We start from the raw sequence: 144179 nt of genomic DNA, 5'->3' as shown, positions 1-144179 counted from the left end.
GTAAGCAAGAGGAACCAAATAATGGGAATGATTAAGTAGGGATACCCTTATCATATCACACCAGGTAGTGGAATGTCCATGAACTATAGCTGTTATAAACAGAAGTGGTTTAGGGTTCAAATGCACAAAGAGTGCATCTCTAATAGCCAATTACTCACTAGAGCCATAGGATCACTTCTGTCTATATACTATATACAATATAGTATAATTGTTTTTGGAACAAGCTGAGCATCCTATAGCTCATTCTGATTATTACCTCATCCTGTTTGATTGGTACAAGTGGGTGTGGATTTGACCTGTATTGATTATTTTTTAAAAAAGGTATATAGACCGTTAATGTTTCTATTTTTTTTAAATGGTCATTCTCAGTAAGGTTCAGTATATAATAACTTGGAAAGTGAACAGCTTACATTAGGGAAATGCAAATAGAAGTTGGCCCAATTAATATGTCAGGTTAAGAGCTAAAGATGTGGATCAGTGGCACAGCACTTGCTGCTACTTTAGACTGGATTGTTCTTTATGACTTATTCATATATTCAAAAAAGGACTGAATTTATCTTTAATGATAGCCTGTGGGATCAATTCCATTAGTTTGTAGTCATATCCCACATGTGACTTTATGCTCACACATGTACATCTGAACAGAATGAATGCTCTTCTTACCTTGTTCAGCTGGCAAATATTGCCTGACCTTAAGAAGCTCATCTTCCTTATTACTACTTCCCACATGGAACTGACCTTTGCTCTTCCATGTCCCCACAGTGCATTTCATTGTGCTTGTTAATATTTCTTGGCCCTGATTTCACAGTCATGTTTACCTTGACATCTCCAAAAGCTAGTTAAATAGCTAGTATAAAATAAGTGATCAATAAACACTTGCCAAGTGTGGAAGAGTAGCCGAATGAGTACTGTCTTTTGCTGTTTTCTGATCTGTCTCCACAAAGGCTATAGTTGTCTACTTTATTCCTAGTTATGACAATGACCATTTTTGCAATGTTTCCAAGACAACTATCAAAGGCTAGAGGATGCAGATGATGTCACTAAACAGAAGGGAGCTACTGCCTGTTTAAGAAGCAATGTCAGGATTGAGGGCCTTTGCCTACAAAGGAGCTAATTGGTGCAGATGAGATAGGAGTTAATGGTCCCTTGAAGGACAGTTAATTAGCATATTAATGGACTTCTGTTTATACTTCCCTTGTAGTCATTTGTTATTGCAACACTCAGTGCCACTGGTCATTGCTGTAAAATGTGAAATTCAGTTTTAAAATCAGGGACCAATGACTCTAATGAAAGCTGCTTGTTTAGTTCAAAGAAACAAGCCATTAGAGCTAAAAGCAAAAGTGTAAACAGAATCCCAATTAATGCCTTGGCACAGTGTTGTTCCCTGCTGTGGACCCTAGCTGAGGTTCAGTTTCTGGTTTTTATAGGTGTAAGTGGCACTGACACCCAGCTACACAGGCACACAGGCACACAGGCACACAGGCACACAGGCACACAGGCACACAGACACACAGACACACACACACACACCCTGAATGTTTTCTAGAAATAGGATGCCCTTAATGCATTAAAAGGAGGCATAATTATGAAAAACACTAATGCTTTCTCTACTCACCGCCCTTGTAGAAGACCTATCTCTTGTAGATGAACTATCTCTGTTTGCCTGAAACAAAAGTGCTAACAATACTTACTCAAAAGGATAGTTTACCTGAACTTTGCAGGACACCTTCACAGGATCTCCAAGCTCAGGACGAAAGCCTACAATCTAGTGAAAAACAAACAAGCAAACAGTGCTTTATCTATCTCTCTCTCTCTCTTCCCTATCTATTTCTATTTATTTTAAGAAACAGATTTCACAGCAAAACTGGAACTTTTCTCCCTGCTTTTGGTCATCACTCCTCATAACTGAATTTCATTTATGCTCCTTTTCAAAGTTGCATAGACCAGTTTACTCCTATTAAATTTGTATTTTAGGCCCATACACAGAGAAACTGCTGCAAAATAACCAAAAGGATGTAAAGAGCTTTCTAGTTTTAAAAAGAGTGTATATGGCAAAAGGTTCTGCCACTCCCTAAGGGAGGCATGATTTAAAAAAAAAGTGCATTTAAGAATGAGTTAATTTATTTTTATGTGCATGAATATTTGGCCTACATGTATGTGTATGCATCATGTACATGCTTGGTGTCTGCAGAGAACACAAGAGGGTGTTGGATCCCCTAAGACTAGAGATACAGAGAGTTGTAAGCTGCCATGTGGGTGCTGAACGTAAAGCTGAGGTCCTCTAGAGGAGCAGACAATGCTCTTGAACACTGAGCCATCTCTCTTACCTGGAACAGTGCAATTTCAAATGACATGAGAACGTAAGAATCGCTTTACAAGCTGGTCAATGGGGCACACGCCTGTAATTCCAGCATTCAGGGAGGCAGAGGCAGGTGGATCTCTGTGAGTTCAAGGCCAGCCTGGCCTACAAAGTGAATCCAGGACAGCCAAGGCTAAACAGAGAAACCCTGTCCTGAAAAACCAACCAACCAACCAACCAAACAAACAAACAAAAAACAACAAATTTCTCTCCACTATGTCCCCACCATGTCAACTCTGTGTTCCAAACATCTCAGGACTCCCATTTTTTTTTCCTTTTGAGATAGAGTCTGCCATGGATCTTGAGATTCTCCTGCTTCTGCCTACTGAGTGCTGAGATTAGAGACATACTCCATTACGTTCAAGTAATCAAGGGTCAGGTTTGTGTATGGGAAAGAAGAATGACGCTAGGAAATGTTCAGGAAAAATGAATTAGTCAACTTGTCTGATTGTTTGCACTTTTGATGCTATGGATAAAAATGGCCAAACCTGCAGTGTGTAAATACCAGAGCAAAACACAAATGTGGTTTACACACCCTCCTACCCCGCTCATCTACTTAACATCAACAGATCCCAAGGGCTAAGGTACCCGGTTCATCTTGAGGAGGATGCAAGGCTGTCCAGTAGAGTATCCAAAAGTAGGGTCCTCAAGTCCAGAGCAATTCTTCAGAAAAGAGCGCTTAAATTGGCAGGCCTTCTTGTCCTCATCTTCATCTCCATCTTGGATGAAGTACTGTCCCGGAGGACAATCTACATTCATTTCCTCTTGAAGACTATCATTATACCCTACAGCATGTGTGGGTGGCAAAGGGTTGTGTTAGAGAGGTGTTAGGGGAAGCCCATGCTTTCAGTGGTTTTCTCTAATTCCCTTTGCTTATATATGCTTGTACTCCTTCAGAAGTTCACTTGTTCTGCCTTAATCCCTGTGGACTGGTATAAGGTACTCAAGGGATATTTCTAGCAGCATCCTGCTAGGACGGTGGTTCTCAATGAACTATAGAAATGATCCCTGAATTTATAGTCTTGGCTCTCAACCTTCCTAATGTTGTGGTCCTTTATTACTGTAATTTTGCTGCTGTTATCAATCATAATATAAGTACTTATGTTTTCCAATGGTCTTAGGTGACCCCTGTGAAAGGGTACTTTAATCCCCAACAGGGTCATGACCCACAGGTTGAGAACCAGTGTTCTATGAAGCCTTCTTGTGTAATCACTTCAGCCCATGTGATGGTATAATCCCTTGCTTATTCCCTCAGAATTTTCCTCTCAGAACATAGGTTGATAATGTAATACCTTTTCTCTACTTCTCATTATTTCTTTTTGGATACCACAAACAGCAAGTTGGGGTAGCCATCCCTCCTATTCTGAGAGGAAAATGGACACATATCAAAAGAGTTTAGAAGAAGGGCTATATCATATCAAGGCATAGTATGTCAGGAGGCTGAGTTCTTAGGTTAAGATTCCTTAAACTCAATTTAGGAAATCTCTCCCTTTGAGGTAAAGGACAGGCAGCTTTGTTGGGGAACAGAAAAGAATATGAGGGAAAGGGAGGTGAGAAGAGGAGGGAAAAGAGGAGAAAAAAAAATCCCCAACAAACTCATACTCCAACCAAGGACTATTCATGGAGATAACCTAGAACCCCTGCACAGATGTAGCCCATGGCAGCTCAGTGTCCAAGTGGGTTACATAGTAATGGGAAGAGGGACTGCCTCTGACATAATCTGATTGGCCTGCTCTTTGATCACCTCCCCCTGAGTGGGGAGCAGCCTTACCAGGTCACAGAAGATGACAATGCAGCCACTTCTGATGAGAACTGATAGACTAAGATCAGAAAGAAGGAGAGGAGGACCTCCCCTATCAGTGGACTTGGGGAGGGGAGGTCAGACCAAAATGTTGGTTTGACAGGGTGGAATCAGGAGGGGAGGAGGGAGGGGCTTATGGGAGGATACAAAATGAATAAAGTGTAATTAATAAAAGTTAAATAAAAAATAAAAAATTTCAGGGTTGCAATTAGAGACATCTGCAGCAATGAACACATAAAATTAAGTATTTTTTTGTAATATTTTCTTAAATGCAATTATGGAAGAAGCCATAATAGTTTTGTTATTAAAGCTACCAGATCATTTTAATAATTTTATTTCCATTAAAAACCTTTAAAAATGTTTTAAAAAATGTGACATAGGCATGGCATTTATGGCAACGTCACATCCCTATCCTCATGGGAACAAAACTGATGCTCTGGGATAGCTATTTCAGATACTGTTCCTTTGGGAAGGACGTATTATCTATTGTTTTTTTTTTTCTTATTTTCAGGTGTATTTATTATGTATGTGGTATATTTGTTTGCATGTTTGTGGGTAAACACATGCATTTGCATATGGAGGCTCAGGGTTGATGTTGGGAACCTTATCTGTTGAGGCAAGGGTGTCTCAAACATAGAGTTCATTGACATGGTTAGTCTCACTAGTTCGTCTTCCAAGTCTCTGCCTTCTGAGGCTGGAATTATGGGTTACCTGCCATATCCACAGAGCATTTGTGTGACTTCTGAGGCTCTGATTCTGGTCTTCTTGCTTGCCTGGCAAGCGGCAAGTACTTTAACTGCTGAGCTACCACCTCCCCAGTCATATATTACCTACTCTTTAGAAGTAACCCAATGCCGTCCTGTTGTTCCCTGCTTTCATCATCAGGTCAAAATTGGTATTTCCCCATCTACTATCTCATTGCAGGGATTTCCTCAGCAGAAATTCTGGCAATATGCATACTTGAAATAGCTCAAAGCATTTTTAAAGAAAGACACTATGCTGACTAAGATGCCCAAAATACTTTCGCAGCCCAAAATAGAACTACATGAATCAGAAAGAATCCAGCTCTGTCATTCTACAGGTGCAGACTCTGAAACTCAATTTTACCCCAAATAGCAGTGAGCATTACTAGCACCAGACTGAATTTCTAACATCCCCTTAAATGGCAACAGCATAGTTAAGGAAACATGGCATTTCTCCAGCTTAAAAGTTGATACAAATTGTCTGAGAAAATTGAAATGGAGACTGGTTCAATAGCTATGGGGTCTGGTCTGAGATGCTGTGTGACACCCATGCTGCAGACCCTGTAATAACACTTTTGAATAACAAACAGCACCAAACCATGTGAGCTCACAGACTGACTCTGGTGCCAGGAAATTGTGAGGAAGGTACTCCCCCTTTCTGAGTTCCACTTCTCTCATTTTAAAAATGAGGACAAAGGGTTCTGTTATATCTGGTGAAAGTTGAATAACAAAATGTACATGTTATTTTTAATAATTCTTCCTGGCTTATGCTAAGAGACTGTTCCCCTATGTCAGTGTATATTCTACTAGCTACCTTTACCCCACCCTCAACCCCCATTTCAGCCAAAGCAGTCTAGCTCAGTGTTCCTATCCATAAAGTTTAGGTGCAGCAATACAAACTTCAAGAGGTCATTGCCTGATTGATTGATTGATTGATTGATTGATTGATTGTGAGATGGTTGTCTCCCTAAATTGCTCATGCTGGTCTTGAACTCCAGAGTCCAAATTATTCTCCTACCTGAAACTCATGAATGTTGGTTTGACAGGCATGTGCTACCATTTCCAAGTTGGGGTTCTTAGTTACTTTTCTGTAGCAAAAGCAAATTAAGGGGGAAGGGTTTATTTTCGCTTACAGCTCTAGAGGGTTACAGTCCGTCATGGTAGAGAATATACAATGACAGGAAAGGCACAGCGGCAGGAGTAGAGAGCTGGGTGGCCACAGTGCAGAGAGTAAGCAGAAGTGAGGTCTGGCGATAAAGCCTTCAGGGCTGCTTCTAGTGACTCACTTTCTCCAGAACTGCTCATTCTCCTAAAGGTTCCAAGCCTTCCCAAACTACGAATACCTTAGCTCTCACAAAGTGAAAGAGAAAGACATTCCTTTGTCCCTGCAATTGTACCTGATAGCACTACAAGTGCAGGAAATCTCGAGGTATTTGAGATCAACATGCTAGTCAGAGATTTAGTCCGCTGACTCCTTTCTGAATTGCTGCTATAAAAAGACACTTATTTTCTCTCAAGATAGTTCATCTCCTTGGTTCTCTTACTCTGAGCATGTATAAGAAGGCATGAATCTTGCAGCTCTTGGATAACATTCTCCTTTATTATTATTTCCTTCCAGAGTTATCTTTCATAAGAGATCACTTATAAAAATGATCACCTGAGCATCTTAAACAGGGTCTTCTTTCCTGATTAGCTTCCTTAGGTGTACAGAATTTAGTATGTTTGTCCTATATTATACGTCTAGTATCCACTTAAGATGCTCAAACCCCATTCAGAAAGGCAAAGAGGATGGACATCAGAAGAAGGAGAAAACAGGGAACAGGACAAGAGCCTACCACAGAGAGCCTCTGAAAGACTCTACCCAGCAGTGTATAGAGGCAGATGTTGAGACATAGCCAGACTTTGGGCAGAGTACAGGAAATCTTATGAAAGAATTGGGAGATAGTAAGACCTGGAGAGGACAGGAACTCCACAAGGACAGTGACAGATCCTAAAAGTCTGGGCATAGGGGTCTTTTCTGAAACTGATACTCCAGCCAAGGACCACTCATGGAGATGGCCTGGAATCCCTGCACAGAGGTAGCCTATGGCAGTTCAGTATCCAAGTGGCCTCCATAGTAATGGGGACAGGGACTGTCTCTGACATGAACTGATTGGCCTGCTCTTTGATCACCTCCCCCTAAGGGGGAGCAGCCTTACCAGGCCACAGCAGAAGACAATGCAGCCACTCCTGATGAGACATGATAGACTAGGGTCAGAGGGAAGGGGAGGAGACCTCTCTTTCAGTGGACTGGGAGAGGGACAGAGGTGGGGAAGAGGGAGTGTGTGATTGGGAGGGGAGGAAGGAGCGAGGTACGGGGGGATACAAAGTGAATAAACTGTAATTAATAAAAATAAAAATAATTAATAAAAAGAAGAAACAGAAAAAAAATGATCACCTGGATGTGCTCAGGATTTAACTAGGTGCTGCAGGGTATTCATGAAAAGAAAACAAGTTCTGTGCCTTAAAGAGCTCACACTGGGCAACACACAATCAGAGCTGTTTTTTTTTTATTTTTTGTTTACATTTTATAAAGGGTGCTGGCAGGTATGCAAAACAACTCAGAGCCATGATCAGTAGGGGTGACTAAATCAGATTTCCAGGCCACATGGATTTTGCATTTTGGATTCCCACCCACTACTTTTCTAAAGACCTTTCTACTCCTCAGGAGAACTTACCCTGGAGAAAGCCATTTAGGCTAATCACGTAATGCTGCCAAGTTTCAGGTTCAGAAACGTTGAAGTTGAAGTTAAGGCTATGAGCGAAGGGTCTGATCATAACGCCTGGCAATGGAAACAGATCTTGGGTATATTAACCCATTCTTGGACATTGTTTACATAGATTCCCATGACACTCCCCCACCCCAGGCAAACAACATGAAAAGAACCATAATTTTCCAAGTACCATTTCACTTTTCCTCTTACTAACTGAATCTCTAAGTCATTACTGGGAAGAACCAAAGTTAATTGAGGCTAAACATGCTGTGCAATCAGATTTCTACCCAGAGAGTTCTGATGATGCTGGGTATTTGGGTATACTCACCAGGAGGTTTCACCTGCTCGGTGAAGGTCGGCATGTAAGGACTGATGGCTAGGAACAGCATGCATATGAATAGTGTGATCACAGCAGCAAAGGAGGCATAGAAGAAGAAGTAAATGACTAAAATAAGACCTGTAGAGTAATTGAAGATGGCAGTGGTCAGTGCTTACCAATCATCCTCACTTCCCCACTGAACTCATGAACCATGATAAGCTTAGAAAGATTTAGAATATCCTGGCCTATTCAGACTTCGTCAATGTGGGATTTGTGGGGATTGAGTGTGTCAGGGGTCTGAATGAGGTTTTCCTTTACAGTATTTCCAATGGAAAGTCTCACTGTGTACATGATGATTTTGAACAAGACTATAGAACTTCAATGCAGAATAGAGGGGAAATTGCCTGGAAGTCCTTTGGGCAAACCATGGCTGATGTCCTGAATGTAGTTCATTCTTTGCTCTTCATTATTGCAATTGTCCTGAAGAGACCTAGAAACTTGGGTTAAGCTATTTAGATAGTTGCAAGAGGTGAAAACAGCATATATTTTCACATGGTCTAGAATACAAACCTTTGACTCATTTCCAATGGACTTACTTCTAATCAAGGCTTATTCTTGTCTACTTATTTCAAATCTTATTCATTCTTAGCAAAGTTTAAGTGGGTCTTCTTTCCAAAGAGAACACTAATGAAGAACAGGAAAGACAGTAGGAGGAAATGATACTTAATCACTGATACTTGCTGTGTGTGAACTTGGGAAAGCTGTAGAATCTACAACATGTATTTCTGTATTCTTGACAATATCTGAAATTCAGGTTTTTTTTTTCATAATCTTATCCTGATTCTACTTCTAGCTGTTTAGTCTTGGAAATGATGTTTGCTACTCTGAGCCTCAGTGTCCTCATCTGGTAAACAAGGACAGTAGCATAGTACTTGCTATATTAAATAAGCATTAAATAATGCATATCAACACTATGGCAAAGAGCCTGGCAGATCCTAAGTGCTCTATAAATGGCATCCACGATTATTGCTATTATTAATATTGTTATTATTGCTATAAGCTCAGAAGCACAATTGTATGAATGGCCCTTCTGTGGGTTGTATTAGAATTATGTTTGTCCCAGGACTATGTGGCACAGGATGAGGTGAATGAGCATGATACAGGTGCCCAGAAGCTCTTTTCCAGCCTTCCTTGGAGGCCTCTCAGGAAAACATATTTGGCTTCAGTCAAAGGAGTGACATGATGTTGGAATTACTGACTTGAACTGAATCATGAACAAGAAGCTGGGACAAACTACATAATTTCTTTTGTACCCTAAAATGTGTGCAAATATTATATTTTAAATTGAACCATGATCCGAATAAAACTGAGGAGTTGGGAAGAGAGACTGACTAGTTATCTAGTTGGAAATGGAACTGATTCTTTATGTTTATGTAGAATGAACTAAAGTAGAACTGGAACACGCATACATTGATTAAAATCCCTAGAGAAAAAAAAAACAAAAAACAAAAAACAAACAATCACTGTGTGCCTGTGGTTCTTGTCTATTGCTCACTAGCTATCCTAAAGGGCCGTGTTTCAGGGGGTGTTCTGTGTTTCTGCCTCCATTTCTCCACTCCCATTCTCATTTTGGGAATGGATCAACAGCCCAGAGCCATCCTAGGAGCCAAGAGATCCAGTTTCATGCATGAAGGGGAATCAATGAAACCCAGTTTAATTCCCTTGGCACTATCCTCTTTCCTCCTTAAGACATGTGGGCCAGAAAACTGTAGGTAAGAAAATGGCATCAGTAATGAGTCCCCTGGACCCCCATGGGGAAAGGTGACCTTGGGACTGTGATAGCCTAGTCTCTCATCCCATTTAAATGCATCAATCTTTCTCATCCTTCCTGCTCCAGATAGTTTTCCTTGGTGCCCTCTTCTAGGCTTCTGCACTGAATATGCCCCCTCCCACCCAGGCTTGGACAGACCACTAACTGCTCATACTCACAACTCTTAGCCAGTTTCCAAAGACTTTACAAATCATAGAAGGCTTTGTTCATTGTTCAAATTTGTGAAGATACTGAGGCATTCTGACAAGAGAATGAACTCTGGTATTTGAACCCCAGAACTGCCACTTAGTTACTGTGTGACTTTAGGCAAGTAACTTACCCTCTCTCAGCCTTAGTTTCTGCATTTGTAAATGAGATAGTACCAAAATGACCTCATATGATTCTTGTCAGTGTTGAATAAAATAACATATGGTTCCTAAAAATCGGTGTTCCCTAGCTACTGAAGGAAAAGGCCAAACTGTATTAACATGCTGAGTGAATAGTTTGGACAAGATTGGAGTAGGATTAGTAAATGCCCAAGTGGTCACCTAGCTGTCAGAAAAGAGGGCAGCAAATGCCCTAACCTCATGATGTAGGTGTCATATGAACATTTGTCCTTCACCCTGGGACAGTTTCATAGGTGTCTTCATTGCTGAGCTAGCCTAAGACCTGTGAACCAGTGGTCTGGCTGCAGCTTACAATGAAGCATCCCCCATGGCTGTGTTTTCCCCAAAGACTTGAACCTTCCTACCTCATCCTTCTTTGCTGTCAGCTTGTCATCCACCACAGCAATTTAGATGGACGATATCTGGTGAAGTTTCAGTGGCTGTTTAAAGGTTAAAGTATGGCTCCCTCTCCCAGAATCGTACTTGCATTTCATAAGGCCTGCTTTTCCCGGCATCTTTAGGCAAGGAAAAAACAGCTGTGCCCCCTCTGGAGTTCCAGTGAATGTCCAGCATTTGTCTGCAGCTTCCAGAACATTGGAATGTCCCTTAAATGATACATTAGTTCCAGTTCCAGGGTGGGGCTGGGAACTGAGGAGGAGCAATGGGCATTGGGTGTTGTTTAGAGCCTCACACCTGCTATTCCTAATTTCAGGAAATAGAGCTGGTTACTTCAGGCAAGCTGAGTTGAATTAGCAGCACTGAGCACAAAACTGACAAATCTTAGTCAAAAGTGCCTTTGGAAGGAATGGCCATCAACTTCAACATCCTAGTTCCATGGCAGCAGGACTAGTACTTCATCCATGGCATTCACTGCTTTTTTAAAAAATTATTTTCTCCTGTGGATTACCTGAGCTAGGAATCAACAGCTGCTTTCTTTTTTTCTGCGCGAAATGTGACAAGTATGATTCTTTACTACCCTGAACAACTTCTGAGGAGAAGGCTCCGCAGTAATAGTTTTAAGATGTGAGTATAACCCTGGGAAGGGCTTCCTGGACAATTTGTGCAGTAAAAGTGGTGACAAAAGCATTCTATTATTGATCAAACAACAAGGAAACTCAACTTTAGTCCCTAGTAATCTCTTTAAAACATTTTTTCTGTGTCTACCACAAGGTATAAAGCACTGAAGAGTGGGGATCAGGACAGGCTTCTGGGCTCTCCTTCTCTAAACATGGGTAAGTGAACTAATAAAGCTCTATAAACCCTTGGTCATGTTAGCAGAGCCTTGGTCTTGTATCCTAGAAACAGTCTTCCACACAGTCTTTTCAACCTTATGGTTTTCAGCCTGTATTGGAGTCTTATGCTGAGTCTATGAAAGAGGCAGAGCAGAATCCCCTACCTTCCCACATGGGGAGACTGAAGCTATGAGAGGGTAAATGATGAGCTTATTGTCACATGCATAGACAGTGACATGAAGTTGACGTGAAAGAAATCCTGTGATCTTTCAACCTAGTCTCGGTGTTATCTTTATACTGTGTATTGACATTAGTAGATTGCAGTAACACATTCACTGTTGTTCATCTATTTAGTGTCTTTTCTGTTGAGTACAATCTGTCCACAAACCTATGGATGTTACCAGCTATTGGTGTCTTTCTGTGAAATGTTAAGAGAAGTCTGTAACAAACCCATTCAGTGTATTGCCAAGGAACGCTGGATACCACATTAAAAGCCAAGAACACCAGACTGGGAAATTGGGACCAATGGGACTTACTCTGACTCTGACCTGTTCGGGCCAGAGACATCCTTTTCTCCGGATCCCACAGGTATTCATTCACAATCTGCAATTTCTGCCACCAGGCACAACCTGGTGGCTGACCCTGACCTTCTTCTTCCTCCCTTTCCTCCTCCTCCTCTTTTCCTTCCTCTTCTTCTTCCTCTTCTTCCAGACCAGGTGCCAGTATCACCTGAGCCTCTTCTTCCGCTTCCTCCTCTTCATCTGCTAAGTAGTTATGATTCACTTCATCCTGATCATCCTAGAGCGGTGACAAAACACAAATCTCTCTGTGAAAAAAAAAATCCTCATGGCAGCCGAAAACAAATAGAAACAAACTCAATATTTGGAGGTGTTTCAAATTTCTACATCCCCAGAAAAATACCCATTGTTGTAAGAGGTGGATTTGCTTTCTCCGTTCTTTTGGAGGAAGCATCCTTTCTATGGATCATATTGAATAAGTATTATTTCCACAGTGGTGCTAAATTTTACTTTCAACATCGTGTACTTAGGTTTTTCCTGTAGGACATATTATGGCACTGGCCCTGTCCAGGCCCTTGGACTCCTAATAAACTTTGACCTATCAGGACTGAGCGGAGCTTGCACTGAAGGACTGAGAAGTCTTAGACGTTTATGTCTTTGATGGCAACTTCCCAGCCTGAGCCAGCTTTGTCCTAATGCTCTGTGCACTTTCAGCTGCTTGACCTCACCATCCTAAGTTGGGGCTAAAAATAGGCTTGGACAGATATCAAGAGGAGAGGCCAACTGCTGTACCCCTCCTCAAAACTTCCACTGCCTTCCCAACACAAAGTCTCATTTCCTGCTTCCTGCCTTAAGCTAAATGAACAGATCCTCTGAGAGATGAGGTCCCAGCAGATACTTCCTTTGTTTCCCCCTGTAGCTTAATTAAAAAGTTAGGCACTGATGAGACCTAACAGACTAGGATCAGAAGGAAGAAAAAGAAACCCTCCCCTACCAGTGGACTTGGGGAAGGGCATGCGTGGAGAAGGGGGAGGAAGGAAAGGATTGGGAGGGGAGGAGGGAGGGAACTAGAGGGGGGATACAAAGTAAATAAAGTGTAATTAAAAATAAAAAAGTTAGGCACATCTTAATTGATGACCCAAAGCCAAGTGGTCAGCCCTGAAACCATACATGTATAAGTAATACTAAACAGACTGAACAGGTTGCATTTATATATTTAAGTATATATATATATATATATATATATATATATATATATATGAGAGGCCATAAATTTGAAAGGGAATAAAAAGGGGCTTAAATAGGAGAGGTTCAAGGGAGGAAAAGGAAAGGGGGAAATTATGTAGTTATAAGCTTAATTTTAAAAATTAAATTAAAATATATAAAACGAAAATTTGGGCATAGAGTAAGTACTCAGCATACATTTGTTGATTTATTACAACCATCACTGAAGATTTGAAACAGTAGTCTTTGAAATGTTTTACAAAAGCTAAACAAAACAGAAAGAGATGAAGAAAAAAAAAAGGAAAAAAAAACAGATGTCGTCAGTGGTATTTCAAATGCCTCTGAGGTGAAGGCTGGAGGGTTGTACCATTGTTTTTTGGGAGTGCGCCAAGGCTCGCTGCAACAGCAGAAAATCAGGCTACACTCCCTTCTCTGTGCTGTCCAAGTCTGAAGAGTGTCAAGGCCAGTGCACCTGTTGGCGTTGTCAAATGCTAGAGGCCATGGACTCTGTACTGCCCCCTTCCTGCCTGATTCCTCAAAGGCCACTTAGAGGGCACTCAGCTACCCATGCTGCCTCTAGCAGAGAGTTGAGCAAATTGGATGGTTCAGAATCAGTCAAAGTGTTACAGAATTACAAATCTCGGTTCTCTGCATTTGGTCTGCTCAGAACTCTCCAGCTCTTGATTAAGAGCACCCTTGAATTGATTTCTAATATGTTCAAACATACAGCTTCATATTACATACCATGTCAGAACTTACGGGGGATTCCAAAATATGATTGTCCAACTGAGCTCCACAGAGGGGAGAAGATCTGGGTAAAGCCACACAGCAAATCCATGACAGAGTTGACATTCTTGGAACTCGTGTCTCTTGATAAACTACACAGTTTCTCCTCCATCACATTAAACACAAGTGGCTAGAAGTGGCTTAGCAGATTTATGAACATGATAATGTTTTAGAGTCTATGTTTCTGAAATGTAGGTGCATATAATCAAGGATTTCTGACTTTAACATGGATTCACAGTATAAGGCTTAGGGAAATCAACCTTGCCTATGCTAAATGAATTAACGCACATCTTTAAATCTTTCACTTGTGTGTGAACTTATGTATACAATTATCTCCCAAATCAGGTTTTGACATAGTTGGAAGGTCCATATTTCCTAATGTTTTGTGGTCTGTCCACAGTTACTCAGTGAATATTATCAGTGCTACTGCCTGGACTCTGGATGAATAGTCTCAGAATTTGCCATCCTTAAGCTCATATATACTAGACTAGCTAGTCATCATTATCCCTAGAAAACCCATGCACCATATTCTCACAGAATGTGAAATGTGACATTTCATCAGGAAGGGTTTCAAATCCCTGTATATTTCTGGAATGACTTCCTTTTGTTGCCCATGCCTGCCTTCCACATCTGCTTTACAGAGGAAGCAGCTGGCAATGACCTCAGCCTTATCTTATTTGTAGATATGTGCTCTCACAGTAATCTTGTTAAAATGGCTGCCATTAAAGTCTTATCCTCCCAGGAAGAATTAATCTTCTTGGAGCTTATTTTCCCGTCACATATTCCTACCACCTGAGCCTTATTTCAGGAACCTCAAATAGCTTCTTTCCTTTACCTTGCTTCCAGGGACAGGAAAATGTCACACTGTGCAACACAGGCTTTTCCCAGAGGCTCCCTGTTAATGAAATCCTGTGTAAAATGCACTTCCATGCAATTATTTTAACACGCTCCAGTAGGAAATGCTTTGGTGATGAGGACGTTCCTCTCCAAGGTTCTGTTTCTGTCAGTTTCCTAAAGTGGCACCACCCTCATGTGACAGTGAGTGTGAGCATGCTCAGATATGGTAGTGGGTGTGTACTGGGGCCCTCATGTTTCCCTTTTAGGGAAACCTGAAGGACACAAGGTAGCTCCATTTTGAGCAATCTAAATATATAAACATATAAACAAATATACAAATAAATAGCATGACCCAAAGGATAAATTTGTATCTTCCACTGAGTTAACATCATGCAAACATCTGAATAGCTGATTAATTTAAAAGGAAAAAAATACACATACAATTGTGGCAAATGATTTATTTTTAACTCGATCAGATATTATGAAGAGCAAGATCTCACTTAAAATTGAAACTTCTGGACGAATAGTAAAAATTACACACAACATTTTTAGCAATTCAGCATAGGAAGGAAGCCAAATAAGGTACAGCAATATATACTCTGTAGACTGTGACTGATCTTGAGAGAGGAAAAAAAAATTCAGGTATCAAAAGAAAGATTCTAAGAATGCTAAACAATTCCCTTAGTGGTTGACATGTGCATAGAAGAAGAATTATGTTTTTTTCCCCCTGCTCACTCTTGACAGTTTTCCCTCAATTCCTTAGGCGTATTAGTGGCCATATGCAAAGAGAAATTGTTTCTGCTTTGCTTCCTTTGGGAATCATCTAATGACTATCTTAGGGATATTTCAGAATACCCCTCCTGAGAGTGTTGCATATGTACACATTTATGGTTTAGAGCAAAGTAAATGCAAAGACATGTTGGAAGTAAAAGCATTTGTAAAGGAACCTGGAAGTAAACAATGATATGGAAGGTGTGTGCAGTGTGTGTGCACGAGTGTGTATGTATATGTTTGGTGAGGTGAAGTGGTAGACAAAGTAGTGACATGAGTGACAGTGGATCGGAGCTTTGAGAGATTGCCTACCACAAACACAGTGGAAAGAGCACAAGTTAGAAACAAGATGCACATTCTCATGTCGGGGTTCCCACTAACTTGCAAGTCAATCTGGACCTCTGCTACCCAGCAGCCTCCTTTAACATAACGAGGGGTTCTGGAGAGATGATGTCTAGATCTCCTTCTGGCTCCTATCAAGGATTCTGTGATTTTAGTTGTAGTTATGCCTTAGAAAAAGAGCAGCTGGCTCCTAAAAGCCACCACCCAAAGGGACTGAGACAGCTGGGCAGGCAGCATCTTTCATTTCCTCTTCTCTTTCTCCTTTTTCCTGGCCAAATTTCCTGCTATGAAACCTCTGCTCCCATACTCCAAAGGTCTGCTCATATAATAGACTCCTAAGGTAAAGCTTCAAAGGGCTCCTAATTCCCTAGTAGCTTCCCATCCCTTTATCTCTGTTCCCCCTCAAAGAGATGAGCCCTCCTTCCATTCAGTAATTTAGGGTGCTCTGGGGTTCTGGGAGTCACTGCTCTTCCTCCAAAGCCTGGGAATTTTTAAGCATCATTTATTCCTGTTTATCCTAAGGCAAGACAGCCATATCCAAAGTCTACACAGCACCCAACCCAACCAATTCAAAAAGGGCAGCAAAATACTCTGCTCCCCAAGACTCACAAGTCTGTAGCGGTAACCATAAGGAAAGGCAGGAACCCTTCTGGAACGGAGTTGCCTTCTCATGGCTGTTCAGTGGGCCAAGATGCCGCAGAGGCAAGCGAGTAGGGCAGAGTTCTGGAGCTTCTGCTGGTACAGGAGACACTGGTTGCTGGGGACACTTGGAGCCTACTAAAAGTGAACCTTGCTGGCACGAGCCCTTCCCCAAAATAATCTAGCATGCATGCTCCTCTCTCATTGGTTGGCCCCTTCCTGGAATCAAAGAAAAGCCCTTTTGGAAAAGCAAGCTCATCATAACAGGGAGGGGTTGATATTCTGGGTCACGAGGTTGAGCAACTCACTGCCCCCTCCACGTGCCTTTCCTCCCCTTGCCCTTTTCCAGCACCTGAAATATGAAGGACTCAATGGAAATCTTAAGTCATATTATTCTCAATTGAAAGTTGGATATCAGTGTGTGTGCAAGGGGGTGGGGCGAGGGTGGGAGTTAGGGTGAGGGGAGATGGCCAAGAATAACCTGCTTTTTTTGTAAGGCTGATCTCATGCAAAAGGATCTAGGGTGTCAGGGAAGATTCTCTCTGCTCTCCCTACCATCTTATCTCTACACTCTCTAAGCCACCTATAAAATATTCCTTACTGGATCAGCCCACGAACTCCTGAAAATGTGTATTCTGCCTTTTAATTTTAGGTGTAAAGCTCCTGCTTTAACCCTCCCTATCCCAAAGAGGGTCTTGGATATAAAGAAGCCTTTTTCTAGGCCACATGTCACAGTGGCCCCATCAGTCACTGCCCCTCATACACACACCCTTGGAATACTGGCCAAATTTCTGTAGTGGTTGAGATCTATATTTATCCCTTAGCATCAGGGCAGGGAACAAACCAGACCTTTGCAGTGTCAGTTTCCCAGACATATATAACTCTTGAAGCCAAAATGGGATCCACCAAAAGAAAATGAGTAGAAACTGCTAAAAACAAACAAACAAACAAACAAACACATGGTATAGCACTTTGAGTCTGTTTGGTTCACCACTCCAGGGTCTGGATAATTTGTGACCTTTCCTTTAAAAACCACTCACCACCTATATTTTATCCAGATGGCTGAGCTCAGATATTGCAGAAATGAAGGTTCTTGGCATTAGCATGGCCAATAGCATAATCACTTAGGCAGAATTAATCATAGTTCTAAACAAATACTATTCTGACAACAATAGTTTTTTGTTTTTTGTTTTTGTTTTTTTTTTTTAACTGAAACAGTCTTTAATGAAAGTTGTTTATGAGAGGCCTCTATGCCTGCATCTTCTCGATTGCTTCCTCCTTGGTTTTACCTTTCTCCTTTCCTACTTGCTGATATCTGGCTTTCCTCTCCAGGATCCTCTTGGGGTCTTTGTCCAGCTTTAGCCTGGTGATAATCATCTTGCTGGGGGGGATGCCCACGTGGACAATTGTGCCGTTAGCCTTTTCTTGCTGCACTTGCTCGGTGTAGATGACATAGTTCTTCCTGTACACCTGGGCCACTTTTACCAATCTTCTGGCCTTTGTAGTGTCCTTGGACGACCTGAATTCATCTTCCTTTCAAATGGGCATGGAGGGAACATTACACTTCTGTCTCAGATCTTTGGAAAGAGGGGAAGACATAATCTTCCCCAGGATGTGAGACGGTGCACTGAATCGCCGCTTGCGGTTCTTGCTTCAGTCAGAAGTCATGAAGGGATGGAACTTCATCTTGGCGCCAAGGCACAGATGGCTGAGGATTACCTGTGACCATCCACAGAACACTCCCTGATGACAATAGTTTTAGTTATGGTTAACTTTAAATAAAGACTTCGTTTATTTTAATGTCACTCACCAGGACTCTTTCTTACAGACACACCTGCCCCCATTTCTTTAAGAAAGAAATTACTTACAAAAAAGAGAAATCCATTACTCTCTTTGGATTTCAATAAAATTAAGATATGTTTCATGGAATGATCTGCACTGGACTGATATCAGACTCTATTTCTTATACTTTCTCCACTCCAGTACTTACTGTTATCCCTGCTATTGAATATGAGAAATCTGAGTCCCATAGAAGACTCAAAACTAAATACAGGATCTATTAACTGGTCCTATCTTCCAGGGGGTTGAAGGGATGGCCCAGCAGTAAGAGCTCTTGCTGAGGACCCAGGTTCAGTTCCTAGTATCCATGTCAGGTTGCACACAACTATCTGTAACTCCAGCTTCAGGTAAAACAATGCTCTCTTCTGGCCTCCATGGACACCAAAACTCACTTTGCCTGAGCGCACACATGGAATAAAATACATCTTAACAAAAGAGAATATAATAATTTTAGTTACATTTCAAGAATCAAGAGTAGGGAGACAAAAAGAAGATTTGGAATGACAAGACTTCAAGTAACAAGACTGCATTTTCCAGAATCTTTTATCCCATAGTATTCTGAGTTATTAGTTTGATACATACTTAATATATTTGCAATGCATTTTGACTACTGTCCTGACTGCCCTCTATAGTGCCAACTGCTGGATGAGAAAACCAAACCCAGATCCTGTAAGATATCAAAAAAAAATAAAAATAAAAAATCTGTATGTGTTTATACTCAACTCTAGTAAAAAGAAGAGTTGTCAGAGTTGGAGAGATGGCTCAGTGGTTAAGAACACTGGCTCCTCTTCCAGAGGTAAGTCATTTGAGCAAGGAAGTGAGAGGTCAAACTAGGGCCTGAGGCTTCCCATAAACACTTCCTAACAAAGGGTGTCCTCCTTGAAATGAATGGAAGAGGGAGAATTCACTTGTGGTAATGACGATCAAGGGAGGGATTCCAGAATAGGCAGGCCTCAGGCCAGACCTTGAAAGGAAGTTCTTCAGAATGGAATAGTAACTGCCTGACTTTGATGGTGTCAGCTTGGTTCCTGGTATCCAATGTTCCCCCTTCTGAACAGCTAGCCTCTGAGTAATGGCCAGTAGGCATAGCCAGCAGGCTCACTGGCTACGATCAGAGGGTTTCCTTGACCTAAATGGTTCAGATTATGGCTCCAGATCCCTATTTCACTAGGTTCCAGGAAAATCCCTTAGCACATCACATTCCAAAGCAGTTTCCACCTGTCAAGTACAGTTGTAAAGTAAAGGATGCTTTCATTTCGAGGGACTGAAGGCCATGGGTTTGTGACTATATAAGACTAGGCCCCAAAGGTAAAAAAAATGAAGGCTTGGGAAATTGTGAAGTCCTTGTGGAAAGTCAATCTTATTTCTGCTGGCTAAAAGGTACTAATGAGTATAATACAAGAAAGAGATGTTGGTTCCAAAAAACAAGTAATTGGAATTAAGAGAAGAAGTGTGCAGAGGCCTGTAATAAATGGATATGCTAATTGGTCTTCTCTGCAAGCCTCTTGGGCTTTGGCTGTGACATCGACCTAGCCTATTAGATGTTTGCTCTGTAATAGCTGCTGAACGCTGGGGCCCTGCATTGCCATGGTAACACTGATGTCTAGAGTCTAGCTGAGCCCTGGACCTCTTAATTTACTACTCAGGTGGCTACAGTTCTTTGGGTTTTATTATTCTTTGTGCCCCGGGTGCCAGAGTGGCAGTGAATCATGCTTATTCATCCTCTGCACCACCCACGGTGTCTTTGAATAAGTCAGGGTGTCTCTTACTGTGTGTGATGAGCAGATTATTAAGTTAGAGCCTATTCCTGCCTTTGCTAGACTTGTACCTCTCAGGAACCCAATGTGCCTCTATAACTGCTTACTTACCTGCTGCCTCAAATGGCTTTTTGCAAGCAGAATGAAGGCACTGCAGTGCATCCAAAGTAGTTCAGCCTCCTAGCAACCTTTGCTTGCTCGGTGAGCAAGGTGGAGTGTTACAATATAGGTGGGGCAGCACTGACTGTGAAAATGAACTTCGGGAATACACAGGGAAGAAGTCATTTCAGAGTCCCTGCTGGGAACTGGTGCCAGAAGTTTTAGTTTCTACATGGGAAAAGCACTTTCCTTGTTCCAAGTCATACCAAAGGAAGGCAGTAGCCTCTAAAGGCAAAAAGCTATAGGAGTAAATTTATTTTTGGAAGGTTTTTGTTAAGCAAATCAAGTAAAAAAAATCAGTTGCCTCTGCACATTAGTAAGCAACTTGTCCCTGGAGTTGCTCAAACTTTGGTGTCATAGAACAGAGGTGTCCTGAGCATTCACTGTCAGAGAGTGGGTAGGAAGGCTTTGCTGCATGACCTCTTAGTGCTTGCCTAACCTTGAATGTGCTGTGTCTACATCTTTGATGCTGGCTGCTTTATTGGAACATATGCTAAACTTGGACAATACTTTATATGTACATGTACTTTATTCAACAGTACATATGCTAAAATTGGGATGATATTCTATATGTGTGTATCTGTGTCTGTGTCCAGCTGTAAGTGAGACATTGCAACAGGTGCAGACTTGCCACCCTGACACCTCTGTCACTAAGAAATGGGTAGCCTGAAATTAAATGGTCAATGAAGCCCAACATTACACATGGCACTTTTGGGCAGAAGAGTCTTCGGATTATTGGTGTGTGTGTGTGTGTGTGTGTGTGTTATTGGTGTATATGTATATGTTTCTGTATATGTGTCTGTATATTTCTGTGTGTGCTTGTATGTGTATGTGTGTTGCTGTTTATTTTTGTGTGCGTATGTATTTGTGTGTTTGTGTTTGTATACATTTGTGTGTATATGCATGTGTTGATGTATATGTGTGTTGGTGTATATGTATGTCTGTGTGCATTTGTGTGTGTGTGTTGGTGCTTATTTGTTTGTATATGTGTATATGTGAGTTGATATGTATATTTGTGTTTATGTGTGTGTTACTGTCTATGTGTGTATATATGTAAGCATATGTGTTGTATGTGTTCCACTGCTGCATTTTCGGTGCATTCTCAAGCAGGAGTTGGTAGACTAATAAGGAAACAATGGACTACACTAATTTGGCACACATTCCAAGGCTACTTTCCTGTCTGAAGAGGATAGATGGTATAGGGTGAGTGTGAGAGATTTCCTGAAAGTAGTTATATCTTTTTAAAAATTTAATTCTATTTATATAGTTATTTATTATAGTTTATTCACTTTGTATCCCTGCTGCAGCCCCCTCCATTGTCTCCTCCCAGTTCTACCCACACTTACTCTTTTTCCTCTATGCCCTTTTCCCTAGTCCCCTGATAGGGGAGGACCTCCTCCCCTTCTATCTGACCCTAGCTTATCAGGTCTCATCAAGGCTGGCTGCATCATCTTCCTCTGTGGCCTGGCAAGGCTGCAACCTCCCCCCCCAGGAGGAGGTGGTCAAAGAGCCAGCCACTGAGTTCATGTCAGAGACAGCCCCTGTACCCCTTACTTGGGAACCGACTGGGAAGCTGAATAGCCAATGGACTTCCTTTGAACAGGGGGTCTAAGTCCTCTCCATGCATGGTCCATAGCTGGAGTGTAGGTCTCTGCAGGCCTCCCTGAGCCCAGGTATTTTTGCTTTGTTGTTCTCCTTGTGGAGTTCCTGTCCCCTCCAGATCTTTTTAGCTTCCTCTTCTTCCATAAGGATTCTGGCACTCTGCCCAAAGTTTGGCTATGATTCTCAGTATCTCCTTTGATACCCTAGTGGGTAAAATCTTTCAGAGGTCCTCTGTGGAAGGCTCCTGTCTTGTTCCTTGTCTTCTCCTACTTCCAATGTCTATCCTGTTTGTGCTTCTGAGTGAGGATTATGCATCTTCCTTAGGGTCCTCTTTGTTGTTTAGCTTCTTTGAGGCTATAGATTTTAGTATGTTTATCTTATGTTATATGGCTAATATCCACTTATAAGTGAGTATATATTATCTGTGTATTTCTGCTTCTGGATTACCTCACTCATAACGATCTTTTCTAGATCCCACCATTTGCCTGCAAATTTCATTATTTCCTTGTTTTTAATTGCTGAGTAGTATTGCATTATGTAAATGTACCACAATTTCTATATCTATTTCTCCACTGAGGGACATCTAGGTTGTCTCCAGATTGTGTCTATTATGAATAGAACTGCTACAAACATGGTTAAGCAAATTTATTTATTAAAGGTAGTTATATCTTAAGAGGAAAAAATTTCCCTGTAACAGGTGGGAGAGAGAGAGAGAGAGAGAGAGAGAGAGAGAGAGAGAGAGAGAGAGAGAGAGCTGTGAACCTAATGAGATCCAATAAAAAATGCTAAGCATAGAAGGGGCAGTTAGGCAACACTGGGCTTTCCTACAAAGTGCTGCAACCCTGTTTATGATCAAGCAGCTGCATTTTACCTCACTGAAGGCAGGTGATAGTCATCTAACATGAACTCACTCTAGATTCAGCAAAGCACTAGTCAGAAATCACAGGGGCTTTCAGCTGTGTATTAAATCAAAGTCAAATGCATAAGCAAGATCTAAAGATCTCTCCATCAACAGCCATGCTCAGTTATTCATTTTCTGTAAGACCACAAGAATGTCAATTGATTTCTCAGTGGCACTTGCTAAATCCCCCTGAAATCCCAGTGTCCCTGCTATCTCACTCTCAGGAATGTTGTGAACCTAGAACTCTTGAAAAAAAACTGGGAGTTTTCTGAAGTCAGGGGAAATTGTTTATTAAAGACTATACTGTACTGTACAAATATGGATTCTAGAATTAAACTGGGTTTTAATTTGGTATCCACCTTTTTTTCCCCAGTTCTTGGCATCAAACTCAGGGCATTGTGTATGCTACCTATAAGCTATGTTCTCATTCTTTTTGAAGAGGGGTTTGCTATGCAGATGAAGCTAGCCTACAACTCATGATGATCCTTCTGCCTCTGTCTCCTGAGTTTAAGATTATTAGTAAGTATCACAATGCCTAAACAGTTTTCTCCATCTTCCTTTTGCTCCATTTCCAACTCTGTTCTCTCTCATCTGTGTGTGTCTGTCAGTAAGAGAAGGATATTCAGTCAAGAATAGGAGTGTGCATGCCTGTGCACAAATAACACAGAAGCCTTCTCTATCACTACCTATTGCTCTGAGGCAGGGTTTCTCACTGAATTGGAGGTTTCCCATTTTGGCTAGGCTGCCTGGCCAGTGAGCTCCTGAGACACCCCTGTCTTTGCTCTTCAGTTCTGGGGTTATAGACATGTACAGCCATGACCAGCTTTTCATGGAATTTGAACTTAGGTTCTTATGTTTGCAAAGCAAACAACCTTGCCCTCTGTTCCATCTTCCCAGGCTTATTTCTGCTCATAATAATTATGTGGCTTTCACCTCTCTCATCTCCTGTTTTCCCAGGCATACAATCATTAGACTGGTATGAATGGTTTAACTTAAAGTGCCTTTCTTGGTTTACTGTTATATCTTTTCTTTGAGACAGGTCTCATTATGTAGCTCTGGCTGTCCTGGAACTCTCTACTTAGACCAGGCTGGCCTACAACTCAGAGAGATTTGCTTGACTCTGACTCCTAAGTACTTTGATTAAAAGTGGGTGCTGTGGTATCATATCTTGTGTGGCTGCTGCCTGTAAGTATCTCCAAGAACACATGACTTCTTAGAACTCTTTTTTTGTTTTTATCAATCCAGCAATTGGATCCATGGATTCTAAAACTATTAGTGAAAAATTTCATGGCAAACCTGATTTCAGTTTTCAGTGTTTTTTTTCAGGGTCAATTTATATTTCAGTCTCTAAGTATTACTCCAAAGATTACTTGTTATTTTCAAAGAAAAAAAAAGCACCTTCACAACGAAGAATTTCAGAAAACATACATCTTAGCTAAGTTATCATCAAATTTACCACAGCTAAACACAGGGTCATTATAAATGACATATGAATATCTAACTGATGTAGTGGTGTGTTAGTTCAGGTTACTATTGCTGTGATGAAACACCATGGCCAAAAGTAAGCTGGGGAGGAATCTGTTTATTTGGGTTATGCTTCAATATCTCTGTTCATTATTGAAAGGAGTCAGGACAAGAACTCAAACAGATCTGGAACCTGGAGGCAGGAGCTCATACAGAGGCCATGGCAGGATTCTGCTTACTGGCTTGCTTCTCATGGTTTGCTCAATCTGCTTTCTTATAGAACCCACAATGATCTGGGCCATTCCTCATGAATCACTAATTAATAAAATGTCCTAGAGCCGGATCTTATGGAGGTATTTTCCCAGTTGCGGTTCCCTCCTTTCAGTTAACTCTAATTTGTGTCAAACTGACATGAAATGAGCCAGCACTATCAGAGAATCAAATAACATTAATACTGTAGGATCCTTGCCACAAATATTTAATCTGAATGTGATCATGAGGAAAACATCAGAAAAATCCAGATGGTTTATGAGACACTTTCCTGGATTCTTCAAAACTATTAATATTAATAGAGAGGAAAACAGAATCATTCAGAATCTAGGCTAAAGAATATTTAAAAGACAACAAAATTAAATCCACAATTCTAGATTGAATCCCATCAATACAACTAGAATAATTTGGAGAGAATTTTAGAATGTTGAAATGATGTTATTTTAGTCTATCAAAATGTTGCCTTTTTTTTGGATATGATAATGCTTTCCGACTATGCAAAAGAAGAAGAGCATTCTTTTATTCTTAGAAGATATTAGGAGTATTTAATTGTGAAGTGATATGATTGTAATTTTATTTATAATGCTATAACCAAATACATGCATGTATGCATTGCCTATATGTATTTATAAAAGAATACATATATACAAATATCAAATGTTAACAATTTACAAATGAAAGGTATGTTGGTATTTATCAAGGTTACTTTCAGTTGGTAATATATTTTCCAAGTAAAAGTTTGGAATTAAATATTAATACCTCCCACACTTCATCTAATGTGCAACTTCTCATATCCCAATAGGCATCTGTATCTAACTTGATATACCCTCAGTATCCTTCACCTCTCTTAATTGAAGAGTATTGGAGTTAAGGAAACAGGAAACCAAGAAAAGCTTCATGAAGGCACATATATCTCAGCTTATCTTCTAGGGATGGAGCAAGCTTTTACCTATTGGGCAGAAAATGGGGGGAAACTTTCTAGAGATAGGCAATAAGTCAAACAAAGAATATAAACGAGTCTCAACTTCAGTTTGCACAAAAATAAATGAAGAGCATATTAACAATGCTGCTTTCCCAACCCCAATCCCCAAATTCTGGTTCTGTAGGTCTGAGGTATAGGCACAGAAAGCTGAAGGGTTAATAAACCCTAAGATAAATGTGATAATAGGTTCACATATCATGCTTTGGGAAACATTGGCACACAGAGTTGCTTTTTCCACATAAATAACTGGTTTTCTCTCTCTCCTGTCCAGTTGACTTTCTATTTGATTAGTTTTGTCTAAGGCTGACTTGAACCTCCAGAGGGAAGTCCTCGATATTAGACTTGTCATCTATGATACTATGTCCAATACTTTGCTCATTCTCTCCTGCTCAGGAAGGAAAATCCAGCCAGTTATAAATATCAGTTTCAACTTTTTACTTGGAAAAATGCTACACATTTATAGCAAATGATGATAAATGCCTGCATGCCCATTAGCTATAAATTGTTACCATTTAACAATTACATATATGCTTTCTGTCATAGAAGTATGTAGGTATTATACACACATATGTATTTGGTGATGGAATTAGACTATGTCAGGAATGAGCCACACAATTTGATAACAGATAAAAATACACAGAAGACCATACCCAACTGGACAGACAGTAGCAAGCTAAGAGAAGTAGAGTAACACGCTGTGGAATTATTTCTATTTGTTATGCTTTTTTCCAGTCAATGGCAAGAAGAGAAAAATGAAAGAGGGAAGCAGGACTATTACTTGTGAGAAAAAGAGGGACTGGGAATATATTCAATTGGTAGAATACCTGCCTGACACACAACATGTGGAAATGGCATAATGCTGACTAGAAATAGTTTGGGATCCTTGGTGGCTTCCTAAGATATGTATGTTCCCCCATAACCTTTGTTTTCTTTGTGGTATATTGAGAAAACCTCTGTTATCTACGATTAAAGTATTAAATTAATGCACTCTAGATGAAGTTACCAGTGTTTACAGAATTCCTAGTTTCTGTTTGTTCTTTTTGTCTTTTTGTGCTGCTCTCTCTCCCCCCTCCCCCTCTCTTTCTCTCTCTCTCTCTGTGTGTGTGTGTGTGTGTATGGGGAACCAAATCCAGGGCCTGGTGCTTGCTAGGTAAGCATTCTACCACTGAGCTGATCCCTTGTCCTTATAGAATTCCTAATTCTCAGACCTAAAAGTATTTCTATGGCATGTTGTTGCCGACCAAAGTTAACAGGCCAGAAATAAGCTATTTTCTTTTCTCTTGCATCTTCAGGCAGACACACAAGTCAAGCAAAGGAACCCAGAGTCAACTTGCTCAAGATCCTCTTACCATGCAGATTAGTAGCTCTTAATTTGTGGGTTGCAACTCTTTGGGGGTCAAATGACCCGTTCACGAAGTTCACCTAAGACCATCAGAAAATACAGATATGTTTTCATTGCAATTTATAAAGAAATAATATTACAGTTATGAAGTAGCAGTGAAAATAATTTATGGGTGGGAATCACCACAACATGAGGAACTATACTAAAAGGTCACAGCATTAGGAAGGTTGAGAACCACTGGTGTACAGGTTTGTGACCCAAGGACCTAACTTTCCTCTCTCTAGTCCTCCGTGATTAGTTTAGAGTGGAGCAAAACTTATTCCCTTTTTGAACTTATTTCTTCTCACCATTTCTGACTTCAACTCAAGTAGAATCCAGCCTAGAGAATCTATTTCCCCAATGACCCAATCATCCTCTTTGCATTCAGTGTCAATAGCTGCTGGAAAGATCCAAGGAGAGGATGGCAAAGGCTAGGGCAACTTTTCTAATCCTCAAATTTTTGAAGTATGCCAGCACACCAATCCAAATGTTCCTTCAGCCCTACATTTCTGGAAGGAAGCGTGGCATGGAAGAAAATTGATTCATCTGGTTCTTGGCCCCCAAGTTTATGTCTTCTGGACAGCATGGCCAGAATTTGTTGGAATCAGAGTCCTTGTCCTAAGGCTCTTGTTCTCCAGCTCCTTGGACCTCCCCTCTGAATGTACCAACATCCACTGTAGTGAAAGGAATTCTAATACAGGGTTTCTATAACTGCAGCGTAATGTTGGCCCAGTCACTTAATCTCATAAGACCTCCATGTCTTCGGAGGGCTATTGTGAGGGTGGCATGCAATCATTTTGATGAAAATCCTAAACAAATCATCAGGCCTTCTGCTGGAACAGTCCTTTGGGAACATGATAAATGAAAATGGCCTCATTTTTCCATGGTCTCCTGTTTCTTCTCCCTCCAGCCCCAGGATGGCAGCTGTTTCTCTAGCTCTAGTGAACAAAGAGAATGGATTGTCTACCATGTTAATGTCACCGGAGATAAAAAAAGAGTTTGTGAACAATGAGAGGAAAAGACCTAAATTAACAATAGGAATTCTTGGGACACCTGAGATTGGAAATAGCTATTGAAACTGCTTTACCTGACTAATTTAAGGCTTCAAAATCAGTGGGAAAATGTAATCTTGGAATCCTACCTCTCAAATGGCCCAGAACAGAAGAACAAAGCTGAGCGTTTTTAATGTAGGGTTTGTTCATATAGCTCTACCTGGCAAACTCCTGACTCAAAAGAACCATAGCTCCAGAAAAGAACATGACTAAGCAAGAAAAGTCTTTTCACTCACCTAGTATATAACAGGAAAAACAATCAGACACTTTAAACTTGTTCCATTTGTCCCCAGTGGATCACCCATTCCCCAAACTTGAAAACTTATGTCAGGTCTAGTGGCCCATAGGTACAAGGCAAAACTCAGGGTAGAATGCCATCAAATGCAACACCAAACTCCTGAAACAAACCACCCTGGGAAAAGGATACGAATCCTAGGGGTAAAGAGCTCTGGGTGAAAATCTTATGCATTTCACCTTGTGACAGAGAAGAGCTGTGAAGATATTGCTATTTCTTAATATGACTCGAATGCTAACAAGGTAGCTTGTCACATTTTCCCAGATGCTGGCAGAAGACATGAAACTCCTGACTTAATATCCTGAGAGATAAGGAACTCTTTCTCATAGCAATAGTATTAGCCAGAATATAAATATTGTCTTAGATTAATATACCTTGCCCCTAACTCCTGCTGAAGTTACTCAAAGAGGAAATATCTGAGCACAGGGTCTTCAGACCTTTCATTTTTCTTTCTTTCTTTGGTTTTTGTTTCTTTTTTGTTTGGTTTTTCAAGATGGGGTTTCTCTGTGTAGCCTTGTCTGTCCTGGGGTTCACTTTGTATACAGTAGGGTGGCCTCAAACTCACAGAGATCCATCTGCCTCTGACTCCTTGCATGCTGGGATTAAAGGTGTGTGCCAGCACTGCCTGGCCTGAACCTACTAGATGTTGTAATACAGGCAAGCAACAGTGAGCTTAATAAATCTGAGTCTTTTGCTTGCTCCAGAGGGACGCTATCTTGAAAAGCTATACACACAGAGTTGGCAAAATATGCTGGAACAGTGTCGATCAGAATGACTTGTCATAAGATGTTCAGAAACATACAAAACCATTGGAGGATGGTCGAATGAGAGTCCTCATGAGCATGTTAGCTAATCTCTCAAGTCACAATTACTCTCCATCTCTATAGCTTGTATTTAATAGTTATCATCTCTGAAATAATGAAGGTGAAATGAATTCATACATGTTAAAGTAAGTACTAGGCCCTCAGAAGATACTCAACAATCATTTTTTTTATTCCCACACTCACTTTCTCACCACAATTACGCTAAATTTCCACATTTTCCATTCTGTTCTTGTAGTCATTCCTGGACTCCCAACAAAGACCTCAGTTTATCCTTCACCATCTTTCCTCACTTATTTGCTACTTTTCATCTACACCCTGTCAAGATTGAATCTAGTTTAATTAATTTGTTAAGTAATGAACCCATCCATCTATAAACTATATCGTTAATATAACACATGTCAGATATTGATACTAAATGCAGAGAATGAAAAAGGACAGGATCATCACTCCCATGATACTTGCTCTTTACTTTGGGAGACAAACAAATAAATCACATGAAATTATTGTTTATCAGGAAAGCAGAACATTTAGAATAGAAGGCCATCCATATTTTGCTAATTTGATATGTAGTACCCCACTGAATTTAAGTACTGTCCATATAGGGCCACATCTCTCACCACTTTTCCTTGATGGAGTCAAACTTCACTCCTGGGCTTTAACTAGATGAAAGGTCAGTCTAAACTTGTAGGGCAGTTGAGATGTAGCACACTGTCCAAGGAGTGGAGTCCTATTTCTTTTTTAACACAGGCACAGCAACACTGGTGATAGAAAGGAAGGTCAAGGAAATAAGGCTTCTGGAATCTGCTAACATCTTTAAAGAACAGATCCCAGTAGGCTTTAGAACAGTCATTTCTTTTTCTTTTTACATCTTATTTCTTTCCTTCTTTTTATCCTCAAATGTATAATTCTCCTGCCCTGCCTTAATCTTCCAAGTGCTGGGATTTCAGATCTGTGTTTAGCAGAGCCATTCTCTTAAACAACGACAACAATGTATCAAATGAATGTTTGTTTGGGGAGGACTTAATTCCAAAAGGCTGGCCAATTCTAATCAGAGTCATACAGCCTCCACAGACACTAGTTAATTCCAACCCAGGTGCAATAGCTGAGGGGTCTGGAGTCTACTGGCATAGGATTCCAGACAGCCCTGATCTATTCTGTTTGGGCCTGGTTGATATTTAAATAAACTGGGGCAGATTAAGGGTCTGTTTGTCTAATTTGACACCATGCAGGGTTCTTTTCTCTACTTTGTCTGACTAGGCCTGATTATCTGTTTCTTAGAGTTCAAACAAAGAATTCCTAGAAAATCCACAACCTGAGGACAACCAATCAACTAACAGGTCATGTTGACCCAAAGCTATGTTTATGAATACATGGCCTTGCTGTTCCCAAAGTAAAGCATACCCAGCCCTACCCAATTAAATTAAAGGTTAATACATGAGAGAAAGCCAAACATAAATGAGTCAACAAAGTCCCTAATAACTAGGGAAAAATCCCTAAGAAATCAATCAATCCTGGGTTCCCTCATAAACTTATGTCATTTCTGACCAATTAGTTTAAGAGTTGCCACACAAAGCCCCTAACTGTCTACAAATTGAGCCTATGAACTCACTTCTGCGTCACCCTTTTGCCCTAATGGTGATCCCAGCATTGAGGTAACTTTTGCAGAATAAACACTCTTTGTTCATGCACACTACCTGAGTCTGGGGTCTTTCCTCCTTGATTCTTGGACCCTAACAGTTTTCTTTGTTTGGTTTTTTTTGAGACAGGGTTTCTCTGTGTAGCCTTGGCTGTCCTGGACTCACTTTGTAGACCAAGCTGGCCTCAAAGTCAGATCTGCTTGCCTCTGTCTCCCAGAGTGATAGGATTATAGGCATGTGCTATTGTGCCCAGCTTTGTCTTTTATTCTTAAGGAACAAATACAGTACCCTTCGTTTTTTAAAAGATAGACTTTATGTAGCCTAGAATTCATAATCCTCCTTCCTCAGCTTCTTAAGTGATGACTTTACAGGCACGTGCTACTATGTCTGGCTAGTGTCCCCGTTTTTCACAGTTTATTAGCCACACAATAGTTCTTCTCATAAGAACTTAACCTCATTCCTGGGAGGACTGTATGCTCTGAATTGCTAGGAAGTTCACCAGTTTGTTACTATACTTCCTCTGCCCCAGTAAATGTTTTCTTTCTCAAGTAAGAGTATGAGAATTTTGAAAGCAAGAATTATACCTTATAAATCCCTTATAACTTCTACTCTTCCCATTCCTAGCCAAACCTGTATCTACACAATGATTAAAAACAACAACAACAACAAAAAAGAAAACCAATCTGTTCCTTAAAATAAATGTGGCTAAAAAAGAAATGATGCTGTGGAATGACATGGTATTTACAGAATCATGGTTATTTTATTTATAAAAATTCCCAGACTTCTTTGGTCAGTCACTCTTATGGTAGCAACAGAAACAGTTTTCCCCAAGTAATCCATGAGTCCAGACAGATTGTTTTTCCTGTTTTCTCAGATAGAAACTCAAGTGTTAAACTGGGCCAATCACATGTTAGTACAGTACTGCTAGGAATAGTAGCAAAGAAACAGTATCCCTAACTCTCACTTTAATCATTAGCTTGTCTTCTTTCTTGGTCTAATCCCCTTGATCCTGAGTCAAGAAACTTTCCAAGTGTGATGTCAGAACTTCTTCCACACTTCATCTTGGGAGATGAGTAGGAGGCAGGTGCTGATTGACTTCTAGCAAAGGGTGGCAGAGGGGCAGTAACCTCCCTCCCCCAGCTATTGTGACTTTGTGGGTCAAGGAGAGAAGCTGACTTTTTAGCAAGTTTGGGATCTAAAGGAGCCTTCAAAAATAGTGACAAAGGGACCTTTAAAGGTAAGGAAAAAGAAGAAAGCTATGATTGCTGTAAAAATTAGGCTGCTTACTAAGTATTACTATTCAGTTGTTGGGATTGGAGCTAAGAGTTTTTGGGAAGTCAATACTTCTTAACTTGATTCTACATAAGGATGGTATAAGACATAGACTTGGAAAAGACATTGAATTTCATGGAAACATCTCAGTATACATAACTAGGTCCAAATTTAACCTACCAGATCCTACCAAAAATAAAAGAACCTGGCTAGGCATGATGACACAAGCCTTTAATCTCAGCATTGGAAGGCAGAGGCAGTTGAACCTCTATGATTTCAAGGCCAACCTGGTCTACATAGCAAGTTCCAGGCATCTAAGGCTACAAAGAGAGACCATGACTAAAAAGAATAAAAATAAAAAATAAAAACCAACCAACCAAACAAACAAACAAAAAAAAAACCCTTAAAGTGCTATAGCTACAATAACTTCTCAGACATTTATCCATTTACAAAATGTGAAAGCAATGCACATAAAACCTTCTTACAGTGCTGGAGATGGATGCTGGGTCACACACATTCTGTGCCAAAGTTCTGCTAACTGATGAAATACATTTCAATTGGTTTCATCCAGAGCAGTTTTGGGTCACATAAAAATGGAACACAAGGTAAAGAGAACTCTGAAACATTCCTTGCTCTCTTCCATATCTTCCCCCACTAGCACTATCCTCCATCAGAGTGGTGCAATGGATAAGTCCACATGGGTACATAACTATCACTCAAAGCTCATAGTTTACATTTGGATTTACTCCATGTGACATGTCCATTATTACAGCATCATTTACAATGGTTCCATAGCTCTCAAAATCTTCTGTATTCTATGATTCATTCATTCTTTTTTCCTAACACTTTGCAATCATTGACATTTTGTGGTATCCAGTTTTACCTTTTTTAATGTTATGTCATTAGAACCATATAGTATGTAGCCTTTTAATATAGTCCCAAAAGACAGATATATGTTATTACTATATTTTTATTTCCATAGTCATAGGATATATTATTCAATATAGGACTATTATTTATATTTCACTGTAAATAATTTAATAGGTTCCCAAAATTATTTTGATAATAAGAATATACTGAATCTACAGCAGCACTAAGAAAATAAAAGTACAAAGAAGTTTTAAAAATTAAAATGTTGCTTTTAAAATATGCTTAATGTAAAAATACCAGTAAAGGAACAGTATAGGAACAAAGGAGACAGACATAGTACATATAGAAAACAAGAAACAGATAGACATGAATACAACTACACCAGTAATGATATTGAAGCTGGGTGTGGTGACACATGCCTGGAATCACAGCACTTGGGAGGTTAAAGCAGGACAGCTTGGACTTCAGGCATAGGTCTTCTCTCAAAAACAATGACATCTATGGTACTGAACAAGCTATCCAGCATTGGTTTCAAGACATAGCCAATATTTGCTACTTTAAAAACATATTTTAGAACCAAAAATATAAAATAAATTAGAAGTAAAAGAGAGTGGAAAGATATGCAAAAAGCAACCATAAGAAAGTGAGGCAAACATGGAAATAGGAGAGGGACATGCTGGGGAGAAGAAGGGGGTCCAGAGGGAGTAGGAATTGTATAAAAGAGGGAAATAGGGATGCTTATGAGACTAACACATTATATACATGTATAACATTATTAAAGAATAAATAAGATATTTTTAAATAAAGAAAGCATAACAAGGTAGATTTTAAGAAAATAAATACTAGGACATAACACATTTTGTAATGAGACTAGTTCAACCCCACTGTAGGATATGGAAATCAAACTAAAAGTTTAGGCTCCTAGCCCTCCTTGCCCTTAAACAATGGTCTGGAAGAAGAAGGGTAGTGGCTGCCTCTGGACACCTCTGTCTGTCTTCTATGCTGTTGTTGCAAGTGCTAGTGATGGGAGCAATGGCACAAGGACACAAGAGTAGAGGATGAGAGTGGACAAGGTACCTAATGCGGTGCTGCTTGCCAGCAATTTCTTTGACAGAAGACTAACATTTCAACCAGGAAGTGAGAGAGCAAAACTTTCCTCTATCAACTTCATGAAAGTACACAAACTCTCATCTGCTAATCCATCACATGCAGCAGTGTGGAGTGGCCTCTTCAGGGTCTCTGTATAACATGGATGGATGTCATAGAGAAGTATGGCTACCAGATACACACATTTGGGAAACTAAACTATACTTCCAGTCATCACCACATTGGTGATTGTGTGGAAGCATGAACAAGAGATATTGCATTACGACTGAGACCAAAGGCAGGCCTAGGGTTAGTCTTTATCTCTAATAAAAATAAAAGAGAGTGATGGAAGGAACTGGCAAAACACAAAAGTGATCAACTTTCTAAGACATGATGCAATTAGCTACACTAAACCATTTGTCCTTTACATGGGGTTGAATTTACCACACTTTTATCCTTCACTATCTTCAGGAGAAAACTTTGGCTCTTCAACATTTCACACAACTCTTTATTGGCATGAAAAAGTAGCTTGTGATGTCATTATAATACCAAAGTGGTTACCTTTGTCAGAGATGTAGCCTGTGGAATACTATTCTTTCCATGTTAACAACAAGAACAAAAACTGCACTGGGAAGTTTGCTGAAAAGGAAATTAAAATCATTAGAGCATTTCATACACTATTTGTGTTGAGATAAATGCCATGGTAGCTGAAATGATTTTGGTTCTTCACAAGTTTTCTTCTACAGAAAAAATTACTGTTATATGTACAGAGATAGCCATAGAATACTGGCAGTTTTATAAAATGAATATGTATGAACCTAGTTCCCATGTTCCACTGTCGATTATTGGCCAACCTACAAGTACCAAGTATGGTTTCTCTCGGGGATATTTATCCTACTATGCTTGATATTATTGCTGCGATTCCTCTGTCTCAGACCAAGAGTGGATACTTTTTGTTGCCAGTGTCATCAGGATTATCTGTGAATGAACATGCACACAGAAACTTCCTTATGCCTTGCATTCTGAATGAATTCCATGGGTCCAATGTAAATGCTTCTACCCACATGTTGGGAACAGGCAGTGGAAGTATATATCGAACACTCATGGTTCTTCAATAAGGCTCCAATAACTTGGTCTTTCCTCAGATCTAGATGAACTAACAAATATTGCTATGGAATTTTCAGAAATTAGTATTCTATGGGCCAGAAACTTCATTCTATTATAAACTACCCCAATATGCCTTGCCTGCTTCTGTTCACCAATACAATAGAGAACAGTTTATCATATAGAAACAGTGTAGAACTAATGTTATGGCACACCTTATGTGGCATCAAGAGCAAACAAAAGAACCAAGGAAGCATGAAAACATGATCCACCTGTGGCTTGAAACTGAGTCTTCTACAGTAGCAGTGGACAATAACAAAACAGGGTTCTTGTGCTGTGGATAAATACATTCATGCAGATTAAGCTGAGACAGCATTAGTAATTATTAATTTTATATCCATTTAAAAGTATGTACTGTGAACTTCATTTAACAGCTCAGTTTGTAGAATTGGGACTGTAGGTTAAGGTAGTAAAATATATATTATGTCTTGAGGCTAATGATTACACAACTAAACATTTTCAAAAATGATTGCTACTAAGGCTTTATTGCTGTATTTCTCTGACAGCTTAATAGTAGAAGTTTCCCTGGATAACATAGAATATTAAATGTTTTAATAATTGTTGGTTATTATTTATAAACCATGATGTTTCATGACTTACTTGTATTTGATGAGATTATTTGGTTGTATTTGATGTATTAGAATTATTTTGTGGAACATAAACCCTACATATAGCTCATTTCAATACTTTAAAAAATAGATAACAACTGCAAAAGGGAACGCTTCAAAAGGTACAAAGAGGATATAAAGAAGTCTCTTTCCTTTTCCTGTCAGGCCCCCTTCCAAAAGGCAACTACGAAAACTACCTTGTTTGTATCCTTTTGTGGACATGTTACACATTTGACACAAATGCATTCTTCACACACACATGCAAGCACACACACAATTGGTAATATGCTATGCTGTCTCTTCTTGCATATAGCCTTCTGGTTTATGTATTTATTTCTAATTAACAGTAGACAGTGAGAAGTGATATTGCTGAATCAAGAATGGCTATAGAATTTCTGTAGATTGTTACTAAGTTACTTTAAAGAAGTTTGGGTAACTTGGCGTTTTAGCTAGCCTGAAAGCAAATATTTTACTTTTATTTATTGTAACTGTTGAACTTTTTCATATATCCAATTGCCACTATAATTTTTACTATGATTTCATTCCCTGTTTCTATTATTAACCAATCTCTCTGTTGGCTGTTAGCCTTGTTTTTCTGTTTCATGTAAGTTTTAGGTATTAGCTTTTGAAGGAAAGGAGGGGAGAGGGCTGGAGAGATGGCTCAGTGATAAAGAGCTCTGGCTGCATTTCTAGAGGACTCTAGAGGTTCAATTCCTAGCACCCACATGGTAGCTCACAACTGTCCGTGTTTCTAGGTTTAGAGGAACAATGACCTCCTTTGGCCTCCTAGGGCACCAGTTAAAATGCAGTGCACAGACATAAATGCAGGCAAAACATCCATACACATGAAATAGTAACATACATATTTTTAAAACACTGGAAATAATATTTTAAGATTGTCTCTTGATAATGATCTGAGATTTCTTTAACACGTAGAAATTTGTATTTTCTTGTAACATACTTACAAATCTTCATACTGAATAAGTATTAGAAGTAAATGTTAAAAACAGCTTCACCCATCCGAAAAACATATCAAATATATTTTCACTTAACAAAAAAGTAACTATAGCAAAATTAGACAATTAAGTAGAAAAATAGACAAACCAGCCAATATCCTATTCTAAAGAATGAATAGGATGACAGAGGAAGATACACTAATAGAAGTCGAACAGCTCTAACAGCTATGTGTAAAACATTCTTCCCTACAGCGGCAGAACACACATTCTCCTCAAGTGAGCACAGAATATTCTCTTGAGGTAAGTAAATCATACAATATTTCAAAAAGTAAGTAGCAATATACTCAGGATGTTATAAATAATAATAAAAAATAGGCAGGTGTGGTAGTGTAAGCCTGTAATTCCAGCACTCAGAGAGGCAGAGGCAGGCAGATCCCTGTGAGTTTGAGGCTAGCCTGGCCAACACAGAGAGTTCAGGACAGCTAAGGCTACACAAAGAAACCAGTTTTGGGGAAAAAAAAAGAAAGAAAATAGTAAAAAAAATTCTATATACACAATGTAGCCAAGTTAGAAATAAACAAAATTTCAAAATTGTATGAAAAAAATGAAAACTAACAACCTGATGTATGGATCTATGAGTAAATGATAAGAGAAATTAGAGTAACTTGAGGGGGTGTAAATGAGTACTTGGTATATCAAAACTTACAAGATAATAGCTGACACAAAAACTAGAGAAATTAAAAATTGCAAATAACTATATTACACATGAGGAAAGGGCACTTGCCTACCCATGCACAAGGTTCTAGGCTTAGTGTGCAGAATGTAAAAGAAGGAAAAAAAGGAAGGGAAAAGGAAGGGGGGAGGGGATTAGAAGGTGGAAGAGGAGGAGGAGTAAGATGATGATGAGGAATCCATGTTATTGCCACATGCCCTTAAGTACCAGCTCTTGGGAGGCTCTCATGAAAAGAGAAATCACTTGAGTCCAGAAGTTTGATAGTAGCCTGGGCAGAGCAGCCAGATTCTTCCAGGGGAAGCAAGGAAGAAAAACTACAAGTTAATAAATTAAGCTCTCAGTGAGGAAGCTAAGAAAAAAGAGCAAAGTAAAAATAAAACAATCAAGAAGGAAAGAATTAAAATGATAAGAATGAAAACTAATAAACTATGCAATAAAAGTAGAGAATATGAGCAAAACCATAACCTGTTCTTTGAACGGATCAGTAATGCAAGTAACATCTATTATGCTGACAAGAGAAAAAGTGAATTACGAAAATCACTTGTAAACGAAGGAAAGATTTACACAGGAAAGAATTACATGTTTTTTTTTTAATTCTTGGAACGTTTTATTTATTTACTTATTATTTTATGCGCATAGGTGCTTTGCTTGTATGTATTTCTGTGCACCATATTGCATTCATTGTCGACAGAGTTCAGAAGAGGGTGGGGAATCTGCTGGGACTGGAGTTACAGAAGTGTTGTGAGGGGAATATGTGGAGGGGAAGAAATATGATCAAAATATATTATATAAAAAATAAAATTTTTAGAAATGAGGTGAGAGAGGATATAAGCTTTTTTTTTCTTCTTCTTCTTCCCGCAACCCTCCAAAACAAGAGTTAAGAATAACTCTTAAGGCATGTTTACTTGACCTCTATGCATAGCTGTTAGGACAGAACTCCAGTTGAAAGCAAATAACAAAACAACGAAAACAAACTTTTCCTTCCTTTCTTTAAAAGAGTACTGGCTACTTTTCAAGAGAACCCGGGTTCAATTCCCAGTACCCAGAGGACTTAGGTTGAATCTCAGCAGCCAAAAGGTGGCTCACAACTGTCTGTAAACTTTTTGATGTTTATTTATTTTCATCTTACATGTATGGGTGTTTTGCATGCATGTATGTTTATGTACCACTGGCATGAGTGGTGTTCATGGGGGATGGAAACGGTGTTGGATTCCTCCATTGGAACTGGAGTTATAAGCAATTCTTTTTTTTTTCATTGTTTATTTTTTACTTATAGCTTAATAGAATTCTGTTGTGTATATGTATCACATTTTTAGTATTCATTCGTAAGTTGAAGGACATTTAGGGTGATTCGATATCTTAGTATAGAGTTCTTTGGGTATGACAAGAAATGATATAGCTGGACCAAATGGTAGTTCTACTTCTAGGGTTTTGTTCTTGTTTTATTTTAGAAGTTTTCAGTGCTTTCCCAAGTGGCTGCACTAATTTTCACTCCCATCAGTAGTGAATTATACGTGTTTCCCTTTCCTCCCACCCATGCAAGCATTTGTTTTCCTTTGTGTTATTAATGATAGCCATTCTGCCTGGCATAAGCAATTCTTAATAGCTTTGGGTGCTAGGAATTGAACTTGGGTCCCCTGGAAGAGCAGTCAGTGCTTTTAACATTTGAGCCCTCTCTCTAGTCCTACCACTGGCGTTAGAATGAAATGCCATCTTCTCTCTATTTTGCTACAGTGCCATATCTGTCATATGATGTATCAAGTTTCCACATTACAGGAATTTGGTCAGAGCCACTGTTTTTTATTCCTTCTCTCCTCCTAACTCTGCCAATATTATACTGTCTTGTGGCTTATTGTACTGTGGCTTTGCAATAAGTCTCATATCTTGAGCAGAGGAGATGGCTCAGTAAGTAGAGTGCCTGCTGTACAAGCATGAGGATCAGAGTTGGGACCATGTAAGAAGCTGGGCAAGTTGTGCATATGTAATTCTAGTGCTGGGGTGGGGGATGGAAGTAAATAGGAGGATATTTAAAACTCATTGGCCAGCTACTGTAGCCAACTGGTAAGCTCTAGGTTCGGTGAAAGCCCCGGTGTACACACACACACACACACACACACACACACACACACACGTATACTTGCATACTCCTACATACCACACACACACTTACAAACACACACACTTGCACAAACTCATACAATATACACAAACTTATACCCATTCTCTTGCAAACATGTATATGCATACATACATGAACACATGCATAGATAAAAATATTTATATTTGGGAAAGAAAATATTTTATTTTCTGCTTCTTCAAAAATGTCTTAACTAACCCCTGTTTTTACATGTATTGTAAAAGTGGTTTTTTTTTTGTTTGTTTTTTGATCAAAACACTTGTATATAATGTACATTGAAAATGACTGGGTGGAAATAAAATCACCAGTAGTAGTTTTCATCTAATGCGAAATGTGAATAACTTACTCCTTCAAGTTGTGAATATAACTTATTTCATATTCTGAATTAAATAGACCAAAAACTAACTTTGCAAATTTTGTTTTGCTTTGTTTTGTTGTGCCGAGGGTGGAGTCCAGGTCTTCCACAATGCTGGGTAAACATTGAACCACTGAGTTATCTGAACATGCCCAACTTATGAAAGTATAGTCTGTACATACTGATGTCCTTTAAGGGGTCCTAAGGAGAGCAGCCTTGTTATGGTGAACACAAATGTAAGGGTTAAAATCAGTGTTAGGGTTAAAATGCCAAGGCTGGGAACACTTGGGGAAGAGAATAAGGCTTGCTGCTGGGTGCGAGATAGCCAAGCTGACCAGATAAGAGGAAGAACAAGGTTCTGGGCAAAACACAACGCTGTTCTGTGCAAGCTCTGCCCAGCTCCCACGGGCTTTCTTCTGGGAAGCATGTGGGAGGCATTTGTGGACTTTACTCCTAGTGAACTCAACTTTGTGCATAGTCTGGCATCTAATGTATCTAACAGATTGAACACGTTGTAACAGATTGAATTGTGGGTAAAGATGGCTTCTAAGAAAGCCTCTGTCTATTCCAGGAAGGAGAACACTCCTCATTGCCCAGGGGTGGGTTAAGGGGAGGAGAAAATGGTTGGTTAGTACTAATGACTCCAGATATTAGAGGATGCCCTTTTCCATTGCTCTGCTTGGTACTCCCTTTATCCTGGAGGGTGGGTTTCCTTTCTGCTTTTTTTCTTGCTGGCTGCAATAAAACTTGATTACTTGCTTGCTTTACCCAATCTCTAGCATGAATTCTTCTTTAGAAGCAGGAATACTGACAGTGCTGCAGCTGGTGGTAGAAGAAATGTGAGAGGAAATATCTTTCCTTGTTCTTTTCTGTTTTAGTCCTATCTGTTTTTCCAATTTCCTTTGTTAAGTTCTCAGGACCTCCAACACTGCTTTCCAAACACCTCAAACTCCTCATCATTCTCTTCACATGACAAGGACCTTCATGTCTCCAAGGCACTCATATGCCATTTTCAAAGCTCTTTCCTCTGTTCCGTACATACCGTTCTTCCAATTCATTCATGATGTTACTTGACATTCCTCAAGAGTCTCTCTCTCTCTCTCTCTCTCTCTCTCTCTCTCTCTCTCTCTCTCTCTTATAAAAAGATTCATTTGTTTTAACCTTATGGGGATGAGAATTTTGTTTTCACATATGTCTGTGCATCTGAGGACAGCACAAGAAGGTAATGAATGCCCTAGAACTAGAGTCACAGATGGCTGTAGGAATCAAACCTGGGTCTTCTGGAAGAGCAGTCCATGCTCTTAAGCACTGAGCCATTTTTACAGCCCTTTCTCAAGATTCTTGAAAGCACTGTTAGTCTTCTGAGGCTTTGTACTATGTAATTCTTTGCTTTATATGTGCTACAGAATTTGCTTATTCATTTACAAGTTTGTGGTCCATAGTATTCCGTGAACTTACTGATGATAAAAAGTAAATACCCCATAGGTAACTAGTACATACTAATTTACTCAAGGGGCTAGAGATGGCTCAGTGGGTAAGAGCATGTACTGTTCTGCCAGGGGACTTGCATTAAAGTCCCAGTACTAAAATGAGTTGACTCACAACCGCCTATAACTCCATCTCCTTGGGGATCCAAGAGTTCTGGCAGCTTTGGGCACCTGCACTCATGTATACAAACCCACACAGATGCATAATTAAATATGATTAAAAAATTAAGTAGACTATTCAATGGATACTAAACTAATGTTAAATTTACCTCCCATACAGAAATAGAATCAAAGAAAAAGAAAAAAGAATCAAGCAAGTGTTGAGTCAATAAATATTCTAGTGGAAAGGCAGAAAACTGAGAACAAAATCTGTGGTCTTTAGCACCTACATCCAGAAAATGAATGGATTATATTAGGAGGAGGCAATGCTTTTGTAAAGCTATAATATGAAAAAACATGGAAATGCTAGAAATTTATAAACACCAATGAAAGGCTCCAAAATCATGTGTCTGAAATTCAGAATACTGTGCATTGCTGCATAACAAATGTCTAAGATTTCATTTTACTCTATTTATCAAAGTTAGCAATTTAGACTATCTATGGGCATTCCTTCAATCTCTGCTATATCTGCACTATCTTTATCCCTGTACATCTTGTAGGCAGGGTAAATTTTGGGTCGATTTAGAGTAGATTGTTTTATAGATTTGTGGCATTACATAGATATACATATTTTTTTTTTAAAAAAAAACAACAGAGCCATTCTCTTAATGTCAGAACAATTATCCAACTCAGAAATGAACACTGATACAATATTATTAAATGGACCAAATTCTTATTTAAAATTAGTTTTCATCGGTGTTGAACTAGTGACCTTTGTAACAAAAGGAGAAAAAGTGCTCCAGGATCCAATCTAGGACTATACACAGTATTTAATTACTATAACCTTTTAGATTCCTTTCCATCTTTCTCAGTTCCTCAATCACTGTCTGGATGTGACTTCTCAATCACTGTCTGGATGTGACTTTTTCAACAATTAAAGATGTGCTATTTTTGGAATGTCTCTTAATTTGAGTATCTGCTCATTCGTCATTATTAGATTTAGTTTATGTGCTCTGGGCAGGAGTGTTACAGAACTGTTGTTGTGTATAGGTGTTTTTTCAGAATGTATGTCTGTGTAACACTTGCATACCCACTGCCCATGGACACCAGAAGATGGAGTTGAAACCCCTGAAACTGGAGTTACAGATGGCTCTGAGTCTTTTTACCAGTGCTGAGAACTGAACCCAGGTCCTCTACAAGTATAACAAGTAGCCAGCTGTGGTGACACATGCCAGGGCTCAGGGAGGCTGAAGCAGGAGGATCACTGTGAGCTTCAGGCCAGCCTGGTCTACAAAGCAAGTCCAGGACCGCCAAGGCTACACAGAGAATACCTGGGCATACACCCAAATGATGCTCCACCATACAAGAAGGACATCTGCTCTGTTGTAATATCCATAATCTGGAAACAACTTAGATGTCTCTCAGTTGAAGAATGGATACAGACATCATGGCACATTTACACAATAAAATACTACTCAGCTATTAAAAACAAAAAATCATGAAATTTGCAAGCAAATGGATGGAACTAGAAAAGATCATCCTGAGTGAGGTAACAGAGAAGCAGAAAGACACACATGGCATATACTCACTTAATACAATGATTTTAGCCACATAGTACAGGATAAGCATACTACAAGGCATAGACACTAAAAAGACAAGTAACAGAGTATCCAAGGGAGGATGTACTTGGAAGGGGAACTAGAATAGACAAAGGTAGTAGTCAAAGAGAGGAAACAAGGTAGGAGAGGGGCTCAGAGAGTTAAGAGGGTGGCGATCGGACCTGAAGAGAGCGAGGGTAAGAAGACAGAAAACCTGTAGGGTTGGGGTATCTCTGTGACAAGCCGGAGACCTAAGTCAGAATGGGTCTCTGAGAGGATATGAGGGGGACTCTTGCTGAGACTACTAGTAGCAGGGTCCATGGAAACTGAAGAGGACACCCTTTAACTAGACAAGACTCCTAGTGGAGTGAGGGGAACACAAACCCTCCAACAAAAAACTTCGACCCAAAATTTACCCTGCCTACAAGATGTGCAGGGATAAAGATAGTGCAGATATAGCAGAGATTGAAGGAATGCCCAGCCAATGCCAGACCCAACCAAAGACCCACCCTATCAGAGACAGCCAACCTCTGACACTATGAACAATATTCTGGTAAACTTGCAGACAGGAACCTAACAGAGTTGTCTCCTGAGAGGCTGTACCCAGCAGGGCCTCAAAACAGATGTCAAGACTCGCAGCCAAACATTGGATGATGCATAGGGCATTTTGTGGAAAACTGGGAGGAAAGAGAAAAGGACCTGGAGGTGACAGGAACTCCATAAGAAGACCAACAGAGCCAACTAGCCAGGGCCCAGAGAGGCTTGCTGAAACTGAAGCATCAACCAGAACCATGCAGGAACTAAACCAAGGCCCCCTACAAAGATGTAGAAGATGGGCAGCTTAGGCCTCATGTGAGTACTCAAGTAAAAGAAGTGAGAGCTGTCTCTGACATGGACTATGTTGCCTGCTTTTTGATGGGACTTCCCCCCGATGGGACTGCCTTGCTAGGCCACATGGGAAGAGGACATACTCAGTCCTCATGTGACTTGATGAACAAAGGTGAGTGGGAAGAGGGGCCTCCCCTCTTCTGAGGAATAGAGAGGTGGAGAGGGAGGGTGAGACTGGGAGGAGAAGAGGGAAGAGGGAGGGGGCTATGACTGGGATGTAAAGTGAAGAAATAAATTAATTAATTAAAACAAAAGTATAGCAAATGCTCATAACTGCTGAGCCATCTTGCCAGCACTGATGTTTCTTTTCAGTGTATCATACTGTAGACACATGATACCGCTTTGTCTTTGGTTCATAGTCTTAACTTTACTTCCTTAATGTGGTCCCCAACAGGGATTCCTTTATTTCATTGTAAAGTTATACACTACATTTCAACCAATACACATAATTGCATAAAATAATTATTACTTTGAAAGAAATACATATTTATGGATTCTTTGAGACTTATGATAGCACATTTCCCCCCCCATAGTTTCACTTGATGGTTTCACCAACTGTTCACGATTCTTGCCCAAAACAAATATTATTATTTAAATGGTAATTTAAAAATTCTATCATTCATCTTACATTTATTAATTGATATTTTACCATATGAAAGTGTTTTTATTTATTTTAGTAGGATTTGTCAACATTTGTTGTATATGGGTTATAATTTATGTCTATTGTCTATGCTGTTGATGAATTTGTCATGTATTTGGCCAGTTGGTATCATTCAGGTCAGTTTCTGTGTCCCTTTACACTTATCTATCATGTTTTCAGTATCTTATTTTCTAGTAGTGCAAGACATACTTTGTTCTACACTGGATCCAGCCATTTCTCCAAGTTCTCTGTTCCTTTACTTAAGGATGATTATCTACATATCAAAATACAGGCATTAGATATGCTCATTGGTATAAGGGCATTTTTTTGTTTACTAGGGCTTATTAATTCTCAGTATCAGTCATATATATATATATATATATATATATATATATATACAGTCATGAATTCACATTGACCACAGCGCTTCAAATTCCAAACAAAAGGCTACTTCTTAACTATCCTCCTTACTATTTTGTGACTCACCAAGAAGCCTGGTATTTGTTATTCTCAGGTGCATTTACAGCAACTTTCAGAGCTGTGAACTATGAGTGCATAAAAATATACCTAGTAACTACTACTTCTTGCAATTCCTTTATTTTAAACTTGATGACATGCAGTCAAAATAGTGTGTTAAAAAATGCAGCCACTCCTGATGAGATCTGATAGACTAAGTTCAGAAGGAAGGAGAGGGGAACCTCCCCTATCAGTGGACTTGGGGAGGGACATGCATGAAGAAGGAGGAGGGAAGGTGGGATTAGGAGGGGAGGAGGGAGGGGCTTATGGGGGGATACAAAGTGAATAAAGTGTAATTAATAAAAGTTAAAAAATATTTCTTTGTATAATTTCCCTCTGTGCATAATCCCCAAATGATTGTGTTAAGTATAAAGGAAATATTACTAGGTTCTTTTTTTTAATTTTTCTGCTTATATTCCATTTCAGGTTCCCATCTCACCTCTTAACCTTGGAAAGAATTGAGTGAAACAACATTGCTTTATATTCAGCAAAATTTTGTGCAAATATTGCCTTGGATTTTCATTGTATTCCTTCTGTTCCGTGACATATATGCAGCGTTCCTTTAGTTTGCTTTTTAAGATTCCCCAACACACTCAACAGTAGTTGTTCACTGTTCCTTCTTGTGTCTGAGACCTTTCTGAAATCAGTTTCTTTTCTTGAGGTATCTCCTTTTCAATCTTTTTTTTTTTTTTACTATGCTTGCTTATATGAAAGTACCTTTATTCTCCCACTGTGCATGCAAGATAACTTTTCTGCTCATCAGTTTAAAGTTAACAGACTTGATTTGAGGAAATTCTAGCACTGTCTTCTGACTTTCAATGTTGCTGTTGTAAGGTCTCTCGACAAACTCTTAGCTTTGCAGGGGTTGTGTCTTTTCTTTTCTACTGTCTTTTTAAAATTAATTTTTATGAATATAACTTTAGGTTCATATGTTGTGAAGATAGTGCAAAGATATACCTCACTTAGTATTGACAACTTCAGAATTGCTGAGGGGCCACATTCAAAACATACCATTTGGGAATGAAGCAAAGAAAAATTTTAGATAGGTACACATATAAATAAAGACACACTGGCAGAAAGATAAAAAGAGCTTCAGGGATCCAGAATTACAGATAAACATTGATTCTGTTTTAATTCATGTCAGAAGGCTTCTGAGAGAAAGCAAGAGTTGAAAAGATTAGTGAAGTAGACAAACTATTGTCTGGTAGATGTAACAAATGTCCTGAAATCTGTATCACTGAATGATGAACAGAGCAGCTGCTAGGCTAGATAGACACATTAGTGGTTCTATATCAGCAAGAAGAAAGATGGGGTCTATACTAGTTTTCAAACTATGGAGGACTATCAATAAGAAAGCTGTTTCAAAAGCCTAGGTTTTCTGTTTCGTCTTACCTTTTTTTTTTTAATTTTGCAACCAGAATTTATTTTTTTTAATTTTATATTTTCCTTCACAATTTATTCACTACATATCCAGATTGAAGCCCCCTCTCTCAACTCCTCCCAGCCCCACCCTCCCTCTTTTCCTCATCCCCTTCCCCTAGTCCACTGAAAGGGTGAGTTCTCCACTATTGCCATCTGCCCATAGCTTGTTAAGTCTCATCAGGACTGCCTGAATCCTCTTTCTCTGTGGCCTGGCAAAGCTGTATCATCAGGAACGAGTGGTCATTGAGTAGTCAAATGAGTTCATGTTGGAGGTAGCCCCTGATCCCCTCACTGAGAGAACCACATGGAGACTGAGCTGCCAATCAGCCACATCTGAGCAGGGACTCTAGGTCCTCCCCATGCATGATCCTCTGTTTTGCATCAGTCTCTGCAGTACTCCCTGGGATCAGATCTTTTAGTTTTGTTGGTCTCTTTGTGGAGCTCCTGTCCCATCTATGTTCTTCTATTCCCACCCCTTTCTTTCTCCATAAGACTCCAGGCTCTCTGCTGAAAGATTGGCCCTGAGTCTCAGCATCTGCTTCAGCCCCCTGTTGGGTGAATCACTTCAGAGGACCCTCTATCATAGGCTCCCATCCTGTTTCGTCTCTTCCACCGCTTCTGCTTCTGGTGTCTATCCTGTTTGACATTCTGAATGAGATTTAAGCACCCTTCCTAGGGTCCTCCTTGTTGTTTAGATTCTTTAAGTCTGTAGATGGTGATCCTATATTATACAGCTAATATCCACTTATAAGTGAGAATATACCATGCCTGTCTTTCTGTTTCTGGGATACCTAACTTAGGATGATCTCTTCTAGATCCATCTATTTGCCTGCAAATTTCATGATTTCCCTGTTTTTAATAGCTGAGTAGTATTCCACTGTGTAAATGTACCACAATTTCTGTATCCACTCCTCCATTGAGGGACATCTAGGTTGTTTCCAGATTCTGGCTATTACAAATAAAGTTGCTTTGAACATAGCTGAGCAAATGTCCATATTGAATGGTGGGGCATCTTTTGGATATATGCTTAAGAGTGGTATAGCTGCATCTTGAGGTAGAGCTAGTCCCAATTTTCTGAGAAAGAGCTAGATTGATTTCCAAAGTGGTTGTACAAGTTTGTGCTTCCACCAGCAGTGAAGGAGGGTTCCCCTTTCTCCACAACCTTTCCAGCATGTGTTATCACTTGAGTTTTTTATCTTACCCATTCTGATAGGTGTAAGATGGATTCATCTTACCTTTTTGAGCATGCCTTCTTCATCTCCAGGTTCTCTAACTTTTAAGTATTTCTGTTCCTTAGAGTTCTGTCCTAAGACCTTCAAGTCCTTCAAATTCTCATTGAGTGATCCAATACACTACCATGATTACATCTACATTTTTTTGGCTTTTTATTAATTAACTAGACTGTTTCCTCCCAAGCTTCAAATTTTAATAGACAACTTTCCAGAGGATATACCTGTATATCTGTATTTCGACAGATTCTTGAAGTACAAGCTGTTCAAAAAACTGAATCGGTGTGATGTCAGAAATAATGGCAAGGAAGAAAAAAAGGTTTTACGGAAAGAGCAGAGTAGTGGTTAAAAGCTGGGAATTTGGATTTTACCTCTGCCATCTGGATTCTTGTAAGAATAAGCATGGGGACGGGGAATGAACCTGTGGTTAAGAGCACTTATTCCACTTGCAGAGGATCCAAGTTCAGTTCCTAGCAGTAACATGGTGGCTTACAACTCTCTATAACTGTAGTTCCAGAGGATCCAGCACCCTCCTCTGAGCTCTATGTGCACCAGGCACACCTGTGGTACAGATACATACATTTAGGTAAAACCTCAGAAACATAAAAATAAAAAATTAAAAGAGTAATTGGTGTTTTAATGTGTGGCATGACCATCTCCTCTCCAGCTCTAGAGTTTTTGAAATTGACATTCTAGAATTCTGTGGAAATGCAGGAACTGATGGAGTTACTGCTCCCATAAAGCCTTATGTGCTTATTACTGTCATTAGTTGCCTTGTCTCATCATTTCTTGGAAGATCCCATTCAAAAATCAGTCCTTATTTGACCTAATTCAGTTTGTCTTTTCATTAAGTTGAAAAAATAAATGGTAATTGTGTGAAATTGAGGCCATTTGATAAAGATTGAAACAAACAATGGAGGATGATAAAAAGTCTCAAAATGAAAAAAAAAAAGTTGACAATAAAGGCCCATAAGGTGCTGACAAAGTTCTAACAGACCTAGAGAACCTACAAAGACACACACATGAATAGGGCTGTATATTTGCAAGAAAGACCTACAGAGAGCCACAGTCTTCACTTTAGGCTGATTCTGAGAGGCTACGGAAACAGATGAAGAATAATACAAAGTTTCAAATTGTGAAGCTGAGTGTTGAACGCTTCTGAGTGAACAAAGAGCACTTCAAAAAACACTCTCAGACTTAGTGGTTTCACTATTTAAAAAAAAATCTTTTTAATCATTAGGTGGCCACCAACTAAACAGAAATTTCAGTGACCACACATGACAGAGAGTATAAGCATCACAGATTCACTTGAGTAAGCCATTAAATAAACAAGCAGGAATAAAAACAACATAATTAAGGAGTAAAGTCTAACCCAGGCTTACGAAAAAATCCAATTTACACAATTGCCGTATTACATAACAACATAATTTTTAAAAGTTGCAAAATAAAAAAAAACAGCGAAAATTGATGATATGCTGATAGAGAAAAATAATAAATAGAATTTTTTCCCAAGAAAGTACAGGAAATAGCACTTAGTATATCACATATATAGTTTATGTAATGATAGAGAAGATTTTGAATCTATAGAAGTATTATGTGAGAAGCATTATATGATGTCACCTACTACAGATTATCAGCAAAGAGACAACAATTATAAAGTAAAAAGTGTGGCGTTGAGGTGCTATACACCTCTAATGCTAACACTTAGGAGGCAGAAGCAAATAGATTTCTGTTTGAGGCCAGTCTGATCTAAATAATGAGTTCCTGGACAGCAACAGCTACATTAAAGAGAGGCACTGCCTCAAAAAAAGAAAGAAAATAAAAAAATAAAAAAAAGAAGGTGTGGAGTTGAATAGAAACTTGACAGTAGAATTGAGCAGGTACAAGAAAGAATCAGTGAGCTCAAAGATAAGTTAGTTAATAGTATTATGCACGATGGATAGAAAGAAGAAAAATAAAGCATAATGAACAGAGACTCATAGTCGTGTTGGACATGATCAAGCATTGCAACAGAAGCACAATGGGAGGCCAAATAGGAGAATAGAGAAAATGTGGGGAGAAGTATAATTGAGAGAATATAAAAACAAACCCTGAATTTTATTATAGTTGTATGGTAACATGGATCTCCACATCTAAGTAAAGAACTCCAAATAGTATAAATTTGGAGTTCCACACCTAGTTATAGCAAAACTAAACCACTGAAAGACAAAGTTTGCAAGCAGAAAGGAGTACTTTCCTCTGTGGCCTGGTAAGGCTGATCCCCACACAGGGGGAGGTGAACAAAGAGCTAGCCACTGAGGTCATGTCAGAGACAGTCCGTATTCCCCTTACTAGGGCACCCACTTGGAGACTGAGCTGCCATGGGCTACATCTGTGCAGGGGTTCTAGGTTATCTCCATGAATGGTCCTTGGTTGGAGTATCAGTCTCAGAAAAGACCCCTGTGCCCAGATATTTTGGATCTGTTGCTCTCCTTATGGAGTTCTTGTCTCCTCCAGGTCTTTCTATCTCCCCCTTCTTTCATAAGATTCCCTACACTCTGCTCAAATTTTGGCTATGAGTCTCAGCGTCTGCTTTGATAACCTGCAATGTAGAGTCTTTCAGAGGCCCTCTGTGGTAGGCTCCTGTCCTGTTCACTGTTTTCTCCCTCTTCCCATGTCGATCCCAGTTGCCTTTCTGAATGAGGATTGAGCATCTTACCCAGGCTTCCCCTTCTTGATTAGCTTCTTTAGGTGTACAGATTTTAGTATGATTATCCTATATTATATGTCTAGTATCTACTTATGAGTGAGTTTATACTATGTGTGTCTTTCTGCTTCTGGGTTTCTTCACTCAGGATGATATTTTCTAGTTCCTACCATTTGCCTGCAAATTTCATGATTTCCTTTTTTTAAATTGCTGAGTACTATTCCATTATGTAAATGTACCACAATTTCTGTATCCAATCCTCAACTGAGGGACATCTGGGTTGTTTCTGGATTCTGGCTGTTGTGAATAAAGCTTCTATCAACATGGTTGAGCATATGTCCTTGTTGTATACTTGAGCATCTTTTGGATATATGCCTAGCAGTCGTATAGCTGTATCTTGAGGTAGCAGTATTCCTAATTGTCTGAGAAAGGGCCAGATTGATTTCCAAAGTGATTGTACAAGTTTACATTCCCACCAGCAGTGGAGGAGGATTCCCCTTTCTTTATATCTTCTCCAGCATGTGTTGTTACTTGAGTTTTTTATATTAGCCATTCTGATGGGTGTAAGGTGAAATATCAGGGTCATTTTGATTTGCAGTTCCATGATAGCTAAGGATGTTGAGCATTTCTTGAAGTCTTTCTCTGCCATTTGATATTCCTCTATTGAGAATTCTCTGTTTAGCTCTGAACCCCACTTTTAAATTGGATTTCTTGATTTGTTGCTGTCATTATTTTAACGAAACTATTGCATGTCGTTTAATTGAGCCACATTTAAAGTGACAATAGTTTGATTTATTTTTTTACTCATAATGCCCATGCTCACTTACAGGGTTTTTCAGCATAATGACTACAATGACCATGGGGAATTTAGACCAAATAATAATTCTGATAGTTGAGTTGGGGCATACCAATGTGTCCTCTATACTTAATAACTCCCATACCATCATTGGGTGTACCTTGTTTAAAGTTCATGGGGTTCTTAGATAGATAGCTATAATTTGCCCCTCTATAGTGATTCAATCTATAAGCTTTACTAATTGGTACATTTCAGCAAAGGATGATGTCGATTCAGAATCTGTGTTGTAATAGAGAGGCACAAAGTTCAGTTTGCCTAATTTTATGCTTCACTGTATAAATTATCTTAATAAACTGTGTTTCTAGTTGTCATATTCTGAACTCATGTTTCAGTTTCTCTTTTCTGTACCCATGAAAACTGAGTCTTTTGTTGCAACGCCAGCATAAGTAACAGAATTGTAGAGTAGGGGAGCATCATGCCTACCATTCTGCCACGGCACAACTATAGACTCCCTCTTTGCCTGATAAAACTTTCCTCACGATAACTTAGTGATTATCATTTTTTTACACAAATCATACCATGTTCTCATTTTTATGATTTAATATACAAGTACAGAAAGCAATCATAACCAATGTACATATTGATGTATACAGATATGATTTGTAATTTAAATGACAAGCATGAAGGAGGGGAAATGAATGGAGCTAGACTTGGACAAAATTCTTCCCTCTTTGCCCTTATATTCTTTCTTTTTTCTTTTTTATTTATTAAAATTTATTCACTTTGTATCCCAGCTGTATCCCCCTCCCTCATCCCCTTCCAATCCCACCCTCCTTCCCTCTTCTCCTCCCATGGCCTATCCCCTAGTCTACTGTTCGGGGAGGTCCTCCTCCCCTTCCATTTGATCCTAGCCTATCAGGTTTCATCAGGACTGGCTGCATTGTCTTCCTCTGTGGCCTAGTAATTCTGTTCCCACTCAGGGAGACATGATCAAGAGCCAGCCACTGAGTTCATGTCAGAGACAGTCCCTGTTCCCATTACTAGGGTACCTACTTGGATACTGAGCTGCCATGGGCTACATCTGTGCAGAGGTTCTAGGTTAAGTTAGCATACAAAAAATGGGCTTTATTATGGCAGAAAAATATCTGTTAAAAATGATCCAAATAATCTTATTCAGGTGTGAATCCTATAAACTTCAATATCAGCCTTCCAGGCAACATTTGTCTACTTGTGCAACTGTTATGGGGATAGTTAGTTAATCACCCTTTGACTAGAGTTGAGGCTCACTCCACAGGATTGGAATCCACAGGATTGAATCCACACCTGGTACTGTAACCCAGACAAAAACACAAGGTTGGGGAAGTCAGAGGCCCTAAAGGAGAACTTATTACTGTTATTTAGTTAAATTTACATAGATAAACAGTGCTGTCAGGAGAACTGTGACAGGTATTGTTTACAAGCTTAACCTGCTAATCTTTTTAAAGATTGATTGTGTGTGTGTGTGTATGTGTGTGTGTGTGTGTGTGTGTGTGTACCTGTACAGGCATGGAGGCCAGAAGAGAGAACTGGATTGGATTTCTTGAAGTCAGAGTTACAAAGGTTCTTAGGATGACCAGTGTTTTATGTGGGTACTAGGATCTGAGTTGGGGTTCTCATGATGGTGTAGCAAGTGTTCTTGAGGTTGAGACATCTCCTCAACCTCTAAGCCATCTAGTCTTGACCGAAATCTGTATAAATACATATCTCAAGTATTTAAACATATGGATTGGCATACATATTTATTTGTTCAATGAGCATTTATTGAATTTCTATAATATTCTTGGTACTATCCTCAGCATTAGGCATACAATAATGAACAAAACCAGTACCTGACTACATTCATTGAGAGTGAATAAATACTTTAATAATTAAGTCACATGGTGCTTCTTCTGTACCTCCAGCCTTATGGGCCTCTTCTCAGTCCTCTCTTAGTAACCATAAAATACTTATATCAACATTCTTAGATGTTTGTATTGAACAAAAATTGAAACACAGTCTGGCCCTGCAGCTCAACCTGTGATCCTCCTACTTTGTGTCTTCTGGGTGCTAGAATTACAGGTATGTGCTGTTAACCTTAGCTAAAATAATTTTTTTCAAAAGTTATCTTCCCTATTTCATATTGAACTCCCAGGGAGCAGGATGTGCATTTTCCTTATTTCTAGTCCCTAGAAAATATCAAATGCAGTATCTTCCAACTCTGAGTCACATTTCTTCACACTTTAGCTCTTCTTGTTCCATCTGAATAGCCCTCCTTCACCACAAACACAACTTGATATGACTAGGAACACTAATCCAGCTTCTGTTTTTCCTGGATTCCACATTTATTTCATACACCGGGCCCTCAAGATATGTACACGAATCTTGAAGTATTTTCAGTGAACCACAGGACAATAGACTGTTCAGCCTTTGAAGTTAGAGGAGGCTATTATGTTAGAAGAGAGCCCTGCAGAGCTCTCTTCCTACTGTGGACTGTGGGGTTTAGAGTTTTAAGTACCACACTTACTCTGAGTCACATACTTGTGATTCTGGGGACACTCTGAGATTTAATGAAACAAACAAACAAAAAAACCCACTTCCAACTAGGGAAATAAAGTCCAATAAAGAAGTTGTGACTAGGTATTATATCTTCTATTAGGAAAAATATCTCATGCCACAGATCCACACATCCTGGCAAGGAATGCCCTGTGTAATCAGCTTGCATGCAGAGGATATCATTGGAGTGGTAAGAGATGCCAGTCACATAGGCCAGTGCTGAATTCCCTACATATCATAGGTATAATACTGAGCACAGAATTTCTGCAAGTCAGTGTAATCAACTCTCTGTTCCTTATGGGAAAATAGGGCAAGAAGGGTTAATTAGACCTGAACACTCCCATCATTTTCTGTGAGGAGAGGCCATTTTTTCCATTTCACTTAAAGCTTGAGAATACCTGTGAGCGGAGAGGAGAGGAGGGGGATGTGCCTGTATGTATGTGCAAATGTGTTGTAAGGAAACTGTCAGTGAAAGCCTCAAGCCGCAGTGTGAGGAGACTGCCAAGAATGATGGATCTGAGGGTACTCTGAGAATAGATAATGATAGGAAGGAGTAAAAAGAACTGACAGGGAGGACCCCAGGGGTGGGAAGGAGGCTGACAGTAAAGGTCCTTGGAGCAAGGAGGAGCTGACAGTCTGACAGCGATGGTCCTATGCAGAGCCATGGAAGAGTCAATAGTGTTTGCTGCATTTTCCTACTAGTTGATCCAGTGTCCTAGTTGGGGCCCCTTGGGTTGAACTAATAATGTACGTGCCCTACTACAATGCCAACACATCAAACAAGCCACCATTAGAACAGGATCATTTTCCTTCAGGCAGCTGCTTGCTGCAATCATTCTGCTGATTAAATTTCATTCTGGAAAGTACTGCACAGACATTAATCAGGTGTCACAGCCACTCCATCCTATAGAGCCAAAGCCTCTCTGACCTTTAAAAATACACTAAACAGTTGCTAGAACACAGCTCTCCAGGGAAGACAGAGCCTCAGGCTGGCCCATGGAAATCTATACTGTCCTGCCCCCTTCCTACTAACCTTCCTCTTCTTTGGCAAGACTAAACGCTAGCAGAGATCTTTCTGACAGTTCTATTTAGGGGTCTCTAGTCAGCTTCTTGCTTAATGATAACATCTTCTACATGTGTGAATTTGAATTTCTGGAAAGGTTTCCCCATCTCAACGTGGCTCCACTGTCTGTATTTTCACTGTAGTAAGAAATCTTCTCACACGCTGTTATCCAGAACTGCAACTGGAATAATGTAAAATGAAGCTCCTTTGTCTGGAACAAATAATTCATTAGGAATATTAACGTCTTATAATCAAAGAACCTTTCCTTACACCCCGTGTAGTTTCATCTTTATATCAACCTCTTGAGAAAAGATATTATGAAATATTGCAAGCAAAGACCTGCATGGTTCCCCTTTTACAGACATTAAAACAGAGGATCAGAGGGATTTGCTGATTTGGCTAAATCCCTAAAGACGGGAAGTCTTCTGGCCCCAAGATTTAAGGAGCAATACTAGTAGCTAGATGCTTTAGAAAGAATAAGTTTTGATGGAGGCGTCACATAATGGCTAAAAAGTTTACCTCCAAGAAGGGAAGGGCCTGTTGATGGCCAGAGAGTGTGTTTGAAACAAGGAGTAATTATTTCCATTTGGGTAAAGGGAGTCGGATAGAATGGGAGGTAACAGAAAGCAGCAGGTCTTTACCTGTTTGGATGTTCACATAGGCGTTTCCCTCCTTCTCTGTCAACCAGTAGGTGGCCTTATCTGAAACTGGGCCTTCTGCCAGATGCTGGAGAGATGCTGGGTGTGACTGGAGAAGCAATAATCATGCATTTGTATTTGTGCTATCCTGAGTTTGGCTGCCCTTGGTCATAGGTATCAGCAACCTCAGGCTCTTCAGACGGTGTTCATTCAAGTTCAGGATATTAAAATCAAGATAGGACACCATAACACGATATCAATAATGTAAGACAGCTCCCTGTCCTTAAAGCACAATGTCATTTAAAATGCAGTGTGTAGTAGACTGCAACTTAATTGGAAAGGATGTCTTGGACTCTTTGGGAGGGTACAGAATTTGGCATAGCCATTAAAAACTGTTCTCCAGAGCCCAGGAAACTAATTGCAAATGGTTAGGTAATGCATATCTGATGAAAGGAAGATTTTCCCTTAAATTGATTCTGTGGTGTGCACACAGACATGTTTACCACATTGCTTATAGGTATAAAAAAAAACTGGAACTAAATTAAATGTCTAGTCATGGAGGAGCTTGTTTTTTGTTTTTTGTTTTTTTTTTTTTTAATCTAAAACCCTGTGGAATAATGTGCAGTAGTTTAAATAACGAGATAAATTTATATATAGTGACATATAAAATAGAATAATGAAAAGTGTTGGGTTTATTTAAGTAAGTTACAAAATAATGTTTACAGTATGGTTCACTTTCTGTTCACTACACTTACAAATATGTGCATACTCATGTGCTTGTTGTATATGTGAAGGGAAGTAGAAATGCCTGGAAATATATACATCAGATGTTCAATAGAAGTTACATTTGGAGAATGAAAATGGGGCAGGAAAGATTCATGTTTCAACATAATTTGTATGATAGAGACTTGTCTGTGTGTGTCATAGGAAGGCAGCCCTTACTGAGCAGTTCCCTCCTTGGTATAAAAAGATTCTGTGTTACTGACAGATGGGAAACAGGCATGAATTTAGGTTGCATTTCACTTCCAATAGGACTCCTGACTCTTTACAGGCTCAGTTCTATTCATTTCTTTCATAGTCTTTCTTTCTTTCTTTCTTTCTTTCTTCCTTCCTTCCTTCCTTTCATTAATTAATTTAATCATTGTACATACTGATCCCAAGCTCCATCTCTCCTCTCCTCCCAGTTTCACCCTCATGTCCCCTCCCTCCAATCTCCCTTTCCCTTCTCTGAGAAGAAGGGGAGGGCCTCAGGGGGTACCAACCTACCCTGGCACCTCAGGTTGCAGCAGGACTAGGTACATCCTTTCCCACTGAGGCCAGGCAAGGCAGCAACAGTAACACACTAAAACACAGTATTCACATGGAAATCCTCTCCAGCAAATGTAGTTGCTGCCTATAGCACTCTGTCTATTCTGTCTCACCTTCAAGTTTCTGCACAAAGTTCCTATCTTCCCAGGCAGACCAGTTTTCAACCAAACTACTCCTTCATGAAACTCACAGAATAGCCCTCTACTGGTGTCATTTCAGGGGCATAAACACTATTACCAAGATAAGTACTTGCCCACCTGCCAGCATAACAAGCATTAATCACACCAATGAGAACTACAAATTCCTTGAAAGAGGTGTCACACTTTCTGAGACTCGTACAAAGGCAAACAAAACTGAAATAGGTGCAGAATCAATACATTCTGGGTGATTTCAGGCATACACTGCAGGGCTGAGAATATAATTAACACACATCCATTTATTTAATTTGTTTATTGAATGGTATGGTTGGTTGATGCTTATTTTAGTAGGGTGATTTTTTTGTTTGTAGTACTCAGATTTATTTATTTAAAAAAATTATTATTTATTACAATGTATTCACTTTGTATCCTAGCTTTAACCCCCTCCTTCCTCTCCTCCCAATCCCACCTGCTCTCCCTCCTCTCCCCCTATACCCCTCCCCTAGTCTACTGATAGGGGAGGTCCTTCTCCCCTTCTATCTGACCCTAGTCTATTAGGTTTCATCATGACTAGCTGCATCCTCTCCCTCTGTAGCCTGGCAAGGCTGCACCCCTCCCCCCACCGGAGGTGATCAGAGAGCCTGATCAGAGATAACCCCTGCTCCTCTTACTAGGCCACCCACTGGGAGACTGAGTCTATGGGTTACATTTGAGCTGAGGTTTTAGGTCCTCTCTATGCATGGTCCTTGGGTCCAGTGTTTTGTTTTTGTCTTTTTGTTTTTTGGCTCTGTTGGTTTCCTTTTGGAGAGCTCCTGTCCCCACCAGGTCCTTCTAGCTCCCCCTTCTTTCATAAAATTCCATGCACTCTGCGCAAAGTTGGGCTATGAATCTTAGTATCTCCTTTCATACCCTGATGGGTAGAGTCTTTCAGAGGCCCCTGGTGGAAGGCTTCTGTCCTGTTCCTTGTCTTCTTCTACTTCTGATGTCTGTCCCATTTGCCCTTCTGAATGAGGGTTGAGCCATCTTCCCTAGGGTTCTCCTTGTTGTTTAGCTTCTTTAGGACTATAGATTGTAGTATGTTTATCCTATATTATGTGTGTAATAACCACTTATGCATGAGTATATGTGTGTCTTTCTGCTTCTGGGTTACTTCACTCAGGATGATCTTTTCTAGTTCCATCCATTTGCCTGCAAATTTCATGATTTTCCTTGTTTTTAATAGTGTAATTGTATTTAAGCTATTTACATTTAATTGTTTAAATGTACCCCAATTTCTGTAGTCATTCCTCCATTGAGGGACATTTTATATATTTGAAAATACAGAAGAGCATAAAATAATTTGTCATTTTCCTGCTCAGACACAGTTTATGTTTCAAGTGTCCTTTGAATCATTTTCTCTGTAAATGTATGAAATTTTAAACAAAACTAGGATCAAAACATACATGTACATCTTAGCCTATCCCCTTATTCATTGTTATGTATATTTCCAGGGTTTTAAATATTTGAATAAATGATTTTACTAGCTGCATTTCAAATTCATCACGTGGCTCTGGCATCATCTCCTTAACCATTCTCCTAATTTTGAGTATTTTTTTCCCACAATTTTTAGGCTGTAAATAACATTGCCTTTGCTGTCCTTCCACATAAATCTTATTCCAGATTTCTCTTTCTCTAGTACATATTCCCAGAAGTGGAATTACTGGGTCACAGAGTATAAACATTTTAAAAGGTTCTATGGAGAAGTTTTAACTGGTAGCATCTATTGATTCCCAGAAACTACTGAACACAGAAATCCTCTCCAGGCGAAACTAGAACGAAGCAGTTGGGCACACACCCGCTTGTGACAATGCCATATTTAATTAGGTGTTTAATGATTTTTTTTATGAGAAAAGGGGAAAAGGATGTACTGAGATCAGCAGTTAATTATAAGACGGAAACAGGACAGTTATGGCTTAAATGAATTCTATGGTGTGTCCTAATCCTACCAACTGCCGCTGCCATCAGGTAAACCAGGGTGTTCAAATGATGAGATCCCCCTGAATGTTCCCCCACAATAGTTACTCTGGGTTTAAAGCTGATCCCTTTACCATGGCCCCCCTTTTCCTGTTGAAAGAGTAAGAAGCATGGTAATTTTTTTCAGTATATTTATTTTTTTCTTTAATAACTATTTGTTCTACAAAAATACATTAATACCTCGCTCTGATTTTGACATTTGTAAAAAATATTAGAAGCTGTTGCATTTATTCTAAAGCAAGCAATCATTCTAAAACACAAGCATTGTGTATCCCTTTTAATATCACACTGTCCTCAGAGTTTCCATTGTTTTGCGCGTTATTGTTTTCTGTTGTACTTTTGTGCCTTCACATTAGGGAAGACGTGAAATTCTGTGGGAAAACAAATTCTTTGACCTTACAAAGAAACCATCTCCTTCCTGTAGTAGGAAACAGATTGCCCGTTCTTCAGAACATTCCTATCAAGAATTCAGTAGAAGCATGCACTCTTCTATCATCGTGATGTTCTGTTAATGTTTCCAAACAATGACATTTTAAATAAAAGTGATTTTGTTCTCTTCATTTTCATACAACCCTCCTGATGCACTACACCACATATTAGTGTTAAAGAATGGAGAAGGAATTTCCACTCTTTCCTTGGAACAATTCAATATGTATTATAAGGTTGGAGGAGGTTTTTCTGACATAAGAATGAACTCCTGTTGGATTTGGTTCATTGAAGATGGACTTTGATGAGGCATTTGTGAACTGTTAAATATATCACAATGATTAGTAAAAGACTTACCGTTTTGTTATTTCTTTTTTTTTTAATTTTATTTTTCTTTTTAGTTACATTTTGTTAACTCTGTGTCCCCGCTGTATCCTGCTCCCTCATTCCCTCCCCAACCCCACACTCCCTCCCTGGTCTCCTCCCTGCCCCTTTCCACGTCCACTGATAGGGAAGGACCTCCTCCCCTTTTATTTGACCCTGTTTTATCAGGTATCTTCAGGGCTGGCTGTAGAGTCCTCCTCTGTGACCTAACAGGACTTCTCCTCCCCTGGGGGGAAGGGGAGTCAAGGAGCCTGACCTTAAGATCCTGTTAGAAATAGTCCTTGTTATTTCTAAAGTTTACTTTTAAAATGGCTGTTTAATTCTCAAAACTGATGAGCAAAAGTAAAATATTCACAGAGAAAAACTCTAGAAAAATGAATACCAATGCATAGACTCTTATTTTTAGTGTACAGCACAATTGTGGGGAGCTGGTAATCTGCTACACTATGTGACTCAGCAGCTAAGGTAAGTTTTCTAATGTTTCCATTTATTTTAATGAGCAGAAAAGATTGTAACTACAAAGTGTTATATATTGAACAAGCATTTAAATGCCAGCTCCATACCAGGCATAGCTAAGTGACTAGTGTAGAAAAACCTGAAAGCTACATGTAAGGACTAGATATGTGCACAGGAGAACAACAGAGAATACAACAAGAGGACCTGTGCTCAAGTCCTAGCACCCACATGGTAACTCACAACTGTCTGTAACTGTGGTCCCAGGGAATCTGACACTTTCTTCTGGCTTCTTTGGGCATCGAGCACACACAGATATACACTGGGGTAAAATATCAAACATGTAAAACATTTTTATGCAAAGAATACAATGATGGAAATACAATGTGAGTAGTTGGAGAAATTTTAAAGTACTTGTGGGATATGTACACGATGTCTGCCTGCTGGGACTGGTTTCAGCCTCTGCATTCTATATCTGTGGTACCTACTGGATACCTTTTGCTCAGTGGAACCCCAATTAGGCTTCCTAACTATCTCTGCATATTTATGACTCTATCTTGATGTATCTTCAGCTAAGTACCTCCTTTTCTATGGCAAACCCAAAGGATATGGGAATCCAGACACTTTCATGTGCTTTGCTACCAATTTTTTGGAGGACAATCTGACAATAAGTGCTAAAAACCTTAAAGAAATTTGGGCTTCAGGAGTCTTCAACCCTACAAAAAGAATTACAGGTAAAGGAGGAAAGCTGATTCAGGAAAGGTGGTGCTCCCCAAGGAAGATGTCACTAATTCGTGGTTTGGTGCCAAATGGTCAGCTCCAAAAACATAAATACAAGTAACATTATATGGATTCAGTAGATTACATTTAGAAATATATATGTATATATGTATACACAAATACATATATGTGTGCAATAACAATTGATGGAAAGAGAAGCCATGGATTTGAAGAAGAGAGGGGATAGGTATATAGGAGAGTTTAGAAGGAGGAAATAAAAGGAAATGTAATTATATCTACATTTGCAAAAATAGACAAAAATGCATATGGGCTTGGTGATTAAATATCAGAGATCTGGTAACTTCTTGGAAGGTAACTGAGAAAGGACATTCATGTTGGAAAGGTTCATCTGGTCAGTGTGTGTGTGTGTGTGTGTGTGTTTGTGAAAATGTATCAGCATTCACACTTTATGTATGGGTATAGAATTCATATAACAATATGCAGTTTGAAATTTTTGAATTAATATTTCCACTGCAGAACTGTAGCCTTTACTTAAAAATGGTGCAAGATTTAGTTCATTGTGCTAGTGACAGAACTAAAGTAGTCTGGTAGCTACAATAACTTATTTAGGATTGTGTGGACTCTGAGGTGCCCCACTTTTCTGAAGCTCCTTTGTCTTTGATCAACAGAAGTCTGAAAGCTGAGTAGTGACAATCATCAGTGTACAGAGATAATGGCTTAAATGTGCACACATATGTGCATGTGGGTATAAATATGTGTGTGTTATGTCTATGATATGGATAGGTATATTACCACCACCTTAAATACACATACATAATGTAAGACACCATTCTTCTGATCCACAGTCCCCAATTTGGAATCTGGAAGGTACTACAGTAATTTAACTAAGTCAAATTGATCATCAAAATAAGGACGTGATTGTTCTGAGTATTCCCAGGGTGAATGTGTTAGAGACAGGGCGCCATCTGGCATTTTTTCTAGTCTGAAGGCTTCTGGGAAGAGTCTTCATTATTGGCTTCAAGAAGATAGAGAGAATTAGGCTGCAGATCCATTGGCAAAATTTCTTGATGCTGTAAAATAGTTTGCAACCTAGGGCAGCAGTGTGTGTTTGATTAAGCTTACAATGAAAAGAATTTATTTTAAGCTACATAAATAATTTCTTTTTTTTTTATTAAATCAGAAGCTAACCAAGCAATTCTACAGTAGCCTCCATTTGCATGAAATACCTGTTCCTTCATCTAGATGGCTTGGTAAAATTTATTAAGAGTCTATTTATGTGTAAAATGTGTACATGTTTTGACAGGAAGAATATCGGGATGAACTCCATGAAAAATTGCCCCTTGCTTTTTAATTGTCCAGCTCAGTCTGAATTCAGATAAACTTTCTTTGGGTGGAAAGAAGCTTAAGAACCAGAAGTAAGCCTCCCCTCCCCATGTCCTCTGACCTCACCAGTTCTCATTCTAGCCCCTCCCTCTTTCCCAGATCCAAACAAGTACACCATTTCTGGGGAGAAGACTGCTACTACTCCTTGCCTTGTCTTGTTGTCTCTGCTGCTGGTCTCAATGTCATTTTTAACTTGACTAAGTGTTTGCTGTGTTACAAGTCTCCTATGCCACCCACCCTCGCCCCCCGCCCCTGAGACAGTATTGAAGACACATACAGAACACAAGTCTTTTAAACAGCTATCTCTAGTTCTTTCAGAAATCATGTTCAATTTTCACATAGTACCAATACTGCAGAAGCCCCCCCTTATTAAGGGATCCATACTTGTTTGTGGCTCTTTTTATAAAGATCCAATACCATATGCTCTCTGCTTCACTTTATGGGCAGTACATTTCTTTCTAAAGTGAAAAAGTTTTATTTGAATCCACTTTAAACAGCATGCTACAGTAACAAGTTTGCGTTTGGCATTTTCAGGCTCTCTGGCTGTATGGTTGCTATAGGAGAGCCAGGAATCGCTAAAGAGAATGGGGGTAAACAGTCTTTTCTAGCCTGTATAAAGACCTCTTTTCCTCATCGCTACTTTCACAAAAGCAAAATAAGCTAATTATGAAACACTCCTGAGAAATCAGTGCTGGTTACAGGAGCTCTCCACATTAAATATGAGATACTCAGAGTGGTAGAAGGAAATGATGAGTAAATAGGGTTGAAAGACTATCGGTGCAACAGTGTAAGTATAAGCTTTCTTTGGGTTTTTGTGGAGCTCCTAGAGAATAACCTACACCTCAAGCTTGATTAAGACACACATCTTTACAAGTGTGGTCATCTTTTCTCTATCTAGGACATGTGCCATACATCTTTAAATCTGTAGTGTAGGACTGCTAATAATACTTGACAAAGCATTCAACTTGGCTCCTGGGGTGCTGGAGTTCTTTACAAAAGCTTTCCTTTTTAATCTCCAGGAAGAGTCTTTTTTTTCCTTTGGAAGTTGAGAAAGGGCAAGGACCTTTGGTTACATTTCCTGGGTAAGGAAACAATGTCTCACAGCAGATTACCAAGGTAGATCTGGGAGGAACCTAGTATTTTCCTTCACCCCCTTCATTCTCAAGTCCTGAGAGATAGAGGGAGCAGGAGGGAGGGAAAGAGAGGGGGGCAGAGAGACAGAAAGACAGAGGGAGAGAAGAGAAGAAGAAGAAGAAGAGAGAGAGAGAGAGAAAGAGAGAGAGAGTTGTGGGTGCTCATGCATTTTGAGGCCAGTGGTAGATGTTAGGAGTCCTCCTTAATCGCTCTCTCTACCTTATCTATCTATCTATCTATCTATCTATCTATCTATCTATCTATCTATCTATCTATTTTACAATGTATTCACTTTATATCTCAATTGTAGCCCCCTCCATCATCTCCTTCCAACTCCACCCTTCCTCACTCTTACCCTTTATCCCCCTCCCCTAGTCCACTAAAAGGGGGAGTCCTCCTCCCCTTACCATCTGACTCTGCCTTCTTTTTTGAGACAGAATCTCACCCTGGCCCTGGCCCTGGCCCTGGCCTGCAGCTTTCAGCAGGATCTTTCTGGTTTTGACTCTTCAGGGCTAGAATTTCAAACAAGTGCTGCTGCCCTTGACTTTTGACTTGGGTACTGGAGAATGGGACCCAGTGCCCATGCTTGCAGAGCAGCCACTTTAAACAGTGACCCATCTCCGCAGCCCATCTGGAGAATTTGACATTTAACTTGGAAGGAGTCATGGGAGACTTAAAGGCTTAGGCTCACAACCAAAACTCTAAGAGTTGTGGAGGCAGGGTCATGGAGGCCGCTTCCATAAGAGCACTTGATTTGAGACCAGGTTTGAATCTCACCTTGGCTACTCAGTAGCTGCAAAGTCATGAAGATTTTCAAAACCACGGAGATACTCAGTTTCTTCATCTATTAAATGGGCTTAGGAATAATTCCTCTTTCTCTCTTGCATGGCTGCTATGGTCTAAAAAGCCTACCTTGTTGTAAAATCGCCATGAACAAAAATGCAAACTGGGAGCCAGCGAGGTGGCACACACCTGAAATCCCAGCATTTGGGGAAGAAGAGACTGGTGGATCTCTGTGAGTTTGAGGCCAGCATAGTCTACAAATCTAGTCCAGGACAGCCAAGGAGACACAGAGAAATCCTGTTTTGAAAACAAACAAAAATGCAGACAGGGGTACTGATATAGCATCATGCTTTCTTTACATGAACCTCCTTATAGCCCTTAGGGGGCTGTTGGCTCTAGAATTGTCAGTTGTGCTGAATAAGGCTGTGTTCTCTGTCTCTAATTGCTGAATTTTATACACTCTGGTCACATCCCTTCCCAGCCTTCATTGTTCTAGACTAAAGAGTGAGCATTTGTTTAATCTATCTTCATAAGGCATTCTGTTCCCTACCCCCAACCACCACCATCCTTTTGATTATAGAGTGGCCCTTCTCTGGATCATCTCCAGCTCCATTATGTCATTCTGGAAGCTGTAAGATCAGACCTGCACAAGTGTATATGTGTGTGTGTGTGTGTGTCTGTCTGTGTCACTATGTGTGCTTTCTCCAGCTCTGAACTCCTGACTCTGTCCCCCTCCCAAATTATAAATCTTATAATAATATGAGTGTCCAAGGCCCCTTTCAAACTACAGAGAAGGCCCCGTGGCCCCAGGCTGAGGCCATTTTTTTTCCCTCTGTGCAGCTTTGGCCCCAAAGGGCAAAACCATCTCCCTGTCTGGCTTGGGAGGCTGGGAAGTGGATAACGAGGATGAGGAGGCTGAGGGGGAGGGAGGGGGGTCTTGCGCAAGCGCACACTGCTGCAGGGACGCCAATGCAGCTGCCTCCCAGAGCAGAGGGAAGCAGAAGAGGAGGGAGGGAGAAGAGGGGAAGGGAGGGGGAGGCGGCACTTGGGCTGCAGCTCTCAACCCGAGGCAGTCTCTCTCAGCGCTCTGAAAGACCAAGAGCGGCTGCTGCTGAGTAGGATGCTCTGCGGGGCACCCTGAGCCTAGGGCTGTTGAAACAGCTTTGGGGACAGGGGCAACTGAACAGCTTTCACCATGCATCAGTCTCTGACTCAGCAGCGGTCCAGCGACATGTCCCTGCCTGATTCCATGGGTAAGTCTAGCCGTTAATCCTTTCCTCCAGGCAGTAGCAGCAAAGGGGTAAGTGCGTTGTCCTCCGGATAGCCAGCTCCTGACTGCCTCAGAGCCAGAGAGAGGGCAATCAGGATGGGGGGGGGGGGTCCACAAACTCAAGTGTCTGGGAGGCGAACCAGAGCCCCAAGCGAGCTGCCCAGCTGTGATAAGTGTGATCCACAGAGACTGGAGTGCCAGTGCCGAGCTAAGCTTAGAGTATCTCTACCTAGCCCGGACTGCGAGTGTGTGCGTGTTTCTGTGCATGTGTAGACTTGCAGCCAGTGGTAAATCCCAGCTGTCTGGGCATCAAAACACTTCTTTGAACCTGTGCCTTTGCTTTTGATTCAAAGCTCCTTTGCAAAGTCCTTATCTTTTCTAAGATCACGACTAATGATAGTTAGAAGCAGTGTCTTCATCCCACCCCCAACTCTCTAATTGCTCTTACAAAATTCAGACCTGTGGTGGTCGAGGAGCTGATTTACACTTCCCAGACTGGGATTTTTTTTGGGGGGGGAGTTTGTAACCTCAGAGAATGGGGGTGAGGGAAGAAAAAAGGGGGGTGTCGGCGGGACGGGGATTCCTGAGGAATCACTCAAGACAGCTCAGCTGGGACATATGCAGCAGAAAGAGCAACAGTCCTTGAATTTGATTCCTATTCTGCTTCAAATGCACAGAATGTGTGTGTGTGGGGGGGGGGGGGGGAGGCTGAGAGCACGAGAAAAGGAGACCCAACGCAAGCCCGCGCATCTTCTTGAGTCGCGCTTTTCCTTTTCAGCGGAAGGAGGGAGGGGGCCACCTTTTAAAACCTTTTTAAAAACTAGGGGACTGCTACTGTTTTGCACCAACTTGGAGGTCCCTCGAGGATGCTTTTCGGTAGCTACAAACGAATTAAAAAAAAAAAAAAGAAAGAAAAGAAAAACAAAAATCGTTCCCTTTAAACTGTTAGGCACCTTCTCAAGCCCTGTGATTTTGCCCGGAGGGGAAATTAATTCGGAGCCTGGGAAAGCTGGACGGGATTGTTAAACCATGATTCCACCTAATCTCAAAATTTGCCTTGGATACACTTTAACCAAATCCAGTTCGCCCTCTCTATCATACTTCGCATTCTGCAAAACTCCTCTGTCCCGAATTTCTGCCTTCAGTCTTCTCAGCTCTTCTGGGATGAATTTGCTGGAACATCGACAGGGGAGGGGCAGGCAGAAGATTGAGCCCAGCGTGGTGAGCTCTCTGCTGACTGCAAAAGACTCAGTCGCAACAAATTTCATGCAAGGAAAGGGCCCCTGAAAGTGTTATCACCTGGATGGTGGAAATATTCTTAATTCCCAGTGTTTTGACATACTCAGCATAAGCCTTGTGCTTTTCATTTTTAAGGTCATAGTTATTTGGAACAGGATACAAAATGAGGCCAAGCAAGGATCGGGGTCCAGATCCAGAGCCCAACAGTACCAGACTCCCCAGTACCACCCCCCCCGCCCTCCCGCCCCACCCCACTCCACCCCATGCATACACAGGCACACCAAACACACTCTTTGCCTTGGCAAGCCTTGGTCTTGGCGCTAACCTAGTCCAGGCTCCCAGACATCAAGCTACAGCGTGAAAGAGAGCTGGATGCATGAGGGCAAGGCTTCTGCAGCTCCCATTCCAACTGCGTGCAACAACCACCTGCAAACCAACCATCTTTACCCAGGGCCCTGTGGCTGCAAGGACTGAGAAGATTGGAGGCCCAGAGCTCAAATACTTGCTACTTGACACTGCTTTGTGGGTTTCAGAACAAGATGAAGAGAGTTCTTTCATGTATTTCCTGGGGACCCCAGCCAGTGCTGTATTTTTCTGAAGGTCTGCCCAAAAAGAAGCTGAGTGGGCTTGCCCAGCACAGGTTCAGTACTGAACGGAAGGGAATCACAGATTTCACATAGACAAAGAACCATCACCACGAATAGCTGTTTGGTAAAACTACACAGGTCAAAATCACTAGAAAATTCTTGAGCAGAGTGATAGCTGTAGGTTCCCACATTTTTGTACAGGGAAGTCTCTTCAGAGTTCCCTGGCTCTGGTACCACAGCCCAAGGCCTGAATCAGCATCTTGGATACTCCCACTTAACTAAGCTCTGGCAAAGCCACCCTTGTGTGCCAAAGGAAGGAGATGGGGTGAGTTATTGTTTCTGCCTCCAAGGGCAGCAATTCTGAGGGAATTCTTTTACAGGCAAGACACAGATGCAGCCTCCAAAGTAAAATGTGTAACACACACACACACACACACACACACACACACACACACACCACTGCACCAAGGTGCCTGCACTACTTTTGCTGGCTGCCTTGGGATCAGCTGTTAGTCCAAGGCTCTGGAGGAGGCAGACAGTGGGAATTGTGAAGATAGTAATTTGACTCCTGTGCCCCTCCATCATCTCACAGCAACCCCCTCCTCCACTTTGGCAACAGTGCCCAAGGCGCTAATGCACCTCTACTACACCAAGGCATTTTCTTCACTCCCAACAACACATTTACTGAGCCATCTTTGACATCTCCATGTCTTGAATAATTTACTAAAGAGGTGAAAGGTAATAGATATAGGGCCTTTAAAGGTTTGAGAGACTGGCAGAGCAGTATAAGGCTCTTGTGCGGGCAGCCACCTGTTTCCAGGGATGTTCAAAGCTGGGACTTCCTGAGATCCACTCTTCTTCGGCAAAGCTGGTTCAGGTAAGCAAATCCTAAACTTGTACAAGGTGAAGCACACAAGGTGTGCAGAGGCATCATCCTACCTTATAGCAACTCACAGGTTGGCTCCTGTCAGATACGAAATCCTAGAACCGGTGGACATCATATGAGTTGCAGAAGAAACCTGCTGTCACAATTTATATACTTATCATCGAGAAAGGCATCTAGGACATTAGAAACTGAGCTAACTGGGTAATTAGATTAGGGAGAGCTTGATTAATTAACATAAACTTTGTGGTGGAGAAAGTTTTGAGCTTCAAATGAAGTGATGGGTTCAGATTCAAATGCAGATGGGGGGATTGATTAGAGGGACCAGAGGACGGGGGGGGGGAGGGGGGAGGCTGATCCTGTCTGGAAGGGTAAAGGGAGCAAGTAATTAGGTTCCTCTAGAGCTACCTCACAGTCCTCCATATCTGGGGTGGAGGTGGGGCACTGCAGAAAGGGAGGGCTGCAGCAGTTCTGCAGGGAGGCTGCTGGAGGGAACAGACAATGCCAACAAAGAGATTTTGGATTTTCACTGCTGTTGGTTGCAATAGTTGTTTAAGTAGAAGTATGCTAGGTACCAAATAGACAGGGTGGTGGAGCACTTATGGTTTTGACACATTAGCCACAAAGCTTTCAGTTCTGGAGAGCCTTCAGAGTGTCCTTCATTTCAAAAAGTTATTCCTGTGAGCATAGCCAAATTTATTTGCACAGGTCCTCCAACAGACTTTTTTTTTTTTACTAGAGGGAAAACAGTTACGAGATGTGGCCACTTGTTCATTTATTCAGTAACCGTCAGCTACTTACTTACTGTGTATCTGACACAGCAAAAAGTACTGTTTTCCAGCTCTTTGAGGTTATTTTTAAGTAACTCATGGTGTCAGAACTTTATATATATATATAAATTTGTTAAACAAAACCTAAGCAAGATGGTCTTGTCCTCACAGAAACATCTCCTACCCTCTAAAATAAAGCAACAAGCTGGCAAATGGATTAAGCACACACAGTTACCAGCCTTTAAGTTCTCTGTTCACATCTTCAGAGTGTTTTAAGATATGTCTTGTTCCAGGTAAAAATGGACTGTATTAAGTCAAATAAAAACCTCAGTCAAATGGGGGTGTGTGTTTCTTTATTTCAAAAAAATCATTTACCTAGGAGTTCTTTAAAATAGTTAATTTTGCAAGTGCAATTAAAATCATTTGACTTTATTCATTAAGGTCTTTATAATATAAAATAAAGGGAGACTGGCAGAGCAGGCAATACATCGTCTATCTAGTGCCCTAAGAGTTTTCTTAACAATTTGATCCAAAACCAGTCTTATCTGGACACAAGCCCCCTTTAGGGTAGTAGGATCTTTGGATTTTTCAACTAGACTGCATTTCAATCCAGAGTTTAAAGCAAAATGTGTGGGGGTCATATTTTCAAATGACACCCTGTGGTTTGCTGAGTCACTTTTCTAACCTGGCTCCCCGTGCTTTTAAGAGTTAGAGTGATATTTGCAAAGAAGACTCAAAAGCCATCGATAAGATTAAAGGTCAGTTGGTAGGAACGAGCAGGTCAGTGAGGCAATAAATAAGAAAAATCATGCAGACACATATGAGCCTTCAATTTAATCTCTAAGGTTACACGGTCTCTGTGTAAGACATTCTTGGTGTATTCAGGAGCAGAGAAAGGCTAAAGAGTTCCTATGTGCATGACATACAGGAAAGCAAGAAAAGGATGGGAGAATGTGTTGGTAAAATTACGTTAGAGCCCTTCAATGGAGCCAGCTGGGAGACTCACAAAGTACTGATCATGAAATAAAATTAGGAACCCTGATTTACAAAATCTTTTGGGCAGGCGCTCTGAAAGCAACAAGAAAGGATAAGAAGGAAGATGAAAGAAATAATTCCTGTCTGTCCCATCCTTACCCCTTCTGCTCCCTTTCCAGAACCAGGCAGTCCAAATTGCAGGCCTCTGTTCATTAGTTTACCAACAATCAACTTGTCATTTGCATCCCTGATAACTACCACAAACAAAGAACCCTGATAGCACAGGTGTCTAGGGCCTTTCTGTTTGGTGGCTGGCTTCCTAGCTCACTCCAGAGCAGCCCCTTTTACAGCTTCCCTTCCCTCTCCTCCCATGGTGAGACCGGAGCTTTAGTGTTTTGTTAGGGGTCTGTACTGGCTCAAACTGCTTCTACATTAGACTTGTACCTGATCAGTCACAGGTCTTAGTTTCAAGGATGACCTCGGGGAGACCACCAGAGCCTCCCTCCTCCCTCAGAGGCTTCAGCCAAGATCACACTGGGAAAGATCCAGGGTGTCATTTTTTGACAGCATTCAACGAGAGGTATCTTTTTGAAAGAAGTATCTCCTGGAGGCTGAGAGAACAGCCATAGTCCTTGTTCTCCATAAGCTCTCACTGCCAAAAAGCCTCCTGGGTCTCTCGCGCCTGGTCTTCATCCTTCCTTATACCTTCCTCTCTTCTTTCCCTCTCCTCCCAGTGGTGCGGTCTGGTCAGGTTCTCTATTCCACAGCTTGCATAGGGGGCAGTGAGTCCTTTCTTACTGCTGGATCTTATGAACAGGCAGAACCAAAGTTTCTTTTTAAGCCCGTTCATGATATTTAAAACATTTATCATACAGCACCCACTGCTTCTTTATCCCAAGCCTCCTTATGGCTTCAAGAGAACCGAACCCTGAAAGCATTGACCATTTGGTTATTTTTTTTTCTTTCTGAGAACTCCTAGGTGGCTAATTCTCCCATTAATATATAGAAGGTATTTCCAGTTGAGGACCCCTTCCATGTGCTGGAGAAATGAACACATTGTGTAAAGCAGTGCTTGGATCCTAGTATAGAGCAATACTTGGTTCCTTAAACATTTTAAATTGAAGAGTGAGCCTAGATACCAATTTTCTATCTGACTTAATAAGCTTGGTTTTTGAAAAAAAATATTTCTTGGTGCTATAATGTCTGATAAACCAGCATAGGTTTCTTGCCATTTATATTTATGTCACCCTCACATAAGCAACCATAAGTGTATGTAAGTTATAGTCCTCTGGTCTACCTCCCCTGATACAAATCTCCTTGGACTAATAGCTTTCAAGCATTTACTTTATTACGCACATTTTTTATGTGACAAATCTGGCCAACATACCATTTTTAAGTTTATGCATGAGGCAGCAAATGTCAGAAATAAATGAAAAAGAAAACGCCAGTACCTGGCTCAGTTCTGATATTTACACTAAAAATGAAATTTCATATCTCTAGCTTCTAAGAAGAAAGGTTCATAGTTACCTGCTAGCTTTAAACTATATTCATTTAATACCGTCATACAAACACTTCCCATTAATCATATGCTTTCATAATCTGCTCTGAAAACCATTCCACTAAGTGGGTATGACACATCTTTTATAGAATGTCAAAAACATGAAAATGTTTTGCTGTTATGTAACTGGTGAGTTTTCTCCTGTTGTTTATTCTCAAAGAAGCAACATTTTTTTTTATTAGAAAAGTGGCACCTAATGACTGCAAAACGGAAAGCTTCATTCTTTTACTATAATTTCACTCCCTAAAGATATCCCAAGGAAGGGAATGAAAAACCTTATTAGTAAATTTTTATCTTCTTTTCCCAGATGATATGAGCAATTTCAATGTCTCTGTATTCCTACAGGCGCCTTCAATAGGAGGAAGCGGAACTCCATCTATGTCACTGTGACTTTGCTTATTGTGTCAGTGTTAATTCTCACGGTGGGCCTTGCTGCAACTACCAGGACCCAGAATGTGACTGTGGGAGGTTATTACCCAGGAGTTATTGTAAGTACAGAGAACATAGGTCAGCCCCTGTAGCTTGCTGGCTACAGAGTTTGTGACTCTACTGTGATGGTTTTTAATTCTGTTTGAATTTATAGTATTTGCTCTGATTCCTTCTATTTCTTTTAAGTACACAGAAAGGCAACTCTCCTTAGAAAAATGAGACTGACTGAGACTTAGAAGAGTCCCAGTGTTTCCCTAAACTAGGACTGGGATGCTAAGCAAGTCATCTTATTGTCTAGAGCTTTGGCTCTCTGCTTTTAGGAGATGCTCCTTTCTAGCAGCATTAATTTCATCTAAGTTCCTGCCTCTCAGTGTTTGGTTTTCTATATGTAATAGAGGCCACCTGATCTTACCTGGAATCTGAGGTACCTTCTCCTCCCTCCTTCCCTCTCTTTCTTTCTTTCCTTTTTTAAAATTATTTTTATTTTTATGTGCATTGGTGTTTTGAATGCATATATGTCTGTGTGAGAGTGTCAGATCTTGGATTTACAGATAGCTGTGAATTGCCATGTGGGTGCTGAGATTTGAACCCAGGTCCTCTGGAAGAGCAATCAGTGCTCTTAACCACTGAGCCATCTCTCTAACCCCCCTCCCTTTAAAAAAAACTATTTTATATAATGTGCACTAGTGTGAAGGTACAGATCCCTTGAAACTAGAGTTGCAGACACTTGTAAGCTGCCAATTGGGTGCTGGGAATTGAACCTGGGTCCTTTGGAAAAGCAGGCAGTGCTCTTAACCTCTGAGCCATGTTTCCAGCTCTCTTCCTTCCTTCCTTCCTTCCTTCCTTCCTTCCTTCCTTCCTTCCTTCCTTCCTTCCTTCCTTCCTTCCTTCCTTCCTTCTTTCTTTCCTTCGAGAGAGAGAGAATTTTTTTTCTGTGTAGTCTTGACCATCCTGGACTCACTTTGCAGACCAGGCTGGCCTTGAACTCACAGTGATCCACCTGCCTCTGCCTCCTGAGTGCTGGGATTAAAGGCATGTACCACCACTGTCTGTCTGCCTCCACTTTCTATGGCCAACATCACTCATTCATTTGCAAAAGGGTCCTACCAGGAAAAGGTGTGGAAGACATATTCTTAATATGTGCATAATTATTCATTTGTAAATCACATATACATTCACAAATATATGTAAAATAGAAATTTAAACATTAGATCAAAATGTTAAATGTTAGATCAAAACATTAAAATTTAATTTTTATGTTTTTTTTATAAAAACACTAAAATGTTACAGGGTTTGTGAAGCTTGTCATTAAATATGATATCTATAAACCCCTATTTCAAACGGCCCATGATTTATTTGTAAATATTTTTGGCTGGCTTCTTATCAGACATGTTTAAATTGTCATCACAGCCACTGGTCTTTTAAAACTCTTTTAAAATATGGCTCTTACAGTGTGTCTGTCTAAAAGCTTGGGTGGGAGGAAGAAGTATCAACTCTGTCAGTTTTCATTAGTCACTTGTTATCAGGATCAACTTCAATTTGTAACTTCTTAATAGGGTTTCCAAATCTCTTGTCCACTTTGCTAGTGCTAATTTGGTTAAAACTAGACAATATAATCTGCTTATACATAAAGCACCCTACCATTAACCCTTCACTGCTTGGAACTTGCCCTACTCACAAAGGATAGCTCCCATGATGATCTGGCCTTCATAGAGATAGAGGAATGATTGTGACAGCCCAAGTATGGAACATTAGTAATAACTTCTGTTTTCTTATTTAATATAAACAATAAATAAAAATGAAAGCTTTAATGATTTCTTTTCATAGTCCAGTAGATTGTTTACCCTCCCCTGCAGGGCATGCAATCCATTTTTCAACACTGGAATCTGTTGCATAAAAATAATCTCACTTACTAGTTTAGTAACATAGTGAGACTCTGTCAGAACAAACAAAAACCCCTCCTTTGGGTCTATGAATAATGCTGTTTAACTCTAAACTTTAAGTCTAAAGATTGAATCTTATTTTAATAACAATTATATGATTTACGAATTGTAATTGCTAGAGTAGAAAGATGTTAAGAGTGATCTTTAAAAAAAAAGTTAGCCCAGCAAAGAGATCAGATGCGATTTTAAGTCTCTGTTGTTCTTTCTCACTCTCTCACTCAAAAAAGAAGAGGTTAAAGATGATGCCTTTAACAAGCCATCACTGTGAGTGAGCAGCTTGGAGCCTGTTCCCTAGGTCACCAATTCCAGTCCACAATCTCACTCCTCAAAGACCCTTCTAATGACTGAGCCTGGTGTGGGGTCTGATGTAAGCTGAACCTCCTTCGAACTAAGTTCTACAGTTTTGGGGAAGGTAGGGCTCTCCACAGCTTAGGGTAGGTGTCTCAGAGACACCAGTTGATGCCCAGTGCCCTCTGTTACACATGTGCTGTGAAAACTCACTCTGTCCACTTCCTATGGTGTGGCAAGAAAATCATCTGCCAGCAGAATTGGCTTTTATTTTTAAAAGCCAACAACAGGCAGGGGAAGGAGAGAGAGAGAGAGAGAGAGAGAGAGAGAGAGAGAGGAGAGAGATGGGAAGAGCATTTTGGTGTGGCTTGGAAATGAATTTACAAGGTCTGTGTGACTTCGTGGGCTTCAGGTAGCTGCATTAGTGAAATATCATTAACTGAAGAGCAAATGTTCAAGCTAAGATCCAGAGTAGCTGTGGGTGAAGGGAGGGTATATTTCATGTTAGCACAAACCTCTGTAGAATATCTGACTGTGGGAGGGTAGGTTGGAATACATTAACAAAGGAATAAGGACTCATGATTGCTATTACATTCAAGTACACGATGTTCAGCTAGCACTGGAAATTGAAGCAGTGGGGACTTTTCCCTCCCTCCCTCCCTCCATCCCTCTCTCTCTCTCTCTCTCTCTCTCTCTCTCTCTCTCTCTCTCTCTCTGTGTGTGTGTGTGTGTTTCACTAAAAGCAAAATTAATAGAAAAGCCACCCTGAAAGGATTATGTATTCCCCAACCACCCCCTACTAGTTCAACTTTTACAGATTTGCTCTCTGAATACCTGTAGATCGTTTCTTTAAAATGGGGTTTAATTATACAGAGTGAAGCAGAGAAGATAGCAGATTGAACAGTCGAAAAATCCATTTCCGTTTATAGGTCAGATCGTGTTATAGCAAATACAATTAGGACTCCTACCTCTGCAGCAGCAAATGTCAGAGAATCCAGATTTGCCTGAGAATAGAGTGCTTTTCTAATTGAATAGTTTGGTTATTAGGGAGTAACTATAGAAACTCGTAAGCCAGTGAATTTTCCACCCAGGTTTGAGTGATGTAGTGAGCCTGGGAAAAATGCAGATCTTGCCTCCACATCTCCAGAGATTCTGATTCTGGTGACCCCAGGAACATAGATTCTTTTCAAAAGCTAATCTTTGAACAAAAAGGTAATAAAAGCTAAATATACATTTTACTAATCATCCCAGAGAAATATAACTTAGGTGGACCAGTGGCCAGAAGAACTAAAACACAATAAAACACACTTAGTAAAACCAGAGAGACCATTTTAAGATTCTGCATTGTCAAACTACACAATTTGAATATAAATTATGGTTGCATGCATCTGTGAAAACATTTCACGTTCTCCTGAACTCAACTGTTTTTTTTTCTCAACTCTGACTAAATGTGTTAACAGTACATGAGAATTTTAATATTTAAAACATTAATTATGGAGAAAGTATTAGATTAAGAGCAAATTTGACACACATTTCATTTAAATACAAAGACCTTCATCATTTAAAATACAATGAGGTGTTTAATATGCAGGAAGGTATATTATAATAGCATGTTAGCTAGTCTACCTGAGCTACAAGGTAGTGTTATAATTCTAAGATACATACCTCTTTAAGGATGAGCTAACCTATACCGGCTGAAAGGTAAGGTTTTTAAATATTGAGACTTGTTAAAGACAAAATGGCTTATGAATTTTCACTGTCTGCAAACATTCAAGGCATATTCCATTTCAGAAGTGTTCCAAGGAGCTTCCTACTTGGAAAGCCTAAAAAAATAAACGAAGGGGTCTTTTCTGAGACTGATACTCCAACCAAGGATCATTCATGGATATAACCTAGAACCCCTGCACAAATGTAGCCCATAGCAGCTCAGTGTCCAAGTGAGGGGAACAGGGACTGTTGCTGGCTTCAACTCAGTGGCTGGCTTTTTGATCACTTCCCAATGAGGGGGGTGCAGCCTTACCACCCCTACAGAGGGAGACAATACAACTAGTCCTGATGAGACCTGATAGACTAAGATCAGATGGAAGGGGAGGAGGGCCTCCCCTATCAGTGGACTCGGAGAGGGGCATGGAAGGAGATGAAGGAGGGAAGGTGGGATTGGGAGGGCATGAGGGAGGGGGCTACAGCTGTAATACAAAGTGAATAAACTGTAATTAATATAAAAATTAAAATTAAAAAAATAATGAGCCCTGGTTGTTGAATAAAGCTGACAAAAGCCTGGGGATAAAGGCCTGGAGATCCTCTGGATCTCTTCTTACTGAGAGAAGGAAACCCCACATGTATTTCCCAAGCAACTCACAAGATGGAGCTGGCACCCTGATCAGTGAGGAAAACCTTTCTGGTGCCCTCTGGTCTCAGTGTTATTGTACTGTGGGCCTCTATATTTTCTTTGAGCAGAGAAACAGAGGAAGAGGGCATTCAGCTCGATTTCTTGGAGAGGGTCAGTTGACTGAAAGCCATATAGAGTCACAGTGGACTATTAGGAGAGAGGGATAATAGGAACATTCAGTAGTCTAGAAACCTTCTCCAGGCCTGTATGGCTTTCTTTACCTGCACATGGAAAGACTATGTAAAATCAATGTAAGGACATGTGAAGTCCAACGATATTTTGAATGTCCATGAAAGACTCAGGAGCTCTGGAGAGCTGGGGTTGTGATTATTATAAATTAAACAGACATTCAGAAAGTTCAAGTTTGTTCTAAAGTACAAATTCCAAACTTATGGAGTACATAAGGATGAAATTTGAATCCTGATATGCTGAACAATACTTATGTAATGCCACAAGTGTCTCACCTCCATGTCATTTTGTTGGCATGGCATTCAGAGGTCTCTGAAGAAGCCCTTAGCTTGGCCTTCTACTACTTCAGTTTCCCCAACACCACCTGTTTATAATTTGAGCTTTTCTGCCTCGATACTGTCACTGACAGTTTTCTAAATCTTCTCTCTACTTTCTCCACTATATCCTCTTCATTATTCTACTCAAAGGGAGCATTTCTAAGCTATTGGTGTCTACAGTATCATCTACTATCTTTGAACTCTCTGCTACTGAAGCCTCTCACTCCTGGTTGCTAGAAAAAACTCATACTCCTTTGTGTTCTGTTTTGGATTATATTCACATTTATCTTTATTTCTATAGGTCCAAATTCCTTACACAAAATATACGTCAGGATTTAGGCTTTGATTTTGGAGAAAATCACAGTGATACCTTCTAGCATTCCAGTAGGTCTTTAAGAAGCACATATGATCAAGTTCCTTCATAGTTCTATCATGAAATATGAATTTTAATATACAGTAGGATAAAGATTATAATAACTCACATCGGTTCAAGATCAAGCTTTACCACTAAATTAGGTATCAGAAAATTCTTTTAGTTTTCTAATTTCAAGGTTTTAGAAATGGTTTGTGGACTGCTTCAGCTAATCGTAGCATGGGTTCCTCAAGCCTAAATCTCACTGTTGTTGGCGTCATATCCCACTTCAATACCCAACTCCAAATTATAGATCTAACACAAGATAACCCACAGAGTACATACCCAAGTGATATTTATTTGCACCTATGTCTTGGGTGTCTGGGGCAGGGGATATGAATACAAGTAGTCATTCCTCAAAGAATCCGTTCCCCAAAGAATGGGCATGATGGCTCATTCCTGTAATCCTAGCAAACAGGAGTCTAAGCCAGGAGTATTGACACAAGTTTGAGGTTACGTGAATTACAAAATGAGCCTGTGTCTAAAGAATTAAAAAAAAAAAGAAAGAAAACCTCAAACCATAAATCTCTCCCTCATAAAAACCTTTAATCTGCTCTGATTTCTAGTGATTTATCTTTTTACTTGACAAATGGAGGGAAACAAAAAGTTAACTAGTTATTTGTTCAGGTAGTGAGAAATAGCTATGGAAGTCCAAAGGTCTAGACATTACCTGATTCTATGAAACTCTTCATAGGAACCACAGAGTACCTTGCCCTTTGGAGGTCTTGGGAGCTATCATTATCTTTTTTAAAAAGTTGTCTCTATTTTATGTGTATGGGAGTTTCTTGCATGTATGTCTGTATACCATGCCAGAAGGTGGCCTTGGGTCCTCTGGAATTGGAGGTACAGGTGGCTGTTAGCCACCATGTGAGTTCTGGGGACCGAACTTGGGTCCTCTGGAAGAGCAGCCAGTGCTCATAATCATGGACACATCTCTCCCTGGGAGCTAGCATTTGATTAGAAGCAGTTACCCATTTTCAGGATACTAATGGGTCCATTCTTTATTTTCACCCCCACCCCGAGCTCTCCCTCAAACAGGACCTTTTACTACATACCTGCAGAGAACATTTTCCCTAAGGAGTAAGGCCCTCTTACTTCAAGGTCACTAGTCTATAAACACTGGCCTGGATATGGTAGGACATGCTTTTAATCCCAGCACTCAGGAGGCAAGTTCAAGGCCAGCACGGTCACATAGTGAGACCCTGTCTTAAAAACACTAACAAAAACACACAATAAGCTACTAACCCCTAAGGCCTCAACATGTGAATGATATTAAAGAATCTGAGAGTTAGTCCTGGCTTTGAGATTAATGTGCTGTAAGAAGGAATGAGTTCTTACAATTCTCTAGGCTTCTGGTTTCCCTTTTGTCAAATGGGAATGATAGCAACACTACCAAACACAGCATCATTCCTATAATCAAAGCTGAGAGAGATGGGGCACAAGTACATATTTAATATAAAGTTCTTTATCCACCTGCTCTCTAGGTAAGTGGTTTCTTTCACTCATCACTCAATAGATGTTAGTTCCTTGCCCATTGAGCTCTATGCAGCCAATGAGCCCATATAAAATACCTCCTCTTCTATGGAAATTTAGAGGTACCTTTTATTTAGCAGCCTACCTCTTGCAAGTGGTACCGCATACTTTATCTTATTTGGGCTTTACAACACTGTCTGGTAAATACTTTTACAATTTCCATTTTAAATTCTTTCTTATTACACTTATTTATTTATTTTTTAATTTTGTATTGGGAGTGGAGTAGAGCACATGAACAGACATGTCACTGTGTGGGAAGTCCGAGGATGGCTTGTAGAAGCTGGCTCTCTTTTTACATAGTATGGATCCTGGAGATTGAACTCAGGTTATCAGGCTTGACATCAAGAGCTCTTCCTTGATGTTCTCTCACGGGCCCCACGATTCCCATTTTATAGATGAGAAATCTGAAGCACAGTGTTTAACAGACTGGCCCAAGGTCAGCTGAGTTATGAGTAGCAGATACAGGGATATGATATGGTCTGGAATGAATTACTCTTAGCTCATGTAGTGTTTTGTTCTTATATCCTGTGGACTAAATTACACTGGAATGCGATGGGATGAGAAGGAATGGAAGGGGAGGCATACATGAAGTAATAGATCAGCCCAATATTTTCAGTTCTAGAAAGTATTCCGGACACGACCATCAAATATTTGAGAATGTCAGAAATTGCTAGTGTCTTTTTTTCTAGTCTCTACTAATTATTTGTCTTGTTGCTGTAGCAAAATACTTGACAGCATTGACTTAAGGAAGGTATGGATTTATTTCAACTTATAGTTACAGGGCACACAGTCCATCATGGAGGGAAAGGCACAGCAGCAAGAGCAAGAGGCAGCTGGTCACATTGCGTTCAGAGGCAGGAAGCAGAGAGTAATATGTGCTCATGCTCAGCTAGCTTTCTGTTTTATATGCAGTTTATAACCCAGCCCATGAAACGGTCCTTCCAAAGCTCTTCTCCTCCCAGTTAAACCTCTCTGTAAACACCCACACAGATATAGCCAAAGGTATATTTCCATGATGGTTTTTTGTTTTGTTATTTTGAGGTAAGGTCTCACTATGTATCTCTGGCTGGCCTGGAACTTACTTTTTTGGACCAAGCTGGCTTTGAACTCGTGGAGGTACATCTTCCTCTTCCATGGTGATTCTCAATTCTGTCAAATTGACAATCAATATTAACCATAATATTGTCTCAGGGAAAAAATGTTGTTCAGGTTCAAAAAATCATGTATGAGTATCTGTGGAAACTGAGAAGCTCTTTGCTTAAAGGTCATATTTTCCCTAAAAGAAGCTGCATCCAAACTTTTCTATTGTCTGTAAAAGTGGCTCAGATGCCATAACACAGATACTTCATAGAATTCTTGCATAAAATAAATCTGTGGAACTTATTGCAGAAGGAGATAAGACAAAACATGGAGATGCTTATGAAATAAAAGAAACAGTGACAGAATTTCCCAGTTCAAATCTCATTAGAGCAGTTTGAAAGTTAAATGTCTTTTGGGTCAATGAGGTGGCTTAGCAGTAAAAGCACTTGCCACAAAGCTCAACAACCTGAGTTTCATTCCTAGGACCCAGGTGATGGAAGAAGAGTTGTTCTCTTACCTCCACTCACACAACATAGCATTCACGTGTGTGTGTGTGTGTGTGTGTGTGTGTGTGTGTGTGAATAAATGCAATAGCAAGTTTCAAAAATGTAAATGTCTTTTTAAAAAGTAATACTTTGGACAGAAGGGCTCAGTGGTCAAGAGTCAAGAGCACTGGCTGCTCTTCCGGGGTTTGATTATTCCCAGTACTCACTTGCCAGCTCACAATCATTTGTACACCAGTGTCAGGGAATCTTGCACCCTCTTCTGGCCTTGGCGGGTACTGCGCACACATGATGCATAGGCATACACGAAGGCAAAACATCCATACACATAAAGTATCTTTTAATTTAAAAATTATAATTCTAGTATTTAAAATAAAACAGTATTTTCTCAGTACTTACTGCAAAGCAGGTGCTATGCAAAGTTATTTGAATGTACTATTTTCATTAAAACTTATTGAATATATTGTTTCTGTTAATCCTTACAAAGCTTTGTAAGAGAACATTATTGTGGTCCCTTCTGCTTTACAGTCAAGGGAAGAGGCTGAGTGCTTAGTCATATCTAGATTGCACAGACATTAGCAGATCTGTGTTGTAAGCTAGGCTAGTGTGATGACTGTTTACACTGGTATGCTTTGCGGCAACACATATTGGTTATACATAAAAGAAGATTGGGTGGGAGAAAGGTTTATGTCAGCTGTTGCATGGGGATAATCTCAATAGCCTGAAATAGGGTGGGCTATCTACTCATAACACATTAGCTTTGGTTTCCCAAGAGTAGTTGCTGGTCCTGCAGAAGGAATCCTTGCTTCCTCTCAGTCTTCTATTCTTGGGATCTTGGGTCAAACAATTAGTTCCTCGACATAATCCTATCAAACCTAAACCTTGGGTTCATTAGATGCCCTAGCCTACATGTAAATCTTGAGAGTCTTGAAAACAGACACCCCCGTGAGTCAATATAAAGCTGCAGGTGCAAGACAAGACCACTAGTGAGGCTGAAGACAAGTGTAGCTACAACGCTGAGCTTGTGTTAGGATTTATTGATCCATTCTCACCACTTTTTACTTCTTCCCTTTCTAACTCCATCAATATCTATTGGTTAGCAATCATTTTCAGCTGAGACACGCAGGCTTGGTCCACTAATGGCAAAGCTGAGAGGGCAGTGGGATCTTTTCCACTGAGCCGTAATCCCAGCCACTTAGACAGGGAAATTGTTTTTCAGGGTTTTACACTGCCATTTCTGTTCACCCTCTAATGAATGCTTTCTGTCCATAAATGAAGCAGAGATGGAAAAAGAGGTGAATAAGTGCTAACATAAATTGCAGTAGGTCAACCACAAATACAGGCTTTCAAAAAAGTTCCTTTATATTTCTATTTTTTTTTAATGTGGGTTAAGGTGTTTGCTCATTTCTAAAGTATTTCCTGAGTTTCATTAGTATGTCTGATGCATCAAAAAACTGCCTTTGCAAACCTTGATTCTGTAATCCATGCTTCAGAGTGGAAGGTTCTTTTCAAAAACAGATATAGATTAGATGATAATGTGTGCTTTTCAACATTATATGTCTCTTACTGAATCACCAGTCACATTGCTAGGTAATGGATATTAAAATTGAGACAGGCAGGCTCTAAAAAGCTATAGTTGACCTTTAATTTTAGTTTGGGGGCACATGAGTTTCTTTTTCAGTGTGAGTCATTGCTACAAGAAAAAAATGCACATAATGGAAGAATATACTTTCATTGTACGTAGTTTGTTTGTGTAAGAAGCTTCATGTGGCTTTGACATTTACGCTCCAGTTCTTTTCCACTGTCCTGAATCATAGCCAAGGACTGGAATGACTGTGTGGGCAGGTTGATTGTTTTCCTAAATGCTATGTTGCCTTACAGCTTGGATTTGGATCATTTCTTGGAATCATCGGATCAAACCTTATCGAGAACAAGCGGCAGATGGTAAGTTTTCATCCTTCTAGAAAGCTCAATGTTTATCTCTTAAACCTGTGTAAATTTGGCCCCCAAAGAAACTGTTTTTTTCATCTTTTCCCCTAAGCCTGCAAAGAACCTGTTTCACAGTGAGCCAGTGGTTTAGGACTGATTTGCATCTCTCTCTCTTTTTTAAGATTTTTTAAAGTTTTTTTTTATTTATGCACAAGTTCTTCATCTGATGTACACATGGATGTCAGAGGGCATCAGATCCCAGTATAGATGGTTGTGAGCCACCATGTGGGTGCTGAGAATTGAAGTCCTCTGAAAAAGCAGCCAGTGCTCTTAACCACTTGAGCCATCTCTCCAGCCTCAGCATTTTCCTTCTTATGAGAATATTTCAGGCTCTTCAATCAGGCAGCTGTTCTGGCATAGAATGCCTGTGTTTTTATGATATACATTACTTTGGCCCTGAATTATTAGTGACTTTCATAGCTTTCTGTTGGTTACATAATCTTTTGGAAAAATTTTCACAAAACCCTGTTTTGTTTTTCTTTTCTTTCTTTTTTTTTGGGAGGGGGCAGAATTACTTTTTAGGTGATTATAATCTGCGGAACTTTGATTAAGAAAACAAGTGTAAACTGGGCTTGGTGATGTATGTCTCTAGTCCTCACAATCAGGCGTTTGAGAGAGGAGGATCTGGGAGTTCAGCTCAAGATCACTTTTGAATAATTCTTGAGTTCAAGGCCAGCCTGAGCTCCTTGAGATTTTTTCTTAAAACCAAAGTCGAAAGTAAAAAGATTAAAAGAAAGCATACTTGAGACATAGATCAGACAAATTAAAATTATAAAGTCAATCTACAATATCTTTTTTTGTTACCCATAGTTCAAAGCCAAGTACAGAGTAAAGTTGAGAGGAAGGATCAGCATTTGACAGAAGGTGGTGCTTAGAAAGTTCACAGTGTAAATGGGCTCCCCCAAAGTCAAGCTTCTGTGTTTTCCTGGTTGAATTTTGAGAAGGTTTCCTTGAGGGCAAGGGGTAGAATGGATAGGATAAATTGCAAGCACGTCACAATTTTATAGAATTACAAATCAGGAAGCCTGGTGAGTGGTCAGGCACTGGACTGAATAGACTCCCCTTGGATAGCTTTTTGTGGCGTCCAAACTTTGGCAATGGGGACTGTTTAACATCAAGCTTACTCAAATAGTGTAATAGGTCTAGGGACACAGAACTGTAACCATAGGTTTCCCCAGCAATTTGGGAATGCCTGTTATTTTACCTGGACTGCATCCGCTGCCAATTCCACTTGCACTTTGGGCTTAAATTATTCACATAATGGAGTTTTAATTGTAGAACTGATCATAGCATAGCTAATAATGCCAATTTCATGACATCGTTCATCCATTATTTACCAATTATCTGCAGTGCTGTGAAGTGAGATTAATGGGGAGAGGCTTCTGAACAAGTCCAAAAAGAGATAAATATTTCCTCTCAGCTTGCTGAAGCAGGTGAACCCTAGGGTACCATTGGCTTTAATTTGTTTTTCCCCTTCTCCCCGGGGAATAGCTTGATGCCATACTATTTCCTCATCATTCTCCCCAAAAGCCTCAAGAAGGAAAACTGCTGATCCCATGTAGTTCAGAAGGTCAACCATGGCAGATTGTGGGCCCATGTATCATAACTCTTGGTCACTGAAGACATTCTGGAATTGTGATCCTTCCACATCTTGGTTTGCAGCATTGTCTTAGTACTAAGAGATACACTTTAGGAAAATTTGTTATTTTACATGATTAACAAATTTGGCGATTGGGGTTTACTACTTAGAAATTTCTAGCTAAGCATGGTGATACATACCTGTCTTCATAGCCCTTGGGTAGCTGGATCAGAAATTTAAGGCCAGACTTAGCCACAAAATGAATTTGAGGCCAGCCTGGACTACGTGGGGCTATGTGTCAAAAAACGTGAAAGAAAAATTTTTTATATACCACACAGAATTTATCCATTTCAGAGACATCAATTCTTACAAAATCTGTCTGATACTTAAGTGTTAATAAATTGAATGTCCCTTCTCTTTAATGATGCAGAAAGTGCTGTAGATTTATGTAGGATCCAAAATCACTCTTTTATCATCAGTGTCCACTGAGTCACCATCAGCAATTAGAAGGTACAAAAATGCAAGGACTAGGAGTTGGCAGGCATCAGTTCTTTCATTGGCTAAATAGACACACTGGAAATACTGTTTCCTTTCACTTGTGCCTCCACTTCCACATAAACAAAACATAAGGTTGGATTACATGAGTCCGTGGTCCAACATTTTTCTGAATCTGAGGATGGAAGGGCTATGCAGTCAAATTCCTCCGTGGATAGTATTCTGGATAGCAGCAAGCTTCTTCATTTGGTGCTCCCAGAATAAATTTCAGAGCTTACTCTGAAAAATAAAAAATAAAAAAATCCTTCAATTTCCCCTTCTCTCCCTCCTTGCCTACCCACATGTACACTCACCCTGCATGATGGAAAGGAAAAGCATCCCCATCAGTGACAGGCTAGAGTCACTTTGGCAGGCAGTCTCTTGGGGATTACCTAATCTCCAAAAGCAGCAACAGTGGAAGGCTAACAGACATGTTTATTTTGTTCCCTCCTGCAGCTGGTGGCTTCTATCGTGTTTATCAGCTTTGGTGTGATTGCAGCTTTTTGTTGTGCTATAGTTGATGGGGTCTTTGCTGCCAGACACATTGTGAGTATTATTAACCTTGAGTTGAAGTAATTGTTCAGTGCTATATATAAACCCCCATTGAATGTGTCCTGAGTGCTTTGAGGGGCACATGTGTACAAGGGAGAAGGAAGCTCCGCCTCTTTCTTCAATAGCTGGTAGTCAAGATGAGAACATCAACGAACAATGCAGGCATGTAGAAAACAAACTGGGCCTAAAATGGCACCACAGACTCCAGGTGCCATAGTGGTTCATTTTGGATTCCAGAGAACATTAGTCCACAGGCTTCACAGTGGCGATAGGGATGGGCCTAGCCCTTTGGTGTGTGAAAATTGGGCAAGCAAAGACAAGGGCATTGGAGTAAGAGGATAGCTTGAAGGTAGGAAAAGAGCAGCAGGAAGTCACATGACTTCCTGAAAGCACTAAAGGGGTCCAAACCAACCTCCCCTTCAACAGAACAGACCACAAGGATAAAGTTACCTTTCTCAGATACCCAAATACCACTGTTCTTCTAACAGTGGTTGGAATGTAATGATGGACTTGGATATCTGGAAACAGTTTAGAGCCAAAGCATCCACCCTGAATTCAGCCCTTCAGTCCAGGTGTCAAATGTTTCCCACTCTGTAGAAGCTATGCATTGAGTAAGTGCTGTTTTCACGCCTGAACTCTAGATTTGTGCTTCTTATTTGGAGATCTCTGGGGCTAAGAACACGCCCATTGAACTCTATATAGAGGATCTTCCCCCCCTTTAAACTTAGTTCTTTGACAATTCCATGCATGTATATAGATGCAACCTGATTGTTGCCACCTTTCTTTCTTTCTTTCTTTCTTTCTTTCTTTCTTTCTTTCTTTCTTTCTTTCTCCCTTCCACTCCTATTAACAACTCCTCCTTCCCTGTCCCTTTTCCTTTTCTAGATTCATAATTTTTGGTTCTGTTTGGGACTCATTTAATTTGTTCATAGATGTCTGTGGGACCATTTGATTGGGACTATCCATTGCAACCTGGTGGCATCACCAGTGGGTATAGAGCTGAAGGCAATGAATCTTTACTGAATTTCCTAGTAGGAAGTAGTTCAGTAATATGGATTAGGGCTTCCTGGGCAACTCTTGCATCTACACCTGGCTGTTAGTGGGCCCATTCTTGTACATACCCACATAAGTCATTCATAATTGTTGGGAAATGTGTATTTCCTCTGAAGCTGGCCCTTATTAGCTTCTAGCCCTTACATTCTTTCGGTCCCATCTTCTATATATTTCCTAAGCCTTAGATGGTATGTCGTATTTAGGGATGAACACCCAGCTGTAACTTATTTTCCATATCTTTTGCAACTTTAAGACTCTGCTTTTATCACAGTTCATTAGAAAGAAAGGCTTCTGTGATTAAGGCTGAGAGTGATAATTGTCTATTTGTATAAACATATATATTTAGAATGTGGTTTAATGCTATGTCAATTTAGTTAAATAATGGCATTAAAGTCTCTCTTAGGACCTGTGACTTCCCTTACCATGTGCTTTTAAGCAGATTTACAGTACCAGTTATAGGTTCCCTCCTAGGGGGTGGGCTTCAAATCCAATTACAGAATACTTGATTGCCTGCCCATAACAGTTCTCATAAGTGACTACATTTTGCCTGCCAGGTTGGTATTATGCTTCATAGTGTTCAAAGTTGGGAAAGATTATGGTTGTCTTTTCCGCACTAGCAGCCTATATAGCACCTTCCAGCCCTTGCCCTTCTTTTTACCATGGTCTGTATCACACTGTTCCAGATTTCTGGCCCAGGAACAACTTTTCTATTAATCACAGTAAGCATAGAGCCTAGAACTCAGTAATTTTAGCATCCCACAAAATGGTATTATTTCTTCTCAAATAAAAAGAAAAATGGTGAACTTTTAGGTTGAGGCAAGAATTCCGGAACATAACATAGATATATTTGTTTTTATACCAATGAAGTCATAAAGCACATTAAAAAATACTTTTCAGTGGAAGGAGGGGACTAGGAAAACAAAATAAAAGAACCCTGGACATAAGAAATTGATAAGTAGCACTGATGTTGTACAAAGATTAAAATCAAGAGCAAGATACAACAACTAAGCACCCCAGAGCAAACTCAGTTTTTCAACTAAACTAAACTTGAAAATGAAAATGTGTTATGGAATATTGGAAATTATATTTTCTAAAATAGTTAATTAGAGCAAAATTAGATTTTCAGAATTTTCTGTGGGATAACGGCGTGTTACTGTGTTACTCTACTTTAGTCATTGGCTAGTTGTTAAGGTCATTCAAAAGAGTGTCAAGGTGTAAATATATATATATATATATATGTTAGGATAATCTGACACATTATTTCAATTGGAGCTCTTTCTTGGACTCTTCTTCCAGAAAGAAGAGTTAGTCCCTTATTTTCCAGGATCAAAGGATAGCATATTGTTAATGCTGTTACCTAACCAACCTCTGAAATGGTAGCTTAGGAAATAATCTGGGTAGGGAGAACAATTAGGTATGGGAGAGAGATACCCTTTCTCTGATTTTTTTTCAGGGCCAGGAATATAAATATTATCTGTACCACAAGACTTATACACATTTTGGTTTTAGCTGAGTGTAGCTATCTTTTTTTTTTCAAACCATTTTTTCATTCCTGAATGATGTATTAGTAACCCTTAATGGTTGCAATTCTGTCCCCTAACAATAGCAATTACTGTGGTTTTTGCATATTACTCCCTGAATATTTACATGTTTTTGTATTGTTGGTTACAGTTAATCATGGTGTGCACACTATTTTTTATTCAATTGGAGCCATTTTAAAAACACTAATTCCTTGTTTTTATGTTATATATTTAACTTTTCAGTGTGTCTTCACATCTATTATCTCATTTGAGACCTACAACAATCCTGTGAGATATGTAGGGCAGGTGTTATTATGCCCATTTGTCAAGCAGTACTCAGAGACAGTATCCATGGCAACATAGGCCTACTGGCTCAGAAACCTGTAGTAGATTTTAATGGCATAATGAGCTAAAATGGCTTCCTTTACTTTCCTCCTCTCACAATGTTTAAAAATGGATTTATTAAAATATAGTTTCTATGCTGTATAACCCACCCATTTGAAGATTATAATCCAATGGGTATTTTTTAGTATATTCACAGTTACATGGAGATATTAGACAGGTTTAGATGTTTTTCATGTCAAAAGAATCCCTATATCCCTTGCTTATTATAGCCTATCTTTCTGTCCTGACCAACCCTAAGCAACAGCTAATATACTTTCACTTTAATAGCTATTTCTATTCTAGACATTTCATACTAAATGAAATCTATAATATGTGGACTTTATGATTGGCTCCTTTTATTTTGTTTACTGTTTTCAAGGTTCATCCAGGTTATAGCATGGAACAGTGCTTCTTTCCTTTTTATGGTGTAGTAATGGGACACTGTATGGATATGCCACATTTTGTTTGTCCATTCACCAGTTAATGGACATTCGGGTTGTTTTTATCAGTTTACTATCATATAAGGTGATGCAGTTATCATTTGAATTCATGGTTCTGAATGGCCTTATATTCATTTTCTTTCCACTTAGGAATGAAACTACTAGGACATATGATAACTGTGTTTAATTGTTTGAGGAGATGCCAGACTGCTTTCCAAAGTGGCTACATACACTCACCATCTATGTAATGGAATTCTGATTCCTTCACAACCTCACCAATTCCCACTGTTATCTGATTGTGCTAGTGAGTGTGAGGCAATACCTCATAATGGTTTTGTCTTGCGTTTCCCTTATGGGCCTAACATTTTCGATCATTGGCTTCAGTGAAAGGCAATGGTGAAAAAAAAAAAATTCCAACCTCTCTTTACTGAGAAGTTCCCTGTGATGGTTACATTTTTAATTACTTTTTTTGTTGCTGACAGTACCTTGACAATAGCAAATGATGGGCTTAATTTTGCTCATGGTTTGAGGGCACAGTCCATCACTGCAGAAAGTCATGGTGGCAGGAAACTGACGCACTGGTGACATTGCATTTGTAGTCAGGGAGCAGAAAGGAGAAATGCTGCTTCTCATCTTACTTTCTACCCTTTCAGCGAAGGGACCCCAGTCCAGGAAATGTCACCAGTTTTTTTTAGGGTGGGTCTTCTCACTTCATTTAACCCAACCAAGATCATCACTCACAGACATGAGCACACATTATTTAATCTAAATGATTTCTCACAAAAATACCTGGAGCCTTGGTTCAGTGGTGACCCCAGATCCTTTCAAGTTGATAATCATTATTAACTGCCACTGTAGTTGGTAAGTTGTAGTGTAGCAGTATACTCAATAGATTCTGATGGTGTCATGACACTGTTAAATTACAGGTCCTCTAACTGCCTTTTTGTCCTGGACATCATACTCCCCTGTTCTTTCTCTCTCTCTCTGGAGTTGATAAGAAAGTATGGTGTAACCTTTCTGAGTTGATTCCTCTCCCCTTTCAGCTGTCAAGAAGTCTGGCTACCCCTGATTTCCACACTTAAGACAACTCAGATCATAACTTTACTTTTATCAGTTCCTTATGACATCTAGACTATTTCACATAATGTGGAACTACACCTTCCCAATCACCAGCAAACCTGAAAGAGTCAGAAACTCTTCATCCTATAGAATCAAATGACCTGTGTCCCCACAGGACCCTATCATGGTTGCCTAAGGCCATGATACTACCTCTACTAATGAGCATTTCTTCTGAAGGATGGTCTCAGCTTCCTTTCTACAAAGCTGCCTCTTTTTAGTTATAATATATGGCATCAGATAACATCTGATACATCTTGGAGAAAACGTTTCTTCTAACATGGAACCTGCCCAAGGATATATGGATTACTTAAATGAAAGTCATATTTAGAACCTAGCCCAAGTTGGGTCAGATTAAAGCCAGTGTGCCCTATTGGGTAAGGCATTTTAATATCATATTCCCATCTTTGGCCTGAGTGAATCTGAACTTGTCCAAGACCTAATTTCCAATGTACCCTTCTGAAGTGTTTTGTTTTTTCTCTTTTTTTAAAATTCCTATTCTTTCTTTTTCCTTAGCTGGAAAAGTCACTTTACTCTCATGTGTTACCATTTCTCTCTCTTCCAAGTATATATATATATATATATATATATATATATATATATATATATGTAAATTAAGTAATAGGTATGAGCATGTTCCCAAAGGGTCTGACACATAGCAGCCATTTAATATATAGCAGTATTCTTTTCCCTCCTTCCTTACCAAGGTTGTCAGTCCTTCAGGCTAAAGAGGTTGCAAACTCAGGCTCAGAGACCTCCTCTCACCCCTGAATTGCCTGTTTTTGCCCTTCTTCTGGGGATTAAGTAAAAAATAGCAGCCAGACATAGCTAGGAGGCAATCATCTTACATGCCAGTCTCCGGTTAAGGGTGTTAGCTGAATGGCTTCTGCAAAACCAGGTCACAGGGCCATGGCCAGCACCATGGTCAAAACTTTTCTTGAGCACAATCATAATGAATATGCTGTTACTCCAACACAGAAAATAAATCCTGCCAGTTGTGAGCACGAGAGTCCTCATTCCTTTCTAGTCTGACTCCAGACTGAATTAACAGCAATGCATTTTTGTAACACTGGACAGCAAAGAGAATTATAGAGCATGAGCTAATGGAAAGGCCAAGGTCATTGATGGGGTCACAGAATAGAAGGCAAGAGGTACTCAATGTTAGGTATAGGAGATTATAAATCATAGGTATAAGGAAAATAACCATCAGGATTGGAAATGGAAAGAGAAGTGAGGGCAGAAGGGAAATGGCAAAAGATAAATCCTTTCTGCCTAGGAACTTTAAACTAAACCTTTAAGGCCATTTTGATAAACCATTGCTTAGGCTAATGTTGCTTTGTCCAAAGACCCCTACTTCACAGGGATGCTTAGTGTAAGTTCTGGAAATGATAGCATCTTCTGGTTACAAGTTTCCAGGCATGTCTATCTTGTCTCTTCTTTCCAACACTCATGCCCGAGAAAGCTGGCCAAGCTGGAGGAGTAAATCAACTGTCTTTGATCTCCACATTACTTTTTTTCCCCTCTTTGCCTTAGAAGTACTTTTAAAATTAGTTGGCCTTATCTAACTATGTAGGAGAGGGAAAATGACTTGTAGTTCAGTTGAGTTAAAATCTCCAGCTGACTAGGTAGTTGCCCATCCTCCAGCTATTGGCTTCTTCACCCCTTCCTTTTGAAAAGGCTCTGATAAAAACAGTAGGTAGCTCAAGTCAGCCAGCCCTTTTCTACTCCCCAAGTGATAATGAGACTTCATAGTTGAAGCCTCATTCTCTCTATTTAGAAGAGCAATATTGCAATAACCTAAAGTTTTGAATCTCACTCCTAGGGACTGTTTGCAAAAAGGCAAAGCCTAGAAGTAAAAGAAATCCAGAGAGGAAATTTCATGAAACTCGTTTTTCAGTCAGTCTTCCTAGTTTCTCATTAACCAAAGTAGTCCAACTAAAAACAGCTATTTTTGTTTGTTTGTTTTTTGTGAAAGCAGTTATTAGAACTATTTTGTTTGATCCATACATTCTCAGACTCCCTAATAGATAACTTTTAGAGTTTAACCAAATCTACTGCCTCTCTCTCTCTCTCTCTCTCTCTCTCTCTTAATCTCTCTCTCTCTCAATCTCTCTCTCTCTGTTTCTCTTTCTGTGTATTTTCATATCTTTTATTAGCAAGCAGGGCTCTTGATGATTTACTTTACAAAGCCAAAACCCTTTTGGTTTGGTGTTTCCCTTTATAGGATTTGAAACCACTCTATGCTAACCGGTGCCACTATGTTCCCAAGACATCTCAGAGGGAAGCTGAGGAGGTGAGCCCCTATGACACTGCATGACTTTACCTCATGGGAAAGTCCCTTGTTTTATCTGAAACAACTTTTCTTTAAAAAATGGATTTATTTATTTTATACGTATGAATGTCTTGCCTGCATGTATGTATGTGCACCACATGTGTACCTTAGTTACATGTAGTTATGAGACACCATGTGGATGCTGGGAATCGAACCCTGTCCTCTGCAAAAACAGCATGTGCTTTTAACTGCTGAGACAACTCTCCAGCCATGAAACACTCTTTCTATATTCTTTCCACAGACCTAATGTTTACTTATACATCTTTGGAACTATTTGTTCATTCGGTCAAAGCACAGTTTTAGTAAGGACATGTCATACATTGGAGCCTCATGAGGCCTAATCAGATTAATTTAGTTCCATGGCCACAGCCCTCTGACTACTGGCCCTCTTGACCCCAGCCAGTAATCTCTCAATTTGTGTCCATCCCTGATCTCTGTCAATGATGATTCTGTTGCCTGGACTTGGTGTTCAGCTGAAAGAAGATAGGAACCCTACCAAGACTAACAAGGCAGAGCCTTAATACCACACATGTAAATGGTTTGGAGGTCAAATAAAGATAGCTGAGCAATCTGGTCTATCTCACACTTCTAAGGAGGCCCAGCTTGTTAGTCTAAGAGGCCAGCCTAATAACTCCCAAGTAGGCTCAGGAGAGTATTTCTTTCCTGCCCCATACATTCCCTGTGTTCCATTTCCTACAGCTAGAGGCAATCAATAGCAGTTGCAACTTTGCTGGGGGGACATTTTTATTTCAAAACCCCTCCCTACCAGTGGATTCTAACACAGAAAATTCTACCTATGTTTCTGGGAACTTCGTGTGTGGTACTCTGTTAACCTCAAAATGAAAGTCGTTCACTGTGAAGATACACTCAAGAGTGCATTTGCAGTACAAATTGGACTCTATGGTCAGAAGAGGATACAAAGTTGGGTGGGTAGGAAAGTGGTGAAGGGATCTAAGAAGAGTTAGGAAAGGGGGTAAAATAGGATCAAAATGCATTGTATGAAAATTTCAAAGAACTAATAAAAATTACAAAAAAAAAACCCATTAAAAGATAGCACCGTTGTGATTGGTAAGGAGAAAAGTAGAGGCAAAGTGGTCCCTACATCATGCAACCTCATGGGGAGCCACTTTATATACAATACAAGAATGGTGTCCTTAGAGTTAGACAAGGTCATAGTCTTGTCCCAAGGCATGATGTGAAATGCTTTCATTATGGTGGTACCACTCATGTCCCTACATTTTCTGTTAGCAATCACAAAGTTACCAATTTTTTTTCTAATTGTTCCTGGGTCAGAAGGAGGAATAAAATGTGTGTGTGCTAACAGCATATCAAAAGGCAGTAGGCACTTGGATGAAGGACCCAATAAGAAGAACAATGCCTATTTACAATGAATATTTCTGCAACAAAGCCAAACCAATCTGAAAATATGTTACTACACCTTAAAGGGAAGGGAACTTGAAATTTTTTTCTTACCAGCAAGAGAACGTAAATGCAGATTATGCCTTTTATTTTTAAATTTGAAAATGTTTTTGTAAACTCAAAACATTTTAAGACTGTTACAGCTATTTTCTTGATTTCATTGTGATAGCTTTCTTGTGTTAATTTACCAACTACAACCGTTTACATAAGTTTGCTTGTTATCTTCTCTTAACTCGATTTTTCCTGCATAAGGTCATAACTACCTCAACCAAAATTTCTCCTTCTATGAGGGCTTTGAGGAACCTTACCCAGGCAGTTAAAGAGGTACTGTTGTACTTCAGTGTGCATGTGACAGCCCCTCTGTATTCCTTCCCACCACATCCTCTCTCATCCTGTGTCCCGATTTTCTCACCTCTCACATCCTCATTCCGTAATATCCATTTTGTATTCCATAGACTGTCCCATTTTTCCTTCTTTTCTCTATCTCTACCCTTCGTGAGTGAAGCTGTGGCTGGGGCTGAACACAGTCCCAAATACACAGGTGTTTGCTTTATGCACAAACATAGCTACCTCTCTGCTTAGCCTCATCTTTCTTCTGCATGGATATGTTCATACCACAGCCATCATTCTGTTTCCATCAGCCACTAACTTACATTTCAATCCCAGAGGACAAATCCTCCCATCCAGTGCTAGCTTCTCCCATTGTTGTTTTGTGTCTTTAGGTGAACTGCCCTCAGCTTAGTCGTGGAGTCTGCACACCTCGCATCCGAGGCAACACCTGTTTCTGCTGTGACCTCTACAACTGTGGCAAGTAAGTGGGGTGCCACATGCACATCTGAAATTCTTTGGCCACATTGGGTGTTAGGAGAGCCAAGGCTGAAGGATGTATGGTGGGGATTAGAGAAGTAGTGGCTATTGGTCTGTCACAGATTCCACCTAACAGGCATTCCCTGTCTTCTCTGTGCAAGGCATCATGCTGGCTACTTTCACAAATTTTATATCATTTAATTTTCTTTGCATTTAATTCTTAATTATAAATTCTGGAGAGTCATTGTCACGTGAAAGATGAGAAAAGTGAAGCTCAGAGGAAAGACACAATTGGCTAAAGGTCATACAGAACTTGAACATAGAAATAGTAACCAAATCCAATACTATTTCTCCATTCGACAGCATCCAACATATATTATTGAGGACCTTATATTCTAGCAGGGAAGAAAATATAAGCACACATTATGCATAATAGAATGTTAGGTGTGATTAGAGTTCTAAAGAAAAATAAGGCAGGAAAGATAGACACCGTTAAGGGAGAAATTGTGCACACAGAGTACGCATGTAATGTTTCTTTGTAAAGGTGGTAATTGTGATGGAACCTGAATAATGCTGGAAAGCAAATCAAGAAGATATGCAAAAGAAGGGTTTCTAAGCAGAGGGGACAGCAAAATATAAAAGCTCCAAGGCAGGGTTGGTACCAGATATGCTACAACCATTCAAACTCTCTGTTTTCCAATTATGATTACACCAGTCATTCTTTCTTTCAGAACATTAGGTGCTAAGAATACAGATTTCAGACTGGTAAGAAAGACACATAGATAAACAATCGATAAATGAACATAATTTAATAGCATGGTGAGCATCGGTGGTTATAGCAAGGACTCTGGTAGCCTAAGGGAATAAAGGACAAAGGATGAGGAGGAATTTACGATATAAACTAAAAGTAAGTACAGATGGGGAAGACAGGCTTGCAAATTAGGAGGTAAGAAGCAGAGAGACCTATAGAAAATGATGTTGTAGGTGGTGAATGCAAGGCAGGAGCCATGGTCAAATATTAAAGAACGCATTGTCCACAGGGAAGACTTTGGCCTTGACCATGTAGGCAATTAGGAGCTATGGAAGATGGCTGGGATGCAGGAGTGATTGGGACCTAGACCAGGTTGGTTTAGTGGCAATAAAAGCAGGAAGTATTTTTGAAAGCATAACTTTGAAGGTGAATTAGCAGAGATGTGTGAATACGTGATGCAGATTGAGAGAACAGCCTTCCATATAAGGTGTTGTTAGCTAATGCTGGCCCATGCCTGTTTTCATACTTAGTGTAGGAGAGCTGAAAGCCAAGAGAGGGAGGGAGGAACTAGCAGCATAGGAGGACTGTATGAATCTAGATAGAGAGGCCTCAAAGGCAAACAGGGTACTCCCATATATTCCCTTTGTTGGTGCAAAAGAGACCAGTTTCTCTGCTTTGAGGATTAAACCTGACAGGCTAGAATGGAGAGAAGCACAGGGAGAGCTCCTCTTAACCCTTTATTTTCTTTGCTTATACCAATTTTATTTCCTTGTGATAACTTACAGTAGAGAAAGAGAAATTTCAAGACTCAGATGAGGTGTAATAATTATCTGGGTGGAAGGGAGATGCACAATTATTTATATAATAATAACCAGCACCTATAAAGGTAGTTCCTTTTTAATAGGGATGATTAAGAGTAGGCTGTGCTTATACTTTTGGATCCTACAAGGTTCTGGAAGAATTGGAATTATGTTACTGTCTTTCTTCTGGCTTCCTCTTCACACTTTCATCCCTTCATCCTTTCTCTTTTTACATCTTCCTTTTTCTGTTCACTCCCTTGCTATCTTCTCATTTATTTACTGCTATTCTCTCTACCTGCCTCTCCCCTGCTCTCTTGTCCCTCCTGCCTGCTTTATGACCTCATGAAGTATGGGGCTCGAGGCTTGGAGCTGCCAAGAACTGAATAGGGTCTGAGATCTGGAAGCCCATAGAGAGAGTGAGCTAAAAGTGACCCCCCCCGACACACACACCTTTGTTTCTACAATTGGTATGTTTCAGAAAAAGGATTTTGTACAAATAAAAGGTTGTTTAAATCCCCTTTATCTGACTCTACAGGTGAATATTTTTCTCTGTTTTTCCCCCCTCAGGGAGACTCAAACCCACCTTAACTTTTTTGTTACTCTAAATTTCACAATAACCAACTTTCATAAAGCAACTCATACCAGTATTGTTGCTGTTTTCCTGGTCCTTCTAGACAGGGTTTCTCTGTGTAATGGAGCCCTAGAACTTGGAGCCTCTGTGTAACAGCTGTCCTAGAACTCACTGTATGGAGTGGGCTTGCCTTGAACTCACAGAGATCCACCTGCCTCTGCCTCCAGAGTGCTGGGGTGAAAGGTGTGTGCACCACCGCCTGGTTTACCAGTGTTTTTAAGAAAAGAATTTGTTAAGAAGTACTAATCTGAGGACTTCCAAAGAGAAAGGGGCATGATTCCATTTTATCAGCACAGGCATAGGCATGACTAAAGGGATGATGTAAATGGAGAGACTTTTGTTGAAAAACAATACCTTCCTGTTCACCAGGAAAAGAAAATATTAGGTGAGGTAACTGATACAGGTCGTGCTGTTCCTATAGATCTTCAAGCTCAGGAGTAGCTTTAGCCTACTCTGTACCTACAAGCTGAAGCATCCCTCAGTATTCTCTCCCAAGTCTGGATGGCCAGGATTCTAAGGACAAAACCAGCAGAAAAGGACTTGCTTATGTTTCCATTAGTTCAGAAAGCAGCCAAAAGACTAAATGAGGGATAGCTTCAAAATGAAAGGAAAGCTTTTTCCTTGACCCAGGTTTTTTTGCAGCCAGAACCAAAGAGTTAAATTCAAGGCCTAAATATAGCTAGCAACCAGCATTCTGAGGCTTGGAGACTTTAATTTTGCCGAATGAGTATTTGTTTTCCTCACACGAAGCCTATTTTTAATCAACCGCCAGCTCCTCCAGTCCATTTCCTGGAAAGGAGGCCAAGAAAAAAAAAAGTGGGAACAAAAAACATCAGGCAGTCATTTGTACAGTGCTACAGAAACAGAGTGTCTACTGTCCCCTCGAACCCGCAGACCTTCACTGACGTCATGGGTGGTGAGGTTTAATACCAAACATAGATTATTTCCATTTAGGCTTGTGCAGGAAGGTGGCTTTCTCTAGGACACAGCTTCTCTGTGGCAGCCTTTCAGAGCATTTCTTCCTTCCATCTACTCACTCATCTTTGGAGAGGTCAAGTCAATATCATTGGTTTTCAGCGTATAGCCTAAAGGAAATGGAGTGGTTTGTATACAGCCTCAGCTGGGGACACAATGACAGAGGGCAGCTTACTGCCACTCCTCATTTCCTCTAACAAACATTTATGGCATTCCTACTATGTGCTGGGGGCTATTGTGTTCTTTAGGAACTCAGTGAAACAGAAGGGGAACTTAAAAATATGGAAGATGGGGGTAGAAAGAGGGAAGGACAAAAGGAGAGAAAGAAGAAGGAGAGGGAGAGACAGAGACAGAGACAGAGACAGAGACAGAGACAGAGGGACAGACTGAGACAGAGAGAGGCAGAGAAGGGAAGGGGTAGAGAGGGAAGAGGAAAGGAGAAGAATTGGCACTCTAAGTTAAGACTTTCTCTTATTGAAGAGCAGAGCGATGTCTTCCTCTTTTCCCCAAGATCAGCTGCCACTTCCTATGTTAAGTAGTAAGTTGAACGCAGGCTTCCTGCTTCTTTTGGTCCACCCAGTAAGTGGAGTGCAAGGAAAAGCAAGCCCATATTTGATGATCACTGTTATGACCAATGTAGTGATCAGGCTTTGCACTCATTACTCATTCACTGTGTATTGATCTATGGTCTTTAATATTTCTAGCACTGTCCAGGTAGTAAGAAAGACACAAAGAGATGCAATGTAAGAGATGGCCCTTGCTTTCAAGAGATTACAAGTTTAACAGAGCCATCATGGTGGCCTTGGGCTTGGTTGTGGCACAGTACTCAGCACTGAGCAGCCTCTTAATATATATTAGCTTAGATGAAAAACTAATAATGATCAGCCGGGGTGTAGTGGCACACACCTGTAATCTCAGCATTTGAAGAGGCAGAGGCAGGTGGATCTCTGTGACTTCAAGGCCAGACTAGTCTACAAAGCATGTCCAGGACAGCCAGAACAGCCAAGGATACGCAGAGATATCCTGTCTTGAAACACACACACACAAACACTAATAGCGACAAACTAGAAAGAAAAGACTGTCCAAGGCTGTTAGTGTTTACAGAGAAATCTAGTGAGAGGAACATTGGAGTCCTTGAAGGCACTATGTTAAAGCTCTGAGCCAAAGGTAGGATCTAGACAGGCAGGGAAGACAGTACCTAGAATGGAAAAAAGCTGAGCAAAGTTCCCAAGGTATCTAGTCTGGGCCTGCTAAGACTGCAGTGTAGCTATAGTGTTTACTCCATTTTAACCCAGACTGTGGCAGATGGAAATTTGGACAATTCTTAAATTTAAAATTTTCTGATTATATATTTATGTGTGTGTATTTAAGTACATACCACAGTGCACATGTACACATTAGGAAACAACTTGTGGAAGCTGTTCTGAGGATCAAACTAAGGTCATCAGTTTTAGCAGCAAGCACCTCTTCCTACTGAGTATTTTTATTAGCCCTGGATATATATATATATATATATGTCTGTAGTCTGGATATATATATATATATATATATATATATATATATATATATATATGTTAGTCTTTTCTTGCTGATAGTAAGTTTAAGTTTCAGAAAACATTTTAGGAAGGAAGACAAATCAAGCATTGATAGAGTCTAGCATGAGTGCTATTCAGTCTTGGAGGCCGAGGGGGAGGGTGATAGGAAGGCAATAAACACAACCTTAGGAAAAAATTTTCTTGAAAAATGGACCAAATGAAATCATGACTCTCATACAGACCCAAACCACATTAATTTGCTAAAAAAACAGTATAATTAACCATTAACTTTCTTTTGCTTCAGGGTTCAGTTTTAAAATATTAAATAGCTGCTGAATCCATTCAAACTGAAGTTAACTATATCTTCTGGAAAATTGATTCCCTCCCCCCCCTTTTTTTTGAGGTGCCAAAGACAGAACCAGGGGACTTGTGCATGTTAGGTAAAATACTCTACCATTGAGCTAGATATCAAGTTCCAAATTATTACATACTCTTAAGTGAACTATTCGAGACCATGTTGAGGCATGTGCCCTTAAACCATTAGCATGTTTTAGCATGTGGTTCAGTGGTCTCAATTATGTCAGACAGTGGTTCTCATAAGGAAAAAAATATGTTTCTTCGTGTTATGTGTTAGAGTACTGCTTTATATACAAACTTTTAAATTTTATTTTGTGTGTGTGTGTGTGTGTGTGATACACAAATGTGCATGTGTGTATCACACATATGTGGAGATCAGAGGACAGCTTTCAGGGACCAGTTCTCACCTTCCACCTTAACAAGACCCTCTCTCTTATTCCTGCCTCTGCTAGCTTACCCACAAGCTTCCAGCCAGTTGTGGCTTCACCTCCCATCTTGCCATAGGAGTGCTGGCATTACAGATGCTACCATATCTGGATTTTAAATGTGGGTTCAGAGGATATAACTCAGGTCATCAAGTTTACAAGACAAGCCTTTTGCACACAAAGCCATCTACCAGGTCCTGTCATACACATTCTTATGAAATCTCTCAGGCTCAAAGAAGTTAAGAATGTTTCCATCAGGCAGCAAATATGTTATAGCCAGGATTCTAATGCAGCCTGACTCCAGAGTTTGCTATGGCATACTGCCTTCTTACATGTACTGTTTACTTACTCTCAATAGCCTGGGAAGTAGGCAGAGACAATTGGATGAATCAGTAGGTGATCCCCATGCCACTGGCATGCCCCTGCAATCCCACACTTACCCTTAGACACATACCTGCCCTTTTCAAAGGGAGTGAACCTGTATAGTTGCACCTTTGGGGGGTGGTAGGAAGTGTTGTATACACTCTCCTTTCCCACCACCAGTGCTCTTCAGACACATCCCTAAAAACGTTCAAATTCAATTCAAATTCAGACGAACCGAAATAGCCTTCAAATTCTACTATGAGGGGCTGGAGACAAAGAGAAATTGATTTTAAAGAATGCTAAGTTAAATTTATTTGTAAGCTTGAAAAGTCTGGTTTCTGCCTCTCAAAAAGTCTGCCTTTCTGGTTCATTTTGGAGATTAACCTTTGATTTGTTTTGTTGTTTTTTTTCATTACTGGTGTTCCCAAAACAGGGAAATCTCATGTGATAGCCTTTGGATATTAGGGCATTTAATTGTGTGTTTAATTTTAAGCACAATGTTTTAGGTTAACTGCTTTGCAATATCCAGGAGGACAGAGATTTTCATTTAATTTCTTTATCAGGTTTTTATGCAGCACCAAATGTATGTCATGCAGGCAGTTGTAAGAGGTTTTTGTTTTTGTTTTTGTTTTGACTGAGATATGAAAAAAATGTCTTTTTACCCCAGAAAGAGCAGAGGTAGACCAAAGAAATGATTCTGCCCAAGGTTAGCTTAGTGAACTAGTGAGTTCATTGTCTTGTTACCCATCCCTTGACATGATGGAAAGGATTGGTTCTAGCTTCCTCTTCCCTACTGATACAAAGATCTGTAGATGCTGAAGTCCTTTGCATAAAATGGATACTATTTGCACATAACTTACACATAGCTTTTTGTACATTATAAATTGCCTTTAAATTCATTATAATTCATAATCCAAAGTAAATGTCATGACATGAGATATTATACTGTATTATTTATGGTATAATAACAAGAAATGGTCCATATAACAAGAAATGTTCAGTACATACCCACATTTTAAACTTCCAAGCCATGCTGACTAAATTTGCAGATGTAGAAGCTGCAGAGATTATGTCTTCCACAAATGTATTTGTGGAGAGAGAGTACAATATAGACTGATCAGAGTAACTAGGCTGATTGTAGACATCTTTGGACAAGGTAGCCAGGAAGATTCGCTCCAAGCATGTGCTACTCTAAGTTTTGTGTTACATCTTAGTTTTAGTAGTGTATTAGCATTCTGGGTTTTGGGGGTGTTTAGTGGAATTATTTGGTTGGATTTGAGAGAAGAGATACTGAAATCTTTGAAGCCTGAAATCAGACTTCAGCTTCACAAGTTTCTTACCCTCCCTGTACTTCACTTCCCTTCATTTGAAAAGTGGAAGTCTAACAGCATCTACCTCAGTGGTTCTCACCCTTCCTCATGTTATGACCCTTTAATATAGTTCTTCATGTTGTGGTGATCCCCAACCATAAAATTGCTTTTGTTGCTACTTAATAACTATAATTTTGCTATGGTTATGAATCATAATATAAACAACTGTCTTTTCAAATGGTCTTAGCCAACTCCTGTGAAAGGGTCGTTCAATCCTCAAGGGAGTTGAGACACACAGGCTGATCTATCTTGTAAGGATTTTCAGGGCTGACAGGCATTGCTGTCATAATAGAAATGTTTTCAAATATGTTCTGTCCAGTCCAGCACATATGGCTATGAAGCACTTGGAACATGATAAAACTAAATGCTTGAACTTAAATTTTACTTAATAAATAGCCACATGTAATGAGTAGCTATCATATTGGACAGACCAGATTTACTGAATAGACATATGTGAAATGCTAAGCTCTGTGCCTGGTAGATAATATGTGCCAATAAATGCCACGCAGGATTAGTGTTAGCAATGGTTACAAGAGTCTCTCTGACGGGCAACTTTTTTTTTTTTTTTTTTTTAGATAAACACCAATCACACTTTGATTTATTTTTGTGTTATGCACTCTGAGCAAACTGCAGTGATGCTCTTTACAACAGCTATACCGTAGTCAAGTCCTAGTGGTGGGGGCAAGGGTGGAAGATAGTTTGCTCCTAGGAGACTGACGGTAGCGTGCTTCTCCCCATGCAGCAGGGTCGAAATCACCAGCGGGTACTATGAGTACATTGATGTCAGCAGCTGCCAGGACATCATCCATCTGTACCACCTCCTCTGGTCTGCCACCATCCTCAACATTGTCGGCCTGTTCCTGGGGATCATCACTGCTGCAGTCCTCGGAGGATTTAAGGATATGGTAAGAAAGAATGTGACTCTCCATTTCACAGAGACTTCTGTTTGGAGAGGGGGAATAAGTCTAAGATGTTTGGTGCAGTGGAGGTACATAGTTTGAAGGGAAGAATCAGCAAGTAGCATGTGCAGCTGCCGTCAAATACCTCAGGTTCGAGTGAGAAGTGACAGAGATCTGTATATATTTCTTGTTAGTGTGAACTTCCTCTTATCTTGAAGCATATTTTGAGAGTGAAATGAATGGGAGGGGGTTTTCAGTCTTCCTATTCACACTACTTGTGTAAACAATCCATTGTATCTTCTCTGAACACTTTTAGTAGAAAACTTCGTTTTCTCCTTAGTGATCTTTGGGAGACAATGAAGAAAAGAGGATCGATGATTAGCTGTACATTAGATTAATGCTAGTCTTCTACAGGCATTCCACCATGGAGTTTCTCCAGTAAATGTGTCTAGTGTATCTAAGGCTTCCCACCCCTGAAGACTTAGCCCCAGGTTAAGCTACTTTCCAGGCATTCCCTTCTACATCAGCCTACACACATTCCTATTCCTCTCTTTGACATCTCTTCCATATTTGTGTTCATGCCTGCAAATGCACAAAAGCACTCAGAACCCTCAAGAATGCATGTTCCCTAGATAACAGTAGATGAGCTCTTCCTTTGCTTTAAAAACATGTCTAAGAATTTATTTGCTATCATTTGTAGACTTTAATCTCCAATTTTGGAGCTGTTAGTTTTGAGCTATATTATTAACCTGGCTTCATATAAAATCATACTGATTTGTATTAAAAAAATCAATAAAATAAAATAAAGCAATATGCTTCAGCCCTTTCCCCAGACATTCTGACTCAGCTGTTCTAAATGGAAAACCATCTATCTATGGTTTCTTGAGAACACCCCAGGTAATTTGGATCTGTAGGTGGGGTTGAGGACCACTGCTTCACATATCCTTTGAAAATTATTTTGTGCCCAAAAGGAATTTTCTTTTGATCCAAGAAATTAGATAGGCAAGTTCTAGACTCTTGTTTCCTTATGTCCCTTTTGGGGTCCCCAAGGAACAGGATCCTAAATCTCTAATCTGACCCTAGGTAAAGATGTTTTGACCCAGTCAAAAAAGTGGTGATGGTAAAATGAAAGGCATCTAGTATAAGGGAAACAACGGAGTCCCCTATAGAACTGTCCTGATTAGGAATATTGGGTGTTCTTGCTGGTGACTATATCATGAAAATCCTTCCTTGTCCATCCCCAGTCTCTCAGTCTCTCATCTCTCCCTTGCCCTTGTACACATTACTCATTCCCTCTGCTCCTGAGAAAACCTAAGCACTAAGGAGTATGTATGATAAACATCTATGCAGCTGTTGCCCTAGGAGCAAGGATTTCCTGTCATCTGGGGCCTGAGGAAGCTTTTAGGAGAAATTGCTGTTTCTGAGTTTAGGCTTCTTTTGAGAAAAAGAATTGCTATTGTTCTTGGAGACTTTTCCTCTTTTTTAAAAAAGTTTATATTAGTTTATTTACTTTACATCCCGAGGATGCCCCCTCTCTCCTGCCTTCCCATCCCCCACTTCCCGCCTTCCTCTTTCCCCTCTTCCTTGTCCCCCAGAAAAGGGAAACACCCCTCCCTGTATTAACCTTCCCCAGCACATCAGGTGACATCAGGACTGAGCATATCTTCATCCCCTGAGGCCAGGTAGCCCTGCCAGGGAGAAGGGATCCGAAAGCACACAATAGAGTCCATGTTAGAAACAGCTCTTCCCCCACTCAGCAGGAGCCCCATATTAAGACGAATCCCCCCACCTACATGTGTGCAGGGGGCCTATGTCCAGATCTCACATGCTTCTTAGTTGATGTCTCAGTCTCTGAAAGACCCCATGGGCCTGGGTTATTATCTCTGTTGGTCTACTTGTGGGGTTCCTGTCCCCTCCAGGTTCCTCTGTCTTTCTCCCAACACTTCCACAGGAACCCCAGAGTTCCACCCCATGCTTGGCTGCGAGTTCCAGCATCTGTCTTGATCAGCTGCTGGTTGGAGAGGCCTCAGAGACCCACCCCATGGTAGAGAGCCAGCCCCTGACACTAATAATGATACTCTGCTATGCTTTCAGACAGGACCCTGGAAGAGTCTCTTAGTGGTAGGGATTTCCTGACCCAGTGGGAGAGGATACCTTGATGTATAATCACTGCATTACAGGCTTCACCTGCAAGGTGTCCCTTACCCCGAGTTTACCACATAAAGTCACAATGCTAAAATTCCACTGTTTTTTTTTTCTTCTGTATTTTCACATAGGCATTTGCCTCCCCCTTTTTGTTTATTTTCAAAATTAAGATAGTAACATTTTATTTATTTTATATTATTATTATTATTATTTAAGTGTACATGTGTGTATGTCTGCACATGTGCATATAACTAATGTTAGGGGCATCCCCTGGAGCTGGAGTTACAAGCAGTCGTGAGCTGCCTGATGTGGGTGTTGGGAGTTGAACTCGGGTCTTCTGTAAGAACAATACATGTTCTTATCCACTGAGCGGTCTCTCCAGTCCCAGATACTAACATTTTAAATAGGCTGGCTAATATGGCACAGAGGTATTAAAAGCTTGTCTTAACTAACCTCTCTGAGTTAAGGATTTGATAAGTTTCTCTGGTGGCAGAAGGAATTGGGATGTGAAGTCAAAGTGTGCTTAAGAAAGACAACTTTCTTAAAAGAAAGTTCCGCACATTGAGAAGAAGGGAGGATTGAGAAGGTGGTATTCTAGGAAGTACAGCCCTTCCAAGGATTTGGTCTTCTCTTTATACCAAAGATTTTCCTCACCTGAAAAAAAAAATCTAGCAGTTTGATCTTCATGTGAGTCCCCTAGTAAGTTAAGCCAGGTATCTCTGACATGAACTCTGTTGCCTGCTTTCGATAACTTCCCCCTAATGGCCTGGCCTCAGTGGATGAAGATATGCTCAGCCTTGATTAAACTTGATGTGCAGGGGTGGGTTGGTGGTGGGGAGTGCCTTTCTGAGGATGATGGGAGGGGAAATAGGAGAAAGACGGTAGGAGGGTGGGGCCAGAAGGCGAGGAGGGAGGAGGCTACAATAGGGATGGTAAAGTGAATATATAAATTAAAAATAAATTTGAAAACAAAATCCAGGAGGACATCTCAATGATAACACCAAACTCTTTGAAATGTACAGTTCAGTGACATTCAGTACATTCAAAATGCCACATGGTTATTTATCACCTCTACTTAGTTGTACGGCCTTACATGAAACCCGTAAACACTGAGACAGCTACTCCTTATTCCTTTGGTCCTGAACCATCAGAAACCACTAATCTGCTGTCATTATGGATATGTATCTTCTGAATAGTTCTGATAAATGGACTAATATAATACATGAAGTTCTTCATGACCACTTTCACTTCCCATAATTTTAAGACCTGCCTACTTTTCAGCATATACCAGTGCTTCATTTCTTTTACTAGCAGAATAATATTTCATTCAGTGGGCATGCTGCACTTTATTTAAATCTAATAAATAATGTATTCAATATTCATTGAATATATTTATTAAATCTTTTAAAATATATTGGTGGAATTCCCCCACCATTTTGGCTATGTAGAAATGCTGTTACAAATATTCATATAAATTTCCAGTGTTTCATATAAACTTGACATGGAATTTTAGATTGTATGTTTATGTTTACTTTCCAGAGAAAGAACAAATTTATTTTTTTAATTTTTTAAAATTTATTACAATTTATTCACTTTGTATTCCAGCTGTAGCTCCCTCTTTCATCCCCTCCCAATCCTGCCCTCCCTCCCTCTTCTCCTCCCATACCCCTCCCCCAGTCTACTCATAAAGGAAGGCCTCCTCCCCTCCATCTGACCCTAGCCTATCAGGTCTCATTAGGATTCACTGCATTGTCTTCCTCTGTGGCCTGATAAGGCTACTCCCCCATCAGGGGGAGGTGATCAAAGAGCCAGCCACTGAGGTCATGTCAGAGACAGCTCCTGTTCCCCTTTCTAGGGCACCCACTTGGACACTGAGATGCCATGGGCTACATCTGTGCAGGGGTTTTAGGTTATCTCCATGCATGGTCCTTGGTTGGAGTATAAGTCTCAGAAAAGACCCCTGGGCCCAGATATTTTGGTTCTGTTGCTCTCCTTGTGGAGCTCCATTCCCCTCCAAGTCTTTCTATCTCCCCCTTCTTTCATAAGATTCCCTGTACTCTGCCCAAAGTTTGGCTATGAGTCTCAGCATTTGCTTTAATACTCTGCTGGGTAGAGTCTTTCAGAGGCCTTCTGTGGTAGGCTCCTGCCTTGTTCCTTATTTTCACCCTTTTCCGATGTCTGTCCAGTTTGCCTTTCTCAATTAGGATTGAACGTCTTACCCAGGGTCCTCCGTCTTGCTTAACTTCTTTAGGTGTAAATATTTTAGTGTATTTATCCTATATTATACGTCTAATATCCACGTATAAGTGAGTATAAACTATGTGTGTCTTTCTCCGTCTGGGATACCTCACTCAGAATGATCTTTTCTAGATCCCACCATTTGCCTACAAATTTCACTATTTCCTTGTTTTTAATTGCTGAGTAGTATTCCATTGTGTAAATGTACCACAATTTCTGTATCCATTCCTCAATTGAGGGGCATCTGGGTTGTTTCCAGATTCTAGCTATTACAAATAAAGCTGACACAAACATGGTTGAGCAAATGTCCTTGTTTATACTTGATCATATTTTGGATATATGCCTAGGAGTGGTATATCTGGGTCTTGAGGTAGCATTAATCCTAATTGTCTGAGAAAGTGCCAGATTGATTTCCAAAGTGGTTGTACCAGTTTACGTTCCCATCAGCAATGGAGGAGGGTTCCCCTTTCTCTACAACCTCTCCAGCATGTGTTGTCACTTTAGTTTTTCATCTTAGCCATTCTCATGGGTGTAAGGTGAAATCTAAGAGCAGACTTGGACATTTTCCAGGAAGGCAAAAATGACTTTAAAAAACATGAATGTGAAGAAAAAGTAAAAAACCGAATAATTGGCATCTAACTTTAGCTTGCTCAGCATTAAAACTGGAAGGATTTTCATTTATCTAGGATTCAGAGTGTCAGGATGGCTGAGTGGTCTAAGGCACAAGACTCAATGTCTTAAGCCATTTTTTTCTCATGAAATATTTCATATTCCCACTAATAGTACACAAGGATTCCAATGTCTCTATATCTTCATTGACTAAAGATTCTAGTAGGTAAAACACTGTACTTTTGACTTGCCTTTCTTTGATAGCCAATGATGTCAGGCCTATTTCATGTGCATGTGGACAATTTTTATACCTTCTTTTGATATCTACCTTTTTTTTTTTTTTTTTGGCAGGGTCTTCTTCTGTAGCCAAGGCTAGCGTCAGTTCTCGTACCTCAGCCTAATGAACACTGGGGTTATAGGCTTGTGCCACCATGCCTGGCTTTGTCTGGTTTTTTTGTTTGTTTGTTTGTTTGTTTGTTTTGGTTTTGGTTTGTAGTTCAGTGTTTCATCTTTTTGCTGTTGAGTCATAAGCATTCTTCTGTTATAGACACTAGACCTTTACCAGATGTGTGATTTACTGTAACACATATGTTTAAGAGACTGTCATTTCCCCATTTAGCTCTTAGTTATTTTGTCAAAAATCAGTTAAGCTTACATATATAGACTTTTCTTTAAATTCTTCAATTCAGTCATTTTTTTTTCAATTTACAGAGTACAGGGAAGTCTGTTGTTGGTTCTGATGGTGGCCATGTACCCTTTAGAAAGGCCTTTGTGCATTTACTTTTGTTTGATCTTTGTTGGCTACCTTTAATACTCACCTCCGGTAGATATTAAATATTATAACCATTTAATATATGAAAAAACAGATCAAGCAGGCTCAAGTAATTTGTCCAGAACTAAGTAGCAGAAATTGGACTTCAGCCCAAATCTTCACTTTCTCCTTCTACTCCATTCCTCCTGTCCCGAAATGACATTTGCCCAGTCCTTTCTGCTTCTTCAAGCTTTGTAACAAATACTCCCTGCTATTTGCTTAGAATCTTCCTTAATAGTAAGGACGAAGAGCAGAGGAAATACTGAGTGTTATTAAAAACCATAAGCTAGGGAGCTCTGACAAAGACCCTAGGGGGAAATGAAAAGATGGAAGCAAAGACCATGGCAAAAGATAGTTGGTTCACAGAATAAGAGAATTCTACTGGGAGTAGAGCATGAAGAGAGAATGTCATCAAAATGAGAACATGATGTAAGTCAAGATCTCAGGCCTCTCCCATACATGAGGTGTCTGTGATGTTCATTGTAATAACTGAGACCTGTAGATCTCACACCCTTAGGCATCTAAACTGTAACCAACTCCAAGCAACAGAACAACAGAACTGTGTTGAAACTTTCTATAATGGGGTTTTCCTGCCAACACGCTGACTTGCTCACCAGTGCCACTGCCAAAACCTACCCACATGTTTTCATTGCTCCAGAAGAAGCCCCTGTTCTGTGTTAATGTGGTCTAGATATATACTGGAATGGAGATATCCATCTTTGAGATGGATATAGCTCTTGACTGTTCTCACAAATGGAAGAGGGCTCTATGACATGGACTATGGAAAAGGAAAACATTCACCCTGTACTTTGATGCATGTGGCACAAAGCACAGTTCTACTTGTGAACTAATGAGGGGTCCTCAAACCTGGACAACAGTGGCTTTTACTCTAAAAACATCTGCCAGCAGGTTATAACAGTTATAGAAAATAATTTATACACTGCTTTATTTGCAAAAAGAGTGAAAGCGTTACCAAAATTATTCCAATATTTCTGTAAATTTGAATTTTTGAAGATAAATCATTGTGGGGTGAAAAGAGTGGACAAATGGCTCAGAGGTTCAAGGCACTTGCTGCTCTTGCAGAGATTCGAGTTCAGTTCCTAGCACCTACATGTTGGCTCACAACCATCTATAAGTCCAGTTCCAGGGGACCCAATGCTATCTTCTGACCTCCATAGACATGGTCCTCACATATTCACATGCACACATACACACACAAATAAATATAAATCTTTTAAAAAAGAGATTGCTCAGTGGTTAAGAGCACTTGTTGCCCTTGCAGAGGACCAAGGTTGGGTTCCCAGCACCCACATGGTGGCTCACAACCATTTGTAACTTTAGTTCCAAGGCATCTGACACCCTCTTCTGACCTTTGTGGGCACCAGGCATGGATGTGGATGTGGTACACATACATACATGCAGGCAAAATATTCATACACATAAAATAAAATGCATACATCTAAAACAAATTTATAACTTGAGGAAATGACACAATATGTATTAATTTCAAAAATATTGCCATATTTATTAAAAAGTAAGAGTTTCCATTTTCCTCCTAATATTACTTCTCTCTGCAGAGGTAATTGCAAATAACATTTGCTGTGAATCTTTCTGGATTTATTTATTTGGATTTACACACATAAATATGCAACAATTTATTTTTTAAAAACTAAAGCACACTATATCACTGTAGCCTTTCTTTTTGCAGTACTGGGGATTGAATCCAAGGCCTTGTATATACTAGGCAGATGCTCTACCACTGGGCTGTATCTCCAGCTTCATGTTAGTTTAAAAAAATAACAGTGGTGGCTAGAGAGATGTCCTAATGCTTAAGAGGACTAGCTGCTCTTCCAAAGGAGCTGGGATTTCCAGCACCCACATGGCAGCTCTCAATCATCAGTACTCCAGTTCCAGGGAATCTGGCATCCTCTTCCAGCCACCTTGGGTACCAGGCACACACATGGGTGCACAGATATATGTACAGGCAAGATACCCATACACATAAAAAAATAGCAGTATACTCTTGACAGCTCTGACAGTAAACATAGGTCTGAATATTTATCAATTGCTGTATTGTATGCTATAATATATCTGTGCTATAGCTTATTTAACTATGCACCTAATGATGATGGGACGTAATATATTGTTTATGCTTTGTTCTTCCTCAGAACCCTACTCTCCCGGCACTGAACTGCTCTGTTGAAAATCCCCATCCGACTGTCTCTTACTATGCGCGTCCCCAAGTGGCATCGTACAATTCCTACTACCATAGCCCTCCTCATCTGCCACCTTATTCTGCTTATGACTTTCAGGTATGTTTGGAGAAGAAAAAAACCTTTTTTTCATCCTTTACTGTAACCCAGTTCGTTTTATTGTCCTTGACTTATTTATAAATCCTTCCCATTGTTTTTGGAATTGATAGGAATTCACCCAGGCTCCTTTCAGCCCAATGGCCTTTTTCAGCTTGCAGGAATTAGTGACTAGATTAAGGACCTGCAGGGATGGAAGACATAGAAAAGTGGGAGTAGTATGAGAGAAGAAGTAGAAATGGGAGGGAAATAGGAAGAGAATAGAACTAAGGTATCTAAAATTTTATTTAAATACACTAAGGATAGATAATTTAGCTGGAAGATGGCAGCTTGACTAGGTTACCATGGATCCCTGTTCAACCAGTGGCTTTTGCTCCGGGGAGAGACTACATAGATAGCTCTGAGGTTTGACACAAGGAACTCACACAGAGGAGGTATGAATCAAATCTCCAAAGATTAAGTCCCTTTGTTTTTTCAAGCATCCTAACTAGAACTACACAGAGAAAATATTTTTACAACACTCTCAGTTTTTTGTTTGTTTTGTTTTGTTGTTGTTGTTGTTTTGCCTTGTTATCACATAGGTCAGAAACAGTGTTACCAAATTTGGCCTTCAACCATTTTTCTTGAGCTGTGATTAACTGCAGAGAAATGAAAGCATAAAAAGGATTAAAGGGAATCTCTGCACTGTGTGCAGAGATCTGACTGACGAGGCACCTTGAAAAAACACATCAAGTGGGTCTTTACCTAGGAACAGTGATTATGTTAGTAGCTTTCCTTCACCATGACAAAACCCACGAGAGCATAATCAACTTTTAAATAGGAGAGGGTCATTCTTGCTTACAGGTTTGGAGGCTTCAGTATGTGATCAACTGGCTACATTGTGTAGGCTTGTAGACGTTGCATTACTTCCTCAGACTGCTGGTGACTAAACCTTCAACACCTGGACTCTTAGGGGATACTTCTAAAACATATAAGTCAGTATAAACCATTGGCAGAAAGACTAGAGTTACACTAGAATATGGTCAACCAGAAACTTAGAGACCATAGGAAAAAATCTTTTAAAGGAATAAAACTCAAAATGATTTTTGTTTCAATTAATTAGAGCCCATAAATGGAACAAGGGGACATAAAGTATAACTTTCTGGGGATATTTGTAGCTAATGTTTGGTAAGTGGAAATCTTTGGGGAACCTAATTTTCACTTTAGTTTAACAAAATAATTGAAACTTTAAGAATATTAGTTGCATTTGGTTTGGAGAATTCTACAGCTTTCTAACAATAAACATGGATTTATTCATTCTTATCAAATCCAGTATCACTACCAGGAGAGAGCAATAAGGCTTAGAAAAATTATGTTACACTTTGCCTTGCAGCCACAGGAAGATAGCTCTAATACTTTTTACTCAATTAGGTGGTATGTGCTCAAAACACAACTGTGTTCAAGAAGAGGACAATTTCTGTAGTGACCGAGCAATGCATTATCTTTTAAGAGAAATCTGGTATGTTGAAGTTTACACAGGGATGACATCATTCTCTTGGGGCCTATAAAAAACTCAAACAAACAACAAACTAGGATAGAGAAGGGTTTTGTTTTAATACCTCAAAATCATGCCTTCATTGGGTAATTATCCAGTTAGGAAGTCTGGGAAACATTTTTAAAAATTTTTATTATTAGTTACATTTTATTAACTCTGTATCCCAGCTGTATTCCACTCCCTCATTCCTCCCCAATCCCACCCTCCCTCCCTCATCTCCTCCTTGCCCCTTTCCAAGTTCATTGATAGGGGAGGACCCTTTCATCTGACCCTGTTTTATCAGGTATCTTCTGGAGTGGCTGCAAAGTCCTCCTCTGTGGCCTATCAGGGCTGCTCCTTTCTTGGGGGGTGGGGAGGTCAAAGAGCCTGACATTTAGTTCATGTCAGAAATAGTCCCTGTTCCCCTTACTAGGGAAACCCACTTGGTTACTGAGCTACCACGAGCTACATCTGAGCAGAGGTTCTAGGTTATATCCATACATGGTCCTTGGTGGAGTGTCAGTCTCAGAAAAGACCCCTGTGCCCTGATATATTTGGTCGTTGCGGAGCTTCTATCCTCTCCACGTCATACTAACTCCCCCTTCTTTCATATGGTTCCCTGCACCCTGCTGATGGTTTGGTTATGAGTCTTAGTATCTGCTTTGATACACTGCTAGGTAGAGTCTTTCAGAGGCCCTCTGTGGTAGACTCCTGTCCTGTTTCCTGTTTTCTCCTATGTCCAATGCCCATCCCATTTGTCTTTCTAAGTGAGGATTGATCATCTTACCCCGGGTCTTCTTTCTTGTTTATCTTTTTTAAGTGTATAGATTTCATTATGTTTATCATATCTTATAAGTCTAAATAAGTGAGTGTATACCATGTGTGTCTTTCTCCTTCTGGGATACATCACTCACAATGATCTTTTCTAGATCTGGGAAAATTTTCTTGTGGTCAGGAATGGGCAAAGGTTTGTTTTAGGGCAGTTGGTCCTGAGGAACTTGTGAGACCTGAGTGTGAGATGACAGACTATTTCAGTTTTGTATTCCAATCTGTCTTCACTTTTAGTGAACTTCAAAACAAGAAGGCTAATCGCTGAGATGATGTTCACTTCCTTTCTCATCTCCCCAACACTACTTCTCTTGCCCTTTGAAATCATTTCCTCAGGACCCCTTCAGTTTCAGCTAAGCCCAGATTCTATAAGGCATTATCAGTTCCTACATCTGCTCACAAATGAATTCAGTGTAGTTTTATCTAAAACCTCGAAGGCTCCCAGTCATATTTCCTAGACTGGAATGCTAGGTTAGTCACTCTACTTTACTCATAGACTTGTTACTTTATGTCCATTTGGTGAATTGCCAAGTTTAAGCTCAAAAGTCTCAGCCTATAAAAATGCAAACAACACTGATTATATTCTTTATTTGGCACCTGACAGTACATGATGTTTCACTGAAACCATTAATAATGACTCATTATCAACTGAGCCCATTTAGTAAAAGGATTGCTTCAACCCTGTGGGGGTGGAAAGAGTTGATGCCTTGAAATTACAAAACCATTTCTGCTTTTTCTTTTTTTCCCCCTTCCCATTTCAACTTTTCCCTTTATTATCCCTTTTTCTATTCCTCATTTTACTTCATTTTATCTGCTCTTCTTTCCATTTCCTAATATTTTATTTCAAGAACAGAATGCATGGGAGTGTTTTGAAAAAAAAAAACAAAAAAAAACAAAAAAACAAAAAAACAAAAAACAAATCCTGATGTCCCCCCTCACCCCTTTGGGACAGAACTTACCTAACTAGTCATTGTCACTAGGCAGAGCCAGGGCACCTTTTGGAGTACACGTTTCATGGACCTCCTAAAGAGAGGTATACATGCCTTCACATAGTGGAGCAGTTGAGGTGGTGGGGAGTAGAAAGACATCTGTGTTCATAAGGGTGGATTCCCCCTTAGCACCATGAAAGTACATTATGTACCGTCTTAGGTATATTAGTTCTTAGAGGCAGCTTAGAAAACCAGAGCTGTCCAGGCCAGCAGTGGGCTGGCTACTTAGACGTCTGTTCCTTGTGCTTTATGGTGTGCAGAGATTCAAAGCATTAGTAAAGTTCAACTTTCACACAGGAACCAAAATGCAACAAGCCAGATCTCTACCCACAACAAAGCCAAGTATTTCCCAAGATGCTTGCCTGTTGCTAGGAAACTATGCACTGATAGTTTCTTTCTTTTTTTTTTTTTTTCTTTCTCTCCAACCCCCAAGGGTATGTGTACTGAAGCCAGTTAGCTCCCTAGCTCTGCCAGGAACCTTCAAATGTATCCTTCAGATTTCCAGTTTGACCTCAGAAGGAAACAAGAATCAACTCTTCTCTGCTATCCACCCCTCTAATATTTACAAAACAGAAAACAGAGGCCATTGTACTGTCTCCTTTATTATCAAAGTGTACAACTGCCACCCACAGCAGCAGCTACCCATGGGAGCCTTTGAATGTCTCTCAGGATACAACTGACTTCAGCTATACTGCAGAGACTTGGTCTTTCCGTCTGTGGCTGTGAATACCTAAAACTGGCCTGCTGCCTCTTGTCACCCCTATAGTGGGATTTAGGATAGAATGCCACATCCATACCCAAGCACAGAGATTATTGGTCCTGTGGGTTTTACTTTTCTCTCAGATTAAGAGAACATTCTTTTGTTTTGTTTTTGTGTTCATTCCCAAGGCTTATCATTTTAATACCTCTGAGGTTTGCAATATTAATGGGAAGTAATGACCTCTTCCAAACTCCTATAGTTTAATTTTTAGCTAATTTTTTAGCCAATATCTCTTATTTATTTTTTTTCTGAGAAATATTCTTAATAGAAGAGAGCAACAAGAGAGAAGAAAAAAAGGATGTATTAGTTACTTTTCTTATTGGTGTGATAAATTATTTATTTTTATTTATTTGTCTATCTATGCCTATTATTTATTTATTTATTTATTTGTATATCTACCTATCTGTCTGTCTGTCTGTGTATGTAGTTTTTTTGAGACCTGGTCTCACTATATATGTATGTATGTATTTATTTATTCTTTTTTAAAATAAAAATATTTATATTAATTGCAGTTTATTCATGTTGCATCCCAGCTGTAACCCCCTTCTTCATTCCATCCCAATTCAACCCTCCCTCATCTCCTTCCATGCCCCTCTCCAAATCCACTGATAAGGCAGGTCCTCCTCTCCTTCCCTCTGACCCTAGCCTATCAGTTCTCATCAAGACTGGCTGCATGGTCTTCCTCTGTTCCCTAGCAAGGTTGCTCCTCCCTCAGGGAAAGGTGATTAAAGAGCCTGACACTGAGTTCATGTCAGAGAGAGTTCCTGTTCCCATTACTAGGGAACCCACTTGTGGACTGAGCTACCATGGGTTACATCTATGCAGGGGTTCTAAGTTATCTCCATGCATAGTCCTTGGTGGGAGTATCAGTCTCAGAAAAGACCCTTGGGACCAGAAATTTTGGTTCTGTTGCTTTCCTTGTAGAGCTACTATTCCTTCCAGGTCTTTCATTCAGCCCTTCTTTCATAAGATTCCCTGCCCTGTGCCCAAAGTTTGGCTATGAGTCTCAGCATCTGCTTCAATACCCTGCTGGGTAGTCTTTCAGAGGCCCTCTGTGGTAGGCTTCCTCCTCTTCCCTGTTTTCTCCTTCTTCCGATGTCTATCTTGTTTGTCTTTCTGAATGATGATTGATCATCTTACCCAGGGTCCTCCTTCCTGCTTAGATTATTTAAGTGTACAGATTTTATTATGATTATCCTATATTATATGTCTATTATCAACTTGTGAGTATATACCATGTGTGTCTTTCTACTTCTGGGATACCTCACTCAGGATGATCTTTTCTAGTTCTCACCATTTGCCTGCAAATTTCACTATTTCCTTGTTTTTAATTGCTGAGTAGTATTCCATTGTGTAAATGTACCACAATATCTGCATCCATTCCTCAGCTGAGGGACATCTGGGTTGTTTCTAGATTCTGGCTATTACAAATAAAGCTGACACAAACATGGTTGAGCAAATGTCCTTGTTGTATACTTGATCATATTTTGGATATATTCCTAGAAGTGGTATAGCTGGATCTTGAGGTAGCACTATACCTATTTTCTGAAAAGGTGCTAGATTGATTTCCAAAGTGGTTGTACAAGTTTACATTCCCACCAGCAATGGAGAAGGGTTCCCCTTTCTCCACATTCTCTCCAGCATGTATTATCACTTGAGTTTTTTATCTTAGACCTTCTGATGGGTGTGAGATGAAATCTCAATGTCATTTTGATTTGTATTTCCCTGATGACTAAGGGTGTTGAACATTTCTTTAAATATTTTCCTGCCATTTGATACTCCTCTATTGAGAATTTTCTGTTTAGCTCTGTACCCCATTTTTAAATTAGATTGCTAGATTTGTTGCTTTTTTAACTTTTTGGGTTCTTTAGATATTTTGGATATTATCCCTGTGTCAAACATAGGGTTGGTGAAGATCCTTTCCCAGTCTTTAGGCTGTTGCTTTGTTCTGGTGATAGAGTACTTTGCTTTACAGAAGCTTTTCAGTTTCATGAGGTCCCATTTATTGATTGTTGATCTTAGAGCCTGTGCTGTTGATGTTCTGTTCAGAAAGTTGTTGCATGTGGCAATGAGGTCAAGGTTCTTCCCTACTTTTTTCTTCTAAGCGGTTTAGTGTGTCTGGTTTTATGTTGAGGTCTTCAATCCACTTGGACTTTAGTTTTGTGCACGGTGACAAGTACAGATCTCTTTGCATTTTTCTACATGTAGATATCCAGTTAGATCAGCACCATTTGTTGAAGATGCTGTCTTTTTCCCATTGTATGATTTTGGCTTCTTTGTCAAAAATCAAGTATCCATAGGTGTGTGCGTTTATTTCTGGGTCTTCTAGTCAATTCCTTTGATCCACCATTCTGTTTCTATGCCAGTACCATTGCAGTTCTTATTGCTATTGCTGTGTAGTACAATTTGAGATTAGGGATGAAGATACCTCCAGATGATCTGTTGTTGTACAGGACCATTTTAGCAATTCTGGGTTTTTTGTTTTTCCTTATTAAATTAAGAATTGTTCTTTCAAGTTCTGTAAAGAATTGTGTTGGTATTTTCATGGGAATTGCATTGAATCTTTAGATTGCTTTTTGCAGCATAGCCATTTTCACTATGTTAATCCTATCAAGTCATGAGCATGGGAGAGCTTTCCATCTTCTGATATCTTCTGTTTCTTTCTTCAGAGAATGGGATTTTTTTTGTTTTGTTTTGTTTTTTTCCCCAAATAGGTTATTCACTTGTTTGGTTAAAGTCACACCAACGTACTTTATGTTATTAGTGGCTATTGTGAAGGGTGTATTTTCATTAATTCCTTTCTCAGCCCTTTTGTCTTTTGTATACAGGAGGGCTACTGATTTTTTTTTTTTTTAGTTAATTTTATATCCAGCCACTTTGCTGAATGTTGTTTATCAGCTAAAGGAATTCTCTGGTTGAATTTTTAGGGTCACTTATGTAGACTATCATATCATCTGCAAATAGAGATACTTTTTGACCTCTTTCTGATTTGTATCCCCTTGATCTCCTTCAATTGTCTTATTGCTCTGGCTAGGACTTCAAGTACTATGTTGAAGAGGTATGGAGAGAGTGGGCAGCCTTGCCTTGTCCCTGATTTCAGTGGGATTGATTCAAGTTTCTCTCCATTTAGTGTGATGTTGGCTATAGGCTTGCTGTATATTGCCTTTACTATGTTTAGATATGTGCCTTGTATCTCTAATCTCTCCAAGACTTTGAAAATGATTGGGTGTTGGATTATGTCAAATTCTTTTTTTGGCATCTAAGGAGATGATCATGTGGGTTTTCTCCTTCAGTTTGTTTATGTGGTGGATTACATTGATGGAATTGCATATATTGAACCACCTCTTTATTCTTGGGATTGAAGCCCACTTGGTCATGGTGGATGATATCTTTTATGTGTTCTTGGATACTGTTTGCGAGTATTTTATTGAGTATTTTTGCAAAAATGTTCATAAAAAAGATAGGTCTGAGGTTCTTTTTTTATTGTTAGGTATTTGTGTGGTTAAGGTACCAAGGTGACTGTGGCATCATAGAACAAGTTTGGTAATATTCTTTCTTTTTCTATTTTGTGGAATATTTTGAAGAAAATTGGAGTTGGCTCTTCTTTGAAGGTCTGGTAGAATTCTGTACTGAAACCGTCTGGCTCTGGGCTTTTTTTGGAAGGGAGACTTTTGATGACTACTTCTATTTCCTTGGGGATATGGACTATTTAATCTATTTACCTGATATTGATTTAATTTTGACAAAAGGAATCTATCAAGGAAATTATCCATTTCATTTAGATTTTCAAATTTTGTGGCATATAGGCTTTTGTAGTAAGACCTAATGGTTGTTTGGAATTTCTCACTGTGTGTTGTTATGTTCCCCTTTTCATTTCTGATTTTGTTGATTTAGATAGTGTCTCTGTGCCTTTTAGTTAGTTTGGCTAACAGTTTGTCTATTTTGTTGATTTTCTCAGAGAACCAGCTCTTGGTCTCATTGATTATTTGAATTGTTTTCTTTGTTCTTAATTTATTGATTTTGAGCTCTGAGTTTGATTATTTAAATAATCTACTCCTCTTGGGTGTGTCTGCTTCTCCCCCCCCCAGGGATTTTAGGTGTGCCATTAAGTTGCTTGTATGAGGTGTCTCAAACTTTTTCTGGAGGCACTTAGTGCTATGAACTTTCCTCTTAGCATTGCTTTCATTGTGTCCCATAATTTTGTGTAAGTTGTGCCTTCATTTTCATTTAATTTTAGGAAGTCTCTAATTTCTTTTTTTATTTCTTCCCTGACCAAGCTGTCATTGAGTAGAGAGCTGTTTAGTTTCCAAGTGTATGTGGGCTTTTTGTTATTTCTGTTGTTGCTGAGGTCTAGTTTTAGGACACGGTGGAATTATTCTGTCTTCTTGTATCTGTTGAGGCTTGCTTTGTGCCCCACTCTTTGGTCAATTTTTGAGAAAGTTCTGTGAAGTGCTGAAAAGAATCTATACTCTTTTGAGTTTGGGTGAAAATTTCTGTAGACATCTATTTGGTCCATTTGATTTAGGACCTCTCTTAGTGTCATTATTTCCCTATTTAAAATAGCTTTTGTCTAGATGACCTGTCCCTTGGCGAGAGTGGAGTATTGAAGTTACTCCACTGTTAAGGTATTGGGGTCAATGTGTGATTTAAGTTTTAATAATATTTCATTTACAAATGCAGGTGCTCTTTTATTTGGGGCATAAATATTCAGGATTGTGATATCCTCCTGGTGGAATTTTCCTTTGATGAGAATGAAGTGCCCCTCCTCATCTTTTTTGATTAATTTTGGTTGAAAGTCTATTTTATTAGATATTAGGATAACTACTCCAGCTTGTCTTCTGGATCTGTTTGCTTGAAAAACCTTTTTCCTGCCCTTTACTCTGAGGAAGTTTTATCTTTGTTGTGTAGGTGTGTTTCTTGGATGCAGCAGAATGTTGGATAATGTTTTTGCAACCATTCTGTTAGTCTGTGTCTTTTTATTGGAGAGTTGAATCGTTGATGTTGATAGATAATAGAGACCAATGGATGTTAGTTCCTTTTATTGTGGAGTTGGTGTTGCTGTGTTTCTATTCTTGTTTTCTTTTAATTTTTGTTGTGAAGTTATCTATATCCTGTTTTTTTTCTTGGGTGTAGTTGATTTTCATAGATTGGAGTTTTCCTTCTAGTATCTTCTGTACAGCTGGGTTGCTGTGTAGATATTAAGTTTAGTTTTGTCATGGAATATTTTGTTTTCTCCATCTAGGTTGATGGAAAGCTTTTCTGGGTATAGTAGTCACGTTTGGCATCTGAGTTTTCTTAGAGTCTGCATGACATCTGTCCAAGCCCTTCTGGTTTTCATAGTTTCTGTTGAGAAGTCTGGAGTGATTCTGATAGGTCTACCTTTATATATTATTTGCCATATTTCCCTTGCTGCTTTTAATATTTTTTCTTTATTCTGTAGTTTTAGTGTTTTGACTGTTACGTGACATGAGGAGTTTCTTTTCTGGTCTAGTCTATTTGGTGTTCTGTAGGCCTCTTTTATGTTTATGAACATCTCTTTCTTTAAGTTGGGAAAATTTTCTCCTGTGATATTCTTGAAAATATTTTCTGTACTTTGTATCTTGAAATTTTCTTTTTCACCTATTCTTATTATTCTTAGATTTCATCTTTTCATGGAGTCCTTGATTTCTTGGATATTTTATGTTTGGAACTTGTCAGATTTTACTTTTTCTTTGAGAGATGTATCAATTTCTGCAATTGTATCTTCAGCACCTAAGGGTCTCTCTTCCATCTCTTGTATTCTGTTGGTGATGCTTACCTTTGTGGTTCCTGATATTTTCTCCAAGTTCTCCAGCTCCAGGGTTTTCTCTGTTTGTGTTTTCGTTATTGATTCTAATTCTGTTCTCATATCTTGCAGTATTTCTTTCATCTGTTTGAATGTGGATTCATTTCTTTCCATGATGGCCTCTATTTTGTTGTTGTTGTTATTCATTCCCTCTTAATATTCCTCTACTTTTGCCTCTATTTGTTTGGCTGTATTTGCCTGTATTTTTTTTTCCATTCTATATCATTTTATTTTTAGCATATCCCAAAGTTGTGCAATTTCTGTATTTACCTGTGAATTCACAAATTATATCATTTGATTTTTACATAAACCACTTTTTCCACTTCCCAAGTGGAAAAGTGGATTGAAAGATTCCTACCAGGAAAGCACAACCTACTTGAGAAACTATGAAGAACACAGGGAGAGTGGGCAAGAGGAAATGATTTGCCTGTATTTTTTTGAGAGCTTTGTTCATTTCCTCTTTATGTGCCTTTACTAACTGGATTAAGTATAGATTTGAAATAATTTTCCTATGTTTCTGATGAATTGGAATGTCCATTGATTTTTGTTGTTGCTGGCGAAACTATGATATCCTGATTTTTGTTGGATGTGTTCTTATGCCGACCTCTACCAATTTGCTTATCTGTTACCTTCGCTGTTTGTTCCTGGAGTCTGTACTTCAGACTGGGTCCATCTTTCTCTGGTGTCTGGGGTATTCTTCAGGAATATTAGAGAGGTCCACCGGTTTGAGAGTGGATGTTGGTGTTTCAGCTGTAGGTAAGGGAGTAAGGTCGCAGGCACATTGTGCATGTGTGCAACTGCAGGGATGTGCATGGAAATGTGCCTGGAAGGGCAGGGTTCTAGAGAGTGTAGATGCCTGGAAAGGTGGAGTATAAGCACAGGTGGGGGTGCTGGCACTCTTCTTTGGAGCAATGCACATGTCCAGGTGCCCTGAAGGCCTCTGGCCTACAGGCCTGTTGTACTGTGCTGCCCATATTCAGATCTGTCTGGGTTCCAGGAATTGTTTGGACTCCACTGGTAGACCCACAGAACAGGGGCTTCATTGTTGAGAATGCTGTCCCAAGGATCCCTATGTTGCCCACAGTCAGGGTGTGGGTAAGGGGGATCTGATATCCAGTTGCTAGCATAGAAGGACCCTGGATCTGGGCCTCTGCAAGCTCTCACTTGAAGGGGTACTCACTACATGGAAAGCACAGGGGTTCCCCCTGTTCTTTACTCTCAGTTCTGGGCCTGCAAGGGCAAATGAAAGTGTAGGATATCCATAAGCTCAGTGGTGTCTGCTGTTTGGCTACTGGGCATGGAAACTGGTACTTGGGACAGCCACCTCTGCAGTCTCAGTCACCAAGAACAGAGGCTTGTGCTTGAGGCAACCACTTGCCACCTCTGCCAAGCAGGTAGGCAAATTGTGCCAGCTTAGAGTTTGCCCAGGAAACTTCAATGTTGATGTTCTGGCTTCAACTGCCCATCCACTCACCAATTTTGGATCCTGTGCCCCTCAGATATGGTGTGTGCTGGTCGCCACCATCTTGGACTCCCCCACTATATAGTTTTGATTGGCCTGGGACTCTCTTTACAGGCCAGGCTGACTTTTAGCTCACAGAGATCCACCTGCCTCTGCCTCCTGGGATTGAAGGCTTATATCACCACATCCAGCCAAAGAAGGGGTTATTTTGAGTCACATTAGAGAGTAGATATCATCGTGGTGAAGGCAGGATAGTGAGACCATAGGCACATTACTTTAACTGAACAAGTTTGCTCAATGATCTAAGAGACTTTTTGTTTGTTTTTGTTTTTTCTGAACATAACCCTGTTATGAAACAACACAAAACTGGACTGTTAATAAAGGATATCTTCTTGAAGGGAAGGGGCAGTTTAAGCTTAGGAAGACATCTTTCTTTTCTTGGGTTCATTCTCTGAAGTTGTATTGCTTTTAAAAATTTTCTAAGTTCTTAAATTTAGAAAATTGGTAGGGTGGAGAAGGAGGAAGAAGATGGTTGGTATTCTCTTCTCACTCCTAACATTATGCAATGCAGATATTTTAGTATCTTATACAGGTCTTAGAAATCTAGACATTGTCTTCCCAGGAGTATAGATGGCAGGCCTGGGGATGAGACTCTGACAACCAGTCTCATACTCTGGAAGCCTCATGTCAGGGTTAGCTCAAGATTGCTATAAGCATGGAAAAATGATGTAATCTATTCAACCTCTGGCTAGGCCAAGTACAAGTAGGATCCTTTCCCCCTTACCTTCATGTTGAAATAACACCTGAACTCTTGAGATAATGTAGTGCAAGTGGGTGTAAAAACAAAACAATACAAAACTCTCCAAAACCAAAAACCAGATATTCATGGAGCCCAGATATACTAGAATACCTGCAGTCTCCTATTCTATGTACTGACTAGCTTTGTTCATTCTGAGACCCTGGATTGTTTCCTCTTGCTGTCCTTATTCCCTCCATGTATCAGACCTCATCTTAGACTTGCTCTAGTATGATTGTAGATGCTGAAGATAGATTTTATTTTTAAAAGCCATGCTGAAGTCACCTAAAATATTCTCTGAAGTAACAGCCACTCATTCAAGATTTATTGAGCATTTACTATTTCCTAAGCACTGTTCTGAGCTCTGGGGAATAAAACAATGCAAAGGAGAAAAAGACCTACTCTTCCTGAGCAGGAAAACTATTAAGGCTATGGGTAGGGGTAGACCAGGGAAGAGAGGGGCAAATTATTCTTATGGTAATTCGTTGGTTATTTTTAATGTGTTTTTTAAGTACTGAGTTTTTTAAAATTTTTTATTTAACTTTTATTAATCACACTTTATTCCTTTTGTATCCCCCCATAAGCCCCTCCCTCCTCCCCTCCTGGTCCCCCCCCTCCCCCCCTTTCTGCATGCATGCCTCTCCCCAAGTCCACTGATAGGGGAGGTCCTCCTCTCCTTCTTTCTGATTTTTTTTTTGTTCTTCTCAATGCAGTTTATTCAGGAACCTTGAACAATCTTCTGACTCTGGGGAAAGCCAGCCCACAGCTTAAAATAGCCTCTGGGTAGCCAACCCCAGCGTGCCTCGTGGGCAATGCAAATAGGTCCACATACACGGAAGCAAGCCAGATCCTCAGCCTTAGCCAAATATGGAATTGTTCGTGACAGAGAGCACTCACCATCGGGAAGGTGGAAGGCGGAAACCAGCTCCATCTTTAAGGCATGGCTTTACGCAGCTCTCTGCAGTTCCCCCTTTTTGTTTTAGACGCATCAGGCAAGAGTAGAGGTCTGATCTCTGATATTAGAAATAAATTGGGACTTTCTACTGATGTTCATTTAGGTGTCATCCACCCAAAGAGCATCAGACCCGTCCGATACCTTTTTCTCAGAGGCGGGACCTGGGGCATCAACCCGCATGCAATCAGACATGCTCTTCTCTGGGTCGAAAGCGGCTGACCCTGAGTGCAGTGCTTAGCCTCGCATCCTGAGCGTAACATTTTAGCTTTTTATGGTAGCCAACCATGCTTGGGGAGACTGTCCTGCTTCAATGGCTGTAAAGGCCTGAATGGTCATGGCTGCATTACGCTGTTGTGAGACTCTAATCTTGCATATACACCACAGGCAAACCAAGGAGACCAACACCAGAAGGCCTGCTAACGCTCCCATGCCCGCCCATTCCTTCAGATGATTCATGGCTGCAGCAATCCATGATGATAATCCTGTGGCTAGTCCTGCGTCCACTCTGGTAGAATTTGCCGTAACAATGGCCACTCTTAGCTGCTCCATCATAGTATCGAATTCTCCAGTCCAATTACCTAAAATATAGCTAGACAATTGTTTATACAGATTTGCAGCACGGGAAAAATTCTCATATTGTATGCTAGTGACACAAAGTCCAGCATACTTCCATTGACAGCCAAGTTGAGCGATTTGCCATAGGGTATCAATTTGCTCCTGCACGAGGTCACTCCTCTGATTGAACACCATCAAGTCTCCTTTTAGTTGAGCATTAATTCTTTTTTGTATATCTAAAGCATGAGCTACATTGGCTAAAAGATTATTTAGGGTCTGAGCAGTCTGCATAGTATGACTCATGGCTAATGCCACGGTGGTAGCTCCAACAGCCGCCAATGAGATGGCAGTAACAATGGCGGCTGTAATTCCAAGATCCCTTTTCTGTCTGAAGAGAGTCATAGCGTGAGGAGCATCAACGGGCACAGGCACCCAGCGAGGCATGCGAGTACCCAGGGCATACCTAAATTCACTATCATTCCGGCATTGGGCAAAAAAGCAAGTATCATTACCACAATTACTTGGCTCTATCTGGCTAACAATGAATAAAAATGGGGGTTATAAACAAACAGGTGTGGACTTATAGGAAATATTATGAGAAGCCTTAACCCCCTCGTTGGAACATCCTGCATCAGTTCTAGAACTAGCAGTGGTGGTGTCCGAGGTCTGAGTAGGTTCAGAAGCCCATTGCCCCCAGGGGCGTGACGTGCTTCATGTAAATTGACTAACTCCATGTTTTCCTCCACTTTTGAAAGTCATTTAAGGTTCTTAAATTATCTTTTCTTTCTTTTTTCTTTTTTTTTTAAATTTTTCATCAATTATACTTTATTCATTCTGCATCCCCCATAAGCCCCTCCCTCCTCCCCTCCCGATCTCACCCCCCTCTCCTTTCTGCATGCATGCCACTCCCCAAGTCCACTGATAGGGGAGGTTCTCCTCTCCTCTCTGATCTTAGTCCATCAGTTCACATCCAAAGTGGCTGCATTGTCCTCTACTATGGCCTGGTAAGGCTGCTCCCCCCCAGGGGGAGGTGATCAAAGAGCAGGCCAGTCAGATTATGTCAGAGGCAGTCCCTCTTCCCATTACTATGTAACCCAATTGGACTCTGAACTGCCCTGGGCTACATCTGTGCAGGGGTTCTAGGTTATCTCCATGAATAGTCCTTGGTTGGAGTATAAGTCTCTGGGAAGTTCCCTGTGTTCAGATTTTCTTGTTCTGTTGCTCTCTTTGTGGAGGCCCTGTCCTCTCCAGCTCTTAAAGTACTGAGTTTTTACTATATGATGAGGACTATTTTTTTTTGCTTAGCCAATGCTCACTCATTTAATCATTTAATCAAATCTCAATTAAGGAAATAAAACAATGGGCATGAAAAGATTTATTAACTGCATTGAGATCTCTTGCCCAGTGACAGGCAGACTTCAGATTGAGCTCTTGAGTTTGTGCTGTTGACAGCTAGTGGTGTCATGCTTTCCCCTCTTCAGAAGTCAGTTCGTGCAAGAGCAAATTACATGGAAAGACATAGGAAGAGACATTGACATCTATCTTTACCTAATCTGCTTTACAGTCTAATTTTTAAATTTAAGCAATATTAGATCAGCACACAAAGCATTAGATACTAATGTGTTTTTGTGATTCTCCTTCCCCCTCAGCTCCCCAACCTCTGCTACCTCTGATGTTCCCTATATCTTGCCCATCTCATTCCTTTTATATGTTCTGTGTGTCTTTCTGCCCTCACTTCCATCTTTCTTTGTTACCTATTTTTATCTTCTCTTGGTCTCCTATTTTTTCAGGCTTTACCCATACTTTAACTGCCCCCCCCCCCTTACAGATAAGTATCCACTTAAGAGAGAGAATATGAGGTTTTGTCTTTTTGAGTTTGGGACACCTTGCTTAATTAATATTATACTTTTCATATCTCAATAGGTTGATTGGAAAAATCTGTATCTGCTCCTTTCCCAAAGTTAAAGAACAAAAAAGTAAAACCGATTCCTCAGTCTCTTGCAAACTGACATAGTGTTCCTCATTCTCATCACTGTTTTTCTCACCCTCATGTCTTTGCTAATCATTGTTTCTGATCTATGGTGAGTTTAGGTAGTGAAAGGGATGGTAGTTCATATGGAACAGGACTTTGCAGCCCAGGAGCCAAACAAACCAATTGATTTGCCTAAAATCCATTTTATTCTAGGACATGGGCCTCTGACCCCTGGACTTCCCAATGATACATCCTTACAGAAAAGTTTTTTCTTAAGGATCAATTACTGAACTTCATCAAACATTCTTAAACCCCAGACTTGTTGAAAGACTAGTTGTAATGTTTAAACCATAGTTTAGGAGAGAGGTTCTGATGGGTTGAATGACACATGCAAAAAATGGGGCGATGTTTTCTTTCTTTCTTTTTTTATCCTTCTGTCTTGAATGATACTCAGAGATCTTTCTCATAGTGCTAATCTGAAAGTTTGAACAATGAAGTCATGCATTCATCTTTGTGGAGTTAAATCTGACCAGTTATCCTATAGCACACGGTGATAAGAGGCTTTTTTTTTTAACTAAAAATTTCTCTAAACTTTACAAAACTAATTTACTCCAAGGAAGAGAGCAATTCAAGTATGAGCTTGACCCTGTTGTTACATTCTCAGTGAGAAAAAAAGAGAAAATTCACTTTGAACATCTTAGGCTGTATAGCATCTGAACAATATAGCATGTAGCACTGTGTGTCTGTATCATTACACATCCATAGGAAACTTAACATGGCAATTGGAAATTCTATGCATATTTGAGGCAGAGAAGAAAAAACAATCCATTGTTATGTGTAGAAAAAGGACAGATTTTTCTTTCTTTTTTGTGGAGAAAAAAAAAGATCCATTAATAGAGAAAAATTGGATGTGAACACAAAAATAATTTGGAGGTGCTCAAGTTGATACCTGCAGCTGATTTCAGCCAAGCTACAGGAGCGATGTTTTCAAAAGGCCACACAGCAGAAACAACAGGACTGAATAATTGTCTAGATGTAAAGAGTTAAAGGGGGAACGGCAGGAGAATCCCCAACGAAGTTTTCAACCTGAGTGACTCGATGTGGTCTGTTTCATGTCCTTTACTGACATGACAAGATTTAAGAGCTGTTTTTCTAAACAGGAACAGATTTGTTCTATATTTAGTTTAAATAGTGATGACTATTAAAGGAATTGCAAACTCATTGCCTAAGCTGTTGCTTTCTCTTCCTTACACAGAATTCCAGTGTCTTTCCATCCTCGCCTCCCTCTGGACTCTCTGACGAGCCTGAGCCTCAGTCTGCCTCTCCTTCACCCAGTTACATGTGGTCCTCCAGCGCACCACCCCGCTATTCTCCACCTTACTATCCGCCTTTTGAAAAGCCACCACCTTACAGTCCTTAAAGAGGAACACCTGTCAGCTATTGATATTATTGTGGCTTTTGTATTTCTGCTTTGGTGGAAGTGTGTAGGCTACAACATCTAACTTGTGACTCTTATGCATAAAGTTTTACAATAGCTTGCCAGGCTAGGGAAAGACAGGGAGGGAGCTTATTAATTATCAGGGATGGGCAGGATTGGCTAGGTCAAACCAAGTACTTCCAAGAAAAGAAGTTCAGTCTCTATTAAAGGCTGGGAAGCCAGTCCAGCAAGACGTGTGTCATGTTCAGATCTGCATTTCCTGATGCTCCACCTCTATACAGTATGTGGCTGCCCTCTGTTTCACTTTATGTGAAGGACTGTTGTCCTCAGGCCCTAGGCAGGGTGCCACAATAGCACGATGGTTGAATCACTGGGTCTATAGGCTCTATCTTTCCCTACTGTTAAAGTTACCCTTAGGAAAATTTCCTAGCTGACTGGGCTACACAGTAGTCCCAATACAGAAAGTTCTGGCTAAGATTTTTGTTTGCTTCTGTCTGGATATTGAAAAAAGCTGCCCATATCTTTATTCTGTTCTTCTCTGAGTCTTGTATAAATGGCTGTTGTGATCATTCAGCTCAGCTTTTGTTAGTGGTACTGTCTAAGTTCCTCATCCTGAGTGGTGGGAGAACAAGACTGGCTGATTCAGGAACACTGAAATACAGAGTAACATGTGTGCTGTTTTCAGTAGATCGCAGTGTACATCTGACAACTTAGGAGACAGTGTTTCTACTATATGTTGCATTATTACAAAACACATTTGCTATTGGAGATATAAATTTTACAGTTGAAATTCAGAGTTTAAAAATGCTAGATTAGATTGGGTCATGGTATGAATTGTTACTTATCTTTGTGACTATTTAATCTTCAGATATTGTGCTTTAACCCCAGCAATCCGCACGATCCTGCACCCCACCCCTGAAAACTCATCTGTACTTTAATGCCACTGCTCTTATTGGTCCCCACCTTTTTTTTCTGTTGAGATCAATTGTGACAGCATTCAATTCAAGATTATGAAAGTGTTATAATATCATTTAAAGTCTTCAAGACCTCAAATGCAGCCAACTTGACAAATTCATAGGTGTTCCGCATTTAAAATCCATCTGGCACATTATGGTAGGTAGATGGTTGTTTTAATTATACAGAGCTTTAAACCATCAAACTGTTGAGTTAAAGATACTCTGGCGCACATGCCTTCACTCCAACATGAACACATTCACTGTGATTTTATTTTAACCTGAGAACTGGTTTAAAAGAAGATTGATAACCCTTCACTTGTCTTATGTAAAAGAACAGGAGCTACAGAGGACGCCTAATTAGACGGTTCTGCAAACACAGAACACACACTGGAAACATTTCCAGCCCATTTCGCTGCCTCCCATCTTTGATAGTTAGAGGTAGCAACCAAATCCTGGTGCTCCCATTTACCTTGTAGACACCTGGTCATCAGGAAGCATCAAGGCACAACAAGTGCACTCACTGTTCACAGTAAATGTTTGCAAAATACTGAGTTTAACCTTCAGCAACATACTCTCTTATCCAGACTTCAAATCCAAAAGACTACACTCTTTTTTATGTTATATAAAATTATGGTTATTTTTACAGTTCTAAAAAATATTAAAATTCTATTGGATTTCAAAAAAGGACTAATAATCAATTGACTTATTATACAAATACCAACTTGTAATATGGTTTTTTTTTTTTGCCACTTACACTTTACCTTGCTTTAGCGAATGTGTATATTTTTAAAGGCAACATTACAAAGTATATCTTCAATGATCACATTTCTTAAAGTGTTAAGATTCTATGACTCATTTCTATGTATTTTTCTTACTTTACAAAATAACTTGAAACAGTATAGATTTTGTAACATTTGATTTGAGCAGCTTTTTGTTATTACATTGAATTATATAAAGTGCATGTTACCTTAGGAAAAATTAATATTTGCTGCATCACTTCTGTAAAACATTTGCTGTAATGAAGGAATTTGTATTTCCAATGTATCTTAAATGCATTTTATAACATTTACTGCTTTCTTCCTAATTCTGCTTTACAGTATTGAACTGGGCATGAAATATTAAAATATTAATTCAGAACTGGTGTTAACTAGAGGTTACTTAAAATCTGTATCATCGCCACATTGGAAACCCAGACAGCTTTTGTGATGTTTCAAATTAATAAAACTGTCTTCTGCCTATTCACTTACAGGAATTCTCATGGTATGCACAAAAGTACACTAGGTACTCTAAAACAACTGGCAATGCCAAATTTTAACTATGATAGATTAAGAATCAATGGGTCATGATTAACTAATACACAAAACCTAATGACAATTTCTGCCATGTTGTCATCAGAAATACAGCTTCTCTCCTGCTGTGAAAAAAGAAAAACAGAAAAACAATAGGATAGAAGGCCTATATAATTCATTCACAACAATCTTGTAAAAAAATTCACTCAAAAATTAGAATGAATACCTTTTATTTTGTCATAAGAAAATCTATGAACTAACACCAGGCAATTGTTAATAAAAAGCAGAACTCATGTCATGATAAGGAAGATTGTACAAATAAGAAAATTACAGTTGGGGAAATGAACAAGGTTTCAGATGACTAACAGAGGTAAGGAAGCCATTGCTGTGGAATTTACATTCCTCAAAATACACATACTATAACACTGTTAAATGCCTAGATCAGGGTTCATTTTTTAAAATCCTTTTAGTCCAATGGAACAAATTCTTTGATGACTGTGTGGAGGATAGTGAGCACCAAAATAATAAAATATCTTAATCTTGTAAGAGTACTATAGCCTTTTAAAAATGTTAGTTTGTTCTTTAAACAAATTTACTTTAAACTATTTAGAATCAAATAGCATCTACTCAGAATAGCTAAGAATAGTTTAGCATTTGAGAAAATCGAAGCCAACTTGAAAAAAAAATAGAAAATTCAGTAGTCAAAAAGCTAAGTAAAAAAAAAATCTTCACAGTAGGTTATAAACAGCTTCTTGCTAGAATTTCCAATCCAATACTGGCTAGAAGTAAAGAGTTTTTGTCTAAAGAAGTATCCCACAAAAACTTTGAACTTCGGATATGAAAATTTATTTATTTTTTTTCAAAAAAGAACCCCCCTTGTGGGGTGTGGTGGCACGCACCTTTAATCCCAGCACTCAGGGAAGGCAGAGGCAGGCAGATCTCTTGTGAGTTTGAGGCCAGCCTGGTCTACAGAGTGAGTCCAAGGCAGCCAAGGCTACACAGAGAAACTCCCCTGCCTGGAGAAACAACAACAACAACAACAAAAGACCCAAAACATGTTTAAGTAAGAGTCTTCCTGGCAAAATTACTAATTAACTTACTAGTTCTCCTCCTCCCTGTAAACTCCAGAAGCTACTTTCAGTAGGCACAAAATTTAAAAGTTCTTATTTGAAATTTACAGAACACAACGGCAGTGTAGACTTTTCCATTATAGAACTTCCAGTCCTTCATAACAGGCTTGTAGGAACTAGCAAGTTTCATTGTAACAAACTAAGTTATATAGCAGTTGAAATGGAAATATCACTATGGCTCACAGTTGTAGAAGTAATTATGTCTAACTGCTGAAACTGTATTCATGAAACTGAGAACATATGTGAATAGTCAAAAGCAGTGCATCAATATCTACAGAGAAAGGAAATGGATATATTGTGATCAAAGATTAGAGTCTTGAGTTATGAGGTGATTTTAAGTTTTCTAGGAGTTAGTTTGTGATTTGAAGGCCCAAGCTGACCAGAAAGAAAACATCAATTTACAGTGCTCTACTTCTTAGTAAGTGGGGGCTATCCTTTTTCTCTGTATTATTGCAAATACTGATTCATGATACCCTCAGCTACCAACTTAAAAAAACACTTAAAACTTTTCTCTTCACACCTAGTTTACCACCAGAAGGATAACCTGTACATGAGAAAGGATGATTAAAGCTTTAAGTTCAAAGTCAAGGAATAGAAAATTAAAAAAAATACAAAGGAGGATGAAAATACCTATGCTGAACTAGGAAATATACAAGCAAGGTCACAAATGACTAATAACTATGCAACAACAACCAATTTCAGTATTTACTATTTTTCCATTGCAAAAAATTATGTTCAATTTATACAGAATTGTGTTAAATTTGTTATAAATGCTAAGCTATACACCTGTTCCAACCTGCTTTCTTTTATTACTACCTCTTGGGTAAATTTAAAATTCTTCTAAGTGTTTAAATATGTGCCATCTTAAAAGAAAGCTGGTATTATCGTCAAAATAAACAGGAACCAACATGCCTTCAGTATTCCACATGTAGTTTCTGCTACAGTACAGCAGCAGTTTGTAAATAGATTAGAACTTTGTTTAAGGGGTTAAAAAAAAACCTGAAAGATCTTGTTGAAAGGACAATGCTGGATTGCCCATTTAAACTGCTTAAAATGAAAACTTCCTACTGGGGATTCTAACATGAGCATTTAAAAATGTATGCCAGCAGCTTCTCACCCAAAATACATGAGTCTCATCTATGGAATTGCAATATATACTAGCATTACATATAAAGATGCATTTGGTGGCTTTCAGATAATAAATTCACAACATTTTGTAGGAACATTTTAAAATCATGATTTAAAAAAGGAAATCTCTATTCAACTCCAATGCTGCTATCATATCAAAGACAAAGAGTAACGATAAGCACAAAATAACTTCCTGTTTGTACTATATGCATGTCTGCTAGCTCTTTTTTTGCCCAGAGAACACAATATATAGGTATACAGTGGCCTTGCTGTCCAATTGTTTTCAGCCTATGACAATAAAAGCAATGGCTAATCCAAGGTAGCTAAAACGAACCTGTTCTTCATAGGAGAGACTTGTCTGCACGGCTCTTTTACGGTGGGAGGGAGGAAGGAGGCTGATCTCCATTTGGACTAACAGAATAAACCACCAAGTGAGGGCTTATTCTGAAATTTATTAGAACAATTTTTGGAAGTTTATTACCTTTTATGCCACATACAAGATACAACACACTTAGCCTTAACATTAAGAGACTTGAAAAATCAGCAGTAAAGTGCTAACATGGAAGGGGAACGTTATAAGCTGCACTAGGGTATATTAGTAACTTCAGTAATTCTCAAAGAACATTTAGACTGCTTCAAATTCTATTAAGAAAACTATCTCCCTGGACCTTCAAAAATGTATCTCTTTAAAATGTGCTGAAAGCTAAACTATACATATACTTCAGGAGGTGTTCAATCTCTAATCAAACTTTCAGGGAAAAAACTGTTTCTAAAAATTAACAATGCAACTAGACTACTTTCAGATGAAGTGGCAGATCAAATTAATATAACTTCACCTTGACTTGTTTAAAAGGTCTTCTGAAATCCCTGCCCCTTAATTCAACCCAAAGTTCCTGATATTTCAAGAGTTCAATAAGATTCTGGTATTATAAATTCAAACTCAGTACTGCCATCGGTTACATTCTGCTTAAACATGGAATCATTTTCTTGCTGAATAAAAATATCTTCCCAGGTCATTGGCTTGTTTTGAGGGGTAGATGTGGTCCCTACTGGAGGCTCTTTTCCAGCATCAGCCTTATACCCATTAGCATCATCCTTCATGACAGGTCTTGACCTATCAGAAAGGTATGCATACTGTCTGATCTGTAAAGACTTGCATGGATGTAAGCGATAAAGCTTTGAGTCCCCAGAAGGATCTTGACTATGAACCGACTTTATGTGTGAAGACATAAACTGATAGTTGATGAAAGATTTGCCACATGCTAAACACTGATACCTTCGCTCCCCTGTGTGATGAATTTCATGCTTTGTACGATATTCTGCAAGAGGAAATACCTTCTCACAGTAACGGCATGGATACTTTTTCTCCCAAGAATGAATGTTAAAATGTCTTCGCAAGCTTGTAAGACAGACATATGACCTTTTGCATACAATGCAGATATAATAGACCTTTCCGTCTACTATTAACTCATAGTGATCATCATGTTTTACTTTCATACGCTTGTTTGCTGGCTCACTGCCAGATGTTTTTGGTAGCTCATTCTCAAGTTTGGTCTCCCCTTTATCAGGGTCATCTTTGACAGGGATCACTATGTCATAAGTATCTTCACCAATATTTGCATAAACCTTACAACCAGTTGATAAGCCTTCAATCTCAGTAGCCGTATCTAACGTAATGATCTTCTGACCCTCCATTACATGTTTTGATCCTAAACCTGGATCATTAGTGTTTGTTGTGATCACATCTGAAATTTTTATAGAATTGGAAGGTGGCTCTTGAAGAAGTATAGGAATCTGTATCTTCTGTGTCAATGATCCATCAAAAGTGGTACTTTTGGAGGTATCAGCTTGTGGAACCAAAGATGTATTACTAACTGCTGAGTCTGGACTAGAGCTAATAGTGACATCGTCATCATCTATAATCTCTTCCTCTTCCTCTTCATTGGCCTTGTTTCCTGTCAAAACAGCACTGTTTGTTGTTTGCTGGTTCTGCACAAGTAAACTGATTGACGAGGACATATGATTTGGAAGTGCAGAACTGACACTTGCTGGTGCAGGAAGTGGAGCCTGATTTAACAAAATAATGTTTGGAGTCAGGCGTGTTGAAGCTGAAGACACCAACAGTTCTTCATTTCCTTGTGTCTGGCTAAGAGTTGCCTGATTCACAGGAGTGAGGAGCTTCTGAGTAGGTGTGATGCTTGCTAAAGTGGGGGAGTTATTGCTAGCACAAGGTGTCACTTCTGAAATAGCAACAGGGGCTGGGTTAGGCTGGACCTGTGTCACTGTGTTGTTGCTTGGAAAATCTTCCTTTGCAGGCAAAATCTCAGAGCAGAAAATGACATCATCATCATCATCATCAGAATCAGTAACAATGATCTTTTTCATTTCATAATCTTCAGCAGATAATGAAAAAGACTCTGTTATAATGGGCATTACCGTAGCCCCATTATCTTGGGTTTCATCCTTTGACTTTTCTATATCAAGGCTTTTGTCATTAGAACCAGGAGGCAGGGTCTCAGCAGAACCATCCTGTGCTGATATGTTTTTAACCTGTGACAGTGGGACACCAAGCTCTGCTATAAATTTCACTCCTAGTAACTGCCCCGATTTAATTAACTCGTCAAGCAAATCTGCTCGAACACGGACAATTTTAGAGCTGTACATATAATTCAGAATTTCTGCAAAAATCTCAGCTCTTATAAAACTCAGTTCAACAACTTGCCCAGCGACTGAGAAGAGTTGATGGAAGTATGTACTGGAGGCTGAAAGGATGTTCTTATGGGCCCGGAATTTCCGGTCTTCCACAATAACAGTAACATCACAGAAGAGTCCATGGCCACGCTGTTCATTCAAGGAGTTCAGCAGATTTGAAGAGTATTGAATGTCTGTAGCAGAAATCAGTTTTTTACTCTCCATGCCTATAAGAGAAAGAGAGGAGAAAAATGGGCAGGGGGGATGACAGGGAGGAAAAAAATCAAAAGTACTCGATTATTCAGAATGTAAGGCAAAGAAATATTAGTTTATTTAAATTTTAATCAAAGTTGGTCTAACATCTTGACTTTAAATATTCTGTTTATGATACATTAGCTTTGGACAATGTGTCAAATCTTATTATTTATCCTGAGAAAAGTCAAGAAAGTTAGAAATTGTTATGTAGATCTGAATGATAATAATAATAATAAATAATAACAATAATATGAATAATCTGAATAATAATCTCCATGGCCACCTTCTTTTGAAATTCTGGAAAATGCATTTCCACTAATCACCCTTTTAAAATTAGGATTCACTTTCTTAGTCCCAATATTATTTTATTTTTCTTCAAGAGATAAGAATTAATTTTTAATTTTAAGAAAAATCTTCATTATAAGCATATAAATTACTTCTGCAAATGAACGGTTTAAATGCCAGAACAGTTTAGTGTGTTTGCTATTAAGTCTGAAATCTATACTCTTTTCAGTTTCTGCTAATCTTATTAGGAAGATCATATTCAAAAATGAACCCTTACAGCCAAGGACAATTACAAACACTGACAATTACTACCTCATACTTTCCCCTTTTCTTTACCTACCCTTTGCCTTTTTATGCCTCCCTTACACTTTTTCCAGAGGTGAAGTGTTAAACAGAGCACCGGATGAAGTCAGCACATATTCTCTCGAAGAAACAAGAACAAGGAAAGCATTCAATTTCTTAGTGCTGTAAACATCATATTTTGTTAGTATAAATTATGTGCACTCATATAGAAACTTATTTTTCTTCAAATGAATTAGTGAAAATTAGAATAGTAACCTTTTGGGACAGAGATGGCATCACTACACAGGTGGTACTAAGTGTCCCTGCTGTGTGACACTCCAAACACTTTCTTTTTGCACTTCACAGAAGATATCCAGTTAACAGTGCAGCCAAAATGTAATAAAGTCCATATTTATAAGCACAAACACATGATACATACGAATAGTACATATTAACCATAATTTGCTAAGTACACTTGGTAAAGAATCATTTTTACCATCAATAGACTTTCCTTTTAAAGTTACTGAAGAATGTCACTGTCACACTACTTAAAATACACACACACACACACACACACACACACAAACACACGTAGGAAGCAGAGACTCTGTATATAAAAAAAAAATCAACATTGTAACTTAGGAAGAAACTATGGGCAAAAACATATTAGCCGTTCCATTTTAACAGCACGAAGGAATTCCAAGCAATCATAAGGCAATCATCACGAAGTGTGACCTTTGGACAAAAAAACCCTTAAAAAGTGGAGAGGTTTCTGTATATAGCCACATGATTTTTATCTTTTACAAATATGTTTTTTCCAATGTGGGAATGTTTCAAATGTAGGTGTTCAGGTGACACAGGGACTTGGTTTCATTTTTATTTTTAGGTATCTTGTTAGTCAGGGTTGGCCCTAAATCAACCCAAGTGGGTCTCAAATCTTTTCTCTCCAGAGACTTTCCACCTGACAGTGGAAAAGACATCCCACACCATTGTGTGAGTAGTCTTCGGCTGTGGGCAGGTGGAAGTAGGGAAGAGATAAATGCCACCAGCCAGAGAGTGAAACAAACCAAGGTAGTGCTCCCTGCAGCTGCCAAAGACGCCGTCTCTTCCACCACCCTCCCTCTTCTTCCTTTGAACTTAGATGTAACCGAGTTTTTAATTCAATTCACACGAAAAGGTAACCTCTTGTAAATAGAGATGGAAGTGCAATCAGTAGAGCTAAGGCAGAACTGAGAGGTGCTGAAAAAGTAGGAGGCCCAAATCTGAAGGGTACTGTGTTGGCGGGGGGGGGGGGGGTAAGGGGTGAGGCGAAAGGGTATGCATTGTTGTGTCCAAAGCTGGGAACTACAGAGAAGGATGGGCCCCGATAGTAAAGCTTAGTCTAATCAAACTAGTAGGAAGGTGAAAAAAGAGCCCCCTCCCGACCCCCAAAGCCGGCGTAAGGGAGAGAGGAACAGCCAAATGGGTAGCTTGGTGTGGTCCCCTACTCCCGGAGGCCTATCCAAGGGTATCAGCCGCTCAGAGCCGGAGACCGATGGGTACCACACCGCGCACCCCCCACCCCCCGGTCCTTCCTGTAGCGCTCCCGGGCCCACACAAAGAAAGAGCCTGGGAGCTTAGCCCCGGATTCGTCTGCTTCCTGGTTCAGGCGAGGCAACCACAAATGTAGGCGCGGCCAAGGCATGGAAGGCGCAAGCGGGCTTCTTCTCCCAGGCCCGCACTCCAGCCCGCTCCTCACCTGCTCCGCGGCGTGCCCGCCTTTTCCTCCCCCGGCCAACGAAGGCTCAGAGTCCTTCTGCAAGAAGAAGCCAGACCTTCGAGCTTCGGCTGCCTCTTTAAATGTCGCTCCAGTCTCTGTCGATGTCGAAGCGCCTTCCTCCGCCGCCTCCGCCGGTACAGAAACCCTACTTTGGCAGACAGAGGGCGCAGCGCAGGGGCGAAGCGCCCTCCTCTTCCGAGAGCCTTTCGGGGTTGTCCGGAAGAGCCCGAGCTCAGGGCATCCAGGCATCAGTGGCGCGCTCTGCCTTCGGCTCTTTCCGTAACTGCCAAGCTCTGCTGAGCAAACTGCTCTTCTCAGAGCGCAATGCGGGGTGGGAAAGGGAAAGATCTGGTAACACTGGAGTGGCAGGGAAGCTAGTCTTGTTTGTTCAAACTGTGCAAGCCCTCAGGTCTTAAAAACGTTCAGAGGTTGCGTAAGTTTTATTTCTTTTCCAAGTTTGAAATCTGCTGTGTTAGCCTGTTGCTTGGGTGATAAGCCACCTCTAAATATAATCTGCATATTAAAATTTAACTCACAATAATTCAATTTGTAGGATAACAAAATAACTGAATTACACTGTCTGTTTTTAAGAATGATAAACAGAACAAATACTATTACCTTTCACATTTGATCTGCAGCAAATATACACCCACCAGGCCCTGTGGGATAGTACAGCAGATGAGGGTTCAGTAGGTACATAAACAAGAATGAAAGTCATTTATAAGATATAGAACCAAGAAGCTAAACAACAAGAAGGACTCTAGGGAGGATGCTTAAATCTCATTCAGAATGGCAAACAGGATAGACACCAGAAGCGATGGAAGAGAGGAAACAGGACCGAAGCCTACCTCTGAAAGGCTCCACCCAATGTGGGGATTGAAGCAGATGCTGAGACTCACAGTCAAACTTTGGGCAGAGCAGAAGGAGTCTTGTGGAAGAAGTCTATCGGGGGGGAGGGGTAGAAAAACATGGAGAAGACAGGAGCTCCAAAAGGAGACCAACAAAGCTAAAAATTCTGAGCCCAGGGGTTCCTGCAGAGACTGATACACCAACCAAGGACCATGCATGAAGAGGACCTAGAACCTGCTCAGATGTAGCCCATAGACAGCTCAGTCTCCACATGGGTTTCCTAGTAAGGGGGGGGGGCAGGGGCTGCCTCTCTCATGAATTTAGTTGCATGCTCTTTGATCACATCCCCCTGAGGGAGGAGCAGCCTTACCAGGCCACAGAGGAGGAGGATCCAGGCAGTTCTGATGGGACTTGATAAGGTATGGGCAAATGGCAGAGGAGGAGAACTCCCCCATTCAGTGGACTGGGGAAAGGGATGAAGGGAAACAGGAGGGAGGGTGAGACCTGGAGGAGATGAAGGAGGGGGCTACAGTCGGCATATAAAATAAATAAATTGCAAAAATAAAAAGAGAAGGAAATAACAAACCGAAAAGTGTCAAATGAGCCCTAGCTTAAAAGGTAATAATGTTTGTGCTGTTTAATCATTATTATTTCCATAGTATTTCATCCTCAGAAGCACAGAGTCTTATATGTAACAGTTAGTGACTGTTCAATGAATAGGTTATATAGCTGAGTAAAATCCCAATCTTCATGAAACTTACATGTTAATGGAAGACACATATAATAAACATATATGGATATATAATTTAAACACATAATATAGCATCAGTTTGGTGGTCTGAATGAGAATGGTCATATGTTTGAATACTTGGGTCCCCAGTTGGTGGAAGTATTTGGGGAGTATTACGAGGTGTGGCCTTGATGGAGGAGGTGTGTCACTGGGAGCTGACTTTGTGATTTCAGCAGTCAATGAGTTTTCTTTTTCTGCCTCCTGCTTGCAGATCAAGATTCCAGTTCTCAGCTCTTCTGCCACCATGGCCTTCTAACAAAGTCTGTATCCATAATCAATAGGTTGAGCTTATCATTTTTTTCAGGTAAATAAAACAAACAGTTCAGAAAACTGTGGAGTATCTCAGTAACAGGATGGTAGAAAGAACCTGTTTGAGTTGTTGTTTGGATGTATGCCTATGAGCCCAGATCCTTAGGACTCTGAGGGAGCAAAGTCACAGCTTTGAGGCCTGCCTTGGCTAAAAGGTCAGCCTTGGCAACTCAGGGAGCCTTCCCCTCAAAATGGAAATTAGAAAAGAGCTTGGGAGGTAATTCAGCAATAGAGCACTTGCCTAACATGTGAGCTCTGGTTTCATCTTTAGTACCAATATTTTTAAAAATGACACTGTGGAAGACAATGCAGCCACTCCTGATGAGACCTGATAGATTAGGATCAGATGGAAGGAGAGGAAGACCTCCTGGAGGAGGGGCATGGGTGGAGATGAGGGAGGGAGGGTGGGATTGTGAGGGAGTGAGGGAGAGGGATACAGCTGGGATACAAAGTGACTAAACTGTAATTAATAAAAATAAAAATGAAATACTATAAAAAATAAGAGGAATTGGGCAATTTGAAGAGTTGGCCAATTTATAGGACACAGGTGTTCACTGAAACTCAGATGCCATCAGAAATCAGGAGCAATGATAATGTTAACTAACTTAATAATCATTACTTATAGTGGGTTCACATTTAAGTGAGATTAATACTATAATTGAGAAAATAGCAGTCACCTATGTTCCACAGTATGGGAAATTCACTGTTTCCTGAGAGCCACATTGACTTTGTTTTGCCTGTGCTTAGACAAAATCATTTTACTTAGTCTCACTTGATCATTTTCTCATGGCCTTGCTTGGTGTCTTGTGGTTTTATGTTCAACAAGGGCAAAACCTGCCAAGTTGAAAATGATGCAAGAGGTTGTCCAAATATAGTTTCTCAGATAGCAATTGAAAAGCCTAAGACTCTAAGGAACAACTCCTAGAAATGTTAAAGAAAGCACAAGGAAGAAGAAGAATGGCTGTCTCATTAGAAAATAATTATTGTGGCTAGATATATAACTCAGTGGTAAAAGTGTTTGCTTTTAGCACAGAATTCTACCAGACCTTCAAAGAAGAGCTAATACCAATACTCCTCAAACTATTGCACAAAATAGAAACAGAAGGGACATTACCAGACTCATTCTATGAAGCCACAGTCACCCTGATGCATAGCCACACAAAGATACAAGAAAGAAAGAGAATTTCAGACGAATCCCCCTTTTTCAACATTGATGCAAAAATGCTCAATAAAATACTCACAAACTAAATCCAGGAACACATCAAATACATCATCCACTATGATCAAGTAAGATTCATCCTAGGGATACAGGGATGGTTTAACATATGAAAATCTATCAATGTAATCCACCATATAAACAAACTGAAAGAAAAATGAAAGTACGACCATCTCATAAGATGCTGAAAAGCCTTTGACAAATCCAACACCCCTTCAAGATAAAAGTCTTAGTGAGAACAGGAATACAAGGTGCATACCTAAACAAAATAAAGGCAATATGCAGCAAGTCAATAGTCAACATAAAATTAAATGTAAAGAAAATTAAAGCAATTTTACTATAATCAGGGACAAGACAAAGCTGCTTCCTCTGTCTATATCTATACAAAATGGTTCCTGAAGTTCTAGCTAGAGTAATAAGATAAATAAAGGAGATCAAGGGGATACAAATGGAAAAGAAAGACAGTATCACGATTTGCAAATGATAGATAGTATACAGAAAGGACCTTAAAATTCTATCAGAGAACTCCTACAGCTGATAGACACTTTCAGCAAAATGACTGGGTACAAAATTAACTAAAAAACAACCCAGCAGCCCTCCTTTATACAAATGATAAATGGACTGAGAAAAATTTTAGGGAAACAACACCATTCACAATAGCTACAAATAATGTAAAATATCTTGGTGTAACTCTAACCAAGCAAGTTAAAAAAATAAAAAAGGCCTGTGTGATAAGAACTTCAAGTCTCTGAAGAAATGAATTGAAGAAGATAACAGAAGATGGTGGATGGTGCCATCCCTGGGTTAGTGGTCCTGGGTTCTATAAGAAAGAAGGCTGAGCAAGCCAGTAAGCAACACCTGTCCATGTCCTCCACATCAGTTCCTGCCTCCAGGACCCAGCCCTGCTTGAGCTCCTGCCCTGATTTCTTACAGATAGATTATGATCTGGAAGTATAAGCCAAATAAGCATGTTACTTCCCAGCTTGCTTTTTGGTCATGGTGTTTTTATCACAACAATAGAAACCCTAACTAATATAGGTCACAATATTAGTTCTTCCAATCTATGAGCACAGGACATTTTCCATTTTTAGATTCTTCAATTTCTATTTTGAATGCTTTAAAATTTTCATGGTAGAGGTATTTAATTTCCTTGGTTATTCCAAGGTATTTTTAAGGCAATAGTGAAACGAGTTATTTCTATGATTTATTTCTCAGCATGTTTGATATTAATATATAGGATTTTTACGTTAATTTTATATTCTGACACTTTGCCGTTCTTCTCTGAGTTTTCTGGTAGAGTCTTTATGAACCTATATGTAAGGAATCATGCTCATGTGCAAATAAGGATGCTTTGAATTCTTCCAAAGATTTTGGTAAGTAACCTTTAAGTACATCTTTCATTTTTATTTTTATGTAATATATGCTTTTCTGTTTTTTTGTGTTCTCGTGTGTGTGTGTGTGTGTGTGCGCCCTTTTATGTGCATGTGAAGGTGGAGGTCTGAAGTTGACGCTGCAAATCTTTTTTTTCTCCTAACATTTTTGTTTTATTTTAATTTTTTATTAATTACACTTCATTCACTTTGTATCCCCCCTGTGGTTCCCTCCCGCCTCCCATCCCAATCCCTCCCTTCCTCTACCCTCAGCATGCATGCCCCTCTCCAAGTCCACTGATAGGGGAGGTCTTATTTTCCTTCCTTCTGATCCCAGTCAATTAGATATCATCAGGAGTGGCTGCATTGTCTTCTTCTGTGGCCTGGTAATGCTGCTTCCCCCTCAGGAGGAGGTAATTAAAGAGCAGGCCAATCAGTTCATGTCAGAGACAGTCCCTGTTCCTATTACAATGGAACCCACTTGGATACTGAACTGCCATGGCCTACATCTGTGCAGGGGTCTTAGGTTATCTCCATGCATGGTTCTTGGTTGGAATATCAGTCTCAGGAAAGACCCCTGTGCCCAGAATTTTTGGTTCTGTTGCTCTCCTTGTGGAGTTCCTGTCCTCTTCAGATCTTACTGTTTCCCCCTTCTTTCATAAGATTCCCTTCACTCTGCTGAAAGGTTGTCCATAAATCTCAGCATCTGCATTAATAGTCTGCAAGGCAGAGCCTTTCAGAGGTTCTCTGTGCCAGGCTCCTGTCTTGTTCTCTCTTTTTGCCTTCTTCTGATGTCCATCCTCTTTGCCTTTCTGTATAGGGATTGAGCATTTTAGCAAGAGTCCTCGCTCTTGATTAGTTTCTTTAGGTATACAGATTTTAGTAGGTTTATCCTATATTATATGTCTATGTGAGTGAGTATATATGGTGTGCGTCTTTCTGCTTCTGGGATAGCTCACTTAAGATGATCTTTTCCAGATCCCACCATTTACCTGCAAATATCATGATTTCCTTGTTTTTTATTGCTGAGTAATATTCCATTGTGTAGATGTACCACAATTTCTGTATCCATTCCTCCACTGAGGGGCATCTGGGCTGTTTCCAGCTTCTGGCTATTACAAATAAGGTTGCTACAAACAATGGTTGAGCAAATATCCTTATTGTGTACTTGAGCCTCTTTGGTGTATATGCCTAGGAGTGGTATGGCTGGGTCTTGAGGAAGCGCTATTCCTAGTTGTCTGAGAAAGTGCCAGATTGCTTTCCAGAGTGGTTGTACAAGTTTACATTCCCACCAGCAGTGGAGGAGGGTTCCCCTTTCTCCACAACCTCTCCAGCATGTGTTGTCACTTGAGTTTTTGATCTTAGCCATTCTGATGGGTATAAGGTGAAATCTTAGGGTCCTTTTGATTTGCATTTCCCTGATGGCTAATGAGGTTGAGCATTTCTTTAAGTGTTTTTCTGCCATTTGATATTCCTCTATTGAAAATTCTCTGTTTAGCTCTGCACTCCATTTTTTAATTGGATTACTTGATTTGTTGGTGTTTAACTTCTTGAGTTCTTTATATATATTGGATATTATCCCTGTGTCAGATATAGGGTTGGTGAAGATCTTTTCCCAATCTGTAGGCAGTCGTTTTGTTCTGAGGACAGTGTCTTTTGCTTTATAGAAGCTTTTTAGTTTCATGAGGTCCCATTTATTGATTGTTGCTCTTAGAGCCTGTGCTGTTGGTGTTCTGTTCAGGAAGCTGTCTCCTGTGCTAGTGAGTTCAAGGCTCTTCCCCACTTTTTCTTCTAAGCGGTTTAGTGTTTCTGGTTTTATATTGAGGTCTTTCATCCACTTGGACTTTAGTTTTGTGCAGGGTGATAAGTATGGATCTAGGGAATCTTTTTCTATAGCTGCTTCATGGAAGCAGGGTCTCTCAATCAAACCCAGAGCTTCTAATAAGACTAATCTCACTATCTAGGAATGTTCTGTCTGTTTTCTGAAGTTGAAATTGGAGATGATGGCTATGCCCATCAGTGGATCCAAACTCCAGTACGCTTGCTTGTGTAGCAGGCTTTATAATCTTTGAGCCATTCCCAGCCATTCTATTTCTTACATTTTAAATACAGAGCATACATAGGAATAAAATAATCACAATGGGTTATATAAAATAATCAAAGAAGCAGTAAAAATGAGGAAAAAAAACCTTCTTGCTAGTCAGCTTTTAC

The 144179-nt window shown here is 39.8% G+C and overlaps 3 protein-coding genes and 2 pseudogenes across 7 annotated transcripts in view; 2 read left to right on the top strand and 3 right to left on the bottom strand.

Moving 5' to 3' along the window:
* The window catches only part of Atp1b4 (ATPase Na+/K+ transporting family member beta 4), an 18156-nt gene extending 1603 nt beyond the window's left edge, over positions 1-16553 (bottom strand). Inside the window, exons 1-6 of one of the 2 annotated variants that reach the window (XM_060375427.1) lie at positions 16491-16553; positions 11940-12201; positions 7985-8113; positions 7621-7725; positions 2948-3144; positions 1709-1765 (exon numbers count right to left, since the gene is read on the bottom strand). In XM_060375427.1, the coding sequence (XP_060231410.1) occupies positions 1709-1765; positions 2948-3144; positions 7621-7725; positions 7985-8113; positions 11940-12201; positions 16491-16553 (813 nt within the window). The remainder of the gene's footprint in view (positions 1-1708; positions 1766-2947; positions 3145-7620; positions 7726-7984; positions 8114-11939; positions 12202-16490) is intronic. The other variant, XM_060375428.1, reaches the window with a different exon arrangement.
* Positions 16554-17768: 1215 nt separating this feature from the next.
* On the bottom strand, positions 17769-18206 carry LOC110542155 (large ribosomal subunit protein uL24-like; annotated as a pseudogene).
* Positions 18207-33883: 15677 nt separating this feature from the next.
* On the top strand, positions 33884-35359 carry LOC110542157 (arylsulfatase K-like; annotated as a pseudogene).
* A 29882-nt stretch (positions 35360-65241) lies between these two features.
* On the top strand, positions 65242-129857 carry Tmem255a (transmembrane protein 255A). 2 transcript variants are annotated; one of them, XM_060375384.1, is made up of 10 exons: positions 65242-65512; positions 71887-72029; positions 82506-82568; positions 85183-85272; positions 92016-92084; positions 93795-93866; positions 94265-94353; positions 102299-102461; positions 110427-110570; positions 127477-129857. In XM_060375384.1, the coding sequence occupies exons 1-10, from the start codon at positions 65455-65457 to the stop codon at positions 127639-127641; spliced, it is 1056 nt and encodes a 351-aa protein (XP_060231367.1). In that variant the 5' UTR covers positions 65242-65454; the 3' UTR covers positions 127642-129857. The 2 variants fall into 2 exon arrangements, with proteins under 2 accessions (XP_060231367.1, XP_060231368.1); XM_060375385.1 differs by lacking the exon at positions 92016-92084.
* A 260-nt stretch (positions 129858-130117) lies between these two features.
* Zbtb33 (zinc finger and BTB domain containing 33) lies at positions 130118-137552 on the bottom strand. Of its 3 annotated transcripts, none has more exons than XM_060375383.1 (3): positions 137414-137552; positions 135734-135814; positions 130118-135080 (listed from the first exon to the last, which is right to left on the bottom strand). In XM_060375383.1, exon 3 carries the CDS (start codon positions 135076-135078, stop codon positions 133072-133074), a length of 2007 nt encoding a protein of 668 aa, XP_060231366.1. In that variant the 5' UTR covers positions 135079-135080; positions 135734-135814; positions 137414-137552; the 3' UTR covers positions 130118-133071. The 3 variants fall into 3 exon arrangements, with proteins under 3 accessions (XP_060231366.1, XP_021483910.1, XP_021483912.1); XM_021628235.2 differs by having other exon boundaries at positions 135734-135858; positions 137414-137546; XM_021628237.2 differs by lacking the exon at positions 135734-135814.
* Between the last annotated feature and the right edge of the window lie 6627 nt (positions 137553-144179).

This window comes from Meriones unguiculatus, chromosome X, assembly GCF_030254825.1.
Source record: "Meriones unguiculatus strain TT.TT164.6M chromosome X, Bangor_MerUng_6.1, whole genome shotgun sequence".
Taxonomy (NCBI): Eukaryota; Metazoa; Chordata; class Mammalia; order Rodentia; family Muridae; genus Meriones; species Meriones unguiculatus.
Note: the sequence above shows the minus strand (reverse complement) of the source record. Positions and strands in the feature narration are given on the sequence as shown.

Excerpts from the sequence above, each read along its gene's own strand:
- Zbtb33 (XM_060375383.1), bottom strand. The coding sequence starts at position 135,078 with ATGGAGAGTAAAAAACTGATTTCTGCTACAGACATTCAATACTCTTCA.
- Tmem255a (XM_060375384.1), top strand. The coding sequence starts at position 65,455 with ATGCATCAGTCTCTGACTCAGCAGCGGTCCAGCGACATGTCCCTGCCT. Across the intron at positions 65,513-71,886 it reads GTCCCTGCCTGATTCCATGG|GCGCCTTCAATAGGAGGAAG; the intron begins GTAAGTCTAGCC and ends GTATTCCTACAG. Across the intron at positions 93,867-94,264 it reads TTACCCAGGCAGTTAAAGAG|GTGAACTGCCCTCAGCTTAG; the intron begins GTACTGTTGTAC and ends TTGTGTCTTTAG.